Genomic DNA, 144,179 nt, shown 5'->3' with positions numbered 1-144,179 from the left:
AACGCAAAGGACCTTGATCAGCCAAAACAATACTGAGAAAGAAGAACAAAGTTGGAGGACTCCCTCTCCAATTTCCAGACTTACTATATGGCTATGGTAACCTAGAACAGTGTGTACTGGCATAAGGATAGACATATAGACCAATGGAATATAACTGAGAGTCCAGAAATAAACCCATACATCTATGGCCAACTGATTTTCAACAAGCATGCCAAGACTATTCGACAAGGAAAGAATAGTCTCTTCCATAAATGGTGCTGGGACAACTGGATACCCACACTCCTACTTCACATGATATATCAAAATTAACTCAAAATGTATCAACAGCCTAAATATAAGAGCTAAAACTATAAAACTCTTACAAGGATACGTATGGGTAAATCTTCAGGACCTTGGATTCAGAATGGATTCTTAGATATGACACAAAAAGCACAAGCAACAAAAGAAAAATGGATAAATTAGACTTTATCAAGATTGAAAACTTTTGTTCATCAAAGGACATTATCAGGAAAATGAGAAAGACAACCCACAGAATAAAAGAAAATATTTGCAAATCACATGACCAATATAGAGTCTTGGGACTTCCCTGGTGGCACAGTGGTTAAGACTCCACACTCCCAACACAGGGGGCCTGGGTTCGATCCCTGGTCAGGGAACTAGATCCCACATGCATGCCGCAAATAAGAGTTCTCATGCCACAACTAAGGAGCCCACATGCTGCAACTAAGGAGCCCCTGAGCCTCGACTAAGGAGCCCACCTGCTGCAACTAAGACCCGGCACAACCAAATAAATATTTTTAAAAAAAGAGTCTAGTATTCAGAATGTATAAAGAACTCTTACAACTCAACAACAAAAAGATAAACAACCCGAAGTAAAAATGGGCAAATAACTTGAATAGACATGTCTTCAAACAAATTATACTGGGACTTCCCTGGTGACGCAGTGGTTAAGAATCCGCCTGCTAATGCAGGGGACACAGGTTCGAGCCCTGGTCCAGGAAGCTCCCACACGCTGTGGAGCAACTAAGCCCATGTGCCACAACTATTGAGCCTGCGCTCTAGAGCCTGCGAGCCACAACTACCGAGTCCGCATGCCACAGCTACTGAAGCCCGCACGCCTAGAGCCCATGCTCCTCAACAAAGACAAGCCACCCCAATGAGAAGCCCACACACCGCAACGAAGAGTAGCCCCTACTGGCCGCAACTAGAGAAAGCCCGCACGCAGCAATGAAGATCCAACGCAGCCAAAAATAAATTAATTAATTAATAAAAAAAATTAACCAATGGCCAACAGGCACATGAAAAGGTGCTCAGTATCATTAATCATTAAGGAAATGCAAATCAAAACCACGAGATAACATTTTAAGTCCATTAGGATGACTATTTTTGAAAAGTGGAAAATAAGTGTTGGAAAGGATTGGAGAAATTGGAACCCTTATGCGTTACTGATGGAAATGTAAAATGGTGCACCTGCTGCAAAAAACAATTTGGTGGTTCCTCAAAAAGTTAAACATAGGATTACCATACGACCCAGCTATTCTACCCCTAAGTATACCGTATACAGAAGAATTGAAAACAGGGACTCAAGCAAGTACACGTACATGAATGTTCACAGCAGTATTATTCACAAAGCTGAACGGTGGAAACAGTCCAAATGTCCGTCAACAGATGAATGGATAAACAAGTTATGGTACACACATATGCACAATGGAATTTTACTCAGTCATAAAGAGAAATGAAGCACTGATACATGATACAACGTGGAGGAACCTCGAAAACACTATGCTTAGTTTAAGCCAGACAAAAAAGATCACATGATTTTACTTCTGTGAAATACCCAGAATAAGTAAATCCATAGAGATAGAAAACAGTCTGGAGCTGTCAGGAACTTGGAGGAAGAAAGAGTGAAGAATGACTGCTTAACGCGTATGGGGTTATCTTTTTGGGGTGGGTTAATGAAAATGTTTTGGAACTTGATAGAAGCGGTGACTGAATGATATTGTGAATGTTCTAAATGTCACTGATCTGTATACTTTAAACTGGTTAATTTTATTATGTGAATTTCACCTCAATAAAAAAAAGGGGGAGATGCTGAAAGATCCACCAAAAAGGCCTTAGGAGTAAGACAGAAAAAAGCATAGTGACACAAATACAAAGAAAATCAAAATAAGGAATTATAAAACTGAGAATTTCACCCTGGAAACAATGATGGATATGAACATTCTTAGCTCAAAAAAAGGGAGCAGGGTGTACATAATCAACAAAAAAGCAAATGCAAGGATTTTCTCATCGGGAGAGCTCTGGGAATGCTGGTGGAATAGGTGAGACGAGTGATTATCGTAAGACTCAGTAAGATACTGAAGGGCAAGAAACCTAGAGGGAATAGAGAGAGAGAAGAACCCTGCATTTCTGAGAACAAGGGAATTTGACAGAGATACCTCAGAATGGTTTAAAAGTGGATACAGGGAAGACTAGAAAAGAAAAACTATTACCCTGAGGATCCGGACCTACAGTCAGGATATCGTAATAAAAGATAGGAAGACACTGAATACCTAACAGAGACTATTCAAGCTTTAAAACCTACATCTATCTAAGTAATTTGTGAGGAAACCTTGATTATATTACAACTACACATTGTGTATATACTGTACAGTAATATACACATACTACAGTACATGTGCATTGGAGCTCTATGAGTTGAACTACAGTGGACAAACTGGAAGATGTGAGGATTCACAAAGCAGTAATCTAACATTTTAATTCTCAGAAAATAGTGTTGAAAGGCTAACCTAATGAGTGTATAAAGGTATGCATACAAAGGTTTATTGCAGCACTGATTCTTTAGCAAAAGAAAAAAATTGAATCAAAGTGACTGTCTACCAGAATGGAAAAGGATAATTTATGGTACCTCCATACAATGAGATATTATGAAGACATTTAAAAGGGTGAGGTAGATTTTTACATACTGGCTTAGAAAGAGGTCCAAAACATAACTAAGTGGGAAAAAAAGCATAATGTAGAACAAAATATGCACAAGCGTTTCCATTTTTTGTAAAACCAAAGCAAACGAAAAGTCCCAAGGAACAAGTTCTATAAATGCATATGTTTGTGTTAGCCTCGAATAAAGTCTAGAAGACCACACACACAACTGTCAACAGCGGTTACCTCAGGTGGTAATGACTGACAGACTGTGCTTAAGTTAATATGCCCGCAGAATAGTGCCTGACACATAGTTAATGCTCATTACACGTTAACCACTATCATTTTCACTTTATATACTCTGACACTGAATTATTATAAAAATTACCTCTGTAATTTAAAAAAACAATGCTTGCAGAATGAGAAAAACATATGAAAAGATGCTTAATCTCATTAAGAATCAAGAAAATACAAATTAAAACAACATCATTTCTATCCATTAGATTGGCAAAAAATAAAACATTTATGATATCCATTTTGTTAAACGTTTGACTGAAGCAGCATTATCATGCACAACTGGTGAAAAATCAATTTGTATTATATTTATAAAGGTTTAAACATGTATATCCTTTGATCCAGCAATTCCACTTCTAGAAATTAATCCTAAAGATATAGTTGCCATATACACAAAGTGATGTGTATAAGAATGCTCACCCAGCAGTGAAAAACTGAAAATAACCCAAATATCTATCAAGGAATGAAATTAAGACACATGGAACATTATGTAATCATTAAAAAGAGTAAGATAGAGCTGTATATATCAAATGAGAATTCTCTAAGATGTTAAGTGAAAAACAGTAAGTTGTGAATCTGTGCCAAGTAGTTTATTGCTCCTTAGCTCCAAATCTACCTTTTGCCTGTTTTGTGATCCTGGACGTTGTAAGCATTTTTCCTTTGCCCTCTGATATGATTTTAACCTCTACCAGTAGAGGGCGCCGGAGGAACTCTGATGAGGGTAGGCTTCTCCGTGCCTGGTGCTTGCCTACCATCAAGTTTCAACAGCACCCCTGTGGGTGTCTTCGCATTGAGTTCCCTCAGCATCCCTGTGAGCAGCTTCCCAGAATCGTAGTGGCTTCCTGGCGAGTTTCATCAGCCCTCCAACTCGGCATTCCAGCACATCCAGTTTCCTGCATGCCAGCCCTTCAGTGGGCAGCAACTCAGCAAACTTTGTCATCCAGTGACATAAACCATCACATACTCTCCCATATAGTCCAATTATCAGTCTTGGAGGAAAAGAGGGCCTCTTCCAAATTCTTTCCTTCCTTGAATGCTTTGCCTCAACCCTGGAGGTAGTGGCTGCTCCCTATATCGGCTATCGAATTCTTTTAGAGTTCTCTTCACCCCTTAGTAGTTAATTCCCTATTACTAGTTAATAATTCTCTATGTCAAACTTACTCTATTTGATGTGTGGTTTCTGTCTCCTGACTGAGACCCTAGATGGATACAGTGTCTCATTTATGTTTTTAAAAACCTGTGTGTGTATGTGTATGCACATACCCACCCCCCTACAGCTATGTAAATGTACAGACGATATGGAATACACCAAATTATTAACAGTGATTATTTCAGGAAAATAAGTGGGATACAAGGATAGGGTAAAAAAAAAAAAGGATTTTCTCATTTACTCTATATATATCTCTCGTTTTAATTTTTTACAATAAACATTAATTCAGGTATTATATAATTAAAACACATCTATATATAATATTTAAATATATAATATTAATATATTTTAATATATAATATTAATATATTTTAAAATATGGTATGTATGGTAATTACGTATAAAATGCCAATTTCTGGGACTTAAATTATATAATTTAAAACAAATATATATTTTTAATATATAGAGAGAAGGTATATATTTTTTATCTATATGGCATATATATGGACATATATATATATATATATATATATATATATATCATGCCAATTTCTGGGAATTAAAATGGTAGATGGCTGTTTCATGACTGATGTTTGCTCCTGAAAAAATAAGCTATCTAATTATAAATAGAAAAGAGAATAAACTATAAAAAGGCAATGAATAGTATGAAAAGGACAAATTCTAGGTGATGAGGATTTGAGATTATTGCATGATATCAAGAGATGCCAGAAATCATGGCACTGCTCATCATGTCAAGAGTTGCACATGCAGGAAAAATGGTAACAGGAAGATGGACAACTCCAGCTTCATGATATTCAATTTAAATAGAAGTTAGTAGCTACAGTATAAGAGGACACTTATACATTTAAAGCCTGCCTAAGCCACTCCTAAAACCTGGGGGCCTTGAGTAGAAGGGAACCTAATAGATTAAACCCTTAAGTGCCAGCAATTGTCATTCCAATAATTTCCATCTTTATTTCTCAACTTTCACCCTTGCCTAATTGCCTATTTCACAATAGCCATAGCAAAATCTACTGCTACAGTCAGAACTGTAAAGTCAGCATTCCCTAACTCCTAATTTAGCAAGGAAGCCTAAGATATAAAATTTTCTTGAAACTAAAGTGTTTTAGTTTAAAACACAAATGGAGGAACTGAACTTGCGGTAGCGAAGTAGATACATGTGCCATTTATATACAGTATAGATAACTGAACTTGTGATAAGTATAAAGAGCCTTAGACTTAAGACATGGAAACTTTGGTGCGGTTAAAAAAAAAAAATCATGGCCCTGCCACTATCTAGTAATTCTTTTTTTTGTACTTAATCAGTTAGGCGGGCAGGTTTTAGAGTCAGATCTCTTAGGATCAAATCCCAGCTATACCACATATTAGAAAGTTAATTGCTCAGCCTGTTTCCTTATTTGTAAAAAGGGAACAATAGTACCTACAGCCCAGGTTTTTGAAGAATACATATAAGACATGCACAGCACCTGGTGCTTACTAAGGTCGCAATACATGTCACATTCACCTTTCCGAGTCTCTGTTATTTTTGTTTTTTTTTGGTTTTTGTTTTTGTTTCGTTTTCACCTAAAAAATGAGAGGTCCCCACTAGATTATCTCAAAAGTCCTAAACCTGCCTTACCAGTCTGTAAGTCTACACGATCAGGATGGGTTTCTTAGGCAGTGGCGGGCTGGGAGGATGTAGAGAAAATAGTCTAACATAAAAGTCAACGAAAGAAAAGTTTTCAGAAAGGTGGCAGATAAATCAGTAGAAACTGTCTTAGGGGAGTATACTTTAGAGAATGTGTCAGAGGAGTCAAAGTGTCAGGTATCCTGTAGAGGAAAAGGTAAGAAAAGATGCTCCTTTCTCAGAACTAGAGGATGTTAGGGGTAATCCTGCAGTGACTTAGAGGTCGAATCTGTTGATCTGTTAGTCCAATGCTTGGAGTAGAAAGGCCGTCCCAGTTAAAGGAGCCTAGGAAAAGTCCCATTACCAGCCTCGTCTTAAAGGGCCAGACAGCACTTCTGCACTCACCGGGTAATTTGCATGCCGAGTGAGGCAGAAAGTGTGGCTAGGTTGGTGATCATATGACAGCTCTCTTCCAGGCTTTGCTTTACTGCTTCACTCGGAATGAACTCCTAGGGCATCCTGTAAGGTGGGTTATCCTACTCTTCCCATTCCCCTTTCAACGCCCCGTCTGCACTCTCCCTTCCCCTTCCAGTTGGTCTCACCTCGCCGCCCGGTCCCCATCCCTCCCTCACTCCCTCCCTCTCCCCATTTATCCGGACCCTCGCAAACTCCCACCCTCTCTTTCTTTCCCATCGTTTCCTATTTCCCATTTTCTACGGTCGTAGCCCCCCCTCTTTCCTTTACCACCCCGTACACGCTGCTTTCCCGCGCTCACCTTGCTCCAGCCGACCGCGGCTCGCCGACCCACGCAGGACTTAAGGCGGAATTGCGAGCGCCCCAGAGGCCCCGCCCAACGCGCGTGGACGTCCCGATTCTCCCGCCCCCTGAAGGCGCATCCCGAGAGCGATTGGTCCCCAGGGTGCGCCTCCCAGGACTGGCAGCTCTTTCCACCCAACCGACGTGTCCAGCCTGCCAAGGTCCGGACAAGCCTCGTTGTTCCTCTTCCAACCTTTCAGTCTGTTCTGCGGGCGACGGTTTTAGTACGGTCTTGTTTCCTTGCGAGGAGAGCTGCACCCAGATTTCCTTTACATAGGAGACGAATCAGAATTAGAAAGCCTGCCCTTTCTCTCCAAATTGTCTCCATGTTCATGTGTGTTGGCCCAACTTTTAAAGAAGTCCAACAAACTGATTCATAGCCATGGACTGAGCTCCATGATGATAATAGTAGCTAACACTCCAAACTTACTGTGCCACAGACACTATTATAGACGCTTTATAAGAATTAGCTAATTTCTCTGTAAGGTAGATGCATATTATCTCCATTTTACAAATGAGGAAACTAAGTTACAGGGAGGTTAAGTATCTTGCCCATGATCAGCTTAATAAGTGAACTAAAACTAGAACACAGGTGGTCGGATTTCCGGCTTTATTTCTCAACGTTCACCCTTGCCTATTCCACAGTAGCCATAGCAAAATCTGCTACAGTCAGAACTGTAAAGTCAGCATTCCCTAACTCCTAATTTAGCAGGGAAGCCTAAAATATAAAATTTTCTTGAAACTAAAGTGTTTTAGTTTAAAACACAAATGGAGGAACTGAACTTGCGGTAGCGAAGTAGATACATGTGCCATTTATATACAGTATAGATAACTGAACTTGTGATAAGTATAAAGAGCCTTAGACTTAAGACATGGAAACTTTGGTGCGGTTAAAAAAAAAAAATCATGGCCCTGCCACTATCTAGTAATTCTTTTTTTTGTACTTAATCAGTTAGGCGGGCAGGTTTTAGAGTCAGATCTCTTGGGATCAAATCCCAGCTATACCACATATTAGAAAGTTAATTGCTCAGCCTGTTTCCTTATTTGTAAAAAGGGAACAATAGTACCTACAGCCCAGGTTTTTGAAGAATACATATAAGACATGCACAGCACCTGGTGCTTACTAAGGTCGCAATACATGTCACATTCACCATGATTCCATTACTCATCATAACACATGTATACCACATTACATCATATAATTTATAGATTGACTACCAGGAACAAAAATGTTAAGAATTTATTTGATTGAATTTATTACCATATTATGGTAATATTTATTATTTCAAATCTAAGTTCAGGTAAGGTCCATGGTCAATTTCTAATATTGTTCAGTAAGTTTTCACTTTTAGGATACAGTGAACAGACTAAATTTAAGATTTTCTATTAAAGATCTTGGTAAGTTGATTGTAGAGCAGGAGCTCAACTAACTTTGCCAACAAAAAGGTAATTTGAATAAGGAATAGTAAAGAAATGAACCAGTCTCACAGTGGCCTATTTAAACCCTAAACTCTTTTTCACTTAGGGACTGGAAAGTGATGGTCCCTTCAGGGAAGTGGTGACATGAAAAGGCAAAGGAATGCATCGTGGTTCAGATTAATACAGAGCAACAAGACTGTATCAATATGTTATGCTAAGTAGCTGGAGGTGAGGACTTCAGCAGTGAATAAAAAATGTATTTTCTCTTTCATACTTCAAATTATACCAGTAAGGAACTCTATAGGATGTGTTAGGAGAACTAGTTCCTTCCTTTCTTCTCCCAGGCTTCATACTTAACTCTGCCCCTGTTGGGAAACTCACTTCCCAAACTTTGCTGCAACTTAGTTCACGCTTTACCAAGTAATTTCTTTGGTGGGCCTCCATCCTAAAAGTTGAGTTAGGTATCCTCAGGGCTCTTTACTTCTGAGGCAGAGAGGATAGAAATTCAGGCTTAATGTCTAGTATAATTGATTGGGTAAAAATTGTCCTTCCTTCAGATTCTGGATGCTAATGGCCTTCGTTATGGAGCTTTAGCAAACAGTCAATTCTGGCTCTGAAAGAAGAGAGTAAGAAACACTCTTGTATTTTTTTCGTTTTGGCATAATATGGATGAGTGATGTGACTATGACTCGGGAACAAAAGTTGGTTATTTTTATACTACTCTTTACTACATTTGGCCTTAATGATGACACAGAGCCACAATAGGAACAAAAGAATTAAAAAAAAAAAAAAAGACCAGGTCCAGATTGTACAGCTCAGAATTCTCACAATGGACCAAAAGGACTAAATTGGAGAACTAGATTGCCTTCCCTGATGTTAACCTACAGATTCAACAGGAGAGCATCTTGTAACTTTCCCTGCCTGGAGCCAGGATTGAGAACATAATACCTCTATTGTGACTGTCACTTATTTGCTCTTGGTTCCAAATCTATGTCTCCAACTCTGATTTCCTATCCTGAACTTTAAACTCCAGCTGCCTTCTTCATCTCTACCTGGATGCCCGGGGTATCCCACAGCATCTCCAACCCAGAGTGTCCAAAATGGGGGAATTCCCTAGTGGTCCAGTGGTTAGGACTCTGTGCTTCTGGGGGCACAGGGGGTGCAGATGGAACTAATATCCCACATGCCGTACAGCGCGACCAAAAAAAAAAACCAAACAAACACAAAACGGAATTAGCCTATCTCCTCCCTTACCCCCACCCCAGAACTATTTCAGTAAATGAATAGCAGCCCCCCCCTTAGACTCAAGCCAGATTTAGAGAACATTCCAGATCTCTTCGTCTCCTCATCTTCCCTTCTCACTCCTCTAATTAGTAGTAGCCAATCTCTTGTATCCACCCCGTGGGGGCATCGTAACTTCCTGGGCGAGGTGGCCGCAGTCAGTGGTGGGTAATTCTCTGGAGAAAGAGGCAGCTGTGAGCCATCAGCATCCACAGTCACTGCCGGGGCTGAGGGGCTCCAGCCTGGTGCAAGGAGATCTGGGCAGGGCACCCCAGTGTCTACCACACCAGCCCTCATCACCACTTGAACTACTGCAGTAGCCTTCTCGTTAGAAACTCTACCTCTAGACTCAACCATCTCTTCTTATTCAGGATCCACATGGCAACCAAGAATGATCTTTCCGAAAAGAAACTGATCATGCAACTATTCAAAATTATAGAGAAAAAAGCTAAACTCCTTAACTTTTCACATCAACCCTTCATGATAAGACCTTACACCACCTTCCTAGCCTTATTTCCAAGAAATCTGTTCACCCACCTACACTTCATGACGATCTCACACTCGCACACACATACACACGCGCAAGTTTCACACTGACCTCTGCTCTAGCAATATCAAAGGCAAACCCTTCAAACTCTCATGTTGCCATGCTTTTACACTGCGGCTCAATCTGCCTACAATGTCTTTCCTACTCCCTGTTCCCACTTATCTACCTGAGAAATTCCCGTTCCTTCAACTGTAAGTGCAGCATCACCTATAAAGCCTTCCCTGGTTTCTTTAGACCTACTCAACGCTCTCATGGTACCAAATGACAGCACATGGCACGTTGCGTTGTAATTGTGTACTTAAGCACATGTCTCTCCAATTAAACACTAAGCTACTCATTTAGTCTCCCGGAACCAGCGTGGAGTTAATGCTCAATAAATGTCAGCAGTTGATCTTCCAGCTCTAGCACCTGTGGAATAACAGGTTCCACTAGTTTACCACTCACCGTTTCATGTGAGCCTCTCTTACATGCCCCCAAAATGCCTTTTTGAAGCTCCAGGACATATTCCCTTCCTTTAATATTGTAGAACTTGGTACACAAGTCCATGTTCACTTGTGATTTTACTAACTTCAGCATTATTCCTCCTGAGTCTTCTGCAGTTCTAACTAATATGATAATTTATATCTGAGCTGAGTAAGCTTTAAAAGCTGAGTAAGATTTCTATAAATGAGGAATGAGACAGTGTCCTTCCAGACTTAGGAAATAGCATGGATGTGGGTGGAAGAATGAAAGCACCAGTGAGTCAGAGCACTAACCAGCAGTCTCAGGAGGACAGAGGGATGTGGTAGGAGAAGAGACAGGAGACCCGTGAATGTGGAACCTTGCAGGCCTTGCTGATTGAGATGGAGGGCACACCTGTGGAGTTAGAGTATGTGTAAGTCCTGGCTCTACCACATCCCAGCTGGGTGATCTTAGGTAAGCATCTTAACCTCTCTGAGCATCACTTTCCTCATTTGTAAAATGAGAATGCTATGAAACTTAAATACATAAAATAAAAAGACCTCTTAAAATGTGCTGACTGGACGCTAGTGGGGAGATGGCTGGCAGAACGGAAAGGGAAGAAAACCATTTCTAAGGAAGGGGGAGGCCTGGATGGGGTCTGGGAGGACTCCCGTCCCAGACCTTGGTGGCCCAGCCTATGCAGATGGAAAAACAAAGATGGAAGTGACTTCCTGGTCAGGCTGAAACATCCCAGAACGACTCAGGAGGCGTAGTAGACAGGCTCAGCTATTGCCCAAGCCAGTTAACTTCCTGGGAGAGGTTGCCCAAGTGGGCTGAGAAATAGGAAAATAGTAGGTCTTCCTAGGGTGAGAATTGGGTTGGGGGAGACCACCCAGTGGTTCTGACTCCACAAATGGCACAAAGTTGCTTGCCTGAGAGCTGACAGCACGTGCAGATAGCAGAGAAGCAGCCCCAGCTGCAAGAGCATTCACACCCGTGCTGAGACCAACACACTTGGTCTCAGTGGGTGGTCGGACTGGAGCAGAGGAATTTCTGGGCAACTGCAGGGTTCATCCCCCCAAGGTAATCGAGGAGCCCATGGGGCAACCCACCAACACCTGAAAAACAGGAGGCTCCTCAAAACAAGGCTGTTGAGGAATAACACTTATGTTCAATCTTCGTGTTTCCAAGTAGAGAGACGTCAGCTAAATGAGGTTCCCTCCCTCACTCCTCCTTGGGTATTTGTGTTTGGGATGTGCTGGGAGGAGACTTGTGTGAGTGGTGAGTTTGGGAGAAGGGACACAGCATATGAGGTTCAGCCTCTCACTTCCTCCTCTTTGGGACCCAGCCTCATCTTGGGATGCAGATATTTTAGTCTGTACAGTAAAGAGACTGTTCCTGCAGAGCAAGGCCTGAGGTTGTCCTTGGCTATTTGTCCTGGGTGGAAAAGGGCTGTACCTTCTTCAACTTAGCTTTCATCAGTCAAAAAAGGAAAAGAAAAAAAGCTGACACTCTCTTTTAATTAATTGAAAGATTTTTTTTGAAATTGATAAATTACTAACTTTATTTTATTTATCGAAAATAAATTTATTTTCAAACTTTCAGAAAAATGGCAAGTACAGTACAAAGAATATCCACACCCCCCTCACCCAGGGGGTGTTACATTGGATCACATTTGCTTCTTCTGTATGTGTATTGTATGTATATATATAATTAGTTGTTTTCTGAGCCTTTTGAGAACAAGTTACATCCATGATACCCCACCACCCCTAAATACTTCAGTGTGTATTTCCCCAAATTTAAGGGCCCTTTGCTACTCAACTACCATAAAACCCTCCCAGTTAGGAAATCAACATTGATACAACACCATCATTTAGTTCACAGACTCCCACCCCCATCCTGTCCCAACTCACATTTCCCCAACTCTCCCAACAATGCCTCTTCCTCCTTTCTGGCAACTATCCCTCAAAGGAACACACGCTGCCATTGGGGTCACGTCTCTTCCGTCTCCTCTGGCCAGAAACTGTTCTCCCTTTTCCCCTGCCTTTCACACCCTCAACGGTTTTACCTCATGTCTGTGACACTTTTAAGGAATACAGACCTTACACTCTGGAGAAATGATCCTTAATCTAAGTTTGGTGTTTCCTCTTGACCACGCTGGAGTTGTGCTTTCTTGTCAGGGATTCCTCAGAAATGATGCTGGACACTTTCAAGGGTAGAGATGGGGCCTGCGTTGTCATTCCATCCCACCACTGGCGATGTTAACCTTAGTCACCCGGTGGTGTTGACGCCTGCGGTTTTCTCTCCTGTAAGGTCCCCATTCACCTTTGTAAATGTTGATTAGTGCTTCCTGGAGATGTGCTGCCAAATTATGCCATCAACCTCCAGTTACATACAGCCCTAGCCTTCACTGACAACTTTACCTCAATAAACCACTACTATGAGTGTTGCCAAATGGTGATTTTCTACTTCCAGCATTCCTGCTACGTTTAGTACTTGATATTCTACTGTAAAGAAGATCTTTCCCTCCTCCCTATTTATTTACTCTTTCATTTATTTATTTATATTAGTATGGACTCATGAATTCCTATTCATTTATTCATTCATTATCGTAAGTTACTATCATTATTCTCATGCTTAAATTGATCCAGGTTTGGCCAACGGGAGTTCCATCAAGGGGCTTCTAAGATCTTTTGACATGTCCCCATCATTCTGTAAATATTTTCTTGCTTTCTGGAACAAGATATTCCAGGATCACCTTGTATGTTCCCTGCCCCAGCCCTGGAATTAGCCATGTTTTCAAGGAGTCCTGGCATTTTAGAGAAGGGTAGTATTTGGAGACCAAGATCTGGCTACTAGATATGCTCGCTGCTTCCAGAGTGTCATTGCTTGCAGACTTTTTTCAGTGGGCAGAGCTAGGAGGTCTATGTACATAAGTAGGCATGTATATAGACACATATCTGTGAATTTATACCAGTACTTCTAAAACCACTACAACACCTCTGGGTTCTTTTGAACTTTGCCTCTTTCCATGTTTCCCTTCTCCAATGGTGAGAAACCTGGCTCTCTAATCCCAAATATATTTAATTATTTGCTCAATGAATTTTCTTATTTGCTCAGTGTAAGCAGCCTCCCAGCCCTGCTGTTTGTCTCCTCACCTCGCTCTTGGGTACCAGTGGGCACAACACCAACATGCTCTGCACAGGGCCTTCCTTTCCCCTTCAGTGTGTGTGTCCCGGGGTGCAGGTGGGCAGCTGCCACACCACCTCATGTAGCTCACCCCTGCCCCCAGCTCACTGCCTTCATGCCCAGGAGGAAAGAAAACGAAAGGGAAGACAAGACTGGGGTGGGAGGGGGGGTGGGGGGGAAAGGGAATGGGATTTAAAAAGAATGGCAGATGTTCTCTCATTTAAAAAACATCCAGCTAACCAACTCCTTTGTCTTTCAGTTGATCCTGAACTTGGGCAGATAAGGAAGGTGTTTTTTTGTTTGTTTTTACTGCCAGTTTTCCTTCACTGCATGCAGAACTTCAACAACGGAATTTTATTTCCTGGGAGGCAAAGATTTCTTTCTTTTATATTTGGCTATTCCCCCAGAGAGACCTGTTACATTTTCACAAACTGTTTGAAATTCAAACAGTGTAAAATTTCTTTGTTCTGCTGCTGGCTGTAGTTCACTTCCTCATCTTGGAAAGCACTATCTATCCTTATCAAACTACTAGCCAGATGGTGTCCTAATGACCTGGGAGAGCCCTTGGGGAAATATCTTGAAGTGAGAAAATTGTTGAAATTACTTTGCTGTGGCACCATACTCCACTGAGGGATATTCTCTTGAGCCCAGATTGTATCAAAGAGTTTGGTGTTCTACCTCCTGAGAAGAGTATAAAGGAGGAGGGCATTTAAAAATCAGCCCAGGGGGCTTCGCTGGTGGCACAGTGGTGAGAGTCCGCCTGCCGATGCAGGGGACACGGATTCATGCCCCGGTCTGGGAAGATCCCACATGCCGCGGAGCGGCTGGGCCCGTGAGCCATGGCCGCTGAGCCTGCGCGTCTGGAGCCTGTGCTCCGCAACGGGAGAGGCCACAACAGTGAGAGGCCCACGTACCGCAAAAAAAAAAAATCAGCCCAGGGACTTCCCTGGTGGTGCAGTGGTTAAGAATCTGCCTGCCAACGCAGGGGACACGGGTTTGAGCCCTGGTCCAGGAAGATCCCACATGCTGCAGAGCAACTAAGCCCGTGTGCCACAACTACTGAGCCTGCACTCTAGAGCCCGTGAGCCACAACTACTGAGCCCACGTGCCACAACTACTGAGCCCACATGCCACAACTACTGAGCCCATGTGCTACAGCTACTGAAGCCTGGGCGCCTAGAGCCCGAGCTCCGCAACAAGAGAAGCCACTGCAATGAGAAGCCTGTGTACCACTACAAAGAGTAGCTCCCGCTCGCTGCAACTAGAGAAAGCCTGCACGCAGCAACAAAGACCCAGCACAGCCAAAAATTAATTAATTAATTAATTTTAAAAAAATCAGTCCATAGTGCTGCCTCTTTAGCCATACATTTTTTAAAGTGCTTGAGCTGAAGTGCCACCCCTTACAGAAAGGATTGGGTTGGTCCAAAGGCCAAATGGGAGTTGGGAAACAAGAGAAAGCAGAAGAGAGGCGTAGAGGGTGGGCGTGGGCAAACAGCAGATGGTCTGGGACTGAATCTGGAGGCGAGGCTGGGCGCAACTGGAGGTAATGAGTACTGAGGTCACCAGCCAAGGCTGTGAGTGAGGAGGAAGCCTAAGCCACAGGGCCATGATGCCCTGTAAAAGGACCCCCAGACCTCTACACACACAGCACTCAGTCTCTGTTTACTGCTTGCAAGCCAGTCCTTGCAAGCTAGCAGTGGAGTACAGTGTTAGAGGTCCACAGAGGCCCGAGGTGCTCCTGGTGCTGGGCCTCTCAGCAGCAACACCCCCGACCCCGACCTGCCTTACATCCTCTCTGCCAGAACGCGCTGCCCTTGCCTCTCCAAGTCAGGGAGTGATGGTGGAGGCAGCCAGGGAGTCTTAGATGAGTCATCCTCCCTCGTGAACGAGGGTGGCTCTCAGCCCTCACTGGCTCTATTTTTATTTTTTTTTTAATTTTTGGCTGCGTTGGGTCTTCGTTGCTGCACGCGGGCTTTCTCTAGTTGCGGCGAGCGGGGGCTACTCTTCATTGCAGTGCACGAGCTTCTCATTGCGGTGGCTTCTCTTATTGCGGAGCTCGGGCTCTAGGTGCCCAGGCTTCAGTAGCTGTAGCACATGGGCTCAGCAGTTGTGGCACGAAGGCTCAATAGTTGTGGCTCACGGGCTCTAGAGCACAGGCTCAGTAGTTGTGGCACACGGGCTTAGTTGCTCCACGGCATGTGGGATCTTCCTGGACCAGGGCTCAAACCCATATCCCCTGTATTGGCAGGCGGATTCTTAACCACTGCGCCACCAGGGAAGTTCTCACTGGTTCTTTTTAATCCGAGCTCATCATTATTGCTGGAAGAAATGCCTCCAGATTTTTAGTTTATGGATGATTCCAACCTTAGTTTTCAGTAGTGATAAATTATTTCCTCCCATCTCCCCGCTCTATTGATTATTTCAGTGGACTTGGGGGAGGGAGATGCTAGGCTTCCATACTCTACCACCATCCTGCTCGGAAGAGTCATACAGAAGGAGCAGGCAGAAGAGACTTAGAAGGAGCCACCGGAGAAGTAGGAGGAGAACCAGGAGAGGTCAATACCACAGAGGTCACAGGAAGATGAGTGGTCAGCGGTTCCAAATACAGGAGTAAAGAATAGACCAAATTTGGCAATCAGGAGGTGACTGGAGAGGGTTGAAAGCACTGTTTCAAAGGAGTTACTGGGGTGTCTGAGCTTCATATGTAGAAATGGAAAACAGCAAGTGTGAGAACCTTTAAAAGACGTTCGGCAATAAACAGACAAGGAGAGTGACCGGGATACAGGTTGAGAGGGAGTAAGGTGAGGAGAGAAGGTTTTGTGGGGTAGAGGAACCTTGGCGCAGGGGTGGTGAGTGGCTCCCTGTCCCCAGGTCCCCACTGCTGCACAGCTTGCTTCACTCCCACTGCTGGGCTCAGAGTATGACGTGGGAAGGCAAGTGTGCCCGGGAGAGATCACCCTGACATCCACTCCAGCCTCTGTAACTTCCAAATGTGACCTAGACCACACTGCTTCTTACAGATCATGGCCAGCAGTACAACTGAGGACCTGAAGAGCTGACTAAGTTCTGCTCTTACAGAAATCCTAGCAACAACAACAATGAACTAACATGCTGAATACATACAGTAGACCCCACGATTCCAGGTTTTACATAGCTCGTCTGATCCTCACAATCACTCCCTCGTGTGTCAATATTAGGGCTCATATTTTGTGATGAGAAATCTGAGGTTCGGGAGGTTAAATTAGTTGCCAAAGTCATAGGGTTGGTAAGTAAGAAAGCAGAGGTTCAGAATCAGATCTTTCTGATTCTCCTTGGGCACCTGAGGCCAAAATACAAGCCATCAGCCACATGAGACCTGAGGACAGACCACGAGTAGCCTAGATTCGTGGAGAGTATTGAGTTATAGGACCAAAGAGAGAAAAGTTAGGGCCAAGTGGGTTTGCCTGATAAAATACAGGATGCCCAGTTAAATTTGAATTTCAGATGAACAGCAAAAAATTTGCATCCCAAATATTGCATGTGACATCCTTTTACCAAAAAAAATTGGTTGTTTATCTACAATTCAAAATTAACTGGGCTCCATGTATTTTTATTTGCTAAATCTGGCGACCATATGGCCAGATTATGGAAGGTTTTCATATGCGCTAAGGAACTGAGACTTTATTCCATAGCTAGTAAGGATCCATGGAAGATTTTGGCACAAAGGAGTGACATTGGTGAAGTGGTATCTGAGACCAGCCAGAAGACAATGGCAACTGTCCAGGTAGGGAATTCCGAAGTATAAGACAAGGATGCTAGAAGAAGGAAAGAAAAAGGGCAGGATTTTGTGTCTGGTTAAAAATAGGCAGATAGGGGCTTCCCTGGTGGCGCAGTGGTTGAGAGTCCTCCCGCCGATGCAGGGGACGCGGGTTCGTGCCCCGGTCTGGGAGGGTCCCGCGTGCCGCGGAGCGGCTGGGCTCATGAGCTGTGGCCGCTGGGCCCGTGCGTCCGGAGCCTGTGCTCCACAGCGGGAGAGGCCACAGGGGTGAGAGGCCTGCGTACCGCAAAAAACAAAACAAAAACAAAACAAAACAAAAATAGGCAGATAAAGAATGAGGAGAAATCCAGTATGACAGGTTTTCAGCCTGGCTGGCTGGAAGAATGACAGAGCTACTAATGAAAAGACAGGTCTGGGGGAGTAATTGCTTTGGAAAGAAAAACAGACTTTGAGATGACACTTGTATTTGTAAGTGAATTTTAAAACAGGAAAAATAAGTTACCTCTTCTTCAGCACCTCCTCCCAGGTTCTGCACAGATGGGATGTTACTCATCCTCACAGCCACCCTGCCCGTACGTATTATTACCGCAGTTTTCTAATGAGCAAAATCGACGTCACCAGTAGGTGGCAGAGCCAGGTTTTAAAGTCCCAGGCTACCTGACTAAAGTCTGGTCTTATTTCCTCTACTCCACGCTGCCTGGGATTAGAGAAATAGAAGCAGAACTTCAGAGTAGTTGTGTCTTGAGTTCTCTTGCTCCATCTACCTTGTTTAGAGGCTTGGCTATCTAATGCCTCTATTGATGCATGACGCTTACCAAAGTGGTCCTGTAAACTGCCAACTTCTGAATACATTTGGAGGTCAGTTAAGACACCTGTCTATAGAATGATGGAATTAATGAAATGTTACAGGTTTAAACACAATTTAGGTGGGGATTCACTCTTGGGTTACTTTCCTACAACCTTCATTTTCCAACAGGAACTGACATCAGAGATTATCTCTGATCTATTATTATTAATAATAGTTATTAATCTATTATCTCTATCTATTATTATCTTGATCTTTTATTCTACCTGGAACTAAAGTCTTTTCAAATTTGGCTCTGCATGACTTTTGTCAAGTTCCTTCCTACATTATTCTGATCCTCACATATTCTCAGGTCCTATAATTCTTTTAGAATGTAGGTGAATTCCTTCTGGAGCAGGACCTGTACTTCCCTGGTTAGGGTGTGCAGAGCCCTGACACTGGTTATCAGACTGGGAGCAAAAAAGGGCAATGGAGGAAAACAAGAGTCATCTTGCAATGAATCTATTAATATTTCATTCATGTACAGTCTCCAGGTAAAGGGAGACTGTTTTCTTCAGTCAAGAGGAAATGGACTGCTTCTTCAGGCCAAGAAGATTTAGGGACAATTGGGAGGTCAAGGTTCTGAGGCTCTCATCCACCCAAATATTTCTTGTCCAGGTCTCAAGGTCTCACATTTTTCTTACCTGGAAAAGTCTTTGACCTGTTGAAGCTATGCATTCAATCTCTTTTGCAACTCTGCCACTCTGGATCCTGAACCGAATTTTCTACAGTGCCTCACTTGCTCTGCAAGAGATCGGAGTCTCCTTTATGGGTGCCAGAGAAGTCCTCTGGCTGCCATAGTGTTCCTACATCGGCAATTAGCTGCTTCAAACTATTGTTTTCTTTTTGCAAGGCTTCCAGTGCTGTCAAAAGCAGCCAGTCTCGGGAGTTTGGGGTTGGCAGATGCAAACTATTACATTTAGAATGGATAAACAACAAGGTCCTACTGTAGAACACAGGGAACTATATCCAATCTCCTGGGATAAACCGTAGTAGAAAAGAGTATATATATATATATATATAAAGAATGTCTCTATGTGTATAACTGAGTCACTTTGCTGTACAGCAGAGACTGGCACAACGTTGTAAATCAACTATACTTCAAAAAAAAAGGAGCCAATCTCTTCCCCAACCCTTATCATTATCGTTTCTCCCATACCAGTCAAGTACAGCATCCACTTGGTATCCCAGTGCTTTACTTCCACCTGCACCTCACCCCATTTAACTACAGATGAAAGCTTTAGTAGCTGTGATGCCATGCTACTTCATACATAGCAGGAATTATTATCCCACTTACTATCAGGAAAACCATTCTTATTGCCTTCAGATAGGTGGGCTATTCAACTCCAAAATCTCATTTTGCGGGTCTGTTCTTAAAGACCACTCCTGGTACCAGTGCTTTTTTTTTTTTTTTTTTTTTTTTTTACGGTATGTGGGCCTCTCACTGTTGTGACCTCTCCCGTTGCGAAGCACAGGCTCCAGACGTGCAGGCTTAGCAGCCATGGCTCACGGGCCCAGCCGCTCCGCGGCATGTGGGATCCTCCCGGACCGGGGCATGAACCCATGTCCGTTGCATCGGCAGGCGGACTCTCAACCACTGCGCCACCAGGGAAGCCTGTACCAGTGCTTTGTAATAGAGAGTCCTAAGAAAACAAAACTTGAAGCAGAAGATAATGTACTAATGCTTTTTTGATGGGTGAAATTCCAGGGAAGAAAGTGTGAGAGAAAAAGGAAGTGAGGTAGGGAAAAAGTGAAAACAAACATAACGGATGTGTTAGCAAGATGGTCATAGCTTCACTGCAAACAAAGCTGGCTGCTTGATCATCCAGGGCATCTCCAGGAAGTACTTATGAAGCTGCTACTTCTCAGAACTGCCCTTCACACAGGAGAAAGAGTGAGCAATGCTGGCTTCTTTCTGTCTCCTGTCTCTCATGGGTTAAGTTTTATCTACCCCCAGACATAACTCCCCTACACTTCTGGATAGTTTTACCCAGCCCTACCCCTCCCCACCCAGGTAGCTTCTTGGGAAGCTAAAGCCTCGGCAGTTCATTCTGGCCAATTTTCAGGTGCTTCAGTTCTTCCTCCCAGTCAGTACTACCTGTGGAGGACCCTCAGTTTGTGGGGGCCAGATAGCACCAGGGGCCATAACTTCATGACTATAGGATACCTCATAGTGTTTGTGAGGACTCGGTTAAGTAATACCTAGTGCCTGGCATTTAGTATGCACTCAGCAAATGTTAGCTATTATTATTAATAGTAATTAAGTGAAAATTTTGTGTGTGATTGTTATGTGATATGACTGTTATGAGCATCCTCCTCCCCCCTCCCCCCCCAAGCCTTTGTTAGGCACCACTGGACCCAATCATCACTCTGATACAGAGCCAGACTCATCTGAGTGGTTCAGCAATACCACAGGCAGTGGTCCACAACAGCGGGGGACAGCCAAGCAGCCAAATGGATTTGCAACAAATTCACAAGAGTGGTGGCCACTGGCCAGGCAGCATACAGCTATGCGATGGAGCTGAGTATCTTCCCTTTATAAAATATGACTAGTGATACTGCCTTTCATTGTTTAGCCACCTTAAAAAATTCTTTTAGGGCTTCCCTGGTGGCGCGGTGGTTGGGAGTCCGCCTGCTGATGCAGGGGACGAGGGTTCATGCCCCGGTCCGGGAGGATCCCACAGGCTGCAGAGCGTCTGGGCCCGTGGGCCGTGGCTGCTGGGCCTGCGCGTCCGGAGCCTGTGCTCCGCGGCGGCAGGGGCCACAGCAGTGAGAGGCCCGCATACCGCAAAAAAAAAAAAAAAAAATCTTTTAAACATTTAACTTGTCTCTGAAATCCACTAAGGAAGTAAACTGGTATTGTTTTTTGTTCTATAAATCATAGCCATGTAGCTGAAGGATAATTTGCTCTTTCACAGAGTCATAGATTTGCTTCTGAAACCATGAACACAGGAGCCCTCAAATGTCAAATACCTGAAGGATAATATTTTCTTTGGGAAATTTCCTACATCATCCTCTGAGTTTGGTTAATCACAAATAAATATCCTTCACTTCATGAATAATTCAAACCTTAGTCTTGCCACCATGGAAAAGAGGGCTCCCTCTTCCATTTTTTCTGTATGAGACACTCAGTGCCACAGACGTAATGTGTACTTCCCTTGAGGGTACAACAGCTCTTGACAAGTGGAAATATGATTTCAGCAAAGAAATTGCTGCTCTATGTGTTAAAAATGGCTTCAATATTCTGTTTTGATTCTTGCTTAAAATATACAGAAAGAATTTTTATAGTCAAGGTAAATCTATGTGATAAATGTGATAGACATGAGCCTTGAAACTGAAAAGTGCATTTGGGGTTTTCAAAAAATATGCTTTTCTTTTTTGGATGTAAGAGTTGAGTTTTTAAAAATAAAAACTTGTAAAAGTTATTATCTAATGAAAAATGTAAGCTGTTAACATGGGTGGTTTCCAATAAATTTCCTAAATCATGCTTTTCTTGTTGATGACAAGTGTTTGTCATGAGTATCTGGTACTTGTTTGAAACCCTTTGATGACCTAGTCGCCCCTGTTCCCAGATCTACATCACCTCCATTCCCTGAGAAAAGATTTGGCTCCATCAAGTCTGATCTTTGGTCTTGTGACTTAAACGTGGCATGGGGTGCCTGTTGGACTGCCTCAGGCCACCCTCAGCAACTACCAGCCAGACCTAACCCAGCCCTTTGCCCCGTCCTTCTGAGACTACCTTTGGCCCCAGGGGAGGAGTTGGGACATGCACAGGACATGAAGCCAGGTGCCATCGAAGTTGCAGAGAAATATAAGAAATATTTGGTAGCGTTATGCAGAAAGTATTGAACTTTAAGTTGAAAGATATGAAAAAGAAAGCCAAGGAATCAAGGAGAGAACATTCCTTAAGCATTTCTGTGTTCCAAGCGCCTTAGCGTTAAAATATTTAACCTCCACAACAACCCTTTAATGAAGCCACTATTATCTTCGTTAGTATAACTGTGAGAATAGAGGCTCTCGGAGGTTAGGTACTTTTTCAAAGTCACTGAGGTGTAGATTTCTTAGGGAAAGTTGGTAGATCTCTGTGGTGATTGTGTACATGGATGGGTAGCATGAGATAGTGGTAAGAAAGAGACTGGATGAACTACTACTCAGCTATAAAAAACAAAAGAATGAAATTTTGCCACGTGTAACAACATGGCTGGACCTGGAGGGTATCATGCTTAGTGAAATAAGTCAGACACAGAAAGACAAATACTGTATATTATCACTTACATATGGAATCTAAAAAATAAAACAAACTAGTGAATATAACAAGAAGAAAAAGACCCACAGATACAGAGAATAAACTAGTCGGGGAGAGAGAGGGGGAGAGGCAAGATAGGGATAAGGGATTAGGAGGTACAAACTACTATGTATAAAGTGAATAAGCTACAAGGATATATTGTACAGCACAAGGAATATAGCCAATATTTTATAATAACTATAAATGGAGTATAAAGTGTAAAACTTTTGAATCACTATGTTGTACACCTGAAACTAATATAATATTGTAAATCAACTATATCTCAATTTTTAAAAAAGAGAAGAAAAAATAAAAGAAAGGATTGGAAAGCTAGATTTCACCCATATAGTGAAAAACCTTATTAAACTATATCCTTTTCACTATACCACGCTGGCTTAGGTCCTTGCTAGCTCTGTAACCAAGGGCAGGTGTACTTAAACTCTCTGTGCATGAATTGCCTTGTTTTTAAAACAGAGAGGAGAAAAGTGATGACATCATACATACCACAAACGGTTTTGTTAGTTTCAATGAACTCATGTAAAAAAAAAGAAATTCATACATAGAAAAATGCCATACAAACTTAACTCATTTCTCATCATTTCAAGTTGCAAAATTTTACAATCCAGCTGGGAGGACATGACATAAACATAACTTACAGAGAATAACCACAGCAGTGTAACTCAAGGTTTAGCTGTCTTGATATCTCAAAAGTCCTCCCGCCTACTGGAGAATTCCCCATCCTTTACAATTTAATGGAAATGGTCTTGAGCCCCCGTCCTATATAAAATGAGAAAAACCAGCATTGTTCCCAATGTTTCTGAGGTTTCTTAGACACCTTACCTCTCTCCTTATAATTTATGGCTCTATTTTACTCCTGTTGACTGGAGTGCCTATACCATACTATCTGTACTAGATACCACCTGGATTCTTAAATTCATCAAAATACCACTGGCACCAGATCATATAGAGAGCAGACTTTTACTGAAGATTTGAGGGCAAAGTTGGTGGGTTTAAATATTAAGTATCCCTATTCTTTTTTTTTGTTTTTTTTTTCGGTACGCGGGCCTCTCACTGCTGTGGCCTCTCCCGTTGCAGAGCACAGGCTCCGGACGCGCAGGCTCAGCGGCCATGGCTCATGGGTCCAGCCGCTCCGCGGCATGCGGGATCCTACCGGACCGGGGCACAAACCCGTGTCCCCTGCATTGGCAGGCGGACTCGCAACCACTGCGCCACCAGGGAAGCCCTAAGTATCCCTATTCTTAAATGCTCTTTACCCATTTCTGCCTGAAAAGTCCTCACTGGCCATCTATTCACAAACTAGCCCAGCATCATTTTGCTCTATTTTTTCTTTCTTTTGCCTTCCCATTTTCTACCTGCTACCCATACCCTCCCCAAACCTATTATACATATGCAGTAATAATAACTAATACTGATTATAAAAGCTTACTTTGTACTAGGCCGTATGTTCTTTCATATAGCAGACATTTTCTCTCTCTTTGTTTTGCCCCCAGGTGTCTAGGTCAAAACCCTTGGAGTTTCCTCTTTTTTGTTTCTCAACAATATTAAATGCATTTTTTGCTTGCAGGTTTGTTTTGTTTTGCTAGACACAGTGCTAGCTCCTAGAGCTTTGGTAATAAATAAAACAGTCTTGGTTTCTGCCCTCATGGAGCTCCATATTCAAAGACCTGATAAAAGTAACTTGCTAAATAAAGACAATTCTGTCTTTGAGGTACTTGCCAGTTTTTATAACAATCATTTTTCTACTTACTGCAATAGAAGACAACAATAAGACAAACTGCAAAATAAGACAAAAATACAAAAGATGTCACACAGCAGGACATGATTGGCACACAAGTCGTTCAGAAATAATAAATACTTTAGAAGCTGATGAAATCACTTGGGTTAAACTGGTCGGCCTTGAGGCACTGGATTAGAGAAGGAAAGAAGGCAGGGAGGGCTGCGATAGAAGGAGAACAGACATAGTGGTTAAGAGGCTTTTGGTGTTAGACACTCCCTGGGCTCAAATCATGGTTCTGTACTTACTATGTGACTCTAGGGAGCAATTTAATCTCTCTAAGCCTATCTTTCCTCCTTTGGAAAACTGGGATAATAATAGTACCTTTCTTAAAGGATTGTTGTACAGATTAAATTGGGGCAGGGGACACGCACATCTCATTAAGCAACGCAAGGAACTTGGTAAGTGCCAAGCAAATGTTCATGTATAAAGGAACAAATGCTCTCTATTTAAGATCCTTACACCTTGGGACTTCCCTGGTGGTCCAGTAGTTAAGACTCCATGCTCCTAATGCAGGGGGACTGGGTTGGATCACTAGTCGGGGAACTAAGACCCTGCATGCTGCACAACACAGCCCAAAGGGAAAAAACAAAATCCGTACACTAACTACTTGTGAAAAGAATAGCTTTGGCACACCTTACCATTTACATAATGTACTTTTTTCATATATATTATTAATTCAAATTTTCTAGCAACTTATAAGGTAGATATTATTATCATCACCTTCATTATTATAATTATCAGCAGAAGTAGAAATTGAGCTTTCGAATTATTAAGAACTTTCACGTGGCTTGAAAGGGACTCAGGACAGGACTTTGAATCCAGATCTTCCGGCTCCTAATCTTTTTTTTTTTTTTTGGTACGCGGGCCTCTCACTGTTGTGGCCTCTCCCGTTGCGGAGCACAGGCTCCGGACGCGCAGACTCAGCGGCCACGGCTCACGGGCCCAGCCGCTCCGCGGCATGTGGGATCCTCCCGGACCGGGGCACGAACCCGCGTCCCCTGCATCGGCAGGCGGACTCTCAACCACTGCGCCACCAGGGAAGCCCTCTTAATCTTTTTCTTCCTATCTTGAAAGTCAATTATTCCCACAGATGGGATAACCTTTTAAATGTCTGACAACCAATAGCTTAGCCAAAGAATTTCACCAAGAGTAGTTCAGGCATCCAAAGAAGAGTCAGAAGTGGGAGTCAAACACAAACTGTTTACATGTACCGGTCTAGAAAGATGTCCACACACATAAGCAAAAATTGCAGGTTGTGGAATAATATACACAAAAGAGGCTTTATGGTGTAATGTTTGCAGGAACAGACTCTACCCATTCCGTGATCCAGTAGGCCACTCCCCTTTCTTCATTTCCACAGTCTCCCTTCCGTTAGGGGAAACACTGACTGAAACTGCCCGCCCTGGCCAGGCAAAGACAGTAACAATTTGCATGAGTTATTTTACGACAGGAGATCCTGGTAAGAACCACGGAACTAACAAGCCACCACCAACCAGAAGAATACGGGAAAGGTCAAAAGGAGAGAGGAGACGCCAGTCCACAGGTCCTTCCAACCTCCCAGAATCCTTGCCAGAATCCATCATGGCTGAGCGGTTGTGCGTTACCAGGAAAGACCCTGAGTCAGAATGACTGGCCAGAGACAACCCGTAAACTAATCCCATCACCATAAAACCCGAGACTGCGAGCCACGTGGCTCGCAGTCCTTCCTGGGTTCCCTTACCCTCCTGCTCTCCACCTGGGTGCCCCTTCCCAATAAAGTCTCTCGCTTTGTCAGCACGTGTGTCTCCTCCGACAATTCATTTCCGAGTGTTAGACAAGAGCCCGCTCTCGGGCCCTGGAAGGGGTCCCCCTTCCTGCAACATTTCCCACTACGGCTCCCACATCCCAACACAGCTCCCTTCCTAGTCCTCCAGTCTTTTCTCTTGGCAGCTCTTCCTCAGGCTCCTCTCTTCCCTCTGCCTAAGACTCCTTTATCAGGGATGGAAACAGGGAGACTTGTTTGTGGAAGTCAAGTGCACGTGCCATGGAGTCTCCAAGAACTGGGAATCTGCATGTTTGCCCCGCCCACAGGACGGAGCCCGAGGGCCAATGGTCCCCGTCTTGCGCCTCCCCTCCGGGTTGACCGGGCACTTCGAACTCAACCTGGGCCCGCCCAGCCCACTTCCACCCTGGTCTCTGCCGTGCTCACCTGCAAGTGCCCTTTGGCCCCAGGAGGTAGCATTGTGTTTGCCCACATCACGTTCAGCTTTTCCTGTTCGTTCCTCCCGCTTGTGAGGCTGTTCTGCTGGTGATGGCGTCGTCACGCTTCCGGCTGTTACAGGGCGGCCCTCTAAGTGTGAGAGTTTAGACCAGATTTGCTTGAAATAGGAGACAGAGTTAGAAAGCCAGCCCATTCCCCTGAAAGGAGATAAGAAGATCCCTCTGCCCCATACCCTTCCTCGTGTGAACTAAATTTCATACATAACTCAATAAATTGATGGTTGTGAACTCAGCTCCTTAAATGGTAATAATAGTAACTAACCCTTACATTGGGCTTACAGTGAGCAGATACTCTTGATCCCTTTACAACCTCACAACCATTAACTATAAGGTAGGTCCCACTAACCCCATTTTACAGACAAGGATGCCAAGGCACAAAGACGTTAAGGAACTTGCCCATGATCCTCTGGGATAAGTGGCAGAGCTCAAAGCAGAACCCAAGTAATCTGGCCTACTGTCCAGTACCACCAACCACTGCATTCAGCTGCCTCTCAGAAAGAAGCTAGGCTAGGGTGAAAATCGGCGTGCAGGACAAGAAGCATGCTTCTTTATTGAGGCTTTGTTTTCTTTTACCTCAGGTTTGGAAAATAAGGGAGAGAAGTTGGGACAGGAGACTGGAAGGAAGACCAAGAGGTTCTTTTTTACATAAAGTTATTTATTTATTTATTTATACAGCAGGTTCTTGTTAGTTATCCGTAAGATAACTATATGGATAGTCAATCCCAATCTCCCAATTCATCACACCACCATCCCCTCGCCACTTAAAGTTACATATTTATTTATTTAATAAACTTTAATAAAGTTTAATAAACTTTATTTAAAGGTATTTATTTATTTATTTATTTATTAAAGTATAAAGATATTTATTTATCTTTGGCTGCGTTGGGTCCTCATTGCTGTGCATGGCTTTCTCTAGTTGTGGCGAGCAGGGGCTACTCTTCTCTGTGGTGCGTGGGCTTCTCATTGCAGTGGCTTCTCTTGTTGCAGAGCACGGGCTCTAGGTGCACAGGCTTCAGTAGTTGTGGCACATGGGCTGCAGTAGTTGTGGCTCGCCGACTCTGGAGCACAGGCTCAGTAGTTGTGGCGCACAGGCTTGGTTGCTCTGCGGCATGTGGGATTTTCCCGGACCAGGGATCAAACCCGTGTCCCCTGCATTGGCAGGCAGATTCTTAACCACTGTACCACCAGGGAAGCCCAGACCAAGAGGTTTTGAGCTCAGGTAATTGTGAAATGGAAGAAGGTAGATTAGCTAAGGGAACATACAAATAGTCTATATATATATAATTATATATTTATTTATATATATATAAATTTTACATATATATAAAATTTACTGAGGTGAAATTCACATAACATAAAACTAACCATTTGAAAGTGAACAAATCAGTGACATTTAGTACATTCACAATGTTGTGTAACCACCATTTCTATCTAGTTCCAAAACATTTCCATCATCCCACAGTAAAACTGCATACTCATTAAGTAGTAATTCCCTATTTCCCCTCACCCCACCCTTGGCAACCACCAATCTGTATTCTGTCTCTATGGATTTATCTATGCTGAATATTTCATATAAAGGGAATCATACAAAATAGAACATACAATAATAATCTTTTGTGTCTGGCTTTTTGACTTAGCATAATGTTTTCTAGGTTCTTCTGTGTAGGATATATCAGTACTTCATGCTTTTCATGGCTGGATAGAATTCTATTGTATGTACATAACACAGTTTGTTTATCCGTTCAGCCGTTGATGAACATTTGGACTGCTTCCACCTTCTGACTATCGTGAATAGTGCTGCCATGGTCATGCGTGTACATGTACTTGTTGGCGCACCTGTTTTCAGTTCTTTTGGGTATACCAAGGAATAGAACTGTGGGGCCAGGGGGTAATTTTAACTTTTTGAGGAACTCCTACATCCTTTTGAAACTCTTCCTTAAGGCCATAATATTATTAATACTATAAATAATATTAGATATAAGAAATATGCTAAATATTTTCAATCAGAGTATCTCAGCCTTAGCACCGCTGACATTTGGGGACAGAGAATTCTTTGTTGTGGAGGCTAACTTGTGCACTGTAGAATGTTTAGCAGCAGTTCTGGCCTCTAGTCCGTCAAAGATGTCAGTAGCATTCCCCCAGTTGTGACAACTAATTCTATCTCAAGACATTGCCAAATGTCCTCTGGGAGGAAAAACTGTCCCCCCTCCCTGCCAAAAGTCACTTTTTAAAAAGAGTCATTGTAAACTTGAAGCAAATATGGCACTAAAGCAGAATACTAAAATGAAGTAAGGGACCCTAATAAACAGATATTCCTTATAAGTTTTCATATAGGAAAAACTGTTTACTGTGTAATGATGTTAAAGAGTTTTCAGGTTTATGAATGTGTGGCAACCAGAAAAATCTTATCATTAAATATTCATGGAAGGGCTTCCCTGGTGGCGCAGTGGTTGAGAGTCCGCCTGCCGATGCAGGGGACACGGGTTCGTGCCCCGGTCCGGGAAGATCCCACATGCTGCGGAGCGGCTGGGCCCGTGAGCCATGGTCGCTGAGCCTGTGACCGGAGCCTGTGCTCCACAACGGGAGAGGCCACAACAGTGAGAGGCCCACGTACCACAAAAAAAAAAATATTCATGGAACTTTCATATGTACCTTTAGTACCATAAACCCAGCTCATCCACAGAACTCCAAGAAATACAGCTTTTCACCTCAGTACACATTACATACCAAATCACATTTATAGCACACCCACATCACATAATTTCTTTTAAATTTTGTCAATTATATATTTTATCCAAATGTTTAAATTGTCCAAATGCCCATTGTGATACACTGTTTTGATACAAAAAGAAAAATGAAATGAAACCCAGTAAGCTATAAGTAAAGGGCATTAAACTGCAACTTTCATTCTCAAATGGGTACCTCTAACAGCATCCTTCCCTAAGTATTCAGATAACATCCACGGTCTACTTCAGGGCAACTCCAGCCAACATAAAGTGAAGGATTTGTCAATTATATGTTAATTACATATTACAATACCTTTTATAGTAATGATTCCACATACAGAGTCATGAAACACTTTTTTTCTTTGTATTTATTTATTTTTAACATCTTTATTGGAGTATAATTGCTTTACAATGATGTGTTAGTTTCTGCTTTATAACAAAGTGAATCAGTTATACATATACATATGTCCCCATACCTCTTCCCTCTTGCATCTCCCTCCCTCCCACCCTCCCTATCCCACCCCTCTAGGTGGTCACAAAGAACCGAGTTGATCTTCCTGTGCTATGCGGCTGCTTCCCACTAGCTATTTATTTTACGTTTGGTAGTGTATATATGTCCATGCCACTCTCTCACTTTGTCACAGCTTACCCTTCCCCCTCCCCATATCCTCAAGTCCATTCTCTAGTAGGGCTGCATCTTTATTCCCATCTTACCCCTAGGTTCTTCATGACTATTTCTTTTTTTTTTTTTAGATTCCATAGATATGTGTTAGCATACAGTATTTGTTTTTCTCTTTCTGGCTTACTTCACTCTGTATGACAGTCTCTAGGTCCATCCACCTCACTACAAATAACTCAGTTTCGTTCCTTCTTATGGCTGAGTAATATTCCATTGTATATATGTGCCACATCTTCTTTATCCATTCATCTGTTGGTGGACACTTAGGTTGCTTCCATGTCCTGGCTATTGTAAATAGAGCTGCAATGAACATTTTGGTACATGACTCTTTTTGAATTATGGTTTTCTCAGGGTATATGCCCAGTAGTGGGATTGCTGGGTCGTATGGTAGTTCTATTTGTAGTTTTTTAGGGAACCTCCATACTGTTCTCCATAGTGGCTGTATCAAATTACATTCCCACCAACAGTGCAAGAAGGTTCCGTTTTCTCCAGACCCTCTCCAGCATTTATTGTTTGTAGATATTTTGATGATGGCCATTCTGACTGGTGTGCAATGATTATCTCATTGTAGTTTTGATTTGCATTTCTCTAATGATTAATGATGTTGAGCATTCTTTCATGTGTCAGTTGGCAGTCTGTATCTCTTCTTTGGAGAAATGTCTATTTAGGTCTTCTGCCCATTTTTGGATTGGGTTGTTTGTTTTTTTCATATTGAGCTGTATGAGCTGCTTATACATTTTGGAGATTAATCCTTTGTCAGTTGCTTCATTTGCAAATATTTTCTCCCATTCTGAGGGTTGTCTTTTCATCTTGTTTATGGTTTCCTTTGCTGTGCAAAAGCTTTGAAGTTTCATTAGGTCCCATTTGTTTATTTTTGTTTTTATTTCCATTTCTCTAGGAGGTGGGTCAAAAAGGATCTTGCTGTGATTTATGTCATAGAGTGTTCTGCCTATGTTTTCCTGTAGGAGTTTGATGGTGCCTGGCCTTACATTTAGGTCTTTAATCCATTTTGAGCTTATTTTTGTGTATGGTGTTAGGGAGTGTTCTAATTTCATTCTTTTACATGCAGCTGCCCAGTTTTCCCAGCACCACCTATTGAAGAGGCTGTCTTTTCTCCACCGTATATTCTTGCCTCCTTTATCAAAGATAAGGTGACCATATGTGTGTGGGTTTATCTCTGGGCTTTCTATCCTGTCCCATTGACCTATATTTCTGTTTCTGTGCTAGTACCATACTGTCTTGATAACTGTAGCTTTGTAGTATAGTCTGAAGTCAGGGAGCCTGATTCCTCCAGCTCCATTTTTCTTTCTCAAGATTGCTTTGGCTATTCGGGGTCTTTTGTGTTTCCATACAAAGTGTGAAATTTTTTGTTCTAGTTCTGTGAAAAATGCCAGTGGTAGTTTGATAGGTATGGCATTGAATCTGTAGATTGCTTTGGGTAGTAGAGTCGTTTTCACAATGTTGATTCTTCCAATCCAAGAACATGGTATATCTCTCCATCTATTTGTATCATCTTTAATTTCTTTCATCAGTGTCTTATGATTTTCTGCATACAGATCTTTTGTCTCCTTAGGTAGGTTTATTCCTAGATATTTTATTTTTTTTGTTGCAGTGGTAAATGGGAGTGTTTTCTTAATTTCACTTTCAGATTTTTCATCATTAGTGTATAGGAATGCAAGAGATTTCTGTGCATTAATTTTGTATCCTGCTACTTTACCAAATTCATTGATTAGCTCTAGTAGTTTTCTGGTAGCATCTTTAGGACAGAGTCATGAAACACTTTTTACGTCTTCCAAGAACTTCCACACACTGCTTTGATTATTATAATCTTGAAGTGAACAGGGCAAACATCATTCCTCCCACTTTACGATAAGAAAACTGGTTCAAGATTTTGAATAACTTGCCTGCATACGTCTTCTTTCAGTAAGGGGGAGAGAGGAATGACACTCATCAAACTCCAAGGCAGACTGTGCCTGCCTCCCATATTTGTTTTACCAAAACATATATAGAAGAGTTCTGGCACACATCACATAATTTTTAAGATGGCAACTAGAAGCAAGGTTTGAAAGACATTTTTTGACATCGTAACATTTATTATTTCAACTCTAAGCTCAGACAGAGCCCATAAGGAATTTCTCATTTGGTTCAGCCAAATAATGGAAAAACGAGTGCTAATTTTCATTACTGACATACAGTGAACCAAAATGAATATTTTACATTTACTATTAAAGATCAAGGTGAATTAGCTGTACAATGAGAACTCTGAGTACGAAAATAGCTTTGCCATCAAAAAGCCATCCAGATCAGGATTGTTACGGAAATGCACCAGCTTTAGGCACAGACAGCATTGGTGTAGAGGTCACAGCATTTAGCAAGGGCTATGGCACTGAACTCTTTATCTTCCCAGGGACCAGGAAAAGAAGGAGGGTTGGTGCCATTCAGAGAGGTACTGAAATGAAAAGCCAGAGAGATACATAGTGGGTCAGATAAAAACAATGCAACAAGATGTATCAATAAGTTCTACCAAGCAGGTGAAAACAAAAACAGAAACTTATTAATGAATCCAATCACAATGACCAAATATTGGACTGGCCGAAATGTTCTTTCGGTTTGTTCCATAAGATGGCTCTAGTAGCACTTAGTTGTCTTTAACTTCATTCGAAACAATTGTATTAGATTGTATTGTGACAGCTGTCATATCAGCATGCAATTAAAAAAAAGAACTTATCAAAATTGGTGAATTTTTGTGTAGCCATTTTAATATTGAAGATGGAAGAAAAAAGCAACATTTCAGCATATTATGCTGTATTATTTCAAGAAAGGTAAATGTAACTGAAATGCAAAAAAAAAAAAAAACGATTTGTGCAGTGTATGGAGAAGGTGCTGTGACTGATCGAACGTGTCAAAAGTGGTTTGCAAAGTTCCATGCTGGAGATTTCTCGCTGGACGATGCTCCACGGTTGGGTAGACCAGCTGAAGTTGACAGTGATGAAATCGAGATATTGAGAACAATCAACGTTATACCACGTAGTAGATAGCTGACATACTCAAAATATCCAAATCAAGCATTGAAAATCATTTGCCCCAGCTTGGTCATGTTAATTGCTTTGATGTTTGGGTTCCACATAAGTTAAGCGAAAAAAACCTTCTTTACCGTATTTCTGCATGCGATTCTCTAATTAAATGTAACGAAAACGTTCTGTTTTTAAAACTAATTGTAACGGGTGATGAAAAGTGGATACTGTACAGTAATGTGGAATGGAAGAGATTGTGGGGCAAGCGAAATGAACCACCACCAACCACATCAAAGGCTGGTCTTCATCCAAAGAAGGTGATGTTGTGTATATGGTGGGATTGGAAGGGAGTCCTCTATTATGAGCTCCTTCCAGAAAACCAAACAATTAATTGCAACAAGTACTGCTCCCAATTAGACCAACTGAAAGCAGCACTCGAAGAAAAGCATCCAGAACTAGTCAGCAGAAAATGCATAATCTTCCATTAGGGTACGGCAAGACCACATGTTTCTTTGATGACCACGCAAAAACTGTTACAGCTTGGCTGGGAAGTTCTGATTCATCCGCCATATTCACCAGACAATTGCACCTCTGGATTTCCATTCATTTCAGTCTTTACAAAATTCTCTTAATGGAAAAAATTTCAATTCCCCGGAAGACTATAAAAGGCACCTGGGACCGTTCTTTGCTCAAAAAGATAAAAAGTTTTGGGAAGACGGAATTATGAAGCTGCCTGAAAAATGGCAGAAGGCAGTGGAACAAAACAGTGAATACGTTGTTCAAATAAAGTTCTTGGTGAAAATGGAAAATGTGTCTTTTATTTTTACTTCAAAACTGAAGGAACTTTTTGGCCAACCAATAAATAGGACAGAATTAAGTGTATTTTCTCATTCATGCCCAAGATAGTACTAGCAAGAAATCCTATACAATGTGTCTGCTTCTCTGTCCAGTTCATAACCATAGTCTTTTGGGGAATTTCCTGTCCAAACATCACTGAAGCAACATTTATGCCTTGTAATGATTTAGAACTGAATTTATTCTAAATAGTGAGATGGTACTCCAAAGCCACTTTCCTCTTGATAAAGGAAAACAGCTCAGGCTTGGTGTGTATGTAAATATGTATATGTGTTTCAGTTTTACGGAGGTATAATTGACAAATAAAATTGTAATATATAGAGAGTGTACAACGTGATGATTTGACATATGCATATACTGTGAAAGGATTCCCAACATTGAGTTAACACATCCATCACCTCACATATTTACTTTTTTTTTTTTTTTTGGTGAGAACACTTAAGTTCTATTCTCTTAGCAAATCTCAACTATATAATACAGTATTATCAACTATAGCCACCATGTTATACATTAGGTCCTCAAACCTATTGATCTTATATCTGAAAGTTTGTACTATTATACCAGCTTCTCCCTATTCCCCTATGCCCCAGCCCTAACCACCATTCTATGGGGTTTTTTTTTTTTTTGTTATTTTTTTTTGGATTCTGCATATAAGTGAGACCATGCAGTATCTGCCTTTGTCTGGCTTATTTCACTTAGTGTAATTGTTCATCCACATTGTTGCAAATAGCAGGATTTCCTTCTTTTGTAAGGATGACTAACATTCCATTGTATACATACACAATATTTTCTTTATCCATTCATCTGCTAGTGGACACATAGGTTGTTTGCATACCATGGCTACTGTTAATAATGCTGCAGTGAACATGGGAGTGCAGGTAGTGACTTTGTTTCCTTTGGATATATACCCAGAAGTAAGATTGCTGGATCATATGGTAGTAGTTCTATTTTTAATTTCTTCAGGAACCTCCATAGTGACTGTACCATTTTCCATTTCCACTAAGAGTGTATAAGGGTTTCCTTTTCTGCACATCGTTGCCAGCATTTGCTATCACTTGTCTTTTTTATGACAGCCATCCTAACCGGTGTAAGGTGATATCTCATTGAGGTTTTTATTTGTATTTCCTTGCTAGTTAGTGATATCGAGCACCTTTTCATGTACCTGTTGGCCATTTGGTTGAGTTCTTTGGAAAAATGTCTATTCAAACCCTTTGCTCATTTTTAAATTGGATTACTTGGATTTTTTGCTATTGAGCTGTATAAGTGCTTTGTATATTTTGGATATTAATTCCTTACTGGATATATGGTTTGTAAGTATTTTCTCCCATTCTGTAGGTTGACTTTTCATTTTGTTGATGGTTTCTTTTGCTGTGCAGAAGCTTTTTAGTTTGATGAAGTCCCAATTGTTTTTTGTTTTTTGCTTTTTAAAATTTTTATTAGTTTTTGGCTGTGTTCGTTCTTTGCTGCTGTGTGCAGGCTTTCTCTAGCTGCAGCAAGCAGGGGCTACTCTTTGTTGTGGCACATGGGCTTCTCACTGCAGTGGCTTCTCCTGCTGCGGAGCATGGGCTCTAGGCGCGCGGGCTTCAGCAGTTGCGATGTGTGGGCTCAGTAGTTGCGGCTCGAGGGCTCTAGAGTGCAGGCTCAGTAGTTGTGGCTCACAGGCTTAGTTGCTCCACAGCATGTGGGATCTTCCTGAACCAGGGATCGAACCCATGTCCCCTGCATTGGCAGGAGGATTCTTAATCACTGTGCCACCAGAGAAGTCCCCCAATTGTTTATTTTTGGTTTTGTTGCCTTTGCTTTTGGTTTCAAGTCCAAAAAATCATTGCCAAGACCAATGTCAAGGAGCTTACTTCCTACATTTTCTTCAAGGATTTTCAAGGTTTCAGGTCTTATGTTAAAGTCTTTAATCCGTTTTGAGTTGATTTTTGTATATGGTGTAAGACAGGAGTCCAGTTTCATTCTCCTACAGGTGGATATACAGTTTTGCTAATGCCATTTATTGAAAAGACTACCCTTTCCCCCATTGTATATTCTTGGCTCCTTTGTTGAAAACATGGGTTTATTTCTGGGCTCTCTATTCTGTCTGATTGATCTGTGTGTTTATTTATTTTTTTTTTTGTGGTATGCAGGCCTCTCACTGTTATGGCCTCTCCCGTTGTGGAGCACAGGCTCCGGACACGCAGGCTCAGTGGCCATGGCTCACGGGCCCAGCTGCTCCGTGGCATGTGGGATCTTCCCAGACCGGGGCACGAACCCGTGTCCCCTGCATCAGCAGGCGGACTCTCAACCACTGCGCCACCAGGGAAGCCCTGTGTGCTTATTTTTAAGTCAGTACCATACTGTTTTGATTACTACAGCTTTGTAATATAGTTTAAAATCAAGACGTGTGATGCCTTTAGGTTTGTTCTTCTTTCTCAAGATTGCTTTGGCTATTCGGGGTCTTTTGTGGTTCCATATGAATTTTAGAATTGTTTTTTCTATTTCTATGAAAAATGCCATTGGAATTTTAATAGGGATTGCATTGAATCTGTAGATCACCTTAGGTAGTATGAACACTTTAATAATATTAATTCTTCTAATCCATAAACATGGAGTATATTTCCATTTATTTATCCCTTCCACTTTTCATCAATTTTTTTTATAGTTTTCAGTGTACAGATCTTTCCTCTCCTTGATTACATTTATTCCTAAGTATTTTATTCTTTTTGATGCTATTGTAAATGGGATTCTTTCATTAATTTCTCTTTCCAATAGTTCATTGTTATTGTATAGAAACACAAATGATTTTTGTATGTTTATTTTGTATCCTGCAACTTACTGAATTTGTTTATCAGTACTAACAGTTTCTTGGTGGAGCCTTTAGGATTTTCTATGTATAAGATCATGTCATCTGCAGACAGAGACAGTTTTACTTCTTTTCTGATTTGGGTGCCTTTTATTTCTTTTCCTTGACTAATTGCTCTGGCTATGATTTCCAATACTATGTTGATTAAAAGTGGTGAGTGTGGTAATTCTTGTCTTATTCCTGATCTTAGAGGAAAAGTGTTCAGCTTTTCACAATTCAGTATGATGTTAGCTGTGGGCTTGTCATATATGGCCTTTATTATGTTGAGATACATTCCTTCTACATCCAATTTGTTGAGAGTTTTATCATGTAAGGATGTTGAATTTTGTCAAATGCTTTTTCTGCATCTATTGAAATGATTATATGGTTTTTATCTTTCATTTTATTACAGTGGTATATCACATTTATTGATTTCTGTATGTTGAGCCATCCTTGCATCCCAGGAATAAATCTCACTTGATCATGGTGTATGACCTTTTTAATGTACTGTTGAATTTGGTTTGCTAATTTTTTGTTGAGGATTTTTGCATCTATGTTCATCAAGAATACTGGCCTGTAATTTTTTCTTATAGTGTCCCTGTCTGGCTTTGGCAACAGGTAATTCTGGCCTCATAAAATGAATTTGGAAGTGTTCACTCCTTTTATGTTTTTTTGAAAAGTTTGAGAAGATTGGTATTAATTATTCTTTAACTGTTTGGAAGAATTCACCAGTGAATCTGTCTAGTCCTGGGCTTTTTTTGTTGGGAGGTTTTTGATTACTGATTCAATCTCCTTACTAGTAATCATTCTGTTCAGATTTTCTATTTTTTTATGATTCAGTCTCAGTCAGTTGTATATTTCTAGGAATTTATCCATTTCTTCTATGTTATCTAATTTGTTGGGATATAATTTTCCATAGTAGTTTCTCAAAATCCTTAGTATTTCTGTCTTATTAATTGTAATACCTCCTTTTTCATTTCTGACTTTGAGTCTTCTCTTTTTCTTAGCTTAGCTAAACATGTGTCTATTTTGTCTGTCTTTTAAGACAAATGGCTCTTAGTTTCCTTGAACTTTTCTGTTGTCTGTTTTTGCCTCTATTTCATTAGTTTCTGCTCTGATCTTTGTTATTTCCCTTCTTCTATAACTTTGGACTTAGTTTGTTTTTCTTTTTCTTGAGGTGTTAAATTAGGTTGTTTGAGATCTTTCTTTTTTTCTTAACGTAGGTGTTTATCAATATAAACTCCCCTCTTTGAACTGCTTTTGCTGCATCTCATAAGTTTTGGTATATTGTGTTTCCATTTTCATTTGTCTCAAGATATTTTTTCAAGTTTTTTCCCCCAGTTTTATTGAGATATTATTGACATATAACACTGTATAAAGTGTGCAATATAATGATTTGATATAGGTATATATTGTGAGATGATTACCACAATAAGTTTAGTTAACATCCATCAACTCACACAGTTACAGATTTTTCCTTGTGGTGAGTAAAGATATTTTATTTCTCTTTTGATTTCATTTTTGACCCATTGTTCAGGAGCATGTTGTTTAATGTCCATATATATATGAATTTATCAGGTTTTTTCTTGTTACTCATTTCTAGTTTAATACTATTGTGGTCAGAAAAGACATTTGATATAATTTCAGTCTTCTTAAATATATTAAGACTTGCTTTGTAGTCTAACATAATTTCCATGTGTACTTGAGAAGAATGTGTATTCTGCTGTTGTTGGATGGACTGTTCTGTAAATGTTGTCGGGTCCATCTGGTCTAACATGTAGTTTAAGTCCGATGTTTCCTTGTTGATTTTCTGTCTGGATGATCTATCTGTTGTTGAAAGTGGAATGCTGAAGTCCTCTACTATTATTGTATTGTTGCCTCTTCAGATCTGTTAATATTTGCTTTATATATTTAGGTGCTCCATGTTGGGTACATAAAAATTTACAGTTGTTACATCCTCTTGATGAATTGACCCCTTTATTACTATATAATGACCTTCTTTGTTTCTCATTACTGTTTTGGCTTAAAGTCTATTTTGTGTGATATAAGTATAGCTACCTCTGCTTGTCTGAAAAACTCTCTCTCCTTCAAGTCTGAAGGACAACTTTGCCAGGTAAAAGCATTACCAAGCATTGGTTGGTAGTTTTTTTCTTTTTAGTATATCATCCCACTTTTTTTCTGGACTGTAAAGTTTCTGCAGAAAAATCTGCTGATGGTCTTATGGGAGCTCCCTTGTATATAACAAGTTGCTTTTCTCTTGCTGCCTTTATCTATGCTTTCTTTGTCTTAGTTTTGACAGTTTAATTATAATGTGTCTCAGTGTGGGTCTCTTTAGTGTCCCAAAGAGGAGAATTGCAGGCAGCATCTAGATGCAGGCTGATTAGAAGCTGGACCCTCAGGCACCAGCTGGAAAGTATGCAGTCAAACCCCTTCCAGGGAAAGAGTGGGAGATGGACATTTTTGACTGCTTCCTCTACACTGAGCCTTGTGGGGCAGGCGGAGGGTGGTGGGGAGGTAGGCATAGTAGAGTCTTAAAAATTGGAGCACTAGATGTTCAGTCTAAACCCTTCACTGCTTAGGGATAAGCTTAGAGTTGGGAGTTTCCTTCCATTATATGGTGCTGTGCCAGGGGTGGGTTTTATGATGAGACTGTTTCTCAGCCTTTCCTACCCAATTCAATGTGGGTATTTTCTCAGTTATAGGAGTCATTCAGCTAGTTTCTGGATTTTGCTTAGAGGGAATTACTCCATGTGTAGCTGTACATTTGGTGCATCCATAGGAAGAGGGAAATTTAAGCCTCCTTTGTTGTTATCTTGGTCTGGAGTCACTCCAAATATATTTAGCAGGAATGAACTGGACAAAAACATTATCTCTTTCAGATTTTAGACACTAATGATGCTTAGGATGTGACTTTAGGCAAAAAGTCAGTTTCTGTTTTGAAGGCAGAAATGACCAGGAAAGAGTATTCTACTAATTTTTTAGTGAAGCTCAGTGATGTAAAGACAACTCATCATTAAACACAAATTAGCAATTTTCACTTCATTCATTTACTTTAGACTATGCTTACAATGACATCCACTGAACTTCCCCAAGAACATAGGAGTCATAACTATGCCAGACCAATGATCTATCCAGTTTATAATTCATCTTTAATAGTACAGCAAAAGGATTATTTTTTTCAGAGGATGTTGGTTGCTTTCTCTGGTGAAAACCTCCAAACACAGGAGGGTAATGTCTGTTAACTTGCCATAGTAAACTGTTAAGGAGCTGGTATCCAAACATCTACCTATATACTGAACAGATCATTTACTTAATGACAACTTCCAAATCTATCTCCAGTTCTTTTTTCTCTCCTGAACTTCAGACCCAAGTTGGTTTGTGAGTTGCTTAACTTGATGGTCCCACAGGTACCTCCAAGTCAACATATCCACCTGAATTAAGCCATAATCTCTCCCCTTTACTCTCATTCCTGGAACTAGTCCTCTTCCTGTCAGTGAATGAATGGCATCCCTCAGACCCACTTGCCCAAGCCGGAAAGGGTACAGTCATCCTTATCCTGCCCTTCACTTCAATAACCAATCCTATTGATTCTCCTTGTTCTAGTGCATCTTCATCCTCACAACTACTTAGTATCAGCTCTCATCATCTCTTACTTGGGAGTATTACAGCAATGTGTTTATTGATCTCCCTGACATCCAAATGGCTACCAGCATGATCTTTTGAAAAAACATACCAGTGTTAAGAATTCTATAAGTCAAAGTCTAAATTCCTTACCATTTCACACAAGGCCTTATAAGATCTTTCAGCCTCATCTCTCAGAACTCTCTTCATTCACCCATATATCACTACTAATATACACATCTTTTGCTTTTGAAGAACCAAACATTCTAGTCCCTCAAATCTTTCATTTTGTGTGTCCTGTAACTAGTTCTTTCAGCTTAATGATATACTCTCTTTTTTTCAACTGACTTCTTTCAGTGTTTTTTCTTTATCTTTGATTTTCTATAATTTCAAAATATGCTTAAGTATAGTTTTCTTGGCATTTATGCTGCTTGGTGTTTTCTGAGCTTCCTGGATCTGTGGTTTGGTGTCTGACATTAATTTGGAGAAATTCTCAGTCATAATTGTCTCAAATATTTCTTCTGTTCTTCTCTTGGTATACACATTATGTGTATGTTACACCTTTGTATTTGTCCCACAATCCTTGGATGCTCCATTCTGGTTTTTTTTTTTTTTTCAGTCTTTGTTCTCTTTCCTTTTCAGTTTTGAAGACTTCTATTGATATATCTTCAAGCTAGGAGTTCTTTCCTCAGAGGTGTTTAGTCTACTAGTAAGCCATCAAAGACATTCTTCATTTCTGTTACAGTGTTTTTTGATCTGTAGCATTTCTTTTTGGTTCTTTCCTGGGATTCCTATATCTCTGTACTTACATTGCCCATCTGTTCTTGCTTGCTGTCTACTTTATCCATTAGAGCCCTTAGCACATAAATCATAGTTGTTTGAAATTCCCACTCTGATAAATCAAAATCTCTGCCATGTCTGGTTTTGATGCTTGCTCTATCTCCTCAAATTGTGTTTTTTGCCTTTTAGCAGGCCTTGTACTTTCTTCTTGATAACTGGACATGATGTACCCAAAAAAGGAACTGCTGTAAATAGGCCTTAGTAATGTGGTGGTGAGGTGTGGGGAAGGCGAAGCATTCTGTAGTCCTATGATTAGGTCTCAGGCTTTTAGCGAGCCTGTGCCTCTGCACTGTGAATTTCACTAGTGTTCCTCAGTTTTTCCTCCCCCTTTAAGTGGGATAGGATGGTTAGAGTGGGCTTTAGTTGGGTATTTCCCTACTTCCAGGTCAGGTAGGCTCTGATAATACCCCAGCTGGTTAGGTTCTGGTTAACTAGTTTCTCCTGAGGGCAGGCCTTGTTTAAAAAAACGGAGTGCTCTGGTGTATTTCAAAATGGCTCCTTTTCCCCTCCCCCTGCCAGAAGAATGAGGGGATTTTGCCTGATATTTACTGTGAGAACTTGGTCTAGCTCCCGGAGGTAAAACTCCCCAAAGTGTAGGGTTGCCCCCTATAACTGGGTCCCCCCAGAGTTTTTAACATCCAGACCTGTCCTCACTGAGGCGCCAGCAATTAGTTTCAGGTTTTCCTGCCCCAGCACAGGATTCTGTGGCAGTTTCCGCTCATGAGTCTGCTCCAGTAAGCCATGTGTTTGCCTGTCTGTCTCTCCAATCTTCAGGTCAGCAGTTTGCCCTGTGTCTCTTACAGATCCAAGAAGAGTTATTGATTTTTCAGACTGTTCAGTTTTTTTCTTATTGTTACGATGGAGTGGTGACTTCTGAGCTCCTTACATGCCGAACCAGAAAACTATTCTAATAATATCCCAGAAATTGGTAAACAAGTTCATTTTTACACTATCTGAATGCATCATGATTTTATCAATTCAAGTTTATCCTCTCTCAGTCTTCATTTCTGTCTGAAGAAGGCTGTAAGTTTTTAGTCACTTAGGACCATTGCCAAGTCTTCACCTACACCTTATCTATGTTCCAATCACAATAAATACATCACTTCTGATCAGGGAAACCACCCTCTTTTACTTCCCCTCACCCTCCACTTCTCAGTGCCCCAGCAATACAGGTAAAATCTGTCACTTGTCCATGCTAGAGCTAATAGTGAGTATGCATCTAATAAGAGAAAAGAACGGAGATCTAGACCACCACAAATACCTGTCTCCCTTCTTATACACTCTATTCAGCATCCATGTGATTACCCTCAAGACCTTACTTCTCCCCACTCCCAGAAGACTCCTGAGTGGAGGAAAGCATAGAGGAGGAGGGGGCAGGGATCCCAGTGCTCACTCACCTCCGAAAGAGCTCTCTGCAGCACACATAGGTCTCATAGGTTCGATTGGTGAAACTTGTGTTTAGGAAGGAGACACAGTCAGTTTCAGCTCCCCTGGGGACATAGAGGATTCCTGGGTAAAGGAGACAGAGATGCTAAGGGGAAGCTTTTACACATGTTCCTTAAGGCTCTTAATTCTTTGGGTATAAACTGAGAACACTGTAGATTTGGTGCCTTTTCTATGCATATGTGAGATGGAGAGTTAAAACAATATTCTGAGACTAAGCTGAGACACTTACCTGCCACACAAGCGCTGATAAGGGATACACAGGCCCCTGTGAAGAGGGCACTGACCACAACCTTGGACAAGTCACTCTTCCGGTGGGGCACCATTGATGCTGCGGACAACACAACAAAATAATTCAATCTCTTCCCCACAAGGCAATTAGGCATACCCCATGAAACCCCATTAGAAGAATGCTGAGGATCAAAATGCAGCAGATGAATAGCATTCTTACCACCAACCACCAGAGGCTGGACAGTGGTACCCTAAGAAGTGTGTATATTCATTAGTCCTAAGGGGTCACTAACTTAGACATTCCCCAGGTCAAGGATTGTGTGTCTGACCCTAACTATTTAGTGGTTCTGTGAATATTCCCAAGATATATCTGAATTAAGCAAAGCCCTGGGTTGCTCCAGACAGGTGAAAATGCCTTGGGTGTTCACTAGTTGAAATCTGCATTCTTAACCTGGACAGAATTAGACAGACTATTTTGAGCCAGAGAAATAAGGAGGGCAACATTCACCTAAGCCTTAGTCACATGATGCATATCCCACTACTGGAGGACAAGCTCACAATCACATTGTAATCAGGCATCAGAATTAGAATACAGGGACTTTCCTGGGGGCGCAGTGGTTAAGAATCCGCCTGCCAATGCAGGGGACACAGGTTCGAGCCCTGGTCCGGGAAGATCCCACATGCCGCGGAGCAACTAAGTCTGTGCACCACAACTACTGAACCTGCACTCTAGAGCCCACAAGCCACAACTACTGAAGCCTGCACACCTAGAGCCCATGCTCAGCAACAAAGAGAAGCCACCAAAAGGAGAAGCCCGCGCACCACAATGAAGAGTAGCCCCCGCTCACTGCAACTAGAGAAAGCCTGTGCACGGCAATGAAGACCCAACACAGCCAAAAATAAATAAATAAATATTTTTAAAAAAAGAATTAGAGGGCTTCCCTGGTGGCGCAGTGGTTAAGAATCCGCCTGCCAATGCAGGGGACACGGGTTCAAGCCCTGGTCCGGGGAGATCCCACATGCCGCGGAGCAACTAAGCCCATGTGCCACAACTACTGAACCTGCGCTCTAGAGCCCGTGAGCCACAACTACTGAGCCCACGCGCCACATTTACTGAAGCTTGCGCACTCTAGAGCCCGTGCTCTGCAACAAGAGAAGCTACCACAGTGAGAAGCCCGCTCACCGCAATGAAGAGTAGCCCCTGCTCGCAGCAACTAGAGAAAGCCCGCGCACAGCAACAAAGACCCAACACAGCCAAAACTAATAAATAAATAAACAAAAATAATAAAATAAATAAATAAATACATTTATAAAAAAAAGAATTAGAATACAGACAAGTGTTTAACAGAAGGGAAAAAGATAAACTGAAAGGAAATTGTTTTACCTCTAAATTGATCGATCAGCTACCAAGTGAATCAACTTAATGATTCTAGCCCAGAATATGAGTGCCATAAAAAATGGACACACTGAGCTGTATTTTTCTTACACTTTATTTCTCACTTGGATCTTCCAAACTCTTGGAATCCCCTGCCTTCAAGGACAATCCCACTTTCCTCATATTATTTCCTCCAGCCATCACCATTCAGCAAGATTTTCAGCAATCTAATTGTATCTATGTATGCTTCACATACTCACTCCTCCCACACCTGGTGACTTGTAGCTTTTAATGCAACACTTCACACCACTTGCTCTAATTATCTATCTGCCTTACGTGTCTGCTGCTTTTATTTGTCCTTTGATTCCTTGTGCAATGCTTAATTCTGTGAAGTCAACTGGTGCGCAGCATAATTTCAGAAAGTACCTTCACTACTGAATAAAAAACAAAATACCTTTACTATATATGCACTATGTCCATTTAATTCTAATTATCTATCTGCCTTATGTGTCTGCTGCTTTCATTTGTCCTTTGATTCCTTGTGCAATGCTTAATTCTGTGACGTCAACTGGTGTGCAGCATAATTTCAGAAAGTACCTTCACTACTGAATAAAAAACAAAATACCTTTACTATATATGCACTATGTCCATTTAATGGCAAAATAAAAATAATATCATTATAGTCTTCCTCATAGGGAAAATAAAAATAAAATTGGTCTTTTGGGCCTCCATCTGAAACGGAAAAAAATGGCAGAAGTTGAGACTGCAAACCCAGCCTGGGCTTCATGAATAGTCAGGTAGCATGATTACCTTAACTCCAAATTAACTTTCACCTGAGAGGCCCATTTCACATCAGCTTCTCTATCTGGTCTCAACTCATACTGAAGCACCAGGAGTGCCCACTACAGATGCTGGGAACTGGCTGGCATATTGGGTAGCTGGGAAAATGAATTAACTCACTCAAGCCTCCCAGTGTGATTCCTATGGAACTAAGATTGGCAAATCCACAGAGTGAAAATGTTGTAATGATTTCAGCTCTCACCTAGGGAAAACAAAAATAAATAAGTACACTCAGTCCTATATGTGCAGTCGTATAATCATGATAGACGTTCCAGAGTACTTAGAACCCCCAATCTTGTGTGTGCTACTCTAAGGAATATGGAAAGGATGCTCAGAAAACAATCGCTTCATGAGTTATTATAGGGATAATGATATGGAACCACCATGGCCTCTTTACCCAGTGCTCTTCTTGTTGAAGCCTATGAATTAGGAGGTCTAGGAATGAGGCTGATTGAGAGAAAAGAGATAGAGGGAGAGAAAAAAGGAGCTCAGTTTATAGCAATTTAAACTTATAAATGAAGAAGGAGACCTTAGACTATCAGAAATAGTATCCTCCTTGGACTGCCCCAACTGTAAAGGCTCAGTAATTACATTCTAGAGAGAAGTTGGGTCAGAGAGTAGGGGACTAGCACACAGACCTCAGGGCAGCTCAGGCACCGAAGCTCAGCATACTGTTACTCTTGCTTTGTGGTCAGGCCTGGGACCCTGGAAAGGGATCTGTGGGTGTTAAACTTTAGCGTAACACTTTTTGTCTGCCTGGACTGTTTATGCTTTTCTAGATTGTCACTTACAGAAATCCACTGTTTCTCGCCTCCAATCCACTCTTCTACTCCAGAGAGACGTTTGTTTTTGTACTGAGACAGTTGCTGATAGGCCACAAACTCATTTGTGAAGAACTTGATCCCCACCATCTCAGCCACCATCGGACAGTCTGCCCACTCGACACCCATCATGAAAACCATGGGCCTTAGGATATAGGAACAGATGACCTGGGTGAGAGAAAGAGACAGGAGACAAAGACTTCTCTGAAGCCTTGACTCAGTCTCCTCCACCCTTCTCCTCTCCACGCTCCCTCAGTGCACTGTGGGTCAGGAAGACATGCACAATTCAAGGACTACTTAAACACACCCTAGAGGAACAGCCCAACAAATGGAATCCTTTACCTGAAAAGTGAGTCCCTGTATGTCTACCAGTTCCCCCAGCCAGGAGAGGGCAGCATTGATGAAGGCCAACACGGCCAAAAAAGCAATCAGGTTGGCTGCTACATTAGCAGCAAGGCCTATGGCATCTGTGGCTCCATTGCTGGCAGCTTCCAGAACATTCTTCTCCTTCCTGTGGTTATTGGGCATAGGGGAAGAATACGGTGTCTAGAGCAATCTCGGCTCCTCAGAGAAGAGCTGTCCCAGTGTCCCAGCAGTGCAGGAGTGCAACAGGAGACTGCAAGAACAGCTTGAGAGATGATGGGGGTTCCTGGTGACCCTTTTTGTGGAAATAACACTGAAGCAGTATCAGATTTAATCGCCATGAAATGGTACTGACACAAAGAACAGAGGATAATGGCATGCAGAAGAGAGAGGCAGGTGGGAGGGTTAAACAAAAGAAAAAAATCAACATGATTAGCTAAAGGCAGAGGTAGACAAGAGGAGATATGGAATCATATTATTCCTTCTCCAGGAGACTTGAAGCCTCTACCACCATAGCACCACTCTTGACTCTGCACCTGACCTCATCATCTCCCAAATTATATGCCTCATTGGACTCACCCACGGGGCAATTTTACCCCCTCCTTATTCTTGAACTTGGACTCCTCCACTTCTGGATATACCAGCTTTGACAAAGCAAGAGCAGAAGGGGCAGCCATCACAGAGGCAGAAATCAAGGATGACGTGTCAATCTGTAAGGCCAGACTTAGGAATGAGCATCTACAGAACCCAGACTTGGGCTCACCCAGGAGTGATCAAACAGACTATGCTTACCCCAAAGGATATGAAGGCTCCCAAGACAGTGCCTGAGATGGTGGCAAACCCTCCAGTCATCACTGCATGGACTTCTGAAAGCGTCATGTCTGCAAGGTATGGACGGATGAGCAGAGGTGCCTCTGTCTATAAAAAAGGAGAAGAGAGTCAGATTCAAGAAGGTGCAGCTCCCCATCCCAGAGTGCCTGCCCCAGCTCCGGGTACACATCCCTCCAGTGTGGGTGCTCTTCCAAAACTAAGCTCTGCTTTTAGGCTCTCCCAGTGTCTGGCTCACCCCCTCTGGCACCTAATCATATCCTGGCTAGCACTCTTCTCATGTGTTTTCATATCAGTTTGTCTCATCTACTTAAAATTTAGAATGCTATAGAAGACAAACAGTATATTTCTTTTTTACGTCCTCAATGTCTAAAACTATATACTCGGGAATTCCCTGGTGGTCCAGTGGTTGGGACTCCGCACTTTCACTGCCAAGGTCCAGGATTCGATCCTTGGTTGGGGAACTAGGATCCCACAAGCCACGTGGTGTGGCCCAAACAAACAAACAAACAGAAACTATATACTTAGTGAATGACTTTAGTATAGTGTACTTACTGCATACATATTAATTGCTTAAAAGGTACTCATTAAATGAATTGCAAATAGATTACTGAAGCCCAATGTTGATGAAAGAATCAAAAGAAATAATGTTTGTGAAAATGGTATGAAATTATGAAGACCCAACTATGTAAAATATATCTAGCATTGACCTAAGAAATACTTATTATTTAATGAGTGACAACTATGTGCCTAGTGCTATATGATATGCTAGGGACATTCCTATGAATAAGGTAAAGTTCCTACTCTTAGGACTTTACAGTCTAGCAGAGGAAACTAAGCTGATTATGGAGAATTTCAGCAAAATGCAGCATGCTATGGTAGAAGTGTACAGAAGTTTTCTGAGAACATTTCAAATACCATTAATCAGCCTAGGGCCTTAGGAGAGAAAGACCTCAATACTAATTCCTTGTCAGTTTGACAAGCCATTGTCCCTAACACTGAGTTGATCAGTCAGTAGCATATTTGAACACCTACTCCATACAGACAAATGTATCAAACAAGTATTATGGGGACAAGCTTTGGTGTTAGCCCTGAGCAAGGCAAGCTATTGTCTCCTTAGAGATTCTGGAAAACAAAGGTTACAGGAAGAAACCAGAATATGGAGGAAACATCTTTCATAGCCCCTGAAGGGGGATGACTTGGACCAGGCCATTTCCCTAAATTCCTGTGTAAGAAGTTGGATCTGTGGTTAAGTATGTCCCCATTACATACACCCAAATAAGTATTATTAGGCATGAAAGGTGAAAGCAATGAGCTGAGTTCCAAGTTTTCTTTCATCAGAGTGACTGGCTGCCCATACAGTCTTCATCTATTTGACTTTTCAAAAGGAAAGCATACATGTCTCACACTGTTTTCTGCCATACTCTCTGTTCCCCAGAGAAAAGATCAGAAGGCCTCAGGGTGCTTACCATACCCACAAAGATGTTTCCTGCCACAGCCAGGGTCTCTGGGGCAGTGGTGCCCATGGTGATTTGCAAAAACCAGGCAATCTAAAGGGATGCAAAGTTCCAAACCATTAACATTAGCAGAAATCTTGGGGTGTATCCATCAAAACTCCTCCTCCATTATGTTGGTAAGGAAACTAAGGCCTAGAGAAGAAGAGGCACAAGGCCGAGACCACAAACCAAGTTACAAACAGAGCCTGGACCAGAACTCAGGACTCTTGGCTTCCAGAAAAAGTAGATTAAAACTCAGTATGAAATGGTAGTTCAGCCCATTTTTTCTCCCTGCTCTGCCCCTCAGCCTGCCTAGGGCCTGGTCCTGACCACCTGGTATCAGGCACGCTTGAAAGAGTTTGCTTTTCACATTCGTTCTAATGCTCTAGATCTGACATATGATCATTTTTTCCCCAAAGTAAGTGCCATCTTCATGCCTCTTGATAGATCACAAGACAAAGGCCCACCTCCTGACTGTGCAGGAGAATGACTCACCTTCTGAACTACCCACTGCACAAAGCCCAGGTAGTAAAGAATGGACATCACACATCCAAAGAAAAGGATGATCGGTAAGGCCTATAATGAGAATGATGGGGCAACCAGTGAGATACTACACTGAATGTGCAACTGTGTGCCGTAAGGAGACTGTGTTTCAGGTCTCTAAGTTAAGTTCTTAGCATCCCAAGCACAGCTGATACAGTAATAGATACTCTGGATATTTAAACACAAGCTAGTCTAGGAATAAATTTTAAATGTATTGCAAATCTATTATGCCGTCAATACTAAGCCACAAGGAGATGTTTTCTGAGCCTTCTTCTCCCACCCCTATTTCATTCCAATTTCAGTATGACAATGATCAAAGGGCAAGACATTAATGCTGCTTCCTATATGGATAAGATCAAATCCTCTTCTTAGGGTCAAATTGGTATATAGACTGGCTGATCTCTTGGACACACATCTTCGTCATCTCGCTTTATCCCCCTCACCCTCACTGCCACTGACCCTCATTCTTGCTCATGAAACATATGACCTGAAAAGCGAAGATATCCTTGACCAGCATATCCCCAAAAACAAAACTGGAGCCAGCCACAGTATAGTTGAGAAAAATCTGAAAGCAAAAAAAGAGAGACAGAACTAGAGTGAAGCCAGAAAGGACACAGGGAAGATAAGATCAGCCTCATGTATGATGAGGACCTAGTGCTGCTACTGAGGTTGGCCTCCCTTTGACAGCATGGGAAGCAGCCTAAGTCACTATGAGCTACTCATTGAATGACAGAGGACTCAGCAGTTCCATTCTCTTTATTTGTATGCATAGTTGTACCCCAGTATACTCTCTCCTTTCCCACCAGATCATCCACCACCATCACTAACAAGACACAGCCTGATCTCCTCATGCTTTCCCCCAGTCTCCTTTCTCTAGGGTTCTAAAAGAGCTCTCATATCAATTTCTCATACCTGAATCTGGTTTCCCAGCCATTGAAATGCATTAAATCCAGGATCAGTTCTGATGACCAAGATCCCAAAGACAAACTGAAGACCTAGGCCCCAAAGCACTGCCCTCCAGGACACCTGGGACCAATAAGAACGTTATTCTAATGTGAGCTCTAAACCCGACTTGTTCATTACCTGGCTGGGGTTTTAAACGTGGGTACGTGTACTCTGGAACCACCTTGGCATGTTAACAGTAAATTTGGGGTAAGATGGAACAGGGAGCAGGGGGAAATAGGGCAGTAGTATATAAAGAGCCACATACGTCTATGTGGTTTTCTAAACTATGCCTACAGGTTAGACCTCAGACACACGCACACATACATATAAAAGCATCATAAACCACTACTTTAATATTACTATGTGCAATGCAAGCTCATTCTCTATTGTATTCTATTTTCTTTCTCTCCTTCTTTATTTTTTGTTTTGTTTGTTTTTTCTTTAACACTGGCCTGGATCCACAAAATTGATATCAAGGCTCACTAACGGATCACAACCTACAGTTTGAAAATAAATGGTCTAGGGCCTGTGAGAACTTTAAACTTCACTTAGGGGCAATATTGTCAAAGGGGCCAATTCCAGAGATTGTTAAGAACTTAGTTCTATGCCTTTGTAATCAATACTTGGCTCATGCACTTTGTAATTAGTAACACATGGTCCTTGGCTAGGTATTACTACGCCCACCCTGCAATACCCAAAACTCACTGCACTGTGGTGTTTGGAGCAGGCAAAGAGGATGAGGGTGAACATGCAGATTCCTGCGAAGGAGATCAGCTGCTCTGGCCTTTGGGCTGTGTCTAGAGCCAGCCACAGGATAAGGCCAACCAAGGAGACTCCCGCGAACACACTGGAGAGGGAATTTCAAGACCATGTCATCAAATCAGTGAGTGAATAAGAAATCATTAACTTTACCTCTAAAAAATAGAAATTCACCACAAGGATAAATGAAACAACCCAATAGATCAGACACAGAGACATATCTTTAGAATCATTCATCTGGTGGTTTCCCAGTTAACACCTCTCCCCTCCCCTCAACTCTTTTACTCACAGAATGAAGCTGAAAGAGTCCAGTCTGAGGACATAAATCTCATGACCTCCTTTTCTTCAAGTTATCATATCAGTAAGATGTGATATAAAGACTTATTCTTTAAGAATGTTCTAATGCGTAACCAAAATATTTAAAAAAGAAGGAGGAAAAGTCCTCCCATGGATCTCCACCCACTTTCCAACCACTCCAAGGGCAAGAGTAAAGGCTAAGCCACAAATCAACTACTTAATGCCCTGTGGTCCCTTTATGTACCAAACATGCTTGATCAATACATAAACTAGAGGGAGACGCAAGCGGGAAGAGATATGGGAACATATGTATATATATAACTGATTCATTTTGTTGTGAAGCTGAAACTAACATACCATTGTAAAGCAATTATACTCCAATAAAGATGTTAAAATGAAAAAAAAAAATACATAAACTAGTCTCCTCATGTCTGAGTGTTGGAGTCATTTCAGTTCAAGGGAAAAGAATTAGAAGGTGAATCACATATGAAAAGAAAAGAAAACAAAAAGAACACATTGTCCGTTGAGATGCCATAGGAACAACGATGACGACGACAGAAGGGATTACAGGTCAGGGTTGAATTTTGGAGCTGTTCTCACTGTGAACTCAAAGTGAATTAAATCTGTCTTCCATGGATAACTAATAAGAACGTGCTGTATAAAAAATTTTTTAATAAAATTGAAAAAATAAAGTAACATAATAAATAAATAAATAAATCTGGCTTCCAGAATCCATCCTGTTAATGAAGAAAGTCCTTTCGCTCTATCGCTCCAGTGTCAAATAAATCAATGATCCAAAATTTAGGCTGTAGTCTGGTGTGTTTCTCCAAATGATCACTGTTGCAAACATCTGAACAGCTATTTTCTGTGCATCCATTGGACAAAAGTCATAAAAATGGAACATATAGAGAGTCTGAAAGTTATCCTCTCAGCCCAGGCGTGTGATCAAAGGACATATGCATGCCACAGTTAGTTAGATGAGGTGCGGCTGCTGTAGCATCCAGCTCAGTATACACTGAACAGTGAGTTTGCTCCTCAAACTCTAGGGAATTATAAGACACCAGTGGGTGCAGGAAGTCTGGAGGACTAGAGGGAAAAAAAGCACAAAAAGTATCCAGGAACTAAGGGAGAAACACATGACCACCAAATCAATTTGATAGTTTAATGCTGCTATAAGCCTCTTTGCCTTGATTTCTTCATTGAAGAGGAGTATGGTTTTTCTCATTTCTGATACCAGCCCTGACAATAAACAGACTGAAACTCTTCTCTGAAATGGAACCCCTCCTACCCCCTAGCAATATTGAGACATGAGGCTATAAGAAACTGGACTAAGTTCAGGGTTCAGAGGCCCGTTGCTATTTGCTCACTGAGCCTTGGTTTTTTTTTAACATCTTTATTGGAGTATAATTTCTTTACAATGGTGTGTTAGTTTCTGCTTTATAACAAAGTGAATCAGCTATACATATACATATATCCCCATATCTCTTCCCTCTTGCGTCTCCCTCCCTCCCGCCCTCCCTATCCCACCCCTCTAGGTGGTCACAGAGCACCGAGCTGATCTCCCTGTGCTATGCGGCTGCTTCCCACTAGCTATCTATTTTACGTTTGGTAGTGTATATACATCCATGCCATTCTCTCACTTTGTCCCAGCTTACCCTTCCCCCTCCCCATGTCCTCAAGTCCATTCTCTAGTAGGTCTGCATCTTTATTCCCATCTTGCCCCTAGGTTTTTTGTTTGTTTTTGTTTTTTTTAGATTCCAGCTCTATTTACAATAGCCAGGACATGGAAGCAACCTAAGTGTCCATCAACAGATGAATGGATAAAGAAGATGTGGCACATATATACAATGGAATATTACCCAGCCATAAAAAGAAATGAAATTGAGTTATTTGTAGTGAGGTAGATGGACCTAGAGTCTGTCATACAGAGTGAAGTAAGTCAGAAAGAGAAAAACAAATACCGTATGAGCCTTGGTTTTGTAAAGTATAGGGGAGGGTCTGAGAGACAGCCCAGGAACCGTCAAAGGAGGAAAAGGGTAATGGATTGGGGTTTAAGACAAGTTGTGGGATGAGGGATATTGAGATTCTTAACTTACCGTTTCATCCAAAGCTTCAGGCAGGAGTTTTCAAGGGGCTTCAGACATCTCGTTAATTTTTCACCAAAGAACCTTTTCAGAAAGCGGTGAACCAGGACTAAAAGCACCAAACAGGTGAGGACGAACAAGGCCAGTGCCCTATGGAAATTCAAGATGCAAGCTGCCAGGAAGTAGGCAGCATAAGCTAAAAAGAGAAAATACAGAGTAAGGACTAGCAAGGCAGAGCCCCTTAGGACCAAATGAAGATTTAGTCATGAATGTCTGGCACTTAAGGCAGGTAAAACCCTCCAGTGACCTTACCACCCAGCCCTGTCAGACTGAGATGCAATTCTCAAGGCCAGGATAGATGGCTAACTGTTTTCTTGGGGTATCCCAAGGAGGAACCAACTTAGTTTGAATGTTGCATATTTTCACTTGACCCTGACAAAATCTCATTCCCTTGATATTCTCTTTCAATCCCTGGAAGTGGATTTGATCAGCACCCACCTTTATACTCTTAAAAAGTCATCTTTTCTCAAAACTTTACAATCCCAGTCATTTTAACCTTTCCTCTTCAGCAGAGCCATTCTTCTAGTAAACAAGGCTAGTACTAGGGGGTACAGCCATATGGTTCTCATTCCATGGCCCCTTGACTCACCCCAAAATATAATTTTTGTTCTCACTACCCCAGCTGCCTCTAATATTCACATCAAAGTCCCATACGTCACTGACGGTATATTTTAAATAAAGGTTTGCTATCTTTTTTTTTTTTTTTTTTTTGGTCATGCCCCGCGGCTTGTAGGATCTTAGTTCCCCAATCAGGGATCGAATCCGGGCCCCAACATTGAAAGCACTGAGTCCTAACCACTGGACTGCCAGGGAATTCCCAAGAGGTTTGCTATCTTTTAAAAATATTTTATATCATTGATCTTACCAGTAAACCAGCAAATAAGTAACATACTACAGGCTTCTTTCACAGACTTCAAGAACCATGCCCCTCATCTAATCAAGATACTAAAAAAGAGACAAGCCCAGATTCTCTGACATATTTAAGTCTATCAAATAGTACATTTTGAAAAATAGCTTATTCTCAGAAGTGCAACTTATTTACTTATTCCTAGAAGTGCAATTCTATAAATTACAGCTCACCTACAAGTAATTACGATCTATACATCATATAGCCCTTTAGATCAACTTGTGAATAAATTTGCTTTCCATCTAGTAATAGTCTTGACACAAGGTCACATTTCTAAAACAACTGTGTCTCTCACTTCCGTGGATCCTCAATACCTTACCCAAACACAACAGGCTCAGCAGGACCTTCTTGAACAAGGCAGCATGTGTCTTACAGAAACTTCTTGCCCTGGTGAAAGGCTGTAGGTTCCTCCTGATGAGAATCCAAAAGTTAAGAACCAAAAATTATTCCATCCCATTTATATCAATTCCCAGAACTTAGATTGCCTGGCCTGAGGAAGAGTTTTCTCTTAATGAAATTCATCCTGGGGAAGTTAGGTAGTGTTGTAGCGATGCCAAAAAGGCCAGGTCAACCTTGTCAATGGGCAGCAGGTCAGAACACTCCTACCCAACCTGGACTAGCAATATCCTCAGTAATTTCCTACCATAGAAGGGAACACTGGTCACATCAGGGAGAGACTACTGGGACCTACTCCTTCCTGTTCTCTAGGGACAAGGGATTGCTCAGCTTCCAGATTCAGAAAAGGGCCTATTCTTCTGAGAGAAAATAAAAATCACATAAACCCATAACCCTGAACAGTCAATCAGATATGAATTGACAGACTGGATGGAAAACACTACCACCCTCAAGAATCCCTGGGTGAGAGGGCCTGAAAGAAGGTGCCCAGCAAGTAGAACTTTTCAAGTTTAATTTATCAAACATTTATATAGTGCTTTCTATGTGCTGAACTCTTTCTAAGAAGTTTAAAAGTACTAACTCATTGACTCCTAATAAGAACTCTTGAGGTGGCTACTATTATCATTCCCATTTTACAGATGTGGAAACTGGAAAACAGAGAAGTACCTTTCCCAAGGTCATGGAAGTTGTAAGGAGCATAGATAGAATGTAAACTCAGGCAGTCTGGCTTCAGAATCTGAGCTCTTAACCATCTTCCTTTGCTGCATCTTACCCAGGTCCCAGGCTCGCCTGTCTCTGCCACTTTTAAATGTCCTCAGCACACTGAAGTCATATGAACAAAAAGCTCTAATTTCCAAACTCTTAGAAGCTCCAAAGAAGGTGAGCCCAGCAAGAAGCCCATCATGCTGAGGCAGGACAGCTTAGCCAGGGCTGAGACCAACCACTAGCTCCAAATGCCCTGGGGACTTAGCTCACAGATTTCCATGGCTCTTTCTCCATTGCTACCTCTCCCATCTAACACACTCCCTCCTCTTCTTTATACAAAGCCTTCCTTTTCACTCCTCTCTCCTTCTCCTTATTTCTTCTTTCTTCAGGGAGTCCAACCCTTTGTGTTAGTTGAGTAGAGTGTGTATTATTAGATATAGGTGATCTGAGAAAGGAGAAAACATTCTTTATCACCACCTGACTTATCAGTTCAAGAGGACGCTTTAGGATCTCAAGAACTCTGCTAACTTTCCATGCTTAATAGAGAAAGTAGTGAGTAAAAACCATTGCTGAGAGGTGTCAGTGTACCTGAAGGATGTCAATATCTTTGGAATATCATTTGCAAAGTATATCAAGGAACTAATGTAATTTCAATCCTAGACTTCCCATGTGTGCCAGATATCTTTGGTTTGCTCCTCCAGATCCACTCTCCATCTTGCTCTGTGCCCTGGGATTCTAACCCATGTGGACTGCATCAGTGGGATTACATAACCCTCTGGATTATCTAGTTGGGTTCTACCAAGAGGATCCAAAAGGAGATCAGAGTGGATGAAAAGACTGAGGTCAGCATAGTGAAGTCTTCTCTACCTGACTCTCCTTCTGGGTTCTCTTATATCTTGTCCCTTGCCTAGCAATAGTAACTGTTCATTGCTTCTAGCCTCAGGTTCTTGCACTATTGTTTCTTGTGATTCCGCTACATCTTGCACACACCCCTGTAATGGTCTCTCTGTAAATAAACCCCCTCTGTAAATAAACCCTTCTCTAATTATCCTAATTTAAGTATTCCGTCTGTTCCTGTTAGGACCTAAACTGATCTATTAGGTGAAGCTGATTTAAAATCATACCTAATCAAATGCCAGTTCAGCAAAGCCATTGCAAAATGAGCGGGGACACTCACTAGTCCAGGACAAATATAAACCACACACCTAGAAAAGATTTCTGCCATTACCTCAGGACCACATTCAACCGTTCCCTGGGAACTAAAGATCAGTGGGTTCTACCAGAAGTCAGTGAAGAGCACTCATTTCTGCAAAACCCATGAACAACCTGATCCTAGCATATCAATTTACAACTGGACCTCTGCTTTAAAAAATGAAAATTAAAAAAAATCATACAGGACATTCCAAGGAAAAGAGAATATATGTTCTCAGACCCTTTTAAACCAACTGAGAAGCAGTGCATAGAGGTATGGGCACGGGTGTTCATGGTCCTGGCATCCTGCTTGGCCTAGGATCTTGCTAATACAACCAAGCTCTTCACATAATGGCTCAGTTTGAGAGTTAGTAACTGTGCTATACTCAGAAGCTTAATTGAGAAAAAAAAAAATCTGTCTGGTAGATGGTGACACTTGATATCTTGTCCATAACTTGCTGTGATGTCTGTACCCACTCATAAATTCTCTAGGTATGTATGTGGAAGGCTTTCCAGATATGGACTAATAATAACTCTCTCACTTACATGCTTACTGCCTGCAGCCTCAAGTGACAGCATGGGAAAGAGTAGGGTAAGGTTGGTAGGCTGTGCTAGCTGAACACAGCATTAGTGGTCACTATAGGTCAGGCCTAGCAGCACGGGTGTTCACGCATTTTCTCAGTGACCCTTTCCACAAGTTGTGGAAACTCCCCCAACTAAGGGAGACAAAGCTATGGAAATTCCCAGGGTCTGGGGTACTATCTTCTAGCAGTTAGAATGGAAGGCGTAGGTAGCTTTGAAAAAATCCATCTCCTGTGACTGTTGACAGTGGGGCCCTGGGTGAATCCTTGCTCGCCCTGGCTCGAAGTCAGAACTAGATGAAAGAAAATGAGTCAACCCAAATGATGGTCTGAGTAAAGGGCAAGGGCCTCCAGGTAGAAGTGACCAGAATCTTTTCAAGGTGTCCAAAGTTTTCATTTGATGATAGCATAAGAAGAACTGGTCCGTGGGTATTGTACTGGGCACCACTTTGCCAGATTCAAAGGTGTGTATAAAACTGGTTTAAAACTGGATGGGCAAGGGTTGCTGGATAGTGTGGTAGAGGAGCTCAAGAACAGGTACAAAAAGTGTCCAAGGGAGAATGGTGATTGAGAAGCAAAAAGCTTATTAATAAACCAAAGTGGAAAGCCAAAAGGAGTTGGAAAACCAGGGAAGGCAAGAGAAAAGTCTATCAGATGGAGGCCAGAAAACCTACGTTGGAGTCAGAGGCTCTGTGCACCGGGGGATGACCAGTTCTGAGAACCATCAGCCCAGGTAGAGTGAGAAGGGAACCTAAACCAGAACACAGCCGGGTGCTTAACTGCTGAGTTGCGATGGATGTGTTGCCTTGGAAAAGAACCCTCTCTCCACACAGGACCCAAATCTCTGCTTGATGTGCAATAAAAAGTCAGATCTTCTTCACACTAAAAGTAGAGATTCAAAGATCCACAAAAACAAGAGGGACCTAGTTAGTGGGTTTTCCAACCGGCCCTTCTACCCAGCCTCAACTTCTTCCTTCCAGAACTCTTATCCCAGGCTTCCCTGGTGGTGCAGTGGTTGAGAGTCCACCTGCCGATGCAGGGGACACGGGTTCGTGCCCCGGTCCGGGAAGATCCCACATGCCGCGGAACGGCTGGGCCCGTGAGGCATGGCCGCTGAGCCTGCGTGTCCGGAGCCTGTGCTCCACAACGGGAGAGGCCACAACAGTGAGAGGCCCATGTACCGGAAAAAAAAAAAGGAGAGCGCTTCCCTGGTGGCGCAGTGGTTAAAAATCTGCCTGCCAATAAAGGGGACACTGGTTCGAGTCCTGGTCCAGGAAGACCCCACATGCCGCGGAGCAACTAAGCCGGTGTGCCACAACTACTGAAGCCCGCATGCCTAGATCCCATGCTCCGCAGCAAGAGAAGTCACCACAATGAGAAGCCCGCGCACCGCAACGAAGAGTAGCCCCCGCTCGCCATAACTAGAGAAATCCTGTGTGCAGCAACGAAGACCCAATGCAGCCATAAATAAATAAATTTAAAAAAAATAATATTTTTTTTAAAAAAAGGAGGAGAGGTCAACAACATTCAGTGATGTGTAAGATCAGGTAGCATGGTAAATGAGAAGATGGCCATGAACAGGTGACTGGTTCTGTTTGAAAGAGCCATTTACAGGAGAGTGACTGGATGAAAATGGAATTGCAGGGGATTGAGTGAGTGTGAGTATATATGGACTACTTTTTCAAAAAATTGCCTCTAAAGGAAAGAAAAACCAGATACTATTTAGTAAGCACTTTTTACCAGGTACTGCAAGACCTCTTCAATCATCCTCCCCTAAAACCACAAGGTTAATATTATATTCACAGGCAAGGAAAGTGAGCCTGCTGGCAAAGTTAGGATTTAAACCCCAGATCTTTCCATTACTCCATGGGGCTTCTAATTAGACATGAAAGACTGGAATTCCAGAGGGAACATTCCAGAATTCCAAAGTTATAATTATGAAGAGAGCAGAGGAGAAGGAGCAGGTGAATGTCAAAGAAGCTTTCACAAAGAAGAGGACAGATGAACTGATCCTAAAGGAGCAGGTGAATGTCAAAGAAGCTTTCACAAAGAAGAGGACAGATGAACTGATCCTAAAGGCAAAGGGGAAGGCGCTTGTCAAGGGGATGTGTTTCAGGGAGTTAGAAGAGAGCCCTGGGCTACCTCTAGAGGAGGAAAAGCATACGTGAGTGAGCCAAGCATTTTGAAAGAACAGTATGGGGCTTCCCTGGTGGCACAGTGGCTGAGACTCTGCCTGCTAATGCAGGGGACACGGGTTCGAGCCCTGGTCTGGGAGGATCCCACATGCCGCGGAGCAACTGGGCCCGTGAGCCACAACTGCTGAGCCTGCGCGTCTGGAGCCTGTGCTCCGCAACAAGAGAGGCCGCCATAGTGAGAGGCCCGCGTACCGCGATGAAGAGTGGCCCCCGCTTGCCACAACTAGAGAAAGCCCTCGCACAGAAACGAAGACCCAACACAGCAAAAAAATAAATTAATTAATTAATAAACTCCTACCCCCCAACATCTTCTTTAAAAAAAAAAGAAAGAAAGAACAGTATGATTTACTGTCGCTGAGAAGCAGGGAGCATGTGGATGGATGGTGGGAAGAAAGCATGCAAAGAAGACAGAAGCCAGGTCATTTAGACTATATATCATGCTTAGGAATTTCAGTTTTATCTTGTAGAAAGCAGAGACCCATTGAAGAATTTAAGCAAGGTAATAACATAAGTATATATGTATTTTTTAGAAAGATCACTCTGGAGGCGGGTGGTGAGGGATGGGCTAGGGGCCAGTATGGAAGTAACTGAAGGTGCAGGGGAGGACTGATAGGAGGTGAATGCATAGGTGTTTGTTTGTTTGTTTGTTTGTTTTTTAATTTTCAATTTAATCACAGTATGACACTAATTCCTTAATATCAGTTATCTAGTCAGAGTTCAGAGTTCCCTGATTTTCTCATAAGTGTCCTTTGTTAGTTTTGTTCTTACAGTTTGGGTTTTGAATCTGGATCTTTTTAAGGTCCATATGTTGCAGTTGGACGAAGCTTCTTTCAAGTGTCTTTCCATCTGAATGTCCTGCCATCTTTTATTTGTTGAGTAAAGTAGGTTGTTTATTCTGTAGGTTTCCCCCAGGCTGCATTTTGATGATTGCATCCCTGCGGTACAATTGAACCTGTTACTCCTTACCCCTGTATTTCCTATAAATTGTAGGTAGAGTTAGAGACCTGATCAGATTCCATTTTCAGCGGGGGAGGCGGGTGTGCAGGACTGTGTCAGAGACATTGCGTGCTTTTATCAGAAGGCACAGGCTGTCTGTATTTTTGAGATGTTAGCATTGACGACTGTTGCCAGGATCTCTTTTTTTTTTTGCAGTACACGGGCCTCTCACTGCTGTGGCCTCTCCCGTTGCGGAGCACAGGCTCCGGACGCGCAGGCTCAGTGGCCATGGCTCACGGGCCCAGCCGCTCCACAGCATGTGGGATCTTCCGGGACCGGGGCACGAACCCGTGTCCCCTGCATCAGCAGGCGGACTCTCAACCACTGCGCCACCAGGGAAGCCCTGCCAGGATCTCTTAATTCATTAGTAAATTCATGTTTTTATTATAAACATATATGAACCTTGCTGAATTTTCCTCAAGAAATTGTTTTCCAGAATGATCTCCATTAGGCCACTTTAATTCATTAATCAGTTTTTCATTAAGGCATTGAATTATTTTAAATTATTTTCCATTTCCACTTTAGAAGATTTAAAAAATCTCTTCTTTTAAAACTTTGTAACAAAGGCATAGGTGTTTGAGAAAGAGGATCCACATCAAGGGGAGGGAAACTGGGATGACAAATGAGGTTCCTTCCGTGAGTGACTCAGTCAGGGTGATAACATAAACCAAAATAGAAAAGACAGGAGGAGGAACAGACCTGAGGAGGAAATGTGAGTTAGTTTATCTTTGTGTGCCTAGAGCCCAGGCTGACTAGGGCCTGACTGAGTAGAAAAGTATCAAACCTATGCTGACAGAAATTTGGTTTTAATGTTTAATTTGAAGTGTATATGAAACACCTAGATGAAGGTGTTTGGTAAGTGGTTAGATATATAGGTCAGAAGCTTAGAACAAAGATTCAGGCTTCAGATGTGGCTTTAGGAATCAAGACATTAAGTGTAGGAGTGAGAACAGAAGACAAATGACAGGCTCTGGAAAACAACGGACAAGAAAGAACATCCAGAGAGGTAGAAGAATGAGGAGGGGATAGTGCCCTTAAAATCAATAAGTGAGTTTCCAGAAAGAAAGGGTCAGAAGTCATGCTGCAGATGCCCAGTGAAAGTGTGTGTACATTGGACTTGGTATGTACGTTTTCATTGCTCACTTGAGTAAAAGATTTTCAGCAGAGCAGTAATGGTGAAAACTAGATTGTACTGGGCTGAAAATTGAATGGGGAGGTGAGAAAAATGGAAATAGCAAGGAAGTCCCACGTTTCCAAGAAACTTGGCCATGAAGGAAAAGGATATCACAAGTTTGAGATAAGGTTGATTTTTGAGGAAAGAAACTTGAGTATATTTATAGATTGAGGGAAGGAATAATTGAAGAGGTAGGGGAAAGAGGCCCTGTTGAAGGGGATGGAGAAGGGTGGCATTAAGAAGATGGATAAAGAGGTTGGCTTCAAACTCAGGGAGAGTAGGCCTTCTGATAAGGAGGGGAAAAGATAAGGATTCATGCAGGTGCAGGTATATTTAAGTTGGAACATATGGGAAGATAACTTAATGTTTAAACAAAAATAATAATACTGTAGTATGGGGTGTATAACATATGTGAAAGTAAAATATATAAACATAAACAAGAGTAATATAAAGGCTGGAAGAGGACATACAGAAGTATACTATTATAAGTTTCTTATACTATATGCCAAGGGGTATAATATCACTTGAAGGTAGACTTGATAGTTGAAAATATACACTACAGGGGACTTGCCTGGTGCTCCAGTGGTTAAGACTCCATGTTTCCACTGCATGGGGCACCAGTTCCATCCCTGGTGAGGGAACTAAGATCCCACATACCACATAGGAAAGAAAGAAAGAAGGAAGGAAGGAAGGAAAGAGAGAGAGAGAGAGAGAGAGAGAAAGAAAATATATACTAAAAACTCTAAACCAACCACTAATATAGCAAAACAAAGAGTTATACCTAATAAGCCAATAAAGGAGGTAAAATGGAATCATTTAAAAATATTCAGGGAGTTCCCTGGTGGTCAAGTGGTTAGGACTCCATGCTTTTACTGCCAAGAGCCCGGGTTCAATTCCTGGTTGGGGAACTGAGATCCTGCAAGCTGTGTGGCACAGCCAAAAAAAATTTTTTTTCAATTAATCTGAAAGAAGGCATAAAAAGAGGAAAGGGTATTAAAGAGGAAAGGCATTTAAAAAAAAAAAAGGAAGACACCTGTGTTTATGGATCAGAAAAATTAATATTGTTAAAGTGTCCATACAACCCAAAGCCATCTATAGATTCAATACAATCCCCAGCAAAACTCCAATGGCATTCTTCACAGAAATAGAAAAAACAATCCGAAAATTTGTATGGAATCACAAAAGACCTCAAATAGCTGAAGCAATCCTGAAGAAAAAGAACAAATCCAGAGATATCAAATGTCCTGATTTCAAACTATACTACAAAGCTATAGTAATAAAAACAGTATGGTACATGCATAAAAAGACACATAGACCAATGGAATAGAATAGACAGCCCAGACTTAAAGTCCCACATATACAGTCAGGTAATATTTGACAAGGGAGCCAAGAACACCCAGTGGGGAAAAGATAGTCTCTTTAACCAAATGGTGTTGGGAAAACTGGATAAACACATAAAGAACAATGAAACTGGACCCCTATTTTATACCAATCACAAAAATTAACTCAAAATGAATCAAAAACTTAAACATAAGACCTGATACCATAAAACTCCTAGAATAAAACACAGGGAGGAAGCTCCTTGACATTGGCCTTGGCAATACTCTTATGGTTAGGAAACTGAAAGAAGAAACAACAAAAGCAAAAGTCAACAAGTGAGACTATATCAAACCTAAAAGTGGGACTTCCCTGGTGGCGCAGTGGTTAAGAATCTGCCTGCCAATGCAGGGGACACGGGTTCCAGCCCTGGTCTGGGAAGATCCCACATGCCACAGAGCAACTAAGCCTGTGCGCCACAACTACTGAGCCTGCGCTCTAGAGCCCGTGAGCCACAACTACTGAGCCCACGTGCCACAACTACTGAAGCCTGTGCACCTAGAGCCTGTGCTCCGCAACAAGAGAAGCCACTGCAGTGAGAAGCCCGTGTACCCCAACGAAGAGTAGCTCCCACTCACCACAACTAGAGAAAGCCCGTGTGCAGCAACAGAGACACAATGCAGCCAAAAATAAAATAATTAATTATTTAAAAAACTTAAAAGCTTCTGTACAACAAAAGAAACAATTAATGAAATAAAAGGCAACCTATGTAATGGTAGAAAATTTTTGCAAACCATATACTGGATAAGGGGTTAATATCCAAAATATATAAAGAACTCATACAACTTAATAACAACAATGACAACAAAAGATACAATTTAAAAATGGACAGAGGGGGCTTCCCTCGTGGCACAGTGGTTGAGAGTCCGCCTGCCGATGCAGGGGACACAGGTTCGTGCTCTGGTCCGGGAAGATCCCACATGCCGCGGAGCGGCTGGGCCCGTGAGCCATGGCCTCTGAGCCTGCACGTCTGGAGCCTGTGCTCTGCAATGGGAGAGGCCACAACAGTGAGAGGCCCATGTACCACAAAATAAATAAATAAATAAAATAAAATAAAATAAAAATGGACAGAGGAACTGAAAAGACATTTTTTCCAAAGAAGATATCCAAATGGCTAATGAGTACATGAAAAGATGCTCAACATCACTAATCATTAGGGAAACCAAAACCACAATGAGATATCAACTCACATCTGTTTGAATGGCTATCATCAAGAGACAAGAGATAACAAGTGTAGGCCAGGATGTGGTGAAAAGGAAACACTTATATACTGTTGGTGGGAATATAAATTGGTTCAACCACTATAGAAAACAATATGGTGTTTCCTCAAAAAATTAAAAATAGATCTACCATATGACCCAGCATTTCCACCTCTGGTATATGCCAAAAGGAAAAGAAAACAGGGTATCAAAGAGATATATGCACTCCCATGTTTACTGCAGCATTATTCACAATAGCCAAGATATGGAAACAATCTAAGTGCCCATCAATGGATGAATATGTAAAGAAGATGTGGTATATATATATATGCAATGGAATATTATTCAGCCATGAGAAAAAAGGACATCTGCTATTTTTGACAACATGGATGGACCTTGAGAATATCATGCTAAATGAGGTAAGTCAGAGAAAGAAAGACAAGTACTGTATGATCTCACTTATATGTGGAATCTATAAAAAAGCCAAACTCGGGAATTCCCTGGTGGTCCAGTGGTTAGGATTCGGCACTTTCACTGCCGGGGCTCTGGTTCAATCCCTGGTTGGGGAACTAAGATCCTGCAAGCCTTGTGGTATGGCCAAAAAAATAATAATAATAAAATAAATAAAAAAGCCAAACACTAAAAAACAGAAAGTAAATGGTTGTTACCAAGGAATAGGGTGATGAGGGGATAGGACAGATGGTGTTAAGGGTACAAACTTTCAACAAGTAGTAAATAAGCCCTAGAGAACTGACACACAGTATAGTGAATATAGATAACAGTATTGTATTATAATCATCAAACTTGCTAAGAGACTAGAACTTGATTCCAACTACTAAAAAGAAATGATCATTATGTAACATGATAAAGGTGCTAGCTATTGCTACAGTGGCAATCATATTACAAATATATCAAATTAACATGTTGTACACCTTATCTTTGCACAATGTTATATGTCAAACATATTTCAATTTTTAAAATTACATTTAGTTGCAATCCAGAGATGAGAGGGAGGATCTGGGTAAACAGCTGAGCTAAATTCTCATTGATTGTGAATTGGGCCTTTACTTTTTATTTTGTCTAGTTTTGTTTTGTGGAGCCAAGAATGACAAATGAAATTATAAATGCTTCCCAAATCCTAAATTTTATCATTAAGAAAACTTTCATAAAATCAGTGGCATGGGGTGACTTTAATTGATGAGAGGAATGTAACATTGGGTAACTAGTGAAAAGACAACCTGTAATATTGGGTAACTAGTGAAAAGACAATCTATTCTTAGTGGATGACTGGGAAAATTAACAGTGGAAGAAATAAATTTGATATGTTGAGAAAAGAAAAGAGCAGTGGAGCCAAATAAAAACAAATAAATAGCTGGGACGTCCCTGGCAGTCCAGTAGTTAAGACTCCATGCTTCCACTGCAGGGGGCATGGGTTCAATCCCTGGTCAGGGAACTAAGATCTACATGCCACATGGTGCAGCAAAACAAAACAAAGCAAACACACACACACACACAAACACACACACACACACATAAATAGCAAGATGGTAGATTTAAATCATTAAATGTAAATGGCCTAAAAATGCCAATTAAAAAGCAGAGACTGGCAGGTTAGCTTTAAAAAGCAAGAGGGAGGGGCTTCCCTGGTGGCACAGTGGTTGAGAGTCCGCCTGCTGATGCAGGGGACGCGGGTTCATACCCCGGTCCGGGAAGATTCCACATGCCGCGGAGCGGCTAGGCTCGTGAGCCATGGCTGCTGAGCCTGCATGTCCGGAGCCTGTGCTCCACAAGGGGAGAGGCCACAACAGTGAAAGGCCCACGTACCACAAAAAAAAAAGCAAGAGGGAGACTGCTCTTTTTCTGAGAGAATGGAAAAAAAAGAGGACAAAGACAAAGAAAATTATAAGTAATGAATGGGGGTCTTAGTAACAAAAATACTTAGTCTTCTTAGAAAGGAATGATATTGGATTATATACAGTGGAGATTGTATAGCTATTATATAGCAGTGGAGATGGGGATGGGTAAGAAAAAATGGGTTGAGAATTTGAAAAGAATAGAAGTTTTAAAACAACTACTAAAGGTAAATAAGCAGGTGAGTCCACATGTAACAAAGTGAAGTGCCAAACCACTGAAGATGGCTCAGGCAGTCCAGTTTGGTGCCAAAGTTCCACTTAATTGTTTTAAGTTGTAATGACTTTACTGGGCTCCACACGAAGACTAGGCCTATCTGAACAGAATTTATAGTTGAAATTCAGCAAGATTTAAAGCAATATTAATTTGGTACATGATCATTATTCTTTTTTTCCTGGTAATTGACTTGAATAAAAACCATACATGTAAAAGAAAATTTTAATGATCCAACTCTTCATTTCTGGAATCAAGAACCAGAAGAGCTAGTATTTAGAAGACAAGCTAGGAAAAAGTACATGACTCTTTTCCTCTAGGGCAGGAGAGCCCTTCTCAGGTCTACTGGCCCTTCCATCAGCCAGACCTAAACTTAGGACAGGATGCTTCCCTGCTAAGCCAGCCCCAGGACCCTAGCATCACTGTGGGGGTGGGGGTGGGGGGCATAAGGGCATATGGCTCAGGGTCTGTGGGACTGAGGGGTAGAGGGATGCTCTTATGAAGCCTAGTTTCCTTTGCTTTCAGCAGGTATACCCTCTGTTTTACAGAAATTCAGCCTCTCTTGACCTAGATCCTTTAGCACATCTCTGACCCAATAGCTTCTGAGCCTCCTTTCTAAAATCTTAGGGAAAACTGGCCTTCCCACTTACCAAAGCAAATCCTCCAACTCTTGATCTCAATTCCACCTCCTCGCAACTCCTAAGGGCTTATCTGACAATTATTTATCTCACTATCTCCATCCTCTTCTATTGTCCATTCCTTTTCTTTCTTTGACTCTTCTGGCTCCTTCTTTCAGCCATCAGATGTGCTCAAGTTCACTAGTTCTTTAAAACAAACACCCCTCACCACCACCAAACATTTTTGAATTCTAACAACAACAGAAAGAACCCTCTTTAAAATGTTTATGTTTTGCTAAATTGCTTTATAGAAATGTCTAAATTCAGAAAGAGTAATGAAAAGAAAGAGAAGTTAAAATAGTTTGCACTGAAGGATCAGATTAAGGATATCCTGAGGAACCAAGAACAGAAGAAAGGATAAAGACAGGGGTCTGAGTATGTGTCCTGAGAATGGCTGGCCTTAATCGTCATCAAATCTTGTCAATTCTACTTCAAAAGTGTATCTATTGAACTCTGAATATTTTTGAATTTTTGAGTATATACTATGGGTAAAGCATTGTACCAGGTGCTATAGGAGATAAAAGGATGAAGTAGACATGGATCCTGCCCTCAATGTATTTACAGTCCAGTTTAGGGGATGCAATATACATATAAATCTGTAACACAGTGTCAGAACTTTTAAGTGCTATTAGAGAAGATCGAATAGAAATGTTATGGGAGTTTTGAGGAAGAAGGGGCCTCTTTGGACTGCGGCCAGTGAGGTTGAGGAAGAGGAAGACCATTTGTGATAATATCATGGACATGATTGCTCTTGAGTTGGGCCTTAAAAGATATGTTGTATCTGGGCAGAAAGATGTAAAATGAAAAGACATTTCACGCAGAGAGAATGATGGAAAACATGACACAGAGGCAGGAAATGAAAAGTTATATTTAAGGAACAATTGAGGGTTAATTATAATGCATAGAGTAGCATTAGAAAGGGAATTGTAAGAGTTAATTTTTGAAAGTCAAGTTAGGTACAAATCATGGCTGGAGAGCAGGAGGAGTGGGGAAGACTTGAATGCCAACCAGTGGGGAATGATAGAGGTTTTTGAACAAGGCAGTTCAGAGTCATGCTTTAGGCAGTTCTGGTAGAATCTATATAAGATAGGTGTGTAGCAAGTGGGAAGGACTGAAACAAGAATCTGTATGGGTGCTATTTGAATAGTTCAGCAGAAATGAAATGAGTTTCAAAATCCAGATTCTACTATAGGTGGTAAAAGAAGGAAAGCAAACCACACACAGAAATACGGAAAGTAAACTAAATGGGGAAAATGTATAGCTTTACTAGGATTCAAAGAAATGCAAGTTATAACTTTAAAGCATGATTTAACATCTATGTAACAAATTTTTCATCTGAGAAAATATAAAGTTGATGAGATTTGAGGGAACTGGACACAATTATACATCAGAGCAGTTTAAGACCCCAACAGCAATCTGACAAAATGTAGGCAGGTCCACAGGCTTCCCTAGTGGTCCAGTGGTTAAGACTCCACCCTTCCACTACAGGGGACCCGGGTTCCATCCCTGGTTGGGGAACTAAGATCTGGCATGCTGTGCAATGCAGCCAGAAAAAAATAACATAGAATAAGAATTCAAGTCCAACATTGTAAATCAACTACACTTCAATTTTTTAAAATGAAATTTTAAAAAAAGTTAAGCCCAGTATTAGAAGAGTCAAGAGCTGATCAACAGCTTCATGGAACCTACTCCCTAACTTGGGCAGGGCACTTTAAGGTGGATCTATACTCTGTCTTTTCTATGCCCAGCACAGTCACTGGGCTAAATATAAACCAATTATCAAACAATCTTCTAAAGGCTCCACAGAAGTTAGAAGGTTTAAGTTTAATAGAGAAAGACACAGCCCTGTGTTTAAATAGGCTTTAATCTATAGGTAGCTTGACCACTGTCTCAACAACCACTGGGCACACTAGGACACATCACTGGAAGCTGAGCCACAGCATGGCAGGTGCAAAGCAGGAGGCCCTGACGCTACCGGAAGAGGCAGAGGCTGACTAATATGCCATAACTATGACACCAAGCTTCTGGTTTTTAACAAGACAGGTCATAAGTCTCAGGACACCTCCTAATCATTTTGCTACATTTTACTGTTACCTAAGCTCTTAAGGTTCTCTCTTCTGTGTGTATGGTAGAAATCTTATGTAATGATATGCCATTGCCCATCTCTTCCCAACTCCTCATTCAATGACATACCATTGGTAGCTTGAAATAAGCCATGTTGAGAGTATTTATACTACAGGCAAATGCTACAAATCAAAGGTTGATTTATTATTTTGTCTAGATCAAGAAGTGGCAAACTATGGTCTGTGGGCCAGTCCATCCTTGTTTTTATAAATAAAGTTTTAAGAACACAGCCATGCCCATTTGTTTAGTATCATCTGTGGCTGCTTTCCCACTAAAATGGTACAGTTGAGTAGCTGTGGCAGAGACCCTATGGCCTGAAAAGCCTAAAATATTTACTATCAGGCCCTTTACAGAAAAAGTTTGCCAACCCAGGGTCTTAATTACTAAGGCGAGCAAAAATATGAACCAATATTCATGGCAAAACTACTCTTGGAGGGCTTCCCTGGTGGCGCAGTGGTTGAGAGTCCACCTGCTGATGCAGGGGACATGGGTTCGTGCCCCGGTCCGGGAAGATCTCACATGCCGCAGAGCGGCTGGGCCCGTGAGCCATGGCCGCTGAGCCTGCGCGTCCGGAGCCTGTGCTCCACAACGGGAGAGGCCACAACAGTGAGAGGCCCGCGTACCGCAAAAAAAACCTACTCTTGGAGAGCCATTTCTTAAACATATACCAGCACATCACTGGGTAGAGTTCATATATAGACCTAAGCAGTCTGATTCTAGAATTCACATTAACCACTATATTGCTAAACAGAGTATGAAATATTATGTAAGCATGAAAATTTATAGAAAGCTTACTGTCAATTCATAGAAATGTGATGTATAAAATAAGTGGAAAAACAAAAATACAAAGTGGTAATGTCCACATTGATATGTATCAATTTGTATCTAGACGTGAACTTCTGGAGAAGAAAATAGAATTTAAAAAGTTAAGCTTCGGCTTCCCTGGTGGCGCAGTTGTTGAGAGTCCGCCTGCCGATGCAGGGGACACGGGTTCGTGCCCCAGTCCGGGAAGATCCCACATGCCGTGGAGCAGCTAGGCCCGTGAGCCATGGCCGCTAAGCCTGCGCACCTGGAGCCTGTGCTCCACAACGGGAGAGGCCACAACAGTAAGAGGCCCACGTACCCCCCCACCAAAAAAAAAAAGTTAAGCTTGTTTTCTCTATGAAGTCACTTAGTTAATTCCTAAAAATAAAGAGAAGAAAAGACATATCCAGGACTTCCCTGGTGGCACAGTGGTTAAGAATCTGCCTACCCATGCAGGGGACACGGGTTCGAGCCCTGGTCCGGGAACATCCCACATGCCACGGAGCAACTAAGCCCGTGTGCCACAACTACTGAAGCCCGCGTGCCACAACCACTGAGGCCCACGCACCTAGAGCCCATGCTCCACAACAAGAGAAGCCACCTCAATGAGAAGCCTGTGCACCACAATGAAGAGTAGCCCCCACTCGCTGCAACTAGAGAAAGCCCACGTGTAGCAATGAAGACACCACACAGCCAAAAAAGAAAAAGAAAAAACACATATCCATATATTCCCTTTAGAAACTATCCAATATCCTCTTCTAAGCTTCTTAACGTATGACTTCCGCACTTTTTTTTTTTTTTTTTTTGCAGTACGCGGGCCCCGCACTGCTGCGGCCTCTCCATTGCGGAGCACAGGCTCCGTACGCACAGGCTCAGCGGCCATGGCTCACGGGCCCAGCAGCTCCGCGGCATGTGGGATCCTGCTGGATCGGGGCACGAACCCGCATCCCCTGCATCGGCAGGCGGACCCTCAACCACTGCGCCACCAGGAAAACCCTGCACTTTTTTATAAATACCCAGACTCTTTTCCACACCGTGGAACACAGCTTCCATCTGACCTATTTTACCCCAACAACTTCTATAGACATTACTTCTGCGATTATGACCATGACCAAATTCAGAGATTTTTCTCCTTCCTTGTCTCCTGACACACAGAACATTGTGGATTCATTGTACCTTCATTCTTGACACTTTCTTCCCTTTTGACTTTCAAGACTGTACTTTTTACCTTTCTCTATTATCTCTTTTGGTGGGTCCTTCTCCATCTTTTTAAAATTTCTGATTTCTCTTTCTCCTCATCCCCAAATCTGAGTATTCCAAAAGAGCTATTTTAAAAAAATTATATGGGTAAGTTGATATCTAAGCCTCAATTTTCTAATTGAAAAAGGGGACTAAAATTAGTACCCACCTGTTGGCATGAAAATTAAATGAATTCGTTTCATAAAGCATTCTGCACAATAGTAAGTACTCAATAAATGTTAGTTGTTGTTATTCTCATTTCTGTTCTTTTTGTTGCCGGTCCAACCAACACTGATATCGCTGAACTCGTTACTTATGGCACAGGTTTATGTAACAATTAATTACATAAAAATGTATATGTGCACTTGGTAACAGCAGGTGGCTGTGAGTCTTATTTCGACAACATAGATCATAAGCTCCTGAGAACAGGGCAAGTTTGACCTCTCCTGAGTCCACCAACCATACTAGCCAACCCTAGGCCTTAACTGAATCAATGCCAGAACACCTGTACCTCTGTTGAGTTAGGGGTTCCAATCCATCCCCAAGGCTGTGTCCTCGCTCTTCAGTCTTCCTGGTTCCCTCAGGATTTATTCCTTCTTCCTGTAAGCACAGGTAGAGTTGAGGTCAGTCATAAGGCCCTTCCAGGGGTGATAGGGATTGCGAGCAATCAAAGACCGTACATGAGGCCATGCATCAGCCCACAGAGATGTGCAGAAACTAAACTGGTGAGTTACCGTGAGCTGCAGCCCTGGGTTCTCTATGCCAATCTCCACTGTGGACAGAGCAATGCCCTCTCTTCCATTTGTTTTCTCCATCTCCTGCTCTCCTGAAAATCAAATTCAGAGCCAAGGCTGAAAGATTAGTTGTTCTATAATATGGGGCCAGATAGAACTTTTAGGGCCAGTTACCCACAGGAAAACAAAACTAAAAATATTTAGAGATTTAGTTGATTTCTTTAAGAATTGAGAAAATTGGAAACATAATTCTAAAATAATAAACAATGAAATATAGACTTCTACTTCCTATTGTGAATAGCAAAGGAAGGGGAAATAAGATAGGAAAAGAGAAATGAAGGGCAAGGGAACTGAAATGAATCAGTGGCTCACCCAGGGCTCCAGGACCTGAACTAGAAAGGACTCTCTTCAGTCCCCTTAAGGAAGGGTTAGAGGGCAACTACTCCTGTTAGCCTCCAGGTGGCCCCACTGAGCTGTGCTGAGTAAGAAGAAAACAAGGAGGCAGAGGGCTGGGAAGACCACAGCCCCCAACACATTACTGAGAAACCAAGATTAACAGACTTTCCAGTTCCTGACTATAATGTAGCATGAGAATTGTTTTTGGAGCATCTAAGAGAGTACCTAATGAGATAAATAAAAGAAATCTACATGTAGAATAATCAGTATGAATGTTAATTATCCCCAGTAAAGAAAGTTTTAAAACAAAATGAGAGAATAAAGAAACAAACACTTGAGCCTCACTATAAACAACCTTAATAGATAAACATTCAAAGTTATAATATAGGTTCATCTGAGATTTTTTTACTTTGTAGAAATTTTCCTTCAATTTTATGGAATTGTTTTTTGTTTTTTACTGTGATCTCTTCAACCATTTAAATATAATTTTATTCAACATACATAAACAACTTTTGTTTTTTAAATCAGGGCTTTCCTGTATAGGCACAGAACTACTTGAATTTGGTCTAAATATGATCAATTAAGAAATCTGGCAAATCAGGTTCCTGCCCTCCTCCAAGACCATTACTTACTCCAGTTTGCAGGATTCCTTCTGGTGCCTCAGTGAAGGACAGAAAGAAAAACTCAGCTCCACGAGACCTTGACTCTGAAGGGATGGGCTGGAGATGAGAGAGAAGGATTTCCTGATTGGCCCATTTTGCCCTGGGCCCTCCTTTGCTGTTCCTGCCCTTCTCTGTAGAGGAGGAGTGCAACTCTCAAGTTAAATATTTATATGTTCTAAAGACTATTTTGCAGGGTCAGGTCTAAGAATTCTGCAGGAATTCCTAACAGGCACATCAGCAGGAGCGCTGCCCAGCACAGAACTAGGCACGGGGTAGTATGGAGAAGAAAAATAAGAGAAGGATCTCTGCACTCAGAAAACTTAGCATCATTTTGTACAGGAAAGACACTTGCTAGAAAACAACAGAATGAAGGACTGTACATGATTCAATTCTAAATGACTGCTAGGAAGTCTTTTACTAATCCATTTAATAAATATTTGTTAAATATTCACCATCACCCAGGCACAGTTCTGGGTGCTGAGGACACAAAGATGAATGGGATATTGCCTCTGCCATGAAAGAATTACAAATCAGTGAGGAAAGACATGTGTCAAGAAAGGCTTTACAGAATTGGTAACATTGGCCCTGAGTCTGGAAAGTTTTGAAAGGTAAGTAGGGAACCACTGATGGAGAAGGGGAAAGATATACCACCAGAGGGAGAAACTGAAACAAAGGCACAGAGGTGAAGACTTCCCTGACACACTAAGGAGGCTGTAAAAAATAGCTGAAGATGCAGACCTACTAGAGAATGGACTTGAGGACACGGGGAGGGGGAAGGGTAAGCTGGGACAAAGTGAGAGAGTGGCATGGACATATATACACTACCAAATGTAAAACCGATAGCTAGTGGGAAGCAGCCGCATAGAACAGGGAGATCAGCTCCGTGCTTTGTGACCACCTAGAGGGGTGGGATAGGGAGGGTGGGAGGGAGGGAGATGCAAGAGGGAGGAGATATGGGAACATATGTATATGTATAACTGATTCACTTTGTTATAAGGCAGAAACTAACACACCATTGTAAAGCAATTATACTCCAATAAAGATGTTAAAGAAAATAGCTAAACAACAAAGGCAGATCTTTGAGAAACTAATGAAGGAGGGACAAAATAAATTAAGAAATTAGTTAAGTAATGGAGGGGGAAAATGTGAATGAGACGGTGGTAGTTTATCAAGAAATAAGTCTGGAGATGCAGTCAAGTGCCAGATGGAGATGGGCTCTGTAAGCCAGGCTAAAAGTTTGGGCTTATTTGGAACCAGCTGCGGAGGCAAGAGGAGAATGGATTGGAAGGATGCACACTGGGGACAGGGAGACCAGTCAGGAGACAAAAGCAAGAGTCCAGGTCAGACATGGTGAAGCTCTAACCAAAGCAGTAGATGGAAAGAAGGAAACAAATCTACAGGATGTGGTGACTAATTGGGCATAAGGGAGTAAATGAAAGGGGGAAGTTAATTCTTCAAAATTGTTCAAAATGAACTATTTTCTTCCTGCTCCTACCTGCCAGTAATACTGAGCTGTATGTTGTTCCCTAAACACTTGATGTTCCCTTGTGCCTGTTTGTGGATGCTGTTCCTTCTGCCTCCAACACCCTGCTCCTATTTACTTACCTGGAAAATTCCCACACCACCTTCAAGTCTCTGTTGCAAGGCTACTCTCTTCAATGAAGCTTTCCATGATTCCCTCCAGATGAGACTTAAGACCCTTTTCCCCACACCCCTACTGCAACATGCTTCTGCAGAAGACTACAGAGCATTTAGTGCTCTAAATGTTTACTTGTCTCCCAGTAGACCATGATCTCATCAAGCACAGGCTCTTTATCTTGTTCACCACTGTATCCCCAGGCTCAAGGCCTGCCACAATATTAGGCAATCAATAAAGATCTGTAAAATAAGTGAAACAAACAAACACAGATTTCTGGCTTAGATTATTGGGTATGTAGATGATGATAACAATCACCAAAATAGGAAAACATATCTCTATTTCCCTAGCTCCATGCACACACACACACACACAAACATAAAAGCCCTACCAGAGTAAATGTGTGTTATATTCTGCAACCTAGAGTAACTCATTTTGCCTCTCTGGGCCCCTTCTGTTATTCCTGCCCCGCCTAATTGCCCAATGCCATTTGACAAGATGATTAGGAAAATTAAGTAATTTAATACAGAAAAAGAATTTGAAAAACAGTAGGTAAACTTGCAGTTGTAGTCTACTATTGTACATTCTTATAGAAACTCAGGAAAATTAAAGATATTTTCAAGCTGACATCTGATTACAATCTCAGTATGACTGTGAAGTCTCTCTGACTCATCCTAGTACACACTTTATCTCTGTTTTCATTTTTACCTTAGAAAATTGCCAGTTCTGGGGTCAAGCCCAGGTATAGTTATAGGCACAGAGCCTAGCGTTCAGTCCAGGTGAAATGATGCCAGTGATCACATCTGTCTTCTCTTGCCCTTCCTCTTCCCTCTTTCTTTTTCCTCTAGAAGGCGTGAAAAATCCATGTTCATCTTCTAAATGCAGGCTACAGCACTCATCTCACTTGTCCAGCAGATCCAAGTTTCCTTTAAATGCAGGTACAATTGATAACACCCAACTGTGGAGAGGAAGAGAATTAATCTGGCTGATACCTCCCCTTGAGTAACTGCTGGCTCACAGGCTTGGGCTTCATTGTTTAAAAGTTTTCTTTTTCTCTTATCATTTACAGTTTGATAAACTCTCAAAGTACAGATCAGGAAGAATGAAATGATTTACCTAGAGTCAACAGCTAGTTAGTGGCTAAGCCAAACCAATATCCTGGGATCCTCACTCCTGGTTCTGTGCTATTTCTGGGCTGTAGGGTGAAACATAAGAGATGCTCTGTCTCTGCAGACTTTTACAGTTTTTCAAAAGATTTTCCTGTACTTTTACTGCTCATCCTCATAATATTCCTGTAAGCAAGTCAACTACTAATCCTATTTTAGGTACAGAGAAAATTATATTCAAAGAAAACGAGCAATTTGTCTAAAGTCATACAGCTGGTTAGGGCAGAGTCAGGATTGGAGGCTAGCTATGGTCATTTCCATGGAAGCTTGGCCTCAGAGCTCTCCTAAAGTCTAGGGGTTGCTCCTGGAAACCAGGTGGCCTGCCACAAACCCATCTGGGAAATAAGTAGGGTATAAATAATAAATGATTTTATCCTTCCTGCTTTGACCTCTCCTAGATTACTAGTACAAGCAAGGGGAACTAGAGAGCATATAGAAACTTCCAGTTTTGGTCTTACTGAAGTAACTTACACTTAACTAACTCTCCTGCTGAGAACAACTAAAAAGGCTAGACAAATATATAAATCAACAGGTGAAAGCACTGCAGAGCAATCAATGGAAGCAGGACTTGGAGGTTTTTGATTCTTGAGAGAAGGGAAGCATACCAGTTGAGTTCCACATTCATCCTAGCTCTTTTCCTGAAAGCATTTTAGTTTTCAAAATCACAATGCAGAGAAATAATGCTCAAGCAGTCTTTTTGAAGGAAAAAAGAAAAGAATAATGAAGAAAGAGCCTAAAAACCTGCAACCAAATTTCAAAGTCATTGGCCAACTCAAAAATTTTAGATGCTCAAAACAAGATACCAAGAAACTCAGTGAAAAACAGTATTTGGAGTGCTTAAAGACCTGAGCAGACGGACTTCCCTGGTGGCACAGTGGTTAAGAATCCGCCTGCCAATGCAGGGGACACGGGTTTGAGCCCTGGTCAGGAAAGATCCCATATGCCATGGAGCAACTAAGCCCATGTGCCACCACTACTGAGCCTGTGCTCTAGAGCCCACAAGCCACAACTACTGAGCCCACGTGCCACAACTACTGAAGCCCATGAGCTTAGAGCCCATGCTCCCCAACAAAGAGAAGCCACTGCAATGAGAAGCCCGGGCACCGCAACGAAGAGTAGCCCCCGCTCGTTGCAACTAGAGAAAGCCCACACGCAGCAACGAAGACCAAACACAGCCAAAAATAAAAAATAAAATAAAATAGAAAGAACTAACTAAAATGGTTTAACGAACTGGATAAAACAGAAGACAAGGTGAGTGAACTCAAGGAGTGGTCAACAGAAAATATCTGAACAGCACAGAGAGAAAAATTTAGGGGAAAAAAGCAGAATAAAACTTCTATGTTCCATTTAGGATGTAGAAAGCTGGAAAAGTCTTGCTCTCATCTTCATAACAATTTTAAAAATTCAGATAATCTGAAAATTTACAATTTTCTTTAACCCATCAGTGACCTGAGGTTGCAGGGCAACCAATTATCCCCAAATCTAAGGAAAGACAAGTTGACTGAAAAAAAAATACACAACCTAAAAGTTGAAAATTATGTTTTATTTGGTGGGCCTACTGAGGACTTAAGTCCAGGATACAGCCTCTCAGATAACTCTGAGGGACTGTTGCAAAGAGGTAAGGGAGGTGCCAGGATATAGAGGAGTTTTTGCAAAAAAACAAACATAAAGAAAGAGGTAGTCAGAACATCAAAAGATTACTGCAAATTAAAGAAAACCAGGCATTGCAAGTTAATGAATTTAGCCTTTTTCTGTGATTAGGAAGAGGCAAGAGTCTGGGTTTATTGAAATTATTCCTTTGATATGAACCTTAACAATCTAGGGTCAGTAACCTGTTTTTTTCTACATCCTGAATTCCCTCCAGGTGCGCCATGAGGAGCAGCTGCAGTGGCTGATGGCTTGACGGCCTCAACATCCTTTATTTACTATAATAAAATGGCTGGTGACATTCTTTGTCCACAGCACCCTCTCTTGGACATAAATCTGACCAACATTTGGTAGGCATTTCATGACCAATTTTGCCCCACTACCCTAGGAAGGATTCTGTTGATAGGCCACTCAATGTGCTGGGGTATTTTTTGGATTAGGCCCTGTGGATAATCTGAAATTCTCTGGCTCTCTTTTCTTACTAGCCTCTTATAATCCAGGAAGTATTTTCCCTTGTTGCTTCTTCCCATATCTAGAGTTGCTCTATTATAATTATTCTATGTAGAGATAAATATACGATCAACTGCCTCAAGATGTTTAGCCAGTATATTTCAGAAAAAAGTCATAACATTATAAACCATATTTATCAGTTCATTCAGCCCCAGGTAATTAATTCCTATTGATCTGGATGAAGTCATCGTGTTTTTCATTAGAGTTTTGTAATTTCTTACCTAGTTCAGTGGTATTGTAAGCAGATAGGGGAGGGGGTCCCCGGAGAAAGAGAACCAGGTATGGCTTTCCTAACATAAGAGAAGCCATTGTGGGCCTAAGTCAATTTGTGGTCTAAGCCTGGCCACAGTGCTTGCCCTTAAACATGTCTCAGTAATTAATGATCTTAAGGGAAGTGAGAGAATACAGGAACAAAGGAAAAACAGTCAAGAAACAATAGTTCAGAGATAAAATAGATCCTAGTTCCTTCTCAAGGGATGTACATAACAATCTGATACATATCTTTGACTTCTGCAGGAACTAAGGACCCCACCCAGATAGAGGATGGAATGATGATGTTGACCTTTTCTGATTTCAATCAACTGAAGCTTGGACTCTGCTGAACTTTGCCCCAATTCTATGCTGAATTCTCCTCTGCTCAAGCCCCTTCATGAATACGCATACAACACCCAAGCCCCTTCGTGAATATGCATGTACCCTTAGCTTAAAACTTCCCCAATTTTGCTGTTTGGGGAGACAGTGCTTTGGAAAAGATCCCTGATGTTCTCTCTACTTGCTGCAAGTAATAAATCCTTCCTTCTCCCAGTCTTTGGCTTGGTTGTATCTTTTGGCTCAAGAGGCAAACACAGTTTTTTGAGTAACAGTATGATCTAAAAGTTATCAGAGGGACTTCCCTGGTGGCGCAGTGGTTAAGAATCCACCTGCCAATGCAGGGAACACAGGTTCGAAGATCTCACATGCCATGGAGCAACTAAGCTGGTGCGCCACAACTACTGAGCCTGCGTGCCGCAACTACTGAGCCCACGTGCTGCAATAACTGAAGCCCACGCGTCTAGAGCCCCATGCTCCGCAACAAGCACCATGAGAAGCCTGCTCACTGCAATGAAGAGTAGCCCCCACTCACTGCAACTAGAGAAAGCCCGCGTGCAGCAATGAAGACCCAACACAGCCAAAAAAAAAAAAAAAAACTGCAGAAACTATTTTAGGTGGACACACCCAAAACATAATTATTCCTAGAGTGCACACTGAAAATTCTTACCTCATTTATCTTTATTTTATAACTTATGAAAATATCATCATACCAAAGTTAATTTTTTTTTCTTTTTTTTTTTGCTGATAAACTCTGCAATAGAAATAACATGAACTTACTGACCTTCAGTATACCTAGGTACAATAAAAGTAAGACATGTCTATATTGATTAAATCAACAAGCTTAAGCTAGCTTTAATACCAGATATTAATTTAATATTAATATTTCCTAGATTATGTGAACCTGAAAGTCATTCTGGCCTGCTTCCTTTATATTTAGAAACATTTAATTTGTAAGCACTTACTTTTAAGTCAGTTAGGTAGAACTCTTTTATTAATTCAGTTTTGATAATATTTTCTGGAGGTAGAGACATCTCATATGTATAATGCACATACAGACATATAAACAGACAAAACTAGAGATCTCATAGCTTCACTTTAACACTTAGTTATGAATCAGGTATTACAATATAAACTTACCAGTTTGTAAATAACAGTTGGAATAAGTTAAATTTGTTTACTCAGATGACTAAGGCTTTTACTATTCGTGGAAAAGACTTTTAAGATTTGTATTTGTCCTTGATAAACCATTAAGGAGGCTATGAATCAGATTTGGGCTGAGGGAGCCTTTCCAGTGGTTTGAGTTTAAAAAGGCCTTATTTCCCTTTTTTGTTCTCCCTTGGTTTCAGGTTCTATCTGATTGAGTGAATTAGGCTCAGTCTCAGGTCACTGTGGACTGTATTTACATTTCTGATTTGTAAAGATTTGTAAGACAAAAACAGTTACTTTTCATTCTCCAAAAAACTGGTCTGCCACCTAAATGATATTAAAAGATTGACTTGCCCAGCTATATTTTCTTTAATTTGTATCAGTGAGATGATCTCCAACTAAACTGAAAATTAAGAGTTCTGGGAATTCCCTGTTTAGAATCCCAGTCTATTCAACTGACTGCCAAATGTTTCTGAAGAGTTGTTTTATCAAGCCGGCTTTCTCTAACTTAACTGCAAACACAATAAAGAGCTCCATCTTAGTCATTTTCAGGGTGAGATTTCCTTTAATTCCCAATTAAGTAACTACTTGTAAGTATAAGTTTTGTACGTACATAAACCTGTTTGGGATGTTAGTTGGAGGCTGACAATCTGTCGCTCCTTTTTCTTTTAGTTTGAAAGCTTTGTTCCCCATTCCAAAGTTGGTCTGTTGAGAAAAAATCACTAGTGAAGATCCTGCGGTGGGCCAACGTACTGTTTGTGAGCTTAACTCCTCTAGGTTTCACTCTAGAGTCCTTTCAGCCTGCCATTTCAGTAAACAAAGGATGTTGAGGCCATCAAGACATCAGCCTCTGCAGCCACCCCAGCGGTGCACCCTGAGGGGATTCAGGATGGGAAAGAACAGGATACTGGCTCTAGATAGTTGACGTGCATATCAAAGGAATAATTTCAGTAAGCCCAGACTCTTGCATCTTCCCATACATAGAAAAGCGCTAAATTCAAAGTCTGGCTTTTTTTAATTAGCAGTAATCTTTTGATGTTCTGACTACCTGTTTTTTCTTTTTTTTTCTTTTTCAAAAACTCCTATACATCCTGGCTCTTCCCTTACCTCTTCAGAACAATCCCTCAAAGCTATCTGAGAAGCTGTATTATCCTGGGATTATATCCTCAGTAAGTCTACCGAATAAAACATAATTTTCAACTTTTGGGTTGTGCTTTTTTTTTTTTCAGTCAACACATGTCAATAGTTATATAAATAGTTTAAACTCTGCAATAAACCAAAAAATACAGATTGTCAGATTGGATTAAAAAAAAAAAAGCAAGACCCAACTATATGCTGTCTATAGGAACCCATTTTAAATATAAAAACACAGAATAAAAGTAAAAAGATGGGAAAAGACATATCATGTTAACACCGAAAAAAAAGGCTGGAGTGTCTATATTAATATTAGAAAGGTAGACTTCAGAACAAAGAATATTGCCAGAGATAAAGAGGAACATTACATTAATGGAAAGGAGTCAGTTCACCAAGACTATATCACAATCCTAAATATGTATGTGAAACCACACAACTCAGATTGGGACTTGAACACATTGTCTTTTAATTGAGGTCACACAACTGGCCTCAGGACTTAACAAAGCTCAGGTTCTTTATATCTCATCACAGAAAGAATTCAGTGAAAGACTAAGTGGTAGGTAAGAAGTGGATTTATTTAGAGAGATACACATTCCATAGACAGAATACAGTCCCTCTAAAAAGGCAAGAATGGCTTTGGGAGAAACACACTCCAAAGACAGAGTGTGGGTCATCTCAGAAGGCAAGAGGCCCCAGAATATGGGGTGGTTAGTTTTTATGGGCTGGGTAATTTCATAGGCTAATGAGTGGGAGGATTATTTCAACTATTTTGGGGAAGGAGCGGATATTTCCAGGAATTGAGCCACCACCCAATTTTCAGCCTTTTATGGTCAGCCTTGGAACTGTCATGGTGCTGGTGGGTGTGTCATTTAGCATGTTAATATATTACAATGAGTGTATAATGAGGCTCAAGGTCCACTGGAAGTTGAATCTTCCACCATCTTGGACCTAGTTGGTTCTAACCAGTTTATGTCACATCTTCAACAGCTATGTCATTCTTTTAAAGGTTGTGCCCTGCCCCCTTCCCTACTGTTTCATATGGACTAAATAATGTAGCTTCAAAGGATACAAGGCAAAAATGGATAAAGCTGAAAGGAGAAATAGACAAGTACAAAACTATGGGTGGAGAGTTTAATACTCTTCTCTAAATAATTGATAGTATAAATAGAAAAAAATATGAGAAAACAGAAGATCTAAACAACATCATCAATTTACTTGACCTGACATATTTAAACATTTCACCTGACAAGTGCAGAATATACATTGACTTTAGGAGTATACAGAATATTCACCAAGGCAGACCATATTCTAGGGGAAAAAAAAAACTTGGAATATTTAAAATAATTGAAATCATACAAAATATATTCTAAGGCAATTAAGGAGGTAAACTAGGAATGTTTAACAAAAAAATACCTTGAAAGTCCCCAAATACTTGGAAATTAGACAAGATAGTTGTAAATAACCCATGACTCAAAGAAGAAGTCACAAGGGAAATTAGAAACATTTTAATTGATCAAAATTTTAAAATATTAAAATCCAGGACTTCCCTGGGGCAGTGATTAAGACTCCATGCTCCTGATGCAGGGGGCCTTGCTTCGATCCCTAGTCAGGGAACGAGATCCCACATGCATGCCACAACTAAGAGTTCACATGACGAAACTAAGGAACCCTCATGCCACAACTAAGGAGCCCACTTGCCGCAACTAAGACCCAGCACAACCAAATAAATAAATTTTAAAATAAATAAATAAATAAAATTAAAATCTATGGGGGGGGACTTCCCTGGCAGTCCAGTGATTAAGACTTCGCCTTCCAATGCAGGGGGTACAGGTTTGATCCCTTGTCAGGGAGCTAGGATCCCACATGCCTCACAGCCAAAAAACCAAAACATAAAACAGAAGCAATATTGTAACAAATTCAATAAACACTTTAAAAATAGTCCACATCAAAAAAAAATCTTAAATCAAAATCTATGGGATGCAACTGAAGCAGTACTTATATTAGAAAACAAACCCACAGCAAGGTCTAAAATCAATTATCTAAAACGTCACCTTAAGAAACTGGAAATAGAAGAGTAAATCAAACCCGACACAGACTGAAGGAAATAATTAAGAGCAGAAAACAAGGAAAGTGAGACCAGGAGAAAAAAAATATAAAGAAGATCAATGAAATGAAAAGCTTGATTCTTTGAAAAGATCAATTAAATTGATAAGCATCTAGCTAGAATGGTGAAGGAAAAAAAGAGAAGAAACAAGTTACAAATATCAGGAGTAAGAGGGGACACCACTATAGTTCCTACATACATTAAAAAGATAAGGGAATAATAAAAACGAGTCTATGCTCACAAATTCAAAAATTTAAATGAAACAAATTCCATGAGACTCAAAACTGCCAAAGCTCACTTCAGAAGAAATAGATTATTAGCATAGTCTTATATCTATTAAAGAATGTACACTTAAAAACTTTCCAACACAGAAAACTTAGGCCCAGATGTCTTCAAATATTAAAATTCTACCAAATATCTAAGTGAGAAATAAAATATTGCCTGCCATATCTGTAAACAAAGGAATGCACAGTCATCAGCGATTGCAGCCACCTCCAATGATGAGCTGATAAGCCCTGAGGGAACTCAGGATGAGAACATACAGGATACTGGCCCCAGATAGCTGAGGTGCATATCAAAGGAATGATTTCAGAGAGCCAGGACTCTTGCATATTCCCATAGAAAAGCGCTAAATTCCTTAACTTGAGATATCTGGTTTTCTTTAATTAACAATAATCTATTGACTTCCCACTACCTGCCCTTTGCTGCAAAACTCCTACATATCCTAGCTTCCCCCTCGCCCTCTCGGAGTTTCTCAGGGTTAATTGAGATCCTGCCTCCTGGGCTTGAAGTCCTGAGAATGTCCGCCAAATAAAACATAACTCTCAACTTTTAGGTTGTGCATTTTTTTTCAGAGGACATAAGGAAGAAATAATACCAGTTTTCATAACTCTTCCAGACTGTAAAAGAGGAAGGAACACTGATGACTCATTTAGGAGGCCAGCAATACCCTGATACAAAAACCAGATGGTAACATAAAAAAAAAACTACAGATCAACATTCCACATGAACATAACATGAAGAAAATCCTCAACAAAACACTAGTAAATCAAATCTAGCAACACATAAAAAGAATAATGTATAATAACAAAGTGGAATTTATCCCAGGAATGAAAGGCTATTCAACATTTGAAAATCAATCTAATTTACCACATCAACGGACTAAAGATGAAAAGCCACATTATTACCCCCATAGATGCAGAAAAAGGATTTAACAAAGTTCTATATTTGTTTATGATAAAAACTTATAGCAAACTAGGAATAGAGGCAACTTTTTCAATCTGATAAAGAAGGTAAACAAAAAACCCTACAACTAGCATCATTTTTGATCATGAAAAACTAAATAAACGTTTTCTCCCTAAGATCAGGAACAAGAATGCTCTCACCACTCCCATTTAACAATATACTGGAGGTCTAGAGAGTACAATAAGACAAGAAAAGACCTAAAAGACATATGGATTGGAAAGAAGAAAGAAAATTATCTCTATTCACAGACAATATGCTTTTCTACATAGAAAATCTCAAAATATCTACAAACAAAACAAAAACAACCAGAACTTATAAGCGAGTTTAATTAGGCTACAGGATACAAGATCAATAAATAAAATCTACTGTATTTCTACATTCCAGCAATGAACAATTGGAAACTGAATATTAAAAAGAGTACCATTTATAAGAGCACCAAAAAACATGAAATACTTAGGTTTATTTTATTTTATTTATTTTTATTTATATTTTTATTGGAGTAAAATTGCTTTACAATGTTGTGTTAGTTTCTGCTGTACAATGAAGTGAATCAGCTATATGTATACCTATATCCCCTCCCTCTTGGACCTCCCTCCCACACCCATCCCCATCCTGTATGCTGAAAACTATAAAACCCTGGTGAACGAAATCAAAGAAAACAAATAATTGGAGACATATTCTATGTTCATGAATTAAAAGACTCAATACTGTTAAAATGTCAATTCTTCCCAAAGATTTTAAATAAAAATTGACAAACTGATTTTAAAAGTTATATGGAGAGTCAAAGGAACTAGCATAGTCAAAACAATTTTGAAAAAGAACAACAAGATGGGAAGATTCATAGTACTTGTTTTCAAGGTTGTTATGGACTGACTGTGTCCCTCCAAAATTCATATGTTGAAATCATAAGCTCCAATATGATGGTATTTGGAAATGGGGCCTTGGTGAAGTAGTTAGGGTTAGATTAGGTCATGAGAGTGCTGTCTTCATGATGGGATTAGTGGTCTTATAAAACGAGGAAAAAAGAGAAGTATCTCTTTCTGTGTAAGCACAAAGGTCATGTGAGGATGCAGTAAGAACATGGCTCATTGCACACCAGGTAGAAAACTCTCACCAGAACCTGATCATGCTAGCATCCTGATCTCAAACTTCTAGCCTCCAGAACTATGAGAATATAAATTTCTTGTTTAAGCCACCCAGTCTATGGCATTTTGTTATGGCAGCCTGAGCAGATTAAGGCGAAGGCTTATTATAAATAGACAGTAATTAAGACAGTGTGGTATCAGAGAAAGCACTGACACATAGTTCAATGGAATAAAGAGTCCAGAAATAGACCCACAAATATATGGTGAATTGATTTTCCACAATGTTGTAAAGGCAATGCAATGTAAAAAGGATAATGTTTTCAACAAATGGCACCAGGACAATTAGGTATCCATATGCAAAAAAGATAAATTAATGTCAATTCATAACTTGTGCCCTATTTTAAAAGCAACTCAAAATGGATCATAGACCAAAATCCAAAATCAGAAACTATAAAGCTTCTAGGAAAAAAAAAATAAGAGCAAACCTTTGTGATCTTGGATTAGGCAAAAAATTTTTACATATAATGTCAAAAGCACAATCCATAAAAGAAAAATTAATAAGGTGGATTTCATCAAAATTAAGACCCTCTGTTCTTCAAAAGACACTATAAAGAGAATGAAAAGATACACCACAAATAGGTAGAAAACATTTGCAAATTACATATCTGATAATGAACTTATATCCAGCATATATTTAAAAGTCTCAAAACTGAATATTAAGAAAAAAACAACCAAACAACTTGATAAATGGGCAAAAGACTTAGATCTTTCACCAAAGAAAATATCAGATGGCAAAAAAGCTTATGGAAAGATGCTACATCATTAGTCATCAGGAAAAGGTAAATTAAAACCACAATGAGATACCACTATACACCCATTAGAATGGCTAAAACTAAAAAAGAGAGAGAGAGAGAGAGAGAGTGAGAGAGAGAGGAAAAGGAAAAGAAAGAAAGTAAAGAAAAAAATGGGGCTTCCCTGGTGTCGCAGTGGTTAAGAATACACCTGCCAATAAAGGGGACACGGGTTCAAGCCCTGGTCCGGGATGATCCCACATGCCGCAGAGCAACTAAGCCCGTGCGCCACAACTACTGAGCCTGCACTCTAGAACCCACAAGCCACAACTACTGAAGCCTGTGCACCTAGAGCCCGTGCTCTGCAACAAGAGAAGCCACCGCAATGAGAAGCCCGCATACCGCAACAAAGAGTAGCCCTGGCTCACCACAACTAGAGAAAGTCCGTGTGCAGCTACAAAGACCCAACGCAGCCAAAATTAAAATAAATTAAAAAAATAAATTTTTTTTAAAAAGAAAAAAATGACAATACCAAGTACTGATGAGTTTGCAGAGCAACTGGAATTCTCATACACTGCTGGTGGGAATGATCTCTACAAGAGTATGCAAAAACAAAATACAAAAATCAACTATATTTCTATGTACCAAAAAAATGAATTTTAATGAAAGATACTTTACCATACAATTTTTAAAACAGTGTATCTTCAAATACTTTTCTGTCTCCACCATCTATTCTCTCTTTCTGGGACTCCAATTAGATATATATCAGGCCCTTGAAGATATTCCACAGATCTCTAATACAGTGTTCTCTCTCTCTCTCTCCTCTATGTTTCATTTCAGATAGTTTCTATTGCTATGTCTTCAAGTTCACTAATCTTTTCATCCTCAGTGTGTAAACTGCTATTAATCCCATCCAGGGTACTTTTCATTTCAGATAGTGTATTTTTTTTTATCTCTAGAGGCTTAATTTCAAACATATCTTTTTTATAATTTCTATTTTTTTAATATCTTCTATTTCTCTCCTCATTAAGCTCATTACTTTCTCCATCTTCTTGAACATATTTTAATACATGTGGGATGTATTAAAATACTTGTTTTAATGATTTTGTCCTCTAAATCTATCATGGGTCATTTCTGTGTTTTTTCTATTGATTGATTTTCCCCCTTGTTATGAGCCTTATTTTTATGCTTCATTACATAAAGTAAATTAAATTTTTTTTAAAGTAAGATGGTACTTTAAAGTCAGATGACAGTTAATATGAGTTTTACATAGTTGGGTGCTGTATTTTCTGTATTCCTTTAAATATTTTTGGACTTCATTCTAGGCTGTAGCTAAGTTATTACTTGGAAACAGCTTGAATCTAGCAAGTCTTGTTTTTTTCTGGGTTGTTATATAGGTCCAAAACAGCCTTTAAAGGGACTTCTCTGGCAGTTAAGACTCTGCATGTCCACTGCAGGGGGTGTGGGTTCGATCCCTGGTCAGGGAACTAAGAACCTACATGGAACTAAGATCCCACATGCCACGTGGCCAAAACAAAAACAAAACAGCCTTTAAACTAGGACTAATTTGGCTCTACTATGAAGCAGTCCTTTTCTGAGAACTTTACTCAGTGCCCTAAGAATTAGGAGGTCTTTCCACTTGGGTTAATAGTTTCCCAGTTCTACGTGAGCTCTGAGGATTTTTCTGCCTGCTCTTTTCCAGTTCATCTTTCTCAGGCCTCATTGGTTTCCTCACATGCATGTCCTTATCAGCTTTCTATTACTCTCTCCTCCTCAGTACTCTGCCCTGTGAATTCCAGCCACCTTGAACTGAACTCTGAACTCCACGAGATCACTGGGCCCTTTCGCACTTCTCTGAGCTACGGCCTGGAAACTCTCTCCAGGCAGTAAGCTGAGACAATCATAGGGTTCATTTTATCACCCTTCTTTCAAGGATCACCATCCTGTGCTGCCTGCTGTCCAACAGCTGAAAATCATTGTTCCATATATTTGGTCAGGACTTTTTAGTTGTTTAGAATGAGAGAGTAAGTCTGGTCCCTGTTACTCCATCTTGGCCAGAAGTGGAACCCTCTAAGTAATACCTGAGTGCCTACTAATTGTGCTGGATGCAGCCTTAGATGCTGAGCATACAGTAGTGACCCACACAGACAAGGGTCCTGTCCTCTGGGAAGAGGCATTTTAACAAAGGCCTGTGAAGACAAGTATTGGGTTCTAGAGCAGGAATGGATACAATTGAAAGGTCTTCACTTCTACCTTCCAGACTTCCAGATCTAAAGCTGTAGCTGCAAACAATAGCAGATTACACTGGAGGGCTGAGCGGAGGGGTAGAGCTGGAGCAGACATCTATATAAAAAAATGTTGCCTGTCATTTTGTAAATAGAATGGTAGTTGGCCGAAACAAAATAGCATTAGTTTAAGAGCTAACATAGGTAACTATAGTGCCCATTCAATAGAATCCTAAATTGAGTTAATTCATGTGAAGTACTTACTTAGCTCAATACTCGATGGGGGCTGCTCTTCTACTCACTTCAACTCAATTTGTCAAATAATTATGGACAAAACCACAGCTCAGAGTAGTGTTTGGTGCCTTTTCTCCCACTCCTATGCAACTTCTATTATTATTCCTTCAGTTTTCTGTCCCCAGATGCAGAATTCTCTCCAGAAAAATCTACCTTATTCAAGACCAGCTACATAATTTGTGGGGCCCAGTGTGCAATGAAAATGTGGCCCTCCTTGTTCAGAAATATTAAGAATATCCAGATGTTGACAGCAGAGTATTAAACCAAGCACAGGACCCTTCTCAGAGTGGGCCTTATGTGACTGCCTAGGTCACACACCCATGAAACCATTCCTGCTCCTGTCTCACCTGCAGACAAATTCCAGTCTCCTCTGTGACGCCCTCAACCACCTGTTAGACAGACAGAAAGGCTCTCCAGCAGCCCAGTAACACAGTTAGCACAAACAAGCAAACCAATCAACACACTCATCACTCCCAGCTCAAATGCACAGTGCTTCTCCTAGTGTTGTGACACAGCAGGCATTTAATAAACACTGTTGGATAATAAATAATGAAGAAGATGGAAGAAATCATGCCCTAAGGAAAGGAGCTAGAAAAGCTTTGATCACCAGGATTTTTCCGGCACCCATGCAATCTTCCCACGTGGGTTATCCCTTTTTGAGCTCTAAGGATAGGTCTGCCAGGGTTCATACTGTGCTAATGTCATTTAGCAACCTTTGGAGAAAATGCAGAAAAAAATTTGTTTAAAATGAAGAAATTGGGGCTTCCCTGGTGACGCAGTGGTTGAGAGTCCGCCTGCTGATGCAGGGGACATGGGTTCATGTCCCGGTCTGGGAAGATCCCACATGCCGCGGAGCGGATAGGCCCATGAGCCATGGCCGCTGAGCCTGCGCGTCCGGAGCCTGTACTCCGCAACGGGAGAGGCCACAACGGTGAGAGCCCCGCGTACCGCAAAAAAAAAAAAAAAAAAAGAAGAAGAAGAAATTATATTTAGAGGAAAGGCAGAGAACCAACAAACTGAAAATTTCAACTTTCTAATCATTGGCTGAGCTAATGTTAAGAGGATATACTATTATCTTGTTACCACCTAATGAAGAGAACAGATTTGGAAATTATCCTGCTTCCAAGAGGGTGATTGAAGAAATCAAAGTTCCAAGGAGAAGAACTTCTAGGCCCTCCCATTCCTCCCTTGCTCAATTCCATCTGGACTTGGTGCCAGCCAGGGTCATAAAATAGCTGCTGTCTGGAGGGCTGGAGCAGGTTATCTTGTAGAATCTTATAGATTTTTAGAGCAAAATGGACCTTTAAGATCTTCCTATTAACCACAACTGAACTGACTGTGGGTAATGCCAGCCATCAAGCTGCAAGCAGCTGCCTGGTGAGCATGGTGTAAGGACCCTGTGCTCTGCTGGTGGTGTACTCAGGCCCTCAGTGAGCCCGACAGCCTATTACACACCTTCCACTTCATGGAGATGACATCCAGTCCCTCTCTCTAACGGTGACCTTGAGAAGTCTCCCCTCATTCTCCTGTCTTCCCCAAAACCTTTCCACTTAGATGATCCACTGATGTCTCAGCACTAATTGTTCTAAACACAAAATTACAGTTACAAAATTACAGTTATCTTCTCAGATGCCATCTCCTCCCAAATCCCCTCTGTTACCCACTAGGTAAAGCATTCCTTTTACTTACTTTTCTCCTTCTGTGCCCCCAGTGGTACTTTCCTCACTTGGCCCTGTGTAGAAGTAGTCATGTGTTAGAGCCAGGTATAGAGCTTGAGTTAGAGCTAGGGCCTTTGTTCCCTCTCACCAGAGAGAAGACCTTGTGAAGGAGAAAACAAGACATGGAGTAGGGTGCAAAGGAAAGCATTTAAAGATCCACTTCTTCAATGTCACAATTTTTAAAAGGGTTGACCCTGAACACCAGGCTATATGAATTACTGGGGACAGTTAAAATGGCAGGTTTAGGGACTTCCCTAGCAGTCCAGTGGTTAAGACTCCACGCTTCCAATGCAGGGGGCATGGGGTTTGATCCCTGGTTGGGGAACTAAGATCCCCCAGGCCGCACAGTATGACCAAAGGGAAAAAAAAAAAAAAAAAAAAAGATCTTATTGGGACTTCCCTGGTGCCTGGTTGCTAAGTGGTTAAGACTCCGTGCTTCCATTGCAGGGGGTAGGGGTTCAATCCTCGGTCAGGGAACTAAGATCCTGCATGCTGTGTGACATGGCCAAAAAAAAATGTTGCTTTCAACAAGGACCTACTGTATAGCACAGGGAACTCTGCTCAGTGTTACGTGGCAGCCTGGATGGGAGGAGAGGCTGGATGGGACTCCCTGGTTGGGAGTTTGGGGGAGAATGGATATATGTATATGTATGGCTGAGTCGCTTTGCTGTGTACCTGAAACTATCACAACATTGTTAATCGGCTATACACCAATATAAAATTAAAAGTTAAAAAAAAAAAGGCAGGTTTAAAGGGGTGGTGATGACTAGTGTTTTCCAAACACCCCCTTATTTTTTAATGTCTTATACATCCAACTATGATTTATTTTTTGAAATGTTTGCCATTTTTCATGGAATTCTGCTGCTTTTTAAAATTTTGCCTATGAGAAATTTAAGGTTTTTTTCTCTCTAGCTTTGTCTCCCACACGGGTTCCTTTCAGCATAGTGAGACACTGAATGTGTGGAGGCTGTGGAAATAGAGGAGGGAGATGATAAATACCCTTCCGTTCCGCAGCACTAGTCTTGGCCAATTCAATGACCGAGTGCTGGATAACCTGCTTTTTCAGTAAAGAGTTTCTAGAAATACCTAATTGAAAGATCAACCAAATGTTATCTCACCACAGAAAGCAGAGTGAAAATATGGTTAAATCCTAAGGAATTATATAACCTCTCCGCCCTGGTGTTAAGGAATCCTATTCCTAAAGATTCTTTCCCAACATCCTGTTTGTAATTTCTCTCTCTCTCTGACTCTACCTCCCTTCCTCTTTCATCTCTCTCTCTCTCAAACCCCTTCCTCTCTGTTTCCCACCTCTCCTACTTATACCTTGCAGTGCTTTGCCTGAGAAAGCTGTGATAGAACTCAAACAGCCTCAGGAATGCCTGCGGGGGCCTCCTCAGTCCTTGCAGAGTGGAGCTGGTGACTGAGGCAGACAGTGCTAAGGGCATGTTTGTCACGGAGCAGGTGGATGAGCAGTCAAGGCTTTATGACGGGAATGGATGATGCTTGTGGAGAACCCAGCGAGGCCCTGTGAGCACGCTCATGTGTTCTAGAGATTCAGCATTAACAACTACCTCCCACAATTAGTCTTACAGGACTGGGACTGGAATCTTTCTTCTCTATTTGCTGAACTTCTTGGGAGACTTTTAGCTTGGGTTTTGATTAGAAAAGTCTGACCTCTAGTATTCCTTATTGATTTATAGTTGGCTAATTATTTTCCATGGCTAAATTGTGAGGTGGCCAAAGTCTAGGAAAGTTGATGTTGGTTTCTCACTCGTGACCCTCCCCCTAGATGCTCTAACTATATCCCATTGGTAAAAGTCTATCCTTGATTGGAAAACAAGTAATAAGAAAGTAATCCTTGGCCAAATTATTTGTTATTAACCACTTCAGAGTTTGTCTCTTTGGGTTTTTGTGTGTGTGTTTTGGTTTTTGTGTGTGTGGGGTTTTGTTTGTTTGTTTTGTTTTGTTTTACTTTTAAGGCAGGATTAGAAAGATTTGGAGTCAGAAGCTCCATGAGCAAAGTGACCTCATGCCTTTGGGGAAAGTATTTAACTTTCTTGAATCTTGATTCTGCAAAATGGAAGTGATGATAAGTACATCTGCCTACAAGATTTGGAACCTGCCTACTAAATGAACAAAAGTAAAAGGAAAAAAAACATTTGTATAAATGGTAAGATGATCCCAAAATTTTAATAGCTGACGTATAAAGATCCTAATATAGATCCTTTGCTTGTTTTTTAAAACTATTTTGTTCACTTATCATATTTCAGGCATTACTCCAAGCCTGAAATGCATTTCATGCATTTTCTCATTTAATCGTGACCACACACCTTTGAGTAAAGTACTGTTGCTAGCCCAGTTTTCCAGATGAGGACACTCAGGCTTAGAGAGATGAAACAATCTGCCAAAGTCCCAGAGTAAGCAAATGACAGAGCTGAGTTTGCGCCCAGAGTCCTTGCTCTTAAACATGACTCTCTACTGCTCATCCTGCCCTAGCCTCCCATGCCTTCCTCCTCTCTTCCTATTTTCTTTTTTTTTGGCCTTGCTGCATGGTGTGTGGGATCTTAATTCCCCAACCAGGGATTGAACCCGCGTCCCCTGCATTGGAAGCTCAGAGTTTTAGCCACTGGACCGCCAGGGAAGTCTCTCTCTTCCTATTTTCATGCCACCCATCCTTTAAGATCCAGCATAGATGACTCCCCCTTTTCCTGAAAGCCTTTGGACTCTATTTCAGTCCCCAATGAATTCACTGTCCTCTTTTACTGCCTGAGCTACTCATATGTCAATCACGTGGCATTGTTTATATTTTTCTCTAATATTGCTGTTTGTCATAATGTTGTCTTAAATTGTAGTCCAGAGGGAAAAAAGTTTGTATAAAAGTAGCAGTAGAATTCCTCATTGAGAATTGTGGGGGTTTTTTGGGGTTTTTTAGCAAATTATCTTGACTGGCTCTTTGGCTATGAAACTCCGTTAGAGCAAAGATCCCAGCACCTAGCACGTAAAAGTTGTGTAAAATTTATTTGTTGAAAAAAATAGAAGCTCCTAGGATATGTGCCTGGATTGTCTGGAGCAAAGGAAAGTGAGAAGGTATGTTATTTGAGAAATGTAAAAGCACTTAGCATAGTACCTGGTACAAAGTAAGCATTCAGTAGGTGGTGTGTCTATTTTGTCCCACTTAATATAGCATGAATTATTGGATCAACCTAGGAGGAGCAGGTAGAAGAGGGCAGGAGAAGAAGGAAATGGAGCAATAGGGTGGTTGCTGGATCTCTATGTAAAAAGTGGGCCAGTGAGGTCTTTTCAGGGGCAGTTAGGGAAATGGACATTTAACATTGGCTGTACTGAGCTACAACTTCACCTTCCTTCCCTCAAGTCTTCAGTAAAATCTGCTACACATACAGCTCGGTGCCAGTGATGCTTGGAGAATTCAGGAAGCCAGATGGTGTTCAGGGCTGCTGGGGTGGAGATGGGGGCAGGGATATGATATGGAAAAAAAAAAAAAAAAGGGCAGCCCACCCAGCAAAGTTAGAAAATTCAGCAGAAGTGTGCAAACAGTGCCAGAGACAACAAGGAGAGAGGCCCCAAGAATTCTCAGAAATATTGGGAATGATGGTGATTATTCTCACTCTACAGGAGATGGGGGTTCAAGACAATTTTATTTAAATATTAAAGGATGGGGGTTCCCAGCAGGCCAGAGGGCTTTGGGGACATCCAAGTGGCTAACACTTCAGTCACATGTATACTGTTATCACTTGGTTTAAGTTATATCCCCTTAGCTGTATTGTAACCTCATTGGAACCTCTCTGAGCATAAATCTTGAAGCATTTCAAGGTGACAAGGTGTTGCACTGAATCTGTATGGCTTTTTTTCCTTGCATGGATTACATTCCTGTACATTGACACACTGGATCTTGGCAATAACTCTTTGAAATAGTACGGCAAGTATCAGTGTATATCCCCTATCTTCATAATAGGAGAATGCAGCCTTAGTGGTGACTGCCTGGGAGGTCTTGCTGAAGCTAGGCACCCAGGTACCACGGGCCCAGTCCAGACACTGATGAGGTTTTGTCAAGCTCCACGTCAGAGCACTGAATGAGCTCAGTGGAACTTGACAGAGGCCTTTAGTGGGGAGAGAGAAAAGGCTCATACAAAGCATGTCCTAATGTGATTACCAAAAACTCAGTTATTATTATTAATAAAAATAGTTAACCTTTATGGAGAGCTTACTTGGTTCCAAGCTCTGAGCCAAGGACCTTTCATGCATTATCTCACTGAATCCTCCCAACACCCTCCAAGATAATTACTGCCTTTTTTTAAAAATAAATTTACTTATTTATTTTTGGCTGCGCTGAGTCTTCATTGCCGCACATGGGCTTTCTCCAGTTGCCGTGAGCTGGGGGTGCTACTCTTCGTTGCAGTGCATGGGCTTGTCATTGCAGTGGCTTCTCTTGTTGTGGAGCACGGGCTCTAGGCACGTGGGCTTCAGTAGTTGTGGCACGCAGGCTCAGTAGTTGTGGCACACAGGCTTAGTTGCTCCATGGCATGAGGGATCTTCCTGGACCAGGGCTTGAACCTGTGTCCCCTGCATTGGCAGGCGGATTCTTAACCACTGTGCCACCAGGGAAGTCCGATAGTTACTGCTTTTTAAAACCCCTATTTTATAAAAACCAGGACTTAGAGAGGTTAAGCAACTTGCCCAACTTCTGTTAAGTGGAAATCTTAGTTTTGAATCCAGACAGTTGGGTATTTCTCAAGGAGAATCACAAACTCCCAATCGGTAGGTTTCAAAATTTCCTTGTCTCCCCTAATCAGAGGGTGCTGATAGGGGCACTGTAGCTGGAGCACTGATTCAGCCCCTCAGTTCACATCTCCTCAGGAAGCTTCTCTAGTTACTGATAAAGCCTTCCACAAGCAGTGAAGCAATGAAGATAAGTATAATGGCATTCTCCTGAAGGGAATTAAGGCAATTCTGACAGTAGGGAAGGGCAGGCGGGCTGAGCTAGCTTTGAAGTCTGCAAACTCTGCCTGTGATTTAGTCTGTACGTCAAGTTCTCAAGAACTTTTCCAGTCCTGTTGACTCCATGGCCTAAAAGAGTAGGACCTGCCTGTGAGAAAGATGGAACAGAGTGATTGCTACCATCTCCTCGCTTCCCTCCTCTCCTCGCTTCCCTCCTCTCCTCTCCACCTCTGCAAGTCTTTCCCAGGAAACCATTGTGCATATCACCTGAGAGAAGGAGAGGGAAATGGGGTCCAACCTGGGTCAGACGGGGGCGTAGAGAGGAGGGGCCATGTCTGAGACATGCACTAAGGACAGCACAGATAAACAGGAAGCCAGAAAAGAGAGTCTTTGGAGGTAAAGGCCCCTCTCTCTTTTTCCTTTTCTCCATCCTCTGTCTTCCTCCTCTCCAGCCTGATCAAAATCTGTCCTCAGGAAAAGACCTGAGATTGGCTGCTTCCCTGGGAACCAAAGTCTGGAAGTAACCATATAGTTTCTGTGCTCTGTAAAGGGCTTTGAAGAATGATGAGCAAATGAGGGAGGTAGACTTTGTCTGATTCAGGATTACTTCCTCAGTGCCTAGATGATTGCCTGGCTCTTTAGTTGTTGACTAAATGAATATTGGAGGCCAGGAAGTCCTTCTCAAGACCCTAAAACTGAACACCTATTGGCCCCAGGCTGTGGACCTGTGGGCCACAGTTGTTAGAGCTTCTGAGCAAATGAACTTCTGATGCTGAGAGAGAGGCAGCAGAATGTGTGAAGTGAACACTAAATACTGTATCACTACATGTACCCAGGGTGCCCTTTAGCTCCTAGCAGAGGTTTATAAGCCTCACCCCTGCCTCTAATCTCTGCTTCCAAAATAGTAGAATGCTGGCCCTACCATTGGAGAACATGCCCCCAACTTTCTGGGCATAGAGCAAGGGGTCTGGATTAAGCCTTCCCTGCTGCTAATGTGCTGAATTGTGTCCCTCCCCCACACCCCCCACCAAATTCATATGTTGAACCCCTAAACCTTAATGTGACTATATTTATAGTAAGGAAGTAATTAAGGTTTAATGAGGTCATAAGGGCAGGGCCCTAATCCAATAGGATTAGCGTTCTTATAAGAAGAGACACCAGAGTGGTCACTCTCTCTCCACCATATGAGGACAAAGCAAAAAGGTGGCCATCTGCAAGTCAGGCATGGAGTTCTCGCCAGAAAATAAATTGGCCAGCACAAATTAATTTCTGTTGTTTAGCCACCCAGTCTATGGTATTTTGTTATGACAACCTGAGCAGAACAAGACACCTGCTTCCTCTATAATGCTTCAAGATTTATGCTCAGAGAGGTTCCAATGAGCAGACATACCTTCTAGGCCCACTCTTACCCAAGGCAAATTTCTTCCTGTTATATATCTTTTATTTCACACAAATGGACACAACACTGCTTTTTCTCACACTCCATTTCTCCTTTGCCATGTCTTAAATATTAAGTCACAAATGAGGCAGATTCTGCATGACAAGAATGCTTTGAAGATCCAGGTATACTATGAAGCCCTGGTGGTACAGAGAGTCTTCTCTCTTAGTCTGTCTTTGTCTCAGGGTCTCAGCATCAAGGAGGTGGGCTGGGCTTAAGATGTCTCCACTAACTCTGGAGGTTTACTTCCTGGTTTCAAACCCAGGCTCTGCTACTTACTGGCGATGAGGCAAAAGCATGTTTGAAATAAGGATGTTAACAGTATCTATCTGAAAGGGGTTTTGTGAGGATTAAATCTAAAAAAAAAAAAAAAAAAAACAGATGTCTCCATTAAAATGATCATGTTACTTTGGGGTAGGAGGATAATATTGTTAACACCCTTCAACAACTTAGTAGGTCACCTGGCTCCTTCTGAAGGGAACTGGATAAAGAGATATATTTAATTGGAGGAAAGAAGGTTCAAGAGCCCTGGGAGGGAGAGCTTAGGAACCAGAGCTGGTGTCTACAAGAGTATGAAGCTAAAATCAGCAAACCAGGCTGTTGACTTGATAGTTTTTCCCCTATTTCCCAGAAGATAGAAAACTACAATAAAGTACTTGATGCTGGCAAAGCATAATCCTCAGCAAAGGTTAATAAACTATTATAAAGATAAGATATTTAAGATAAGACCTTAAATGATTAACTGATTATCTTATAAATTAAAGAACAGGGCCCCAGGGTATGGGACCTGATTAGAAAGTTATACATATATATGTGAGGAGGGGGCCAGGGTAGGAAGACGGTAGCAGGAGGGCACTCTATTAGAATAGGCTGAAGAGGGAGGGGAGGAGTATATAAGTTGGCCAGAGACAGGAGGTGGGAGAACTCTGTTGACTGACAACTGTATCTGTATCACTGCCATGTCTTGGGGTAGCCATAGTGCTGGACATTAAACACAAAGACTACTGCCCTTTCCACACTGATACACAACCAACTGCTTAGGAGGGGACCTAGAAAGAGACCACTGGAAACATAAGGGTTTTTCTATGAAATTGTTAGGAAGTGTTATCAGACTTATTTTCTGCATATTTTCCAATCCCAACCTTCTGCATCATTAAAATGTTGGGCCTTTGCAACCTTGGAAATGTCTTAGGGTGAGTCACCAGCTGTTCTGTAGAATTTCAAGATACTCTGTTGTCAGGAGGAACCAAGATGGCGGAGCAGAAGGACGTGCTCTCACTCCTTCTGGTGAGAACACCAGAATCACAACTAGCTGCTGGACAATCATCGACAGGAAGACAATGGAACTCACCAAGATACCCCACATCCAAAGACAAAGGAGAAGCCACAATGAGACAGTAGGAGGGGTGCAATCACAGTAAAATCAAATCCCATAACTGCTGGGTGGGTGACTCACAGACTGGAGAACACTTATACCACAGAAGTCCACCCACTGGAGTGAAGGTTCTGAGCCCCACATCAGGCTTCCCAACCTGGGGGTCCAGCAACTGGAGGAGGAATTCCTAGAGAATCAGACTTCGAAGGTTAGTGGGATTTGATTGCAGGACTTTGACAGGACTGGGGGAAACAGATACTCCACTCTTGGAGGGCACACACAATGTAGTGTGCGCATTGGGACCCAGGGGAAGGAGCAGTGACCCCATGGGAGACTGAACCAGACCTACCTGCTAGTATTGGAGGGTCTCCTGCAGAGGCAGGGTATGGTTGTGGCTCACCGTGGGGACAAGGACACTGGCAGCAGAAGTTCTGGGAAGTACTCCTTGGCATGAGCCCTCCCAGAGTCTGTCATTAGCCCCACCAAAGAGCCCAGGTAGGCTCCAGTGTTGGGCCAAAAAACCAACAGGGAAGGAACCCAGCCCCACCCATCCACAGTCAAGTGGATTAAAGTTTTACTGAGCTCTGCCCACCAGAGCAACAGTCAGCTCTACACACCACCAGTCCCTCCCATCAGGAAACTTACACAAGCCTCGTAGATAGCCTCATCCACCAGAGGGTGGACAGCAGAAGCAAGAAGAACTACAATCCTGACGCCTGTGGAACAAAAACCACATTCACAGAAAGATAGACAAGATGAAAAGGCAGAGGGCTATGTACCAGATGAAGGAACAAGATAAAACCCCAGAAAAATAACTAAATGAAGTGGAGATAGGCAACCTTCCAGAAAAAGAATTCAGAATAATGATGGTGAAGATGATCCAGGACCTTGGAAAAAGAATGGAGGCAAAGATCGAGAAGATGCAAGAAATGTTTAACAAAAACTTAGAAGAATTAGAGAACAAACAAACAGAGATGAACAATACAATAACTGAAATGAAAACTAAACTAGAAGGAATCAATAGCAGAATAACTGAGGCAGAAGAATGGATAAGTGACCTGGAAGACAGAATGGTGGAATTCACTGCTGTGGAACAGAATAAAGAAAAAAGAATGAAAAGAAATGAAGACAGCCTAAGAGACCTCTGGGACAGCATTAAACACAACAACATTCGCATTATAGGGGTCCCAGAGGAGAAGAGAGAGAGAAAGGACCAGAGAAAATATTTGAAGAGATAGATTATAGTCGAAAACTTCCCTAACATGGGAAAGGAAATAGCCACCCAAGTCCAGGAAGCGCAGAGAGTCCCATACAGGATAAACCCAAGGAGAAACACGCCGAAACACATAGTAATCAAATCGGCAAAAATTAAAGACACAGAAAAATATTGAAAGCAGCAAGGGAAAAACGACCAATACAAGGGAACTCCCATAAGGTTAACAGCTGATTTCTCAACAGAAACTCTACAAGCCAGAAAGGAGTGGCATGATATACTTAAAGTGATGAAAGGGAAGAACCTACAACCAAGATTACTCTACCCAGCAAGGTTCTCATTCAGATTCAATGGAGAAATCAAAAGCTTTACAGAGAAGCAAAAGCTAAGAGAATTCAGCACCACCAAACCAGCTCTACAACAAATGCTAAAGGAACTTCGCTAAATGGGAAACACAAGAGAAGAAAAGGACCTACAAAAACAAACCCAAAACAATTAAGAAAATAGTTATAGGAACATACATATCGATAATTACCTTAAACGTGAAAGGATTAAATGCTCCAGCCAAAAGACACAGGCTTGCTGAATGGATACAAAAACAAGACCCATATATATGTTGTCTACAAGACACCCACTTCAGACCTAGGGACACATACAAACTGAAAGTGAGCGGATGGAAAAAGATATTCCATGCAAATAGAAATCAAAAGAAAGCTGGAGTAGCAATACTCATATCAGATAAAATAGACTTCAAAATAAAGAAAGTTACAAGAGACAAGGAAGGACACTACATAATGATCAAGGGATCAATCCAAGAATAAGATATAACAATTATAAACATATATGCACCCAACATAGGAGTACCTCAATACATAAGGCAACTGCTAACAGCTCTAAAAGAGGAAATTGACAGCAACACAATAATAGTAGGGGAAATCCAGATCATCCAAAATGAAAATAAATAAGGAAACAGAAGCTTTAAATGACACAATAGACCAGATAGATTTAATTGATATTTATAGGACACTCAATCCAAAAACAGCAGATTACACTTTCTTCTCAAGCGCACATGGAACATTCTCCAGGATAGATCACATCTTGGGTAACAAATCAAGCCTCAGTAAATTTAAGAAAATTGAAATCATATCAAGCATCCTTTCTGACCACAATGCTATGAGATTAGAAATGAATTACAGAGAAAAAAACGTAAAAAACACAAAGACATGGAGGCTAAACAATACGTTACTAAATAACCAAGAGATCACTGAAGAAATCAAACAGGAAATCAAAAAATACCTAGAGACAAATGACAATGAAAACATGACGATCCAAAACCTATGGGATGCAGCAAAAGCAGTTCTAAGAGGGAAGGGTATAGGTATACAAGCCTACCTCAAGAAACAAGAAAAATCTCAAATAAACAATCTAGCCTTACACCTAAAAACCAGATAAAGAAGAACAAAGGAAACCCAAAGTTAGCGAAGGAAAGAAATCATAAATATCAGAGCAAAAATAAATGAAGTAGAAACAAAGAAAACAATAGCAAAGATCAATAAAACTAAAAGCTGGTTCTTTGAGAAGATAAACAAAATTGATAAACCAGTAGCCAGACTCATCAAGAAAAAAAGGGAGAGGACTCAAATCAATAAAATTAGAAATGAAAAAGGAGAAGTTACAACAGACACCACAGAAATACAAAGCATCCTAAGAGACTACTACAAGCAATTCTATGCCAACAAAATGGACAACCTGGAAGAAATGGACAAATTCTTAGAAAGGTATAATCTTCCAAGACTGAACCAGGAAGAAATACAAAATACAAACAGACCAATCACAAGTAATGAAATTGAAACTGTGATTAAGAATCTTCCAACAAACAAAAGTCCAGGACCAGATGTCTTCACAGGTGAATTCTATCAACATTTAGAGAAGAGCTAACACCCATCCTTCTCAAACTCTTCCAAAATATTGCAGAGGAAGGAACACTCCCAAACTCATTCTATGAGGCCACCATCACCCTGATACCAAAACCAGACAAAGATACTACAAAAAAAGAAAATTACAGACCAATATCACTGATGAATATAGATGCAAAAATCCTCAACAAAATACTAGCAAACAGAATCCAGCAACACATTAAAAGGATCATACACCATCAAGTGGGATTTATCCCAGGGATGCAAGGATTCTTCAATATATGCAAATCAATCAATGTGATACACCATATTAACAAACTGAAGAAGAAAAACCATATGATCATCTCAATAGATGCATAAAAAGCTTTTGACAAAATTCAACACCCTTTTATGATAAAAACTCTCCAGAAAGTGGGCATAGAGGGAAACTACCTCAACATAATAAAGGCCATATAAGACAAACCCACAGCAAACATCATTCTCAATGGTGAAAAACTGAAAACATTTCCTCTAAGATCAGGAACAAGACAAGGATGTCCACTCTCACCACTATTATTCAACATAGTTTTGGAAGTCCTAGCCACAGCAATCAGAGAAGAAAAAGATATAAAAGGAATACAAATTGGAAAAGAAGAAGTAAAGTTGTCACTGTTTGCAGATGACATGATACTATACATAGAGAATCCTAAAAATGCCACCAGAAAACTACTAGAGCTAATCAATGAATTTGGTAAAGTTGCAGGATACAAAATTAATGCACAGAAATCTCTTGCATTCCTATACACTAATGATGAAAAATCTGAAAGAGAAATTAAGGAAACACTCCCATTTACCATTGCAACAAAAAGAATAAAATACCTAGAAATAGGGCTTCCCTGGTGGCGCAGTGGTTGAGAGTCCACCTGCCGATGCAGGGGACAGGGGTTCGTGCCCCGGTCTGGGAAGATCCCACATGCCGCGGAGCGGCTGGGGCCGTGAGCCATGACCGCTGAGCCTGCACGTCCGGAGCCTGTGCTCCACAATGGAAGAGGCCACAACAGTGAGAGGCCCGTGTACCACAAAAAAACAAAAAAAACAAACAAAAAACCTAGGAATAAACCTACCTAGGGAGACAAAACACCTGTATGCAGAAAACTATAAGACACTGATGAAAGAAATTAAAGATGATACCAACAGATGGAGAGATATACCATGTTCTTGAATTGGAAGAATCAATATCGTGAAAATGATTATACTACCCAAAGCAATCTACAGATTCAATGCAATCCCTATAAAATTACAAACGGCATTTTTTACGGAACTAGAACAAAAAAATCTTAAAATTTGTATGGAGACACAAAGGACCCGGAATAGCCAAAGCAGTCTTGAGGGAACAAAACAGAGCTGGAGGAATCAGACTCCCTGACTTCAGACTATACTACAAAGCTACAGTAATCAAGACAATATGATACTGGCACAAAAACAGAAACATAGATCAATGTAACAAGATAGAAAGCCCTTGGGCTTCCCTGGTGGCACAGTGGTTGAGAGTCCGCCTGCCGATGCAGGGGACACGGGTTCGTGCCCTGGTCCGGGAAGATTCCACATGCCGTGGAGCGGCTGGGACCGTGAGCCATAGCTGTTGAGCCTGCGCGTCTGGAGCCTGTGCTCCGCAGCGGGAGAGGCCACAACAGTGAGAGGCCCACATACCGCAAAAAAAAAAAGAAAGCCCAGAGATAAACCCACGCACCTATGGTCAACTAATCTATGACAAAGGGGGCAAGGATATACAATAAAGAAAAGACAGTCTCTTCAATAAGTGGTACTGGGAAAACTGGACAGCTACATGTAAAAGAATGAAATTAGAACATTCCCTAACACCATATACAAAAATAAACTCAAAATGGATTTGAGACCTAAATGTAAGACCAGACACTAGAAAACTCTTAGAGGAAAACATAGGAAGAACACTCTTTGACATATATTACAGCAAGATCTTTTTTGATCCACCCCCTAGAGTAATGGAAATAAAAACAAAAATAAACAAATGGGACCTAATGAAACTTCAAAGCTTTTGCACAGCAAAGGAAACCATAAACAAGATGAAAAGACAACCCTCAGAATGGGAGAAAATATTTGCAAATGAATCAATGGACAAAGGATTAATCTCCAAAATATATAAACAGCTCATGCAGCTCAATATTAAAGAAACAAACAACCCAATCCAAAAATGGGCAGAAGACCTATATAGGCATTTCTCCAAAGAAGACATACAGATGGCCAAGAAGCACATGAAAAGCTGCTCAACATCATGAATTATTACAGAAATGCAAATCAAAACTACAATGAGGTATCACCTCACACCTGTTAGAATGGGCATCATCAGAAAATCTACAAACAACAAATGCTGGAGAGGGTGTGGAAAAAAAGGAACCCTCTTGCACTGTTGGTGGGAATGTAAATTGATACAGCCTCTAATGAGAACAGTATGGAGGTCGCTTAAAAAACTAAAAACAGAATTACCATATGATCCAGCAATCCCACTACTGGGCATATACCCAGAGAGACACATGCACCCCAATGTTCATTGCAGCACTATTTACAATAGCCAGGTCATGGAAGCAACCTAGATGCCCATCGACAGACGAATGGATAAAGAAAATGTGGTACATATATACAATGGAATATTACTCAGCCATAAAAAGGAACGAAATTGGGTCATTTGTTGAGACATGCATGGATCTAGAGACTGTCATACAGAGTGAAGTCAGTCAGAAAGAGAAAAACAAATATCGTATATTAACGCATATATGTAGAACCTAGAAAAATGGTACAGATAAACCGGTTTGCAGGGCAGTAATTGAGACACAGATGTAGAGAACAAACGTATGGACACCAAGCGGGGAAAGCGGCGGGGTGGTGGTGGTGGTGGTGTGATGAATTGGGCGATTGGGATTGATATGTATACACTGATGTGTATAAAATTGATGACTAATAAGAACCTGCTGTATAAAAAAAAAAATAAAATTCAAAAATAAAAAAACAACTAATACTAAACTTTCTTTGTGTTATTTGTATGGAAATATGTTAATATAAAGGTTTCAGACATTGCATGAAATTCCTAAAAATCTTATATGTTTTGGTATAATGTTATAATTCATAATTTTAGTTATTACTTTAAAATGTATATCTCAGAAATAACTAAATTTCCTTGTCAATTGCATTATTATGAACTTTCATCGAATCTTTAACCGTGGTCATTTTTAAGTCTTTTGTCATTTACAGACAGTTCTGGGTGTACTCTGATGCTTTTGCAAAAATGTTCCTATAAAAGGGTTTCATCTTCAAGGAATTCATGGAAAAGACTCTGACAAGTACAGGTTTCTGGTAACTGATTATACTGCTGAACTGAATGAATAAGCATTTTCAGAACTCTAATGGAAAACTGATGAATTCATAAAAGTGCTAACAAAAGATCAAGATGAAAAATAAATTAATTACATGGGACAGTGAACTGATGAGGATGATTATAATTATTGTGACTTTCTGTTTGAATTAAAAAAAAATGTGATGTTAAAAAAAAAAAAAAAGATACTCTGTTGTCTAGTGGCTGAGCCTTCATTGCCTTGCTGGTTTCCAGGAAAGCAGGCCCCTAAATTGCTCAGCACAGACCCAACAATTGCTTCTTTAGGGCCCACTAAAAATTGCTGGGGTTTGCCCTGCCAAAATAGCCATTCATATATATCTGAATAACTTATGAATATGGTTTATATATAAATAAAGCATTCCAACAATTTTCTTTTCAAGAGTCATGAAATCTGTACTAAGGCCTTCTGAGACCCAAGCAAATTAATGATAGTATTGTTAAGGAAACTGCCCACCCTGGCCAGGCACAACAATAAAAGATTTGCTTAAGTCTCCCACCTCAGGATGCTTGAAAAGAACACACAACCAGTGAAGGGTCCAAAATCAACCCAGGGAAAACCCACGAGGGGCCAAGAAGGGGAGGAGACATGAGTCCATAATATGTCTCGCCAACCTCCCAGAAACCCTCACGATGAAAACCATTGTGACTGAGAGATGCACGCATCACCAGGAAGGGCCCTGAGCCGGTCCAAATGAAGGCACAAGCAAGATGATTGGCCAGAAACGACGTGGAAAGCTAACCCCGCCACCATAAAACCTGAGACTGCAAGTCACAAGGCAGAGCAGTTCTCCTGGGTTCCCTTACCCTGCTGCTCTCCACTTGAGCGCCCCTTTTCAATAAAATCTCTTGCTTTGTCAGTACATGTGTCTCCTCGGACAATTCATTTCTGAGTGTTGGACAAGAGCCCACTCTTGGGCCCCTGAAGGTGTCCCATCCAGTGACAGGATGACACTAGCAATATATACAAGGACAGAGATTTGTAAAATTCAGTGGTAAGAAGAAAAACAATTTTATTCTGGACCTTTTAGTTAAATCATTGAGGTGAAGAACGAATATAAAGAACCTTCATCTTTAACAAAGGACCAGCCTTTGTTAAAGAATCAGAAACCCCTACTCCTTTTGGGGCACGTGGTTGTGAGCTGTTGAAGCAACCTGTTAAAGGTAGAGCCAGCTTCAGTTTCCTGAGATTAAACCAGGCTGAAACTAGGTTTACAGAGAGCACAAAAGTCAGGTGCAGGGCCTCTTGTCTCTGTTGTGGAGCTATGCCTTGGGGAATTATGCCTTGGGTCAGTTATTAGCTGTCTCCTATAACTACTTTGTTTAGGGTAATATTATTTATAGAACCTTGATTAGATAAAGATTAAGAGAATTATAAAATATTTAGGTATTCATCCAGCCCAACTCCTTCATTTTACAGATGGGGAAACTGAGGAAGCTAGTCTCTTCAAGGCTATTTGGACTTATACTAACACTCTCCTCAAAGTTTTTCCAGTGTCTGCCGAGTTCTAAAGCCACTTTCACATTCTGGGTTTTTGTTATGGCAGCGCCCCACCTCTGGTAACAAAATCTGTATTAATTATCTATCACAGTGTAACAATTACCCGAAAATTTAGCAGCTTAAAATGACAAACATTGGTTATCTCACAGTTACTTAACTCAGGAATTTGGAAATGACTTAGATGAGTGGTTTTGGTTCAGGGTTTCTCATGAAATTGCAGTCAAGATGTCAGCCAGGGCTGCAGTCATCTGAAGGTCTGGCTGAGGCTGGAGGATCTGCTTTCAAGGTGGCTCACTCACATGGCTATTGGCCAAAAATCTCATTTCTTTGATGACTGTTGTGGCAGAAGGAAGGCCTCAGTTCCTCACCTCGTGGGTCTCTCCATGGGATTGCTTGAGTGTCCTCTTGACATGGCGGCTGGCTTCCTTCAGAGCTAGTGATCTGAGAGAGAGCAAAAAGGAAGCGACATGCACTTTATGACCTCATCTAGGAAGTGAAACACCAACACTTCTACTTCATTCTATTTGTTTGAAGGAGTCACTGAGTCCAGCCCTCAGTCCAGGGAGGGAAATAAAGCTCTACCTCTGGAAGAGAGGAGTATCAAAGAATTTGTGAACATATTTTAAAACCACAACAAGTTCTCTCAGAGCATTTGATCTAAAGAGAATTAAGTGGAAAAGGAGTTCTTAGTAGCTTTGATGATATGGTAAGAAAGGAATTCATCTAGACTCAGTCTGAGGCTACTGAACCAAAGAGCAGTCATGACACAGAAGTATTTTGACTCTGAAATTTATGAGGAAGTTGGGAAAAGTAAGGGTCAAGTCAGTTTGTTGCAACCTGTGCATGTGTTTCTCCCTCTTAACTTAAAGTTACATTTGAATTTGCATATCCACATCTCAATATTAACAATATAGTATATATACATAAGGATAACATGGATACATCTATTTTCATACTATTTGACTACTGTAATTCTAGAAAATATTCCACCCTTGATATTAGAGCTTCTCTCAAGCTTCACATTCATTCCCTTCATCCAACATGTCCATCCCCTCTACCTCTGAGCTCAAGAGGAAACACCTATGGGTGTGATGTGAGGGAAGAGCCTCTCCCCCTAGATTAGTCTCCAAGCCCCAACGTCAACCACCAGACCAGGGGGCTGAGATCCTCTTCTATCTCTCCTTTGAATTAAGACTTTTGTCAATAATTACCCATTTACACCTCACCTTTCTAAAAGGAAGATGCGATTACGTCCCTCTTCTGCTTAGAACTGGAGATTTAAATGGTCCCACAATGCTTATAAGAGAGCCTCTGTGCATAGAACTATATCCAATCTCCTGGGATAAACCATAATGGAAAAGAATATTAAAAAAAAGCATGTCTCTATGTGTGTAACTGAGTCACTCTGCTGGACAGCAGAGACTGCCACAACATTGTAAATCAACTATGCTTCAATTAAAAAAAAAAAGCCTCTATGAATTCCTGACACTCTATCATAGCTGCACTATTTTGGAGAACAAGCATATAACTTTCAAGGGATCCCCAAAGCAATAAGTTACCACAAAATGTCAAGATCCACCAGCCTCCAGGACAAAGGCCTGTCTCAATAGGGGCAAGAGATTCATCAATTTGGCTCCACCCTTGCTCTCTATTAAGAAAAAAAAATGTTGCCTGCCGTTTCCAGTTCTACAAGGATCAGGCGATCAGCTACTGCAGTTGCCCACTGCCAGTGTGCCCTTAGGGGAATTCAGGATGAAGAAAAACAGGAAACATTCTATGCTTTGGGTACACTGGCCTTTAGATAGTTAAGATGCATATCTAAGAAAAATTTTCAAATGAATTCAGATGCTTGTATTTTCCCAGACACAGAAAAGCACTAAAATCGCTAACTTGAGATACCTGTTTGTTGTAATTAGCAGTAATCTTTTGATGCTTGACTACGTTTTCCCAGCAAAAAAGTTTATATATATCCTGGCTCCTCCCTTACCTCTTTGGAGCAGTTCCTCAGAGCTATCTGAAAGGCTGTTTCCTGGGCTATAGTCCTCAGTAAGGTCCTCAGATAAAAATTAATTCACAACTTACATTGTGTGTTTTTCTCTCAGTCCACATCTCCATCCACTCTCCCCTCCATATCTTATGTCACAGCTTTATCTTTCCCTATGCTGTTTGTTCACACTTCCTGGCCTTTGTTTCTGCCTTTCTCTCTGCCTAGAATACCCTTTCCCCTTCTCTGCCAGGAAAACTACTCTGCATGCCTTGGAACCCAGCTCAAATGTCATATCCTGGAGGAATGAATGATTTAAGTTCCAATATACTTTGTATGTATATAGCTGTAATTACTTCTTCACTCATCTGATTAACCCTGCACTGACATGATCTCTAAGAATGTTTCATTCAAATTTGTATCTCCAAGGCCTAGCACAGATCATACTAGGGACTACTATTTGTTAGGTGGGTGGATAGGGGTTAGCCTGGACCACTGCCTGACAGAACAGGGACCCTTCTCCCTCTGAGCATTTCTCTGCAGAACCACTACAAACTGAGGACCATCTCTTCTCAGTCTGATGCTTTGCTCTCCAGGCTCTGTAGTGAGCTTTATACTTTTAGATTTCACTGACCAGTAAAATTTCAAAAGTAATTTTGGAGACCAAAATAGGATTGCCAGTTTTTAATTTTTTCAAATTTAAAGACTTTAAAAAAATTATCATCTACTTTTTAAAAAGTCACTATAACACCTCAAAAGTAGGAAGACCATAACCTTAGCCTAGAGAATAGTTCTTTGAATTAAACACATTCAGCCTTTTGAAAAGCCTACCACATCAACCTTATTTTTTCTCATTCCATGATGAAAAATTCATCCCGGTTTTATCAGCTCTAGAATAATGTTTGGAAACCACTGATTTTGACCTTTGCTTCTGAGAGGTGGCTCCTGCAATCTTCTTGACTCAAGAATGAGTTTTAGGCCTCATGACAGGAATAGTCCTATAGGATCTTCCCATGGCTTTTTCTTTTGTGGGTGTAGAGAGAAGTACCTGGGAACAAGAGACCAACAAATGTATATTGAGCACCTCTATGCTAGTCACTTGGCACATATATGAGGTGCACATCTCAGTTGACAAACTCAAGAATGCAAAAAAAATGCAATTTTACTTCTTTGCTTACCAAATTTATTATCTATCCAAGTATGTTCGACCTAGTGACAGAAATACACCTTAATTCAGGGTCCCCTCCTCCCTTTCTTTCCCTAGGGGTTGCATCTCTGATCCAGGGGACTGATTTAGTGTGTCAACGGGGCTGGATTAAATTCCCCAAGGTCCTAAGCACTGAAAAAATTATGTTGCCTCATATGTAACTGAAAGTTTTTTAAATAATTATTTTATAGTTTATTTTATCCCAACAAGTTCTGGGTTTTTTTTTCTCCTGAAATTGATCACTTCACTGCTTTTTATTCATTCAAAAAATTTACTTACTTCTTGGGTGGATGTTTTGTTTTCCTTGTGCCCTTGGCAAGTTCTTGACCTACCTATGGGGTCATCTGGTCCTGCTCATTGGCCCTCAGCATCCACCTGCTTGTATTGGATTATATTGCAGGTCCACGCAGGTCACCACGGAGTCTTCCTCACGCTGTCCACACAAGACTGCCTCACATCTGAAGGCTCTTTATGACACATGTGGGCCACTCTGGGTGAGAGTTTATCTTTTTAGTGTAAAACTTCCATCCCTATTAAAAGGTAACACTTATTATTATCAGTCATCTTACTTTGTACAGACAAAGGAGCTGAGGGGGTACATGGGTAGATAATAGGCAGGGAACAGGAGGACACTATATCAAGTTATTTTCCATTGGCACACGTTCTTTTATTTTTTATTTAACATTCCTTTCTGATTCCTGCACTATAGGTCTATGAGAAAACCCATCTGTCTTATTCATTACTATAACCCCAGAACCTAGAACAGTGCCTAACACATAGTAGGCTGTTAGTAAATACTGTTGATCAAATGAACGAGAATGAATGAATAAGGACAACACAAAGAGGTAGAAGGGGATCAGAATGAGGGTGCTGGAAGCGCTGAAAATAAACTTCAATTATTTTACAATTCTGGAAGTTTATGTTAGCTCTTCCTTGGAGAGTTTCCTTCCACTGCAGCAAGAGATGTCTCTTCTACAGCATTCCTTGTGTTGTTTTCTGACTGTTGCCTGTGGACTAGCATTTTCTTTCAGCTGGAAAATAAACTATTTTGGGCAAAAAGGATCATATACAGCTTTGCAGCTCCCCATGAGGTACCGCACTTTAAGAGCTAAAATATGCTAGTTTACTGAATGAATGAATGACTGGAACTTGAGTCCTAATATCCAGAGAATCCCTGAGGAATGGGCTCAGTGTTATAGGGGCTAAATCCAAAGTGGTATCTTCTAGACTAAGTTTTATCCAGCCTCAGCATTCTACATCCACTTCCTGGGGTGCAGTACCTCCTAGTGGAAGTCCAGGGCTGCTGCCTCCTTCCTAGATGCTCCCAAACATGGGCCCTCGGTGTCTCCCTCCCAGAACTCCATCTTCTCCTCCTCAAAAACCTCAATGTCACCCTCATCAATGAGGCCCAGTAGACGATGAGTCCCAGCAGACTCAGGCAGGTCCTTCCTAGTAACCCCAAGTACTCACAAGGTAAATAATGAAGGGCTGCATCAGAGCCAGATAGTTCTCTAGAGCAGACCAGCACCTCAAAATTTAAGGTGCAAATGAATAATCTGGAGAGAATCTTGTTAAAATGAAGGTTCTGATGCAGTAGTTCTGGGTTGTGGACCAAGATTCTGAATCTGAACTAGCTTCCGGGTGACACCAAAGGATGCTGGTCCAGTCTATACTGCACCCTTGTGGTGACTGGCAGCTACAGCAGTAGCAGCTCCCAGATGTACCAAGTCTGACCAGCAAGCCATGGGGTTGATCATTTAAGTAAACACTCTGAAGCTTATGAAGTACATTTCTCCCCTTCAAGGTTTGTCCCTTGAAGGTTTGCCTGCCTCTTTCCTGGTGCTGAGACCCTAGAGAAAAGCTCCGACCTCCAGCTGGAAGGGGTACGGGAAAGGACACATTCCCTGAATCAGAAACTGCAAAACGTGGTTTAAATCAAGAGGTCAAGGGCAGGGAGCTGACTGACTGCTCAGAGGGTGTCCCAGAGCAGCAGTCTCTCATCCCAGGCCAGAGTCTCTAGCTCTCAGCTATGTCAGCCTGGAAACTCCATTTTGTCAGTACACCCAGAGATAAGCAGACGCAAGGGAAATGAATCATACCAGCCAGACTCTTAAGAGTCTAAACCAAATGCCAACAGTAAGAAGAACAAACGCCAACTAATCAGAAACTTGTTCAGAGCAATACTTTCCCTGCAGGAATGTCTACGTGGGCTGGCAAATCATTACCAAAAGTCTGTTTGGGGGCCTGAAATCAGAGCAAGGGGAATCAAGTGAGCGACCTGAAAAGAGGATATTATGACATTTTGATAGCTGGATGCACCCATCTCCATGGATAATTGCATACCTGCCAAGCAGAAGTTAGGAGAGCACCTTCCCCTTCTGTTACTCTTCCTGCAACTGGGAACTTTCTGTTCAGATTTCTTTAGTGCATTCCTGCCCTCAAATACACTTCAGTTGCCTTGGACGGATGTGGATGGCTAGAGTGGGTTACCTCCATTGATGTATGTTTGTAGTTTTTATTTTCTTGGTTGACTGTTTTTACTCAAAATACTCTTAGGAAGTGATTGCCCCAGAATTTCTCCCCAGATTCTGAGAGCAGCTCATTGCCCAGCACTGAAGCACCAGCAGGAGAGGAATGGGGGTTGGAGGGAGGGCCGTCAGAGAAAAAGCTGGATCCTTTCCTTGCTTCCCACCCTGACATCTTATTCTAGGCTACAGATTTTAAAAAACTTCAGTACGGTTATTTGGTAAGCAGTCAGAGGAACAGAAGTTGTCACATTTCTGTTGGCTGGTTTTTTTTTTGCTGGTGATGTTGATTTTCTATACATATAACACTTAAATCAGTGTCCAAAGTCTGGCAAGTTCTCAGGTTCAGCTTCCTTCATTCTATTCTCTCATAGTCTGAGCTGTCCTGTTGGGTGGCTTTAAAGTCATCAAACTTATGGAAGTGGGAGTGGGGAGCCCTGGAAAATTACAGCCCTCCACAGTTTCTTGCTTTTACAGGCTGTTCAGTAAGTCTTTGTTGAGAGACTGTCAGTAAACGGAGCACAACCCCACTGCAATGTCCATCTCTCCCAGGAATGCTTCCTGACTTGCTGTGCCACCCCCAGGTTCCCTGGGAGAAGCTGGAGAGGCTCATTGCTCACTGAGTCCTAACTCATTCCCTCCTTGACAGTGATACAGCCGCTGCCAGCCACCTGAGAGCCAAATCCAAAACATATTTCCATTTTTGCCTAATGCCTAAATGACAGACCTAAATTTGTTGAGTCTAGATTTTTAAAGTGCTCATAAAACAAAGTAACAAATAAAATTTGCTCTAAACCTGAGGCAGGTTAGGAAAAATCCTCAACGAGAATATCCTTCTCACCCAGGAGGCTGTGGAGATGGAGGCCACAAAGTCCTCTTTCGCACCGTCATAGTGGCTACGGGAACCAGCACCTCCAGAGCAGTCAGAGTTTTCACTCGTCACACTGTATTGTCTACTCTGCACTCTTCTAACGCTTAATAAATGTTTGCACAGTATTCCTATAATCCCTGCACTCCAAAGTATTGAAGTTTTAGCGAGTGTGAGGGCTTTTTAGAAAACCCAGTAGATGACTTCACCATTGACAGGGGCCAAATGAGGAAAGATAATGAGTACAACACGGAATAACCTCCCCCAAATTAAACAATCATATAGGAAGGAAGATGACGATTGGCTGATTCACTGAAGACCCCGCGTTCACCCTTTGCCGCGTTATAATTTCGGCCCTGACCTAACGTCAAGCAGCAGCTGGGGCCTAATCGCCGAAGAATGTGGCTTCCGGAATCTAAAAAGGCGGCCCTGCCGTGCCATTGTTCCCACAATGCCGTGACTCGGATTCGAACCGAGGTTGCTGCGGCCACAACGCAGAGTACTAACCACTATACGATCACGGCGAGCTACTGGGACGCCACGAGGAGCGCATCATTGAGTGTCGTCCTCGTCTAGGTGGCCGCCGCTCTCGCCTTCCCAAGCCGCTCACTGTCGACCAGGCCCCTCTGGCCCTGGCGCCCAGCCCGAAGTGGAGTAGGGGCGCCGTGGACGCCTGGCCGAAGTCTCTGCTGGTCGTCCGCACGGCCCGTGAAAGAGAGGACATGAAAGTCCTCTGCAAACTAAAGGACTCCTAGGAGGCCAGGCCTACGTCCGGGACTCTCACGCAGCCTGTACGAATGTGAGGCCCGGGGGTCGCCCGAATGGCGGCGCTGGGCCCCTATCATACCCACCGTGCCCTGGCGCTCACGCTATCTGAACGGGCTCTTGCTAGGAATGGGGCCGCCTCTTAAATCCCACAAGAAGGAAAATCAGTTCGGACCCAGCCGCACAACTTCCTTCGAGATGCGGAGTAAGGGGTACTCGCAGAAAACACACGCCTCGGTAATGAAGCAGTGGGATCCGGCGGCCCGGTGAGTGCTTACGGATATCTAGAAAGCAAGCGAGCAGTGCGCCTGCGTCCCTTCAGGGAGAGGCGAGGTTAGAGATGGGCGGGAACCAGCAGTGACATGGCAAAGGGGCGGGGCCCTAAACAGAGAAGAGCTTAGGCGAGAAAAAAAACGCACGGATCCCCAGTAGCGCGCCGTGATCGTATAGTGGTTAGTACTCTGCGTTGTGGCCGCAGCAACCTCGGTTCGAATCCGAGTCACGGCATTGCGAGAGCAGTGGCACGGCAAGGGGTCGGCTTTTTAACGCTCTCCTCCATTTTTATCTTCAGTTTGTAATAACTTCCTTGAAAATGGATCCCAATCCCCTTGTGACAGTTGGAAACAATGTTTACGCCAGGTCTCGCTAAATTGGACTTAGGAAGCATATAGGCTTCCGCTTACCCTGGCCTACGCACGTTATCCTGCCCAGCCCAGACAAAGCACAGAACACTCACAAGGCGAAGAAGTGTTATAATTGACATATGTACCAATGTCCATGGCAACACTAAAAACGGACTCCCAATGATAGGAAGAGAACGCTTCTTAGAGGAGGTGACCTTTGAAGTAGCTCTTAAAGGCAGAAAGGGAATTTGTCAAACAGCCAGGATTGTCAAGCAACCAGGATTATCTCGTGTGCTAAGGGCTCCAGAAGAAACAATCATAATTCCTCTTTGTAAGTCGTCTCTCTTCCCCACCCCCACTACGCCCACAGGCCCTGGTCTGACAGGTAGCAGGCGCCTCTCAAGGACTTGTTGAGTGAATGAAAGCAAGTAACTAGGGAATGGGAAACGACACTGAGGGAAGGCCACAGGATGAGCTGGAAAAGGTGGACAAATTTTCCGCAGTCTCGGGGGTGGGGATGAGAGGCGGAGGAGTGAGAGGATTCTATTCGTGTTTAGCAAGATCCCTCTGGCGGCTCTGAAGGGGGGCAGTGATTAGAGCAGACAACACTGAAGAGACCGGTGGTCTCTCTGCATTCACTTGTTAGAACCAGGGGTATGTTCTCATTTTAGCAAAAAGCCACTGCCTACTGTGGAGTCGGCCTGGTTCTAGGCGCCATGGAGACGAGAGCACTGATGTACAAGAAGAAAAATCAGACCCAGTCCCTGCTGCGCCCAGGGACGCAACAGAGGAGGGCACCGGGTCCGGCGGGAGCCCTGCGGAGGGACGAGTCAGGGCCGTCGCGGGAATAAGAGAAACAAGGAAGCGGGTGCTGGAGGCGGGGAGAATGGCAGGGTGTGTTCACTGAGTCCCCTCTAAGTGGACAGCCCAGTTCTGCGGGCATCTACATTATCCGTAGAGAGAAGCCCTGAGGAGCGCACCCCGGCAGGTTTGGGGTCGCTGGAAGGGTCTCCGGGACAGAGGAGATGGGCGTCCTCCAAGGAATGAGAGTTACACAGCTCGTGAACACTCAGCTCCGGCCAGTCCCGTCTCTGGATGCCCAAGTGGTACCCCCTAAACTCTTACATGGAACCCACCCTTTCCCACTGCATCATCCCCACCTCCCGTGGCTAATGGGCCAAAACAGGAGAGAACCAGACCAACTGACAAGAGAGCAATGCGCCTGCGCATTCTCAGACCCGGCCTTAGGCCGGAACCCGCCCCATAGGTGGACCTTTTGGTGACGTGCAGAACGGGAAGGCCTTTAACTGTTGAAGAAGACAATCAGAAAGGGCCGCTGACAGGTCCCCGGTAGCTCGCCGTGATCGTATAGTGGTTAGTACTCTGCGTTGTGGCCGCAGCAACCTCGGTTCGAATCCGAGTCACGGCATTGTGGGAACAATGGCACGGCAAGGGGCTTGTCTTTTCTAATTCCTTTTTTTTCCCCCCAGCCCATAACACTTTGTATAAATCGTGACTCATTTTTTAAAAATGAAACGCTGCATCTCTCTCCTCTGAAAACTGAAACACCTCTATGATCACCACCTTCAGTAATTCTCATTTAATTATCTGAATACAGCTTTAGATCAAACAGTTGTAACCCCTTACCTCCTGAAAATAAATGGAAAATCAGTGTCTAAATCATTCTCCTACACCAACAAAACAGCGCCCCTGTGGCCTTGCGATTTTTTTCCTTTTCATACATTTATTTTAAAAAATGGTGTATTCATTATCAAATAGAGAATACATATGCACAAGCCAGTGAAAAGTGTCTCCCTCTCATTGTTCACCCTATCTACCAATTATTGCCAGTTTCCAATATATTTTTCTGTGGCAGTCTTTGTATAAATAAATATGTATATATGTATGCAAATATATTCCCCCCTTGCTTCTTGCATAATACAGGTGACCTCTTCCCTTCCTCCTCCTCACCCTCAGAAGTCAGACCTGAAGTGTTAGATTTGCATTGGTAGACAATCTCCCTTTACGGGAAAGAGTATACATACCGGGGGAATCTCCACCTGATCCAGTCCTTTTTCTCCCCAGGCACTGGCTCGCAGCTAGGGAGGGTGGGACACTATTTGGGGTGATAAGATAAGGGAAAGGAATTCCTTACTGTGCTTGTAAAAAACTTTTGGGAGCCTGGGCTCTGCTGGGAATCAGCCCTATTTTTATTTCAGGTTGGAAAGTCAGGGAAGCCTCCTGGGTTTGGAGTTGGGAAGAGGGACTAGACTTGATAGTTCATTTGGAGACCCTCCACTTCCATCTCTTATCTTATTGTCAGGATCCAACTTAAATCACAAACCACTAAAGTTAGAAAATTCAAGTTCATTGAAGGCAGAACTGAATCCTACTATACTTGTGTTCCAAGAATACAGCCTCTCCATAAATATTTGAAAAGAGATTGCTTGAGTCCATAAATGAGAGAAGTGGCCCCGTTTTCTTTATGGTTGCATCTTAAGTTGTATTCTTGCAACACGGAACCATGTTTTTTTGTTTTGTTTTTTAATAAATTTATTTATTTATTTTTGGCTGCGTTGGGTCTTCGTTGCTGCGCGTGGGCTTTCTCTAGTTGCGGCGAGCGGGGGCTACTCTTCGTTGCGGTGCGCAGGCTTCCCATTGCAGTGGCTTCCCTTGTTGCGGAGCACGGGCTCTAGGCGTGAGGGCTTCAGTACTTGTGGCTCACAGGCTTAGTTGCTCCGTGGCATGTGGGATCTTCCCGGACCAGGGTTCGAACCCGTGTTCCCTGCATTGGCAGGCGGATTCTTAACCACTGCGCCACCAGGGAAGTCCCCTATGGTATTTTTAAATTTTTTTAAATATATATTTTTAATTAATTTATTTGGCTGCATCAGGTCTCAGTCGCGGCACGCGGGCTCTAGAGCGCGGGCTCAGTTGCCCCACAGCATGTGGGATCCCAGCTTTCCGACCAGGGCTCGAACCCTCATCCCCTGCACTGGAAGGTGGACTCTCAACCACCGGACCACCGGGGAAGTCCCCCCCCCCCCCCGCCCCGCCCCATGTTATTTTATATCAGACAAATAGAAAACACGGCCCAAATGAAGCTCCGTTTACATGCAGAATCTCTAAGAACAGAGTGCATATATGAGTATACTGGGATATGTTTGTCCTCTCAAGGTTGTGGACAGAGATGGACCCAAGGCAAGGCTGGAGAGCAAAGCCAAGGGCCAGACTTAGAAGACAAAACCAGAAGGAATGGGAGCTCAGGATGGGACTGGGCATTCAAAGTCAAGCAAATAGAAGGGAGGGACACCCCACTTAGTACCCAGTAAGAAAAGTGAGCTCTAAGGTCTAGGTGTTGGAACATGCGAAAATTTAGGAGGTTAAGGGAGGAAGAGAGGATTTGCCTTAAGAGAAAGGAGAACAGTGTCATTTTAAGGAAAGTTTGGGAGAAGACAGTTGCAAGCACAGAGGAGGTCAGCAGACTCAGGTGCTGCAAAGGAGAAAGAGGAATGAGACAAAATAACTGGGCTTAACATTCAGAAGTCGTTGTTGACTTTTAAAACTTTCTATGAGAGCAGATGGATAACGTGTATCAAGAGTAAGAAAAAAATGTACACCCTTTGCCCCAACAACTCCACTTTTGGGAATCTTGTCAAAGGAAATAATCCTAAACTTGGAAAAGTTATCCACATAAAGATGTTTGTTACAGTTATTTAGAAGGGAGGAGAATGGAAATAGCCTAAATGCTCAACAAATAAAGTGATGAGCTAAACTGAGGTATGCTCATTTGATGAGATATTAAATTGCCATTTTTAAAGTACAAAGTCAATTTTAAAGCACTATTTCCAACTAAAAGGAGTAAGACTCCCTTAAAAAAATGACTGGTTACATTTTGCAGCAGGGTAAGTACAAGTTGAGTCTGGAACATCTCGTGTGAGAATGCAAGTAAGTGTTTAAAGACTGGCGAGACCAAGTCAAAAGAATGCAGAAGCCTCTTGAAAGGGCTCCTGCTGGCCCAATTTGGGACAGTTTTGAGCATCAAACAGAATGATGATGGTAATGGATTATATCACATTGAATTTTTTTTAAAAAAAGAGTTTTTGAGACCATGGGGATGGGGGGAGGGGGAGGGAGGAGGAAGAGGAGAAACTCTTCTTTACAGAAATGAATGCCAGATAACAAATGCAGGGACTTCCCTGTTGACGCAGTGGTTAAGAATCCGCCTGCCAATGTAGGGGACGTGGGTTCAATCCCTGGTCTGGGAAGATCCCACATGCCGCGGAGCAACTAAGCCCGTGCACCACAACTACTGAGCCCGTGCTCTAGAGCCCACGAGCCACAACTACTGAGCCCGTGTGCCACAACTACTGAAGGCTGTGCGCCTAGAGCCCGTGCTCCACAACAAGAGACGCCACCGCGAAGCCACCGCAATGAGAAGCGCGTGCACCACAAGGAAGAGTAGCCCCCGCTCCCCACAACTAGATAAAGCCCGCGCACAGCAACAAAGACCCAACACAGCCAAAAATAAATAAATAAATAAAAATTTAAAAAACCCCACAAATACAGAATGACAGAGTCATCATTTTGTGATCCCCAGTGTAATAACAAATGTAAGCATAGATCACCAATGGAAGCTAAAACCACTGGATAAAACATGTTGGGAGCTAATAGTCTTAGGTTATTGCACCACAACTTACTTTGTGAAATTGTGAAATGGAGAGATCTGATGGACTCCAACTTAACCAAGTGATCAAGCCTAGCATCACCAATGAAGGACAAATGTGCACTACTGGCTGGCCCGCCAGTGTAACACACTAGAAAGTCCACAACATCCCTCATGTAATGGTCTTTTAAAAACTGTCTAACCTGAATCTAATCATGAGGAAACTATGGAAAAATCCAAAATGTGCGACATTCTACATGACAACTGCCCTGGACATTTCAGAATGATCAATGTCATGAAAAACAAACTAGCAAGAAAAAAATGGGGAACAGTTCAAGATTTAAAGAGATTAAAGAAACAAACAAGTGCAACAGGGGAAGGAACCTTGATAAATCCTGAATCAGGACAAAAAATAAACAAACAAACAAAAACCCCAACTATATATATATGACATGTGGGGGGAAATGGAAAAAAATTAATGTAGACTGCATAATAGACAATACTATTATGGTAATGGTCTAATGGCCCCATGCAAGAATTCCTTATTCTTAAGGAATGGCTGCTGAAGTATTTAGAGCTGAAGTATCATGATACCTGAAACTTGCATCAAATGGTTAAGGGGAAAAAAGTGTGGGGGGATAGAACAAATGTGGCAAAATGTTAAAAAGTAGTGAATCTAGGTGAAGGCTATACAGATTTCCACTGTACTTTCTTTGAATTTTTCTGTAGGTTTGAAATATTTTGAAAAAAAATTGGAAGAAAATAAAGCTTACATAATAAAAATGGGGAAAATATGCAATGTTAAGTGGAAAAAATAAGGACATAAAATTGTGTATACCACAATTATAGCTATATAAAAATACGAACAAGAGGAATGATCTTTATTCATTTCAACATTTGTTAAGCTCCTGCCACATGACAGGCTCTGCACTAAGTGATGGGAACACCCCCGGCTCCCTTTCAGAATCCTGAGTCTATGGTACAATGCTTAACTGCAAGACTTTGGATACGGCAAACTCCACCCAGGTCTTAGAGGAGGCTTGCCGAGAGGGCCTCACCTCTGTATCCTTCGTTCCTAGCAAGCTTCCTGGCCCCATGAGGTGCTCAACAATGCCTGATTCCAGGAGCACACACTCTGGTGGGGGAGGAAAGTGCATTAACAGATAGTTTAAAACAAGAGTAAGTTCATGGTGCACATAAGGTACTACAGCTTTTTAATTATCGTTTAAACTCTACCCTTATGATATCCTCCCCACTCTTCATGTGACTTTACTTCCTACCCTTCCTCACTATGAACCCACCCCTTCTTTATGGTAGGCTGGTTCCCACCTCAATCCCTTCACTCAACTCATGCTGACCTCCTGGCTTGGAATGATCTTTCACTCCTTTGCTTCATCTGTCCAAATCCTACCCAGCTCAGGTCTACCCCCTCCATGAAGCCTAACTATCTTTTGTGTAGACTTGACTGATTCCATTCCTCTGAGCTGTCAGCAGCTTAACTCCATATTTCTTAAACATATGTGGCTTCATTTGACATCTACCATGGTAAGCACTTTACAGTTTTTAAATCCTGTTCCATCATTTCCATCATTTCCCCTAATCCTCACACAACAGTCATCATGCCCTTTGCAGATATAAGGCAAGTGAAAATCAGTGGCATTGAGTATCTTGCCACTGATCCTCAGAGATCTGGCTACAGCCCACAATTATTGTTGTCAGACACCTGGTGATTGAGGAGACCCTCCAATATGCATCAACTGGACAATTCTTCTAGAATTATTATCTCTATGTCCAGCTTTGATTTGTTAGTCAATTTTTTAAGCTGCACATTTTTACAATGTGCACGTTATTTTCCCTATTATACCTCATGAAACCAGACACAATATCAGATATTTCAGTATCTCCTACAGTCCTGCTACTCAAAGTGTGGTGGGAGGGCCAGCTGCATCTGTATCACCTGGGAGCCTATTGGAACTACACCGGGACCCCATCCCAGGTAGACCTACAGAATCAGAAACTTCAATTTAACAAATTCCCCAGGAGATTCATGTGCATATCGCAGTTTGGAAAGCACTGTCCTGTAACACCAAAGAATATGCACAAAGCAGAAACTCAACAAATATTTTGAGACCTGGGGCCCTGGGAATCCTAGGGTATTCTCAGTTTTGCCATCACATCTTACGCTGCTCAGCTTTGAGCTCCCTTCCCTGTGGGGCCTCACGTGGCTCTTCGCTCCCCCACAAGACAGATATGAGCCTAAGAGTGAGGGAGACACTGAGGTAGTGCTCAGAGGGATGCTGGTGAGGTGAAGCTGCTACCTTTCCATCAGAGTCAAAAGCAAATGTTGGCGTTGGCCTCAGGGCTACAACATTCCTGGGGAGAAATTGGTTTTATTTCTAAGACAAAAATGCTTGAGCATCCGAGCCTCTGGAGGATAAGGGGTTTATGATAGACAACACTGGAACTGTTTCTAGACTTGATTTATTGACTTGTCTGTTTCTATTCTGTCACTAAGCTGATTGGCAACGCAACCTGGGACTTGAAGGGATTCCTGTGTATATGCTTGCGCTGCCATCAGGGCCGGGTGGGAGGCGTTTGTGCAAGGGCCGTTTGCCTGTGAGGAGGGCGTGTGTGGAAACCACTCGGGAGAAGTGGGTGCCTCTAGGGAGATGATTGTCTGTGATGTGAGATGTCTACCTAGAGTGGGTTCGAGTATGTGCACAGAGAGCAGTTGGATGGGAGGAGGTAGGTGGGGCCCCGAAGGCAGCACGCCGGAGCCGGTAGTTCCAGACACATCTTACAGAACAGCCCCTGTCTCGCCCCCACCCCACCCCAGTTTTTCCTCCCAGGATATTATTTCCCAGTTGGGAGGCCTTGGGGAGGGTAAAGGAGGGGCGGAAGGCGCCGGAGGGCCAGGAACCCCGGAGTCCGAAGACTCCCCTCTTGGCGTCTCGCGCGAGGTGGGAGCTGGGGAGGGGGAACAGACGTGCACAGGTGCGTCCCCAGGGGGGCGCGCGTGGCGACACATGGAGGATTCATCCTCAGTGCATCCTCAAGAGTCGCATTCCCTGCCCTAGGGTCGCCACTTCACTTCTCCGTCCACACAGGCTGGAAGCCCCCGCCCACTCCTCTCCGCCGGGCGGAGGGAGGTCGCCCCCTTTAGGTAGCGGAACCCCGCCCCTCCCTTGTTACTGACGAGCCCCGCCCCCTCTCGCCGCCCCGCCGAGCTCCGCCCCCGCCCCGCCCCCTGCCCGGCCACAGAGCTCCCCACGTTCAGTCTGGCTGGCCTCATGTTACTGAGCGGAGCTACTCCTGCCGGCTCCGGCCCGGGGCCGCGGGCGCAGGGGAGCGCGGGGGGCGGCCCGGCTGGATCGCGCCGGGGCGCCGGAGGTGCGGGAACCGGCCCAGGAGGGGGCGGCAGCGGCGGAGTGGCCAAGTGGCTCCGGGAGCACCTGGGCTTCCGCGGGGGGGGCGGCGGCGGAGGTGGGGGCAAGCCGGCGCCCCCGGAGCCGGACTACCGCCCCCCCGCACCTTCCCCGGCCGCGCCCCCCGCACCTCCCCCGGACATCTTGGCCGCCTACCGACTGCAGAGGGAGCGCGACTTTGAAGACCCTTACTCCGGGGGGCCGTCCGGCTCCGCTGCTCTAGCCACCCCTGCCGTTCCCGGCCCCACGCCGCCCCCGCGCCACGGCTCGCCACCCCACCGCCTTATTCGGGTCGAGACCCCTGGCCCCCCAGCGCCTCAGCCCGAGGAACGGATCTCTGGACCACCCGCCAGCAGCGACAGGGTGAGTGCCACGCCGGTCGGGGGGTTGCAAGGAGGAGAGGTGGTCGGAGGTCTGGGGCTTTCGAGAGGGACAAAGGTGGCCTGACCGGGGCCGGGCCCCTTGGCGTCACGGTTCCTGGCGGACACGATCTTAGTCCCTGACCCCGGGGCTCGGAGCCTTCATCCACCTTTGTTCAGATTCTCGACCTTCTAATTTGGGACGTGCGCCCCAAACTCTGCCTCTTTCCCTTATTATAGCCCCTGAACTAGTGACCCTCCCCCTCCCAATCTCTGCTCTCCTCATCGCAGACCCCGGAGCCTAATCGGGGAGCCTTTTTTCTAACGGGATTTGAGCCCGTTTCTCCCCAGTTTATGGCCTTTCAATCCTCTGGGAGCAGCAGCTCACTGCCCTTTGATCTCTGACCCCTCCCCCTCAGGGCAGAGCCAGCACCAAGCTCCACTCCTTCTCCTGTTAAAAAAGCCCAAGCATCCTTGGAGGTGCTGAAGCCCCAGGAAGGAGGTGAAGGCTGGGTTTCTCCCTGTGGACACGGCAAGAGCTGGCCTTTGCCTTACCCAGTGGGACTGGAGCCGGGTGGACTGTTGTTCTCAGGAAGCCAGAACAGGCAGTATGCAGCTCTTCACCAAGGATGCTAACCACTGAGGTCCAGGCACGCCCACTCCTGCACTCCTTCCCTTATCCCCCCAGGTATGCGGACAGTCAGTGCTCAGAACCTGTTGCCCAGAAGGGGCTAAGCAACTGAACCCACTCCTCCTCTCCTCTTGGCCTCCTGCTCCCCGGGTCCACTCTGAGGGTGGCTAGAGCTTTTTGTGGACCTGAAGGCTTGGGGTAGAGAGGCGGGCTGGGCATTCACTGTTTCCAAGAACATCCACTGTGGCTCAAAGGCCCCTGGTAGAGAAGACACCCCCTGCCCAACCTCAGTGCGGCCTTATCCCTCCCTGACAGCTGAAAGTCATCCCCAGGTCCCTGTAGTCCTAAATTCTAGGACGATGACTTGGTGGGCTGCCCTAGCTCTATTGTCCCTCTTCACTTACCCCTGGGAGCTTGCTCTGGGGCTGACTCCCCTCTCCTCAGCAGAGAACACAGTTTTCTTTGATTGGAGAGCAAAGTTGCTGTCTGAATCTGTTGGCTCCAGGGCTGAGGCTTTCAGCTGAGAGTGCGCCACTGTTCTGCCTGATTCTTGGGTAAGAGAGATGTGTCAGGGTCAGAGCAGAAGCCTCAGGAATGTGAATTATTTTTCCCCTAGTTCCTGCCATGGGGCATGGCTACCCATCCTGGGCCAGGACTGTTCGCCTGCAGAAGGAGCCTATGCTTTCTTCACACGTCCTTAGGCTCCTCTTCCTAATTTTCCCCGATGGTGGTGGTGGCAGTGAGGCAGAGGGAGCATTAGGCTTTGTTCTTACTATTGATCAGTTAGTCTCCTCCTCCCTGACCACTGCCTGCTGGCATGTGGGCCTGAACTGTCCCTGGCCCTCCTCCTCTCTGTATTGTCTTGGAATGGCCTAACAGGCTGCCCACCAAGCCGTGGGCTCCTCCAGGACAAGGGCCTTATCCTCATATTGTGTCTCCCAAGTGCCTGACACACTGTTTGGCATAAAGAGGAGTGGTGCATAAATATCAATAAGTCCTGAGTGGTGACTCTCCATTGCTAGGGTGACCTGAGGGTCAGAGACTCCCCTAACTAAAGTTCCCCTTGTACACTTCCCCACAGAGACCCCAAGGAAGGGGCTGTGCCCACACAACCATGCAGAAGCCCACAGCCTCTTCTCACCAAGGGCATCCATGCCTCTCCCTGGGTCGTCTCTGTGATCTGTGGGCTGCTCAGACCTTGGGGGCTAAGAGGTATCTGACTCCTTTGTCAGCTGCAGGGACAGGAATGAAATCTAGCAGGATTTCCTAGGAGCCACACAATCTGTGGTTTAATGAGTGTGTGAGAAAGACTCAGTATGCCATCTGAGCTGGCCCAAGGGCAGGGATGCTGACCTGGGGGCTCCCACCATTCAGAGAGCAGCTCCACCTCTTCAGGAGCGGAGTTTGGATCTTCTCAGGAAGAGCCCAGACTGGGTACCTGAGCCCCTTAGCCTAAACCCAAGGGTCAGCACCTGCCTGCAGAGCTCACACAGGATTGTGCCTGCTGGATGGTGAGCCGGCCTGGCCCCCGAGGCCCTGCTGAGCTGGTGTTCCTGTCCTGTGTGGCTGCTTTCTCCTTAGTCTCAGCTCCCCCTCCGCTTAGCCCTGCAGGTCCTCTTGGCTTGCTGCTTTTGAGTCTCTTCCTGAGGTGAGATGAGGCTGGGGACCAGGTTTTGCCTTGGGCTGGCTCACTTCTCTCCTTCTGCAGTCCAGCAGCTGGTGCTGGGGGGGTCAGAACCCTCTGAGAGGAGCTGGATCATGAGGTTTGATGAAATGGGTGCAAATGCTTCTGTGATGAGCCAGAGAAATTGAAGGGGAATGAGCCCAGTGGATGTAGGGGCTGGAGAGAATAGGCCTCAGACAGGACCCTGAGAGGCCTGGGGGCTCAGGACCATTAGCCTTCTCCCCGTGCAGGGCTCTGGCTGCTGGCCCACCCTGAGACCCACGGCTGCAGTTGGCAGGGGTGCAAGGGTGGCCATCTGGGCAGGCCTGGCAGGGCAGGTGTGGGAGCAGCAGGCAGGCAGAGCCTCGCCATCTGGCTGCAGGAAGACTCCCTCTTGGTACTGGGCCCTGTCTGGCCATCAGGCTATGCTCTGGCAGAGGGGCTAGAGAGCTGTGCCTTCCCTTGCTTTGCTCCCTTTTCTCAGACCTTCAACAGGAAAAACCTGATCTAATTAGGAAAAGGGGATGGGGATGGGAGAGGGGCCCTGGTTGGATGAAGCTTTCAGTTGCCTCTGACCATCTGCACAGTGTGTCCTTTGCCTCCATCATGCCAAGATACGTGTGTGAGAGAAAGAGACAGAGAATGAGAGAGTGAGAGAGCAAAACAGAGAGACAGAGGTGATGTGAACACTAAGAGAGTCAGGCACCCTGTATGAATTGAAACTAGGGTTCTTGTTCTTAGCTCACAGAGGGGCTTCTAGGGTTCAAGAACCTCCAGAAATACTGTGCACATATTTGGGGGCATGAGCATTTTTCTGGGAAAAGGCTCACAGCTCTCAGATTCTCACTGGTGTTCACAGGGCCCAAAATATTAAGAACTTTTAAGAATAGATACTGTACCTCATAGATGGTTTTCACATGGACTTGGATCCTCTGGGCCCAAGTTTGGAAACGAGTGAACAGATAGGCGGGAAGACGAAAGTGAAGGATACATTCCGGATGTCAGAAGATGAACAAGACATGCCTGCCCTGGGATTAGGAGGGCAGGTAGGGGCCCTCCCTGGCCAGTGTTCATTGAGTGTTTTGAGTATCATTAAGTGACACTGGCCCAGGCGCTGAAAGAGACTCACCACCTAGAAGACCGAGTCCTTACCTTTTTTGAGTTTGTTTCCTTCTTTGCTTTAACTTGCTTTCATATGACTTGCGCAGAGTCTAGAGGTCTGGTTCGTTTATCTCACACGTGTCCTTGGGTCCCCTGATGGAGGAAAGGAGGAGGGTTCCGGTCAAGGGATGTGAACTTTGTGGCCTGTGCTGTTGTTGGTGCCACTGCCACTGGTGCTTCGAGGAGGGCTGAGGCCCGCAGGCCTGTCCACCCTATCCACTGCTGCCTCCTCGTGCTGCAGCACTCCCTCCCTCTGGAAGACAACTGCGGCTTGTTGGCTTGGGCAGTGACTCAGTGACACCGCAGCCCTGGTGCTCCACCCTTTGGGAGCCAGGAACAGCTGGGACCCTGGGACCCTGGATGGAGCAGCTGGCTGGGGCCCGGGACTTGGAGGGCTACCTGCAGCCTACTCCCGTTGCCCTGGAGAACCAGTGTGATATGATATGAGAGTGGAGGTGGGACCCAAACCCTGCATACAGTGAGCCTGTGGGGCTTGCAGAGCCTGGGGCTCAGCCGTGTGGCTTCATAGCACCTCAAGGTGCTTCACTCTTTGGGAACTTGTTTTGTGTCTGTCACTGTGAGCTCTTGGAGGATCCAGGAATTTGTCCTTTGTATTTAATAATACAATCGTGGACATTTACTGAGCCTCCACCTTGTATCTAGTACAATTTGAAGCAGCTGATGTGTATTAGACCAGTTGATCCTTACAACAACCCTATGACAAGTCTAGGGTTGTTGTAACAACAACCCTATGACAACCCTATGACAAGTCTATGACAAGTTATTATTCCAGCATTACGAAAAGGGAGACTGAAGCACAGCAATGTTGAGTCACGCTTGCAAGGTTTCACAGCTAGTTAGAGAGCTGAGGTTCCCAGCTGGGCAGCCTGACTCCAGACTGGCTGCCAGCTCATGTATGGGACCTTTGCAAGGGACCTTTGCACCTGCTGAGAGGAGGCCTGCAGAGAGAGGAAGTATCCACTGAGCATTTGCTAATGAACCAGGGGAAGGAGGCTCTTAAGGAAGGAATGAGGATTGCATTCTGTGCTGAGTTCACCATTTCCTGAATGCTGAAGGCCAGCACTTGCCACCCAATCCCAAAGTGGCCTCGGACATGCCTTATAAGGGTCTTAAAAGGTTTGGTAGCATCAATTGCATGTCTGTGATGAATGTTTTACAAGCATGGCATTGCTTTGTTATTAGAAAAGGATAATAACAAATTTGTTTCATGTGAAGGAGTTTCCCTGGCAGATAAAATTGGGAAGGGCATTCTAGTAAGTGGGAACAGAAAGTGCAAAAAGTTCAATCTTGAGGAAGGTAAATATCAATAGTACACCATTTCCCAGACTGACAGACTTTCAGTGGAAAAGGGATTTCATGGTTAAATAGTTTGGAGAAATGCTGAATTAAACAAAATTAAGTTAGTCTTTTGGTTGCAGGACTTCTCAGAGCCTTTAACATGCTAAGGTGTATTTTAAATCTACAAATAGAGGAGAGAAGATGCTACATTTCCCAGTTTTTCTAGAAAATCTGTGGCAAGGCAATGAGACTCAGGAGACCTGGGTCTCTGTCTTTCTTGTCTCTGCTACTGCAAGCTGTGCACCCTGGACAAGCACCTGAACTCTGGGGTCTTAATGCCTGAATAAAAGAGATTATCATCACGGCAAACATTTATTGAGCACTGACTGCTCCTTGCCAGCCTCTGGGCCAAGGACTTTTTACATTCATTGTCCTCTACCCAGTCCTATGAGGTAGGTGCTAATACCATCCCCATTCTACAGATTAAAAAACCAGAGGCTTCCAGACATTAAATATAAACTAAAGAAATGGAGAAAAGGGACAGTGGTAGACTTCGGGTACTTTGCAGAGCCCAAATCCCGTGACATGTGTCTCCTTTGCTCCCCTGGCCTCAAAAGCCCCACGGGTGGGGTCAGAAACTCGTAGCAGGGCCCAGCTGCAGAGTGGAGGGTTCAACCAGATGGTGGGCCTGCCAGCTACCTCAGGAGAGGCCTGGGCAGGAAGGAGAGGCAAGGCCTGACAGCTGCTTTGGGAGGAGCACTGCCCCATTGAACAGGTGCAAGACCAGGGTCCTGGAGGCACCCTGCCACCCTCCTGCAGGAGTGGAGGGAGCCACGGGGCCCTCTGGGCAGAGCTACTTACCTACTAGTTTGGAAATATTTCAGCATTTCAACAGCGTACCAGAGGATGTGCCTAAATATCAGCCCTGGCTTTAGGTGCCTTCCCTGCCAGTTCCTTCCTTCTGCCCTTGAGCCAAAGGCTTTGATCCCTATCAAATGTGGATTCTCCTGACAGGCTGCTCCTACAGCCCCTACTGGTCGGTCAGGTCAGAGTTAGGATGAATGGGGATCTGAGAGTCTGTGTCACTCCAGAAGATGGAGTCTGGGTGGAAGGAGGCCTTTCGAGCATCCAGTAAATGCGCACTGAGCACCTACTGTGTGCCAGGCCCTGTGATGGATGCCGTATACAACAGTGAGCACGGCAGAGTCAGGTAGAGGGCCCATAAACAAAGTAAATCATGATAGAGCAAAGGTGCAGCTGAAGCCTACAGGGGCAGCTTCCCCACACGGAGCAGTTTTGCCTCTTCACGTGACCTAGAAGCCACTGGGAAAGCAGGTCTGGTCTCTGACACGTCCTCTATGTCCAGGTCGGGTGCCCCAGCAGGTGTCTCTGCTACTGCTCCCGACCCGGCCCCGTGGGTGGCTTCTCTAGGCGCCCCAGCCCAGGGCGGAGGCCAGGGCTTCCTGGAGCAGGGTGTGGAGCCAGGAATGGAACAGAGGAGCCATTGAGCTGCCCACAGAGCTGCCACCTAGGTGCCCATGGGCCCTGAGCTGCCACGACTGGCCCAGGACTCCAGTGGGAAGGGCACTGCCTGCAGCTCTGACTGGGCTTGCTAAGGGAAGGCAAGGGGGGCTCTGTGGAGTTGGGGAGGGGGGGGGGCCTGGGGCTTGGGCCAGGTGCTTCTACTTATTGAGCAGCTTCCAGGGACTCATATGCCGTGTTTGACTCCCCAGCCAGATTCATGCTTCCTCCTCTCCTGAATGAACAAGGAAAAGTGCTCCCTTTGTCCATTCTTCCTTCCCCTTTTATATGAACTGATTTAACAGATATTTACTGAGCACTTTTAGGTATTGGGAATTTAGCAATGAACGTGGTTCCTGCCCTCAGGAAGTTCACAGTCTGCAGGAAGACAGATAATAAAACAAGTATTTACTACACAGTGTGCTGATAGCCCAGCACAGGGGCCCTAACCAGACCTGGAGGGAGAATGGAAGGCTTTCTAGAGAAAAATAATCTGATCCAGGTAAAGGGAAAGCCTTTGAGAGAAGAAAGAGATTATAGAGCTTTCAGGTAACAAAGTAACCTGGGGTGGGCAGAGAGAACCCAAAGAGCAAAGTGGAATCTTTAAATCCCTTTAACTTGGACTTGTTCTTTTGGCACTGGAGAGCCATTGCAAGGTTTAAGGATAGCACATTTGTTGATTCAGTTACTGTTAAGTAGCTGCCACTTATGAGTGTAAGGCTGGGTGCCGACCAATGGGCTGGCTCCAGAGCCCCTTGGTCAGGTGGGTGAGACTGTGGGTGCCCGTTGGCCTGGGGTGAAGCAGCTCGGGGTAGGAGTGGATTCCTTTTCTGCACTTCCTGCAGGAAGGGGGACTCGCAGAGCGGGGTTGGGGGGGGGCACTGTAATGGGAAATAGGCAGTGATCTAGCAGAAACATTTTTCTAGTGCCCACTGTGAACCAGGTGCTTACTGGAGCTGGAGGGACAGAAGTGACAAGGAGCCCCAGGCCAGTGGATGGTCTGGTGGAGGTGATGGGATGATCTGAGATGGTGGTCTTCTCAGAAGCAGACAGAGATTCGAGGGAGGTAAAGGAGCTGGGGGTCTTGACTGGAACAAGGTGAAACGAGTAGGAGCTGAAGAACCGATGCATGAGATGGTAGGAGCTGTTGGGACACTCTTGAGACCCCTAGAGGGGCCAGTGGGGGTTCAAGGAACATGCAGAAGGGGTCTCTGAGGTGGGAAGTTTTCTTTCTCCATTTCCGCCTTGGTAGGGGTCCCAGGTCCTATAACCCAGGACAGGTGGTCATCCCCACAGCCTCCCTGCCCAACTGTCTCCCACAGTCCTGATCTGGACCAGAACCAAAGCCTAGACCGAGAATAGGGGAGAGGCAGGAGTGGCCCCTTCCCCATGCCGCAGGCCCCAGAGCTACCTCTTGTCAACGCCTGGCAACCGGGTGTGCAGTGTTCTCCTGCCCCAAGGTGCAGTTAGCGTGCAGCGGGCTGTGCTCTGTCTCTGCCTCAGCAGGTCCCCCCAAGCCTGTGCCCAGCTTGGAGAAAGGCTTTCTTGTCCTCAGCTGTGCCCCACCCCGAGCACCTTAAGCTCCTCTGCAGGGTGTGCGGCTTGCAGCCTGGGATGAGGAGGGCCAAGACCATACCTTTCCTGTCCCTGTCCTCCAAGAGCCTGGGGGATTTCAGCAGAGCCCAAACCCTGGCTTTCTCAGGGCTATCCTAAGGTGGTCTCTCTCCCAGGACAGCCAAGATGCCCAGTGGTAGCAGGCTGGCAGCATGATTTTGCACAAAGGGCACAGGTTCCAATCCTGGTTTCTCCACTTACGTGGAATGGACTTGGGCGTGTTGTTCCCTACCTGCCCTGAGCCTCCATTTCCTTAAAATGGGGATAATAATTCCCACATGACATTGTGAAGGATGTTGTGAGGATAAACCAGTGAACTGTGGCATAAACTCAGTATCTTCCTTGAAGGTCAGCAAATACTTATTTGTTTAGCATCTGGGAAAGCAATGCTAGGCATGGACCAAGCTAATCCCCCAGTTGCCTACTGTTCCCTGCTTATTCTTTGAACTCCAGCACCTTTATAACCAGGTCTCTGAATTAATTCCCTCTCTTAGGCCACCTGGTATAGGCTCTGGTCCTGCCTGGACCCTGAATGAGGCAGGCCTTAAAGCCCAGAGCCTCATCCTGTCCATTTAGCCCAGGGAATGGGCCAGAGGCACAAAATTAACAGAAAAGAAAGATGTACCATTCTGTTGGCAGCCTAGTGGGGACCCCTGCAAAGGAACAGCCAGAGCTTCTCCCCATCCAAGCTCCTGGGCACCCTGCCCAGGACTCTTGCTCCCATGGACAGAGCATCCTGGGGAGAAGCAGAGCTGTCTCTCAGACGTCTGAAGCTTGCTCCCCTCACTCTCTTCCCAAAGCTAGCAATTCTAGAAGACTATGCGGATCCGTTTGATGTTCAGGAGACTGGTGAAGGCCCAATAGGAGCTTCAGGAGCCCCAGAGAAGGTCCCCGAGAATGACGGTTACATGGAGCCCTATGAGGCCCAAAAGATGATGGCCGGTGAGTGATGGAGTTTGGGGTGGGGGTGGGGTTGGGGGTTGCTCCCTGAGGCTTGAGTATCTGCAGAACAGGCTCTGGGACCCACAAGTCTAAGGACTGATTCCTTGGTCCCTAGAAAATATGGAGAAAGCCTTTGCTGGGTCTTTGGGGAGGGTGGCCATTGTCTTCAAGATAGTCATTTTGGAGAAGAAGCTGGGACTTGTGGTGCCTGAGACGTGAGGTGCTAGAGAAGGCCATACAACCAAAGGGCAGACAACAGAAGCATTTGGGATAGTCACGAATGACAAGCTAGTGGTGTGGGCTGGGGGTCACTGATCCCAAGAAGAGAATCACTAGCTTTAGGGAAGGTGATGGGTCTGAAATGATGGGACCTTGAAGCGAACATCTATGGCAATTGGAAACACATGACTAGAAATGCAGTTGCAATGCACATGAGATTGAGCAAGTAGTTCAAGGAGTGAGGGCAGGGAGAAGTGAATGAGACCTGGCCCTGGGGAACAGAGGTCAAGAAAGCATCCAGGGAAAGGGAACAATGTGGGTGATCAGAGAGGAGGACGGGGTGAATCAGTGTAAGCCAAGGCCCCAGGGAAGGATGAGAGGAAGGTTTGCTCAGGGGCAAATAATCTTAGTGCTGGGCATACAGGAGAGCTAAAATGAGAGAGGCCAAGAGGGGGTAGCGCAGGTCTTGAAGGCTCAAATGAGGCATTTGGACTTGCTCCAAAAATGGGAAGGGAGCCATTATGGATTCTTGAGCAAGAAAGGAACAGGATGAATGTGGCATTTTTAGAGGATTACTGAGGCTTTGGTGTACAGAACACACTAGAAGAACTGGGCATCAGAAAGATGAGTTAGGGGGCTTCCCTGGTGGCGCAGTGGTTAAGAATCCGCCTGCCAATTCAGGGGACACAGGTTCGAGCCCTCGTCTGGGAAGATCCCACATGCCGCGGAGCAACTAAGCCCGCGCACCACAACTACTGAGCCTGTGCTCTAGAGCCCGTGAGCCACAACTACTGAAGCCCACACACCTAGAGCCTGTGCTCTGCAACAAGAGAAGCCACTGCAATGAGAAGCCCGCACACTGCAACGAAGAGTAGCCACCACTCGCCGCAACTAGAGAAAGCCCACGTACATAGACCCAACTCAGCCAATAAATAAATTAATTAATTAAAAAATAAGAAAGATGAGTTAGTAGGCTATCGTGGAAATTGTTGAGGCTTTAAGGGACCAATAATTAACACCCCTTTCTTCCCCTCTGAGCTTGGAAATAACTGAGGAATAGGATTAAGGAAACAGATATGGAGATAGCAATGCCAGCTTTATTACTGATAAAGTTGACTGGAGAGCATTACTTAGCTATGTCACCAGAATGACATAGCTAAGGATACTTCACCACAGAATTAAACTTGCCTACTCAGGCTTGGGCAACTCAGGACAGCTATAGGCCCCTGCACGGGGGCAGGAGGAGAAAGAACCAGAACGTTCTCTCTCTGTAAGTAGGCAAATCTGGGAAAGAAAGGAAGCTTCCACTGGCCAATCAGATAAGCTGTTCTCTCTCCCTGGGAGAGGTGGGTGAGGGAGCAGAGAGCAGTAGGGAGTGTCATTCCATGGAGCCCCTGAAACATGAGCCTGTAGATTGGAGGTTCACCCTAGCAGTAATCTAGACGTGGAGAGTTGAGGGGGAGAGTCATCAGGTATTGGCACTGAACACATGGGATTCAGAGAATGAAGGAGGGCCAGGACCAAGGAGAGCAGTGTAGTAGACAGAAATGGAGAAAGTGAGAGGGCGGCTACTGTATTTAGATGAGAAGGGTGTAGACCCCCAGGAGATCCATGAGTGTCGTGGAATTGTATGTGAAAATGCGCACATTTTTCTAGGGAGTAGCTCCATAGCTTTTATCAGATTTTCACTGGGTCAGTGATCCCCAAAAGAGGATCACAGAACAGACTAGAAGAATTTTGCGGGAAAGCAGTGAGTTTGAAACATCAAAGTGAAACATTTTTATGGCAGTTGGAAACATATAGATGCAAAGGGTGCCATGAGACTGGAGAGTGAGAGCAGGGAGAAATGAATAAGATTTGGCCCTGGCGGACAGAGACCAAGAGAGGATCAGGGAAAGAGACCAAACGGGGGTGATGGGAGAGGAGGACAGTCCATGAAAATGACTTGTCCAAAGGGGACAGTTTCAAGGAGGGGGTGGTCAGCAGTACCTGAGCAACAAAGAAGGATTTTCTGATTGCAAAATGACATAACTTGGGACACAAGGAAATAAATGGATCTGAGTAGCAAGGAGATGGACCCTGCCTCAGTTTCCTAAATGTGTAAGCCTCAGCTCCCCAGCCCTTGTTGGCCATTGCAGGATCTTTTTTCTGTCTTTCACTCTGGTGCTTCTCTGCCCCTGCCTCTGTTGGGTCCCATGCTTTTGGAACCCTAGAGGTGTTCTGAGGGTGAGGGACCCCAGATGTGTGGTCACTGGGCTCCCCCCACAGCCAGCATCTCCTCTGAAGGCTTGTAGCTGGGGAGTGCTACTGGGGGCGCTGAGCCAGGCAGCCAGGACTGCTCACACCTTCCCTCCTGCCTTGCCCTGGCAGAGATCCGGGGCTCCAAGGAGACAGCAGCTCAGCCCTTGCCTCTGTATGACACGCCCTATGAGCCAGAGGAGGAGGAGGGGGCCACCCCGGAAGGTGAGGGGGCCTCCTGGCCCCGGGAGTCCCGCCTGCCAGAGGATGATGAGAGGCCCCCTGAGGAGTATGACCAGCCCTGGGAGTGGAAGAAGGAGCGGATTTCCAAAGCCTTTGCAGGTGAGTCCTGGGTGGAGAGGGCAGGTCTGCTGAGGCCTCTGAGCAGCTTTCCAGGCTCAGGGGGATGGGAGGAGTGGACTTGGGGTGGGGGTGGGGGGCAGGAGCTGGGCTCAAGGGAAGTGCAGTTGAGTTGCACCATGGAGAGTGGTGAGTTGGGCGGTGTGGACACAGAACTGTGTGCAGGGTCGGGGATGACTCCCTGCATCACCACCTCTCAGAGGCCAAGAGGCTTGAGCCACTTCCATCTTTTGGGAGGCGGTGTATACTTAAAAATAAAGAAATTCCAAACAAAATGATAAAACTTGTGGCATATGTTAAATACGTACACGTAACAAAGGAAAGCACTGACACTCCAGACAGTGAAAACCCACTGTGTGTATAGCCTAGCCCCAAGGGTATTTCTCAGGAGCAGGAACCAGTGGGGAGAGGAAGAAATCATCAGGTTTCTCCTGTACCAAGCACCCCAGTGTCCATCCCAGGCCCGGAGTCCAACATAGAGAGGGCCTGAGTGGGTGATACAAGAGCCTGGTACAAGAGCCTTGTTCAGTGAGAACATAAAGGACTTCAGTGCCGTTAGACCTCATTCCTACTCCCATGTCTTCCTCAGCCCTCCTTGGGCAAGGAGCTCATCCTGGAGCTGGACCCGGCTCTCCACTCTGTCCTCCCCACCCCGGCAGCCAGACTGGGAAACCACAGGTTCCTAATTTGTTTCCCGTAAAGCGTGCACCATTGAGGATGGGCCGTTTATCTCCCGAAGTCTCCTTGGAGAATCAATACTGTTTGAGTTGCTTAATGGGAAAATCTATGCTCCTCATTAGGAAACCTGTTAGCAGTCCTGCAGCCGCCAGTGGCATGGCTCTCCTAATTGTCAAGGCTCAGGATTGAGGGTGTGGTGGGTAAATTTCAATAAAACATCTGCTCTGGCTTCTGAGTTTTCCTGACAGCCTGAGGCTGGGCTGTCTCGGTCTCGCTGCCCATGAGTTCCCAGGCTGCAGGCGAAAGGGGGAAGGGAGGCAAGGTGGGGCGTGCCAGGATGCTGTGTGGGTGTCCAGGTATGATGCTGGGGAGTACGGGCAGCTCCTGGTCATGCTTTTCCCTCCCTTCCTGGGCCCTTTGGGCCCTGGAGGCTTGTGAGAGGTCAAATAAAGGGGACCTGTGGGGCTGGCAGAGCAAGACCCTGTGTCTGGCTGTTTGCTCCTGGAGCCTCCCACCTGCCATGGTGCGGTCAGTGTGGCTCCGCCCAGTCCTCTGAGAGTCCTGTTCTTCCCTCAGAAGCTGCCCCTGCCTCTGCTCTGACCCTCCTCCTTTCTAGGCTGTCCTGTGTCCTGGCTCTGGGTTTTGGTGTCTCAATCTCTGCCTCTCTCTGTCTCTGTCCCTGTCTGTCTCTCTTCTCCCTGCTGCTACTGGCTCCAGTTGACATTAAGGTCATCAAAGACCTACCTTGGCCTCCACCGGTGGGACAGCTGGACAGCAGCCCCTCCCTTCCCGACGGGGACAGGGACATCTCCGGTCCAGCCTCACCCCTCCCTGAGTCCAGCCTGGAGGATGGCAGCGGTGGGTCCTTTGGGGGCTTCTGGCCAGGGTGATGTGTCCTCTCAGCCCTCAGGCCCTGTGGATTGGGTTGGAGAAGCAGAGAGGTGGGGCAGAGTTCAGAGAACCCAGGAGGAATCCCTCTCGCCCTGGAGGAAGATGGAAGGGACAAAGTACACGTTCCTCCCTCCCCTAAAGGGGTGGGGAAGGCATCTCCTGAGGGAGGCCCCTTCCAAATATCTTTCCCCCCCATGCCATAAAAATCCATTATTCTAAATTCAGTCTTTTGGGCAGAGCTCTGCCTGACCAGATCCCTCAGCAGTGCAAATAACGCCTGAGGCAGGGGTGATGATAGCACAGGAAGTTAAAGGAAAGGTTTGATCTTTGTATCTGGTGACTGGAAAGACAATGAGGGCTTGAAAGTGCCAGGCGGAGAAAAAAGACACTGAACACTTCATCTACTTTCAGTTTTACCCAGAATGGGCAGCCAGGGATGTGCTTGCATCTGTGCATACGCACACCTGCATGAGCACCTGTTTGTACATTTGTGCGTGGGTGTGAGTGGGTATTTTGTAAATACAGGCTGAAGGAGGGTCTCTGTCATCTGTGCATGTGTGCTCGTGCCCATTTGGCTCACTGGCTTCAGCCCTCCCTGGGCAGGCTCAGCGGTCATGCCTGTCCCAGTCTGGGAGGCCAGAGCTGCCTCTGCTGGGCTTCTGTGGGTGGGGGAGGGGAGCCTGTGGGCCGCGACCTTGGGGGCGGGGGAGGGGCGGGCTGGCTGGCGGCTTTGGGCAGGATTAGCCTGTCAGGATGGCACCAAGGGGAGTCAGATAATTGTTCTCAGATCGATAAGTCATTTCTACAGAACGGCTTGGCAGGGTGATTTGGAGAACGGTAATGAACTCTTGAGGAGGAGAAAGAAACAATATTATCAGCACTGAAGCCACCCTGAGGGGGATGGAATAAGGGAAGGCAGTCAGCTCCTCCAGAGGGAGGAGCTTAAGTGGTTTCTCATGTTGCTGTCTTCCCTCTCCTGCCATGGTGTGGGTACTGGGAGGCCCTGTGGCACAGGAGAGCTGAGCCCGCCCCCGCCCCACCCAGGGATGGACCTAGGATACTGTCCCTAGAGCTGGTCAGGCTCATGAGCACGCCCCACCCTTCCAGAGCATTCCTTTGCCCCCTTTTGGCTGGAAATGGGGATGGAGCACTGGCTAGTCTATAGGGCTCTATCTCTAGGGTCCTCAGAGTCTATGACTGGTATGTCCCCCACAGCCCAGTTTGAAGGATCTGAGAAGAGCTGCCTGTCACCTGGCCGGGAGGAGAAGGGGCGGCTCCCTCCCCGACTCTCTGCAGGGAACCCCAAGTCAGCCAAGTCCCTAAGCGTGGAGCCCAGCAGTCCCCTGGGGGAGTGGACAGACCCAGCACTGCCTCTGGAAAACCAGGTGTGAGTGTCTGTGTCCAGCTGGGGACTCACCCCTCCCTTCCCCTCCTGGCACCGGCTTGCCTGCAGGGGACACCCAGAATGGGTGGGCCTGGACAGCGAGGGACCCAGCAGAGATGCCCCCCCTTCCTCTCTCTTGTCCTCAGCTGGTACCACGGGGCCATCAGTCGAACAGATGCCGAGAACCTGCTCCGGCTGTGCAAAGAGGCCAGCTACCTGGTGCGCAACAGTGAGACCAGCAAGAACGACTTCTCCCTGTCCCTCAAGTGAGTGGGGCCTGCTGGCTGGTGGCTTCAGGCAGAGTGAGCCTGTCAGGATGACTCCAAGGGGAATCGGTGGGAGGATAACCAGCAGGACAGGAGGAGCCGCCAGTATCTCTCCCATGCCCAGCCAGGCTGGGGAGAACTTCATCCCCTGTGAACATGTGCCGACTCTGTGCCAAGCCCTGGGCATCTGGAGAGGTCTGAGGCTCAGCCCCGGCTCCCAGGGAGCACAGAGTCCTTTGGGGGAAGCAGTCAAGCTATAGAGTGCAGCTTAGAAGGGTTCTGTCATTTTCTAGCTCTGTGGCCTGGGGCCCCCTTAACCTCTCTGGGCCTCAGTTTCCTTATAAAATGGGGGAATAATCATATCTGACTTACAGGGAAGGATTAAATGAAATAAGCACTTAGCATAGTGCCAAGTGCTTAATGAATTATCACTATCATCATTATTAATGGAAGCTCAAGGTGTTCTACAAGTACAGGCAAGGAGATAGGAACTTTGCCTGTGGGACTCAACAGGGTGAGATGGAGGCTGGGTGCTGGGAGGAGGATGGAGCAGTGGACACAAAGCTGTTCTTGTTCACTCTGAAGAAGAGGGCAGAAGGTCTGGGTGCTAGCGGCTGACAACTGGGCTTTAAAGGGTCCTGGAAGAGGCAGGGGAGGCAGGGCTCCTCCTCCTCCTCCTTAGCCTTCCACTCTGGGCACAGATACAGAGACCAGCATCAGCCTCCCAGGTTCTACTGGCAGGATGGCTAGTCCTCTCCTCAGTACCTAGGAGCTCTGCCTGGTAGAACCTGCATCCCACATAGCAGCCTGTCAGAGTGCTGTGTCCATTCACATGCCCCATCATTACTGGGGCATCTGTACCACTTCCTGTCACATCTTCTAGGGGGCATTAGAGTACAGGTACACCCCCACTTCAGACATATCCAATATATGGAAATTTGGGAGTATTAGATACACTGGAGGATAATTATTCAACTTCACTGCAAGATAATGGAAAAAATGCTAGACTATAGTCAGATAACCTGAATTTCATTCTTGGTTTTAATAAAACTAGCTGTGCGGGGCTTCCCTGGTGGCACAGTGGTTGAGAGTCCGCCTGCTGATGCAGGGGACACGGGTTCGTGCCCCAGTCTGGGAAGATCCCACATGCCGCGGAGCGGCTAGGCCCGTAGCCATGGCCGCTGAGCCTGCGCGTCCGGAGCCTGTGCTCCGCAACGGGAGAGGCCACAACAGTGAGAGGCCCGCGTACCGCAAAAAAAAAAACTAGCTGTGTGACCTTAGCCAAATCACGTAACCTCTCTGGACCTCGGTTTCTACCTTTGCAAAATATGTCAATGGATACCTCTTAGGTTTCTTCCACCTCTTATGCTGGGGGAGTCTGCAAATTATAACATCAAAGGAGCATTTAGGAAAAATTCATTTGTCAAAAATTTGATCTACATAACTTCAGAATGTGTATTGCTTTAAAAATTATAGTTAAGATTCATAGAGCATCTACTATGTGCCAAGCAGCATACATACCATCTCCAAACCAGCTACCGTCCTGCAAGATCAATCTCTTTTTTATAGAAAGAAAATCGATTCAAAGAGGTATGTGACTTGCTCAAGGCCACCAGCTAATAAAGTGCCCAGAGCAGGATCTGAACCCAGCTCAGGCCAACTCCAAGAACCACACTGTTCCATTACACAGCTCCACCCCCCATCAAGTCTGGTATGGTCCAAGGCAAGAAGAGACACGAGCAGAGCAGAGCAGAGCAGAGCAGAGCCTGGGCCCTGCCTTATCCTGAGGAGTGAAAGGGGGAGGCCGGCCTGGACACCACTCCAGCCCAGGCTGATCAGGCCCTGCCAGCATCTGTCTGCCAGGGCCTCGTTTACATATAAATGGCTTCTCTGAAATACAGTTATGGTTTCTCTTCTCTCTGTAATGGAAGGGCTTTCACTGGTAATTAAACAGCTTCCTCCAAAAGCCATGCCAGCCCTAGCCCTGCTGCCCAGCTAGTCCCACCTCAGTTCCCTGAGGGTCAGGCAAGGGCTCTGCTGTGTCTTAATGGACCCTTGGGACTTCGTCCCAGGAGGTCAGTTATCCAGGTGTGGAGGCTGAGCGCTCAGCTGCCAACTCAGTTCTCTGGCCACTTGTTGCCCTTCTTGGCCAGATCTGTCCCTGAAGGAGAAGGTACAATGTACAGTTTTCAGGAGAGGGGATTCTGTCAAGTGGACTGTGGGGAGGGGCTGTCCCCAAACTGCGGAAGCACAGGGCCTACCCTGATGCCCATAGCCTTGGGTCTGGGTTTTGGCATAGGGCAGACAGGGGAGGGCAACCACTCACTGCCTCCCCTGTCTACTGCCCCAGGGGCTGTATGTGTTCCTCAGGCCCTTTGCTCTTTTCCCCAGGGCCTGCATGGTCACTGTCAACTTCAGCCGTTATCTCAGCCCTGCAGATGAAGGATGGTCCCACACCCTGACACACATGCCCAGGCTTTAGGGAACTGTACCCTGCGGGCGGGGGAGGGAAGGATGGTGTTAAGGGCCTGTTTTTTTCCTCCCATCCCTTTCCTCTTTAGTCTCCCCACGCTCTGTGCTTTCTCACTTGTGGCCCTAGTGAAATGGGACCAGTCAGAGCCCTCTTTGTATACAGACAGGGGAAGCAAGTGAGGGGGTTTGCCAGCCTCACCTCTCAAGGGTGGCAAACCTCACGAGGAGGCAGCCCCCTCCCCAGTCCTACCTCCCACACCAGCTTCTGAGCCCGGCTCTTGTCCCCAGGTAAGCTCTGACCAGCAGAAACAAGTACTCGGGCTTCAGGGCTCTCCCAAGCATGGTTTCCCCATTGCCTGTTTGGAGTTTCAGACCTGGGGCCTGGCCGATGAGGCCTGTGGTAGCTTGAACAAACGTTCTTGCTGGGAGCTGGCCAGAGCTCTGAGCAGCAGGGTCCTTGTCTTGTGGGCAGAGCTGGGCACTGATGCTGATTTCCTGGATTGTGGTGGGGAGATGGGAGAGGCAGTGGAGCATGTCCTCTCTGAGGGAGGGGATGGAGCTGCAGCCTCACAGATGATGTCATCCCAGGCAGAAGAGCTGGATAGATGAGCTGGGGGATTGGCCCAAGGCCCAGTTAGCAGGAGGGTGAAGGGCTGTCCCCAGGACAAGGCAGCTGAGTATTCCCAGATTTGGGGGTGATGTCCAGCTCCCTCTCTCCCCTAGTCTCTGCAAGAGAGCCCCAACCAAGATTCACCTGGTTGGTTGTCGCATGTGTCCACCCACTGTCCTGCCAAGGGTGTCTGTGTTCACGAGGCACCAAGAGCTCCCCCCACACAGATGTCCTCCCCCACAGCTCAAGGAGGGGGAGGGTAAACTGGCCCTGGTCACATAGGCTGGGGGAAGTGCATAGGCTGAGGCAGGAGCGACTGGATCCCTGGGTTGGGGGGTGGTGCTGATAGCTTGTTTCCACCTGCATATTCTTGGCACACCCAGTGCCCTCACCACAAAGCCAGTACCTACTGCTGCCTACTTACAAAATCCCCTACATCCCCTCCCTGCTTGCTGGACTGACCTCCACCTTCCCTAGTTGCCTCCACTCTCAGCTGGCTTGGAACAACCATGTTTGCAGCGGGTGGTGGGGTGGTAACGATGACCGGAGAGGGCCCCACTCACCAGGGTCTCCCCTCCTCTTCCCAGGAGCAGTCAGGGCTTCATGCACATGAAGCTGTCCCGGACCAAGGAACACAAGTATGTGCTGGGCCAGAACAGCCCGCCCTTCAGCAGCGTCCCTGAAATCGTGCACCACTACGCCAGCCGCAAGCTGCCCATTAAGGGGGCCGAGCACATGTCCCTGCTCTACCCCGTGGCCATCCGGACTCTGTAGGTGTGAGGCCTGGGCATTGTGACAGATCTGGACCCAGCCCTGTGCTCATCCCCTGGCTGAGGGCTGTGGCCCTTCCTGGGCCACATGATCTCTCAAACCTTTCTTGGCCCTCTCCCTGGAATCGAGTGGCAGCTGGAGATTCCTTAATTTATTCTAAAGGGAAGGACTACTGGAGCCTTGGAATAAGAGGTGGTCTGGAGCTGAGGATAGAGGACTCCCTGGGGAGAAAGGATAGCCCCTGGAGGAAGGGATTTCAGAATCGCTGATCTCCTGAGGAGTTTAAGATAGACAGCTCCAGCCTCTTTCTTCCCCTAGGGCAGAGGTGGCGACCTCCACCCTCTTTACCCAGGGGTGGAGGGGTGGATTGGGAATGGAGCTGGACGCGGGCCTTCGGGGTGCTCTAACCACCTCTCCGCCTACACCCCCAAACCACCGGCGGCTCCGCCGGAGTCTGGTGCGGGGCTTCGGGGAGACGGCATTGGGGGTGGGGAAGGAGGGGAAGGGCTCGGCCGGAGGGAACTTGTACAGGCCCGGGGCCGCCCCGGCTCTGGGCCAGAGGCAATAAATAAACCCAGTCCTGCCAGGCACAGCCGCTTCCGCGCCTCCAGCGCCGCAGCTCCCTCCTGCCCCCTCCTCCATCCGCCCCCCCCCCCCCCCCCCCCCCCCCCCGCCCCGGGCTGACGGGGGAGGGAGTTGAGCGAGCACAGATTCTGTTTATAAATCAGCTCTGGAGCGGACACAGGCGGCTGTGAAAAGCACTTTCGAAGCATCAAGTTCCTTCCTTTGACGAGATGTCAAAACATCCCCCCTCGCCCCCTCCCCGGCTTGGGGCACCAGAGCCGGCCTGCCGCGCGGCGCCCCCTCCCCGCCGCCCCGACGAGCGCGGCTCCCAGAGAGCGCATCTAATTTCCTGCCAACAGCCATTTGTCTGGGAGGAGGGGAGCCGCGGAGAGACAAAGAGGCAGCGCGCCAGGCGGGAGGGAGCGGGGCGCCCCTGCCACGCGGAAGCCGCACGCCGGCGGAGGCGGGAAAGCTGGCGGGCCGACTGCGTTTCCTTTCTAGAGGAAGCGGGGGCCTGCCGCGCCTCCCGCGGCCCCGGGCCGATGGGTCCGACCCCGAGACCTGAAGCCGGCCAGCCCGGGCCCGGATCTCCCTCGTGGCTGTGGCGCCTGGCGGGGCCGTCCGCGCGCGCCCCCTGACGGCCGCGCCTCTACCGGAGGGGCCACACCGCCCGCGGCCCTGGCGGCCCCCCAGCCCGCGCCCGCAGCTGGAACCCGCCGAGGCCTGGGGCCCAGTCCCTGGGGAATACCACCGGGCCGCCAGGCGGAGCTGCTTTCAAACCACTCCAGGCCCGCCCTCCCGCTCCCATGAGCAAGCTGAACAGAAGCTCCCAATGACCGATGACCCACTGAACTAACACCCTCGGGACGGCTGCCCAGCCTGAGAGCCTCCTCCAGAACGGATACCTGCAACTCCCAAGCGTGGTGTGAAGCACGGGAATTTGGATTTTCTAATCCAGTGGCTAGTTTCTCGAAATCGAGGATATGTGATCTGACGAATGCAAGAATTCTGTGGGGACAGTGGAAAGGATCACTTGAAATTGAGTCCTGCTTCAAACATTCCATCATAGAGGTTGCCCTATGCTTAAGTAGACTTGGAGGGCATTCGGTTATTTTGCAGATGAGAAAACAGAGGCCCAAAGAGGTTAGGTGATGTGCTCATCAGTCTCCTTGCTGTCATCTCACTACACAGAAGACTCATACAGGCACTCATACAGGTGCTCCACCCTCCCATGGCTCAGAGGACCAGGAGTAACTGAGGTCCTGGGACAAGCCAGTGAGCTCTGGCTCCCTGTAGACTCCTGCTGTGTCTTGCTACACTGCTCCCTTCTTTGTGCCCAGCCCACCGTCACCAGAAGCCCTCACACCTCCCTCTGCCCCTCCTGACCAGGCCTCAGGAGCCCCACACTAGCCACCCTGAGAGGCCCTCTGTCAGGAAAGGTGCCCCTGAGCAGGGGAAGGGGTCTCTAGCTGGGGCACTTGGCCTTGGAGGGGTTCCCTTAGTCAGTGGGTACAGGCAAGCTCAAAGAGAACGTGTGGACCAGCCTCGGTGAGCTGGCTACGTGAGGACCCCACCCTGCAGCAGAATAAAGAAACCCTAAGGCAGGAAAGTGGCTTATTTATAAAAGGCTATTAGAGCAGGAAGAGGAGAGAAGAGCTGAGGAGCACTGAGGCCTGTTGGGGCAGGTTTTGACTACAGTACACGTTTAAAAAGTTGGCAGAAAAGATCAACTGTGCTGTTAGAATGGGGTGCTGAGGGGGTCCTGTAAATTGCTCTCTGTGGGTCTACCCTCTACCCTCTCTAAGGCATTTGCCAGCCCTTTTGACAGTGGGGAGCTCAGAGGAGGGGAGATTTGGGGGAAGGGGTTTTAGGATGCCAGCATCTGTGCTCCCACTTCATCCTTAGGCTCACAGTCCCCTAAACACACACACACACACACACACACACACACACACACACACACAAACACAATTTTTCTGCTCCAGTTTTTTTATTTTTTTTCTTATTTTGGAAGAAGAGGTGTCACTTTGCCCCAAAGCAATAATAGCTCTCCTACTTCCCAACCTCTAGTCCCCACACAGTGCCTTGCATTTCTCCAGGCTGAGAGCTTCCGGGCCTGGGAGTCCCTGAACCCGCATGAGGTGACTAACCATGGCCACCTGGACCAAGCTTGGGAGGTGCGAATGGGGAGACGGCTGAGGGAGCCAGAAACAGGAAAGCTAGAGGTGAGGTATGGGGCCAAACCTCTGCTCAGCTGGGCAGTGGGCAGAGGCCCTGGGCAGGAGGCCTAGAAGTTCTCATGATGGTAGGAGAAATGAATCCCGTCCTGCCTGTTGATGAGCTGACAGGCCTTTTCCACATTCTTGGTCATGCCATGGGGGTCACAGCTAAACACCCCGATCTTCTGGACCTGTTGGAGGAAGAAGTGAAGGCTAGCTCAGTGTTCAGAGGGAGGGCTAGCTCCATGTTCATGTTAAAGACCAGCAAGAGTCCTTGGTGAGGACCATTCCGTGTTCCTGATGAAGGTTTGCTTTGTACCATGCATGGTGAGGGCTGCCTCAATGTTTATAAAACTAACTCAATTTTGGTAGACTTGCTCTCTGTGCGTCCAGCCTTTACCGTTTT

At 43.9% G+C, this 144,179-nt stretch overlaps 3 protein-coding genes and 3 non-coding genes across 14 annotated transcripts in view; 3 read left to right on the top strand and 3 right to left on the bottom strand.

Annotated features, from left to right (window-relative positions):
- Positions 1 to 32,103: 32,103 nt before the first annotated feature.
- SLC28A2 (solute carrier family 28 member 2) lies at positions 32,104 to 135,453 on the bottom strand. The gene is made up of 28 exons (XM_027084186.1): positions 135,341 to 135,453; positions 125,717 to 125,818; positions 123,306 to 123,450; positions 109,372 to 109,569; positions 108,756 to 108,880; positions 106,007 to 106,289; positions 80,064 to 80,155; positions 75,099 to 75,348; positions 74,360 to 74,632; positions 72,725 to 72,811; positions 72,069 to 72,205; positions 71,697 to 71,788; positions 71,474 to 71,562; positions 54,500 to 54,591; positions 53,226 to 53,409; positions 50,779 to 50,920; positions 50,041 to 50,154; positions 49,616 to 49,693; positions 49,081 to 49,161; positions 48,559 to 48,639; positions 47,054 to 47,179; positions 46,841 to 46,971; positions 46,241 to 46,409; positions 45,869 to 46,066; positions 45,198 to 45,279; positions 42,864 to 42,962; positions 42,586 to 42,697; positions 32,104 to 32,480 (listed from the first exon to the last, which is right to left on the bottom strand). The coding sequence occupies exons 12-28, from the start codon at positions 71,775 to 71,777 to the stop codon at positions 32,363 to 32,365; spliced, it is 1,977 nt and encodes a 658-aa protein (XP_026939987.1). The 5' UTR covers positions 71,778 to 71,788; positions 72,069 to 72,205; positions 72,725 to 72,811; positions 74,360 to 74,632; positions 75,099 to 75,348; positions 80,064 to 80,155; positions 106,007 to 106,289; positions 108,756 to 108,880; positions 109,372 to 109,569; positions 123,306 to 123,450; positions 125,717 to 125,818; positions 135,341 to 135,453; the 3' UTR covers positions 32,104 to 32,362.
- On the bottom strand, positions 112,885 to 112,956 carry TRNAH-GUG (transfer RNA histidin (anticodon GUG)). Its single transcript has one exon. It is a non-coding gene; the product is annotated as a tRNA-His (tRNA).
- On the top strand, positions 113,633 to 113,704 carry TRNAH-GUG (transfer RNA histidin (anticodon GUG)). The gene has a single exon. It is a non-coding gene; the product is annotated as a tRNA-His (tRNA).
- TRNAH-GUG (transfer RNA histidin (anticodon GUG)) lies at positions 115,178 to 115,249 on the top strand. The gene has a single exon. It is a non-coding gene; the product is annotated as a tRNA-His (tRNA).
- Positions 121,743 to 141,426, top strand: SHF (Src homology 2 domain containing F). Of its 9 annotated transcripts, none has more exons than XM_027084195.1 (7): positions 121,743 to 122,274; positions 130,960 to 131,101; positions 133,691 to 133,900; positions 135,314 to 135,454; positions 136,703 to 136,874; positions 137,018 to 137,137; positions 140,807 to 141,426. In XM_027084195.1, exons 1-7 carry the CDS (start codon positions 121,777 to 121,779, stop codon positions 140,991 to 140,993), a joined length of 1,470 nt encoding a protein of 489 aa, XP_026939996.1. In that variant the 5' UTR covers positions 121,743 to 121,776; the 3' UTR covers positions 140,994 to 141,426. The 9 variants fall into 9 exon arrangements, with proteins under 9 accessions (XP_026939996.1, XP_026939998.1, XP_026939999.1 ...); XM_027084197.1 differs by lacking the exon at positions 140,807 to 141,426 and adding an exon at positions 138,828 to 139,037; XM_027084198.1 differs by lacking the exon at positions 135,314 to 135,454.
- Positions 141,427 to 143,531: 2,105 nt separating this feature from the next.
- The window catches only part of LOC113607904 (dual oxidase 1-like), a 14,699-nt gene continuing 14,051 nt past the window's right edge, over positions 143,532 to 144,179 (bottom strand). Inside the window, 1 exon segment of the mRNA XM_027083645.1 lies at positions 143,532 to 143,964. Coding sequence (XP_026939446.1) covers positions 143,842 to 143,964 — 123 coding nt within the window. The 3' untranslated portion in view covers positions 143,532 to 143,841.

Source organism: Aethalodelphis obliquidens, unplaced genomic scaffold (genome assembly GCF_003676395.1).
Source record: "Aethalodelphis obliquidens isolate GAN/ISIS:26980383/991018 unplaced genomic scaffold, ASM367639v1 scaffold51, whole genome shotgun sequence".
NCBI lineage: Eukaryota > Metazoa > Chordata > Mammalia > Artiodactyla > Delphinidae > Aethalodelphis > Aethalodelphis obliquidens.
Note: the sequence above shows the minus strand (reverse complement) of the source record. Positions and strands in the feature narration are given on the sequence as shown.

What these genes read in the sequence shown, in the direction of transcription:
- SLC28A2 (XM_027084186.1), bottom strand. Translation starts at nt 71,777, where the DNA reads ATGGAGAAAACAAATGGAAGAGAGGGCATTGCTCTGTCCACAGTGGAG. An exon ending in GCTCCAAACACCACAGTGCA is followed by an intron (nt 50,155 to 50,778) that starts GTGAGTTTTGGG and finishes TATTGGTCCCAG; the next exon opens with GTGTCCTGGAGGGCAGTGCT. An exon ending in AGGATATCTTCGCTTTTCAG is followed by an intron (nt 49,162 to 49,615) that starts GTCATATGTTTC and finishes TTCTCATTATAG; the next exon opens with GCCTTACCGATCATCCTTTT.
- SHF (XM_027084195.1), top strand. Translation starts at nt 121,777, where the DNA reads ATGTTACTGAGCGGAGCTACTCCTGCCGGCTCCGGCCCGGGGCCGCGG. An exon ending in CTGCCTCTGGAAAACCAGGT is followed by an intron (nt 136,875 to 137,017) that starts GTGAGTGTCTGT and finishes TCTTGTCCTCAG; the next exon opens with CTGGTACCACGGGGCCATCA. An exon ending in GACTTCTCCCTGTCCCTCAA is followed by an intron (nt 137,138 to 140,806) that starts GTGAGTGGGGCC and finishes TCCTCTTCCCAG; the next exon opens with GAGCAGTCAGGGCTTCATGC.